The following is a 140,701-nucleotide window of genomic DNA, read 5'->3' as shown; positions in this document are numbered from 1 at the left end:
GGGTTCAATCCCTTGATAGGTTAGGTCGTCAAGTTATGTTCTATTTATAGTCAATTACTTAACATGTTCAATATTATTCAACCATTTATCATTAAAACTAATTTCTCAACAACGAAGTCAAGAATTCAATCACTTGAACAAATTGAATTGGACTATGTTAGATTAAAAATTACAATTAATTTTTCATTCGCTATGATCTAAATAAAGTGATAAGACATGGGTTTAACCACTCAAATAGACTAATCCAGATGGAGTTAGATTCGGTTAATTACTCAACATGTTCAATATTATTTATTTATTCACCCTCAAAGCCGATAAATTAATATAAAGTAAAGTCACAAGATTAGGGACAAAATTAGGGTTCAACAACTCAAATAGATTGGGTCAAATTGAGTTAGGTTATAATTATGGTTAATTTTATTATTATTGTGGTTGATTTTTTGTTGTAATTATTATTATTTAATTTGGGAATATAATTTTTATTCTATATTTTTCAAAAAATAGTTTTGTCAGTTTTGGCGGGAAATCACTGTCAGGGCAGTTTTTGGATTTTGGTTGGCGGCTTTTGACGGTGGGTCCACGCCTCCGGCCTTTTAAATTTCTTGGTTCTCTTTTTCAACAATATGATATATATACACACCTCCACTCTTTCTCTACTCTCACTTTTGTACTCTCCTCTTTTGGGTCACCACGTGTCACTTTATCACCTATTTATTTATTATTATTATTATTATTATTATTATTTTATTCTTACTATTTTCTTATTTTTATAAATAAACGAACGCATTCTTCAAAAAATTGAAGATAAAAAAATAAACTCACCAAAATTAGAAATATATATATATATATATCGGAAGGGACACGTGAACAAGAGGAAGGACACGTGTCGGTAGGAGAGAAGGTAGGTGGGACTTGGTGGTGTGGAGGGGAGAGTAGGGGAAGATTTTGGTGGGAGGTTGTTGTAAAGAGATATCACGTGGAGTCCGACGCGTGGCCCCACGCGCGGTTCCGGGATCTGGGCCTATGATACGACTGCGGCCGTGCGCACAAAAGTCCACCCTCTCTTTCGCGTGGGTGGGATCCACGCGGTTTCTCTCCTTGTCTCTTTCTTTCTTGTTCTCGTTTTCCTTAATCTTTGGAAAGTACCTTATTACCCTCCTGATTTTTCTTAAAATCACTAATAATTTTTTTTAACTATTTAGGGGGGAAATTTGGGTACCATGTAAATTTAAAAATAAAACAAAAATAAAAAACTCATCTAAGTGTGAAATTTCACAAGAGTTTAAGCAAAATATTGGATAATAAAAAATAAAAATACTTTTTATCATAAATAATATATAAAATTATTTATTATTTATAAAATTAAAAATATTTATATATCTATCTGATTCAAATTATAATTTTTTTAAAACATAATCGAACCTATGTTAGATTTGATTGATTTTATTTAATAATTAATTAGATTCTTATTGTTTTATAATTTAATTAAAATTGATGAACTTAACTCAATTCTCGTATTGTTTAAGAATTAAACGTAAAATTAAATTAATTATCTAAAAATTAATTAAATTAATATATGAAATATGTCAAGCCCTCCATTTTTCAAATTTAACTACAATATTAAATAAAATATTACCAAGCTTTAAATCTTTTAAAGGAATTTCTTTGAAGGTATGTACAATGACCAACTCATCTTTTGAAAGTTTGTGAATTACATTATATCAATCATATCTTATTATATGTCACACCTCCAATAATTCAAATTCATAAATTCCCTTAATGTTAATTTAATGTAATTATAATTTTATAGGTTGGGACCATAGTCCAAGGAGTCAAGAAATAGCTACCATAAAAAAAGGCCTAATAATTGTAGGTTTAAGCCCTATTATGTTGAGGTTTGTGCCTACAATCTAAGGTCAAAGTGCTCTAAGCAACTATTTTGATAAAACTTTTTTTTTTTTTAATCTTCCATGTATTTCAATTCAATTCAATTTAGCTAAAATAAAATTTTATTTTGTAGAACAAAAAAATGTTTTTTAACTTTAAAAATATATTTTGCAGATAACATTTTTTGAAAAACATTTATTCTAAAAATAATTTATTTTTGAAGATTTAAAAATCAAAAAACTAATTTTCGATATTTAAGGACCTGTTGGATAATTGTTTTTTAAAATAATTATAAAAAATAATTTTTAAGAACAATTTTTTAAAACAGTTTTCTAATTTTTATAAAATAAAAGTTAGTTTGGAAATTTAAAATGTTTTTAACCTTTTTTTTAATATATTTGAAAAATAAATTTTATAATTAGTGTTATATTTATAATCATTCTACGTGTTTTTATAATTATTTCTTAAAACAATCCTTAAAAAACAAGTGAAAACGAACAAAAACTCGGCTGGTTGTCAAACATGTTTTCTATATTTTCGTTTTAAAGAACATAAAATTATTCGAAAAAACAGCTTCCAACCAAACCCTAAGTCTTTAAGAAGAATTTTATTTGTAAAATGGTTAAAAACTATTTAATAAAGCATTCTCACAAATTAATTTTTGTTATAATATTGCCAAATAAAAGGTAAGTTTGTTAGAAGGTATCAAGGTGGGCAACCTTTTAATTTTCTTGAATTATTTTTTAATAAAAATAAGTAAATAGCATTTATATGTATTGTGAAAGTCACATGTCTATGGTTCTGTGTTTGGAAAAGTAAATGGGGCTCAATGCCTTTCAAATGTTTCCCAATTTGATGAATTATCCTATGTGCAAGGTCCCATTGAACTATTTTTGAAGTAACCACATCTACCATACAATCCTAGATTGCTAGTTGTCCAACGGGATGTTACTCGTCCCATTTATTCAAAATAATTATCATCATATCCTAATAAAAAAATTAAACAAGACAAATATGCAAATTTTCATATTTATCATGTCTTATCCCGTTTATTATTATTATTATTTAAAAAATTTATTTTAAAAAAACTTATATATATAAAATAAATAATTAAACTATTTTTAAAATTTAATTTTATATATAATCGAAAACGGACAAGGCAATACCCAAACACGTCCTGTATTTAATTTTAATTTCAATTATATCCCATTAAGAATAAGACAGACTTAGGTATCTAAAAAAACCCTACTCATTGTCTTATAATGAATATCAAATTCCTTATTAGGGTTTTATGAGAGGTTTTCGATACTTGTATCACATAAATACTCTTAATTTAATAAATTAAAATATAAAATTTCAAAAATAATTATTCAATATTGTAGAATTTTTATGAAAATATATTATATTTATCTATTTGATTTGTGAGCATAATTAACAAATTCAATAGCAAAATCTGCATCACTTTACTATTGTTAGGAATATTTTGCCTAATTTATTTAATATTACTTTTCATATGACATGTTACTAAGAATAAGTTTGATTATTAAATTTTTAGAAAGGTTTTTATTTTCAATATTTAAAATAAATAAAAAAATAAATGATTTTGTTATTTTTAAAATTTTAAAATTTATAAGATGTTGTATCAAAAAGCCCTTCAATTTAAAAATTATTTTAAATCTATTAATCATTTATTTAAAATCAAATTAAGAATATTTAAATTTGTAAACAAAATAAATATTTCAAAAATTCTAAAATTAATACTGGAAAGGTGGCAACATTTTTTATTTTTTATTTTTTATTTTTAAAAAACAACTAGAAATAAGATATTATTGACATTTGAATTATAGGCTAATGGAGGCAGGGTAGTTGGCCAGTCTTGTTTGACCTAGAAAAAACAATGAAGCCAAACCAAAACTGTGCCACAAAACATGGAGTTCCACATCTTCCATGAAGTGACATAAAATCTTAGAAAATATTCATGATTTTTTAATTTCATTATTGTGGAAATTCAAATATTATAAATTCATGAGTTTCTTTAAATTTGTTAAATGTTTTAAAATTTCATTAACTACTAAATAATTTTCTCTTTTTCTTATTATCATTAATTTTTATGTTATATTTGATTCTCATAAAATTCAAGGAAAAACGTCATAAAATAGAAAATAGAAAGGAAAAACATAAGGAAATAAAATTTTAAAAAAATAAAAGAAAAATATTTAAAGTCAATAAATTATTTTTGTATAATATTTACAATTTATTTCACTAATTTCAACTTATCGATATAAAGATTAAACATTTAAAAATTTAATATGTAAGTTTTTAATTAGTTTTAATTATATTTAATTTTTTATATTTTTTATAGAATAACCAAATATAACAAAATCATTTTTCTTAGTGTTTTTTTTTCTCTTTGATATTTTTCGGGAACCAAACATAACATTAATTTAAGACTTCAATGAAAAGTTTTAATATCATACACAAAGACATGTACCACGCATACAAACTAAAATAATATGATAGGGATAAAAAATGATGAAATTGTGTTAATATGAAAGTGACAGAGTAATTAAAGAGCAATGGAATCATGAATATGACCCACTTCTTAATTCTAAAGTATAATGAATGAAATGAATACAAAGTCAAGAAAAATGCTTTATCGCTTGACAAAAAAAGATTATCGATGTAATTAAAGTCATACTATACGCCTTTTTATAAATCAGCTGTTTGAAAACTATGCTCTTACATTTTCTTTTAATTTCTTTTTTATATTACAAACTACGGATTCAAATTCTTTCACCAATCACTTTTTAAGAAGTAATAAATAAATAAATAAAATCTTAAAATTAAAATTTATAAATAATATTTTTTTAAATGGAGTCAACATCACCATTGGTAGAATTTTTGAAGGCCACTAAGATCATTGTCAAAGCAAACAAAAAAAAAACCTAACCCATTTGTTCTTTGTCTAGTGTCTTAATTATGGTGATAAGACCCTTTCACCTACATTATTTGAAACTTTAAAGAGTTTATTTAAGTATAATTAATTATATTTAAATATAATCGCATTCCTAATGACATGATTAGTATCAAGATTATGATGCCACCACTCACTTTTATTTTCTATAGTATTATAAAAATATTTTGTTTATATTTTGTGATTTTTTAAAATATGTTGATCGATTAAAAAATTATGTCAATGTATATATATCTTTAATTTAAGAAAAAAAATGTTTAAATTAGAAATGAATGGAAAGAAAACTTCTATTTTAAATTTTCATCTTAAAAAACCATTTTAAATTAAAATTGTTTATTATTAGAAAATTTGATTTTTATTTTTATTTTTTACGTTATTACAATTAAGTTTTACATTTTGATTGGGTTGTTGGGTGAAATTCAAGTCTTGTACAACTTGCATCCTTAATTACTCTTCTTTGACAACGGGCGGCTTTGCCATGAATGAAGACACCAAACGATGAGGCGTAAAACATGGATTAATTGGTGTAGACTATTGGGAAGAAAGGGACATCAAATCTCGAAGATTTGCATAGTGTTTAGCAAAGAAGCTTGTTGAATTAAGATATCTACAAAAATGTATCTTTCCATGTCACAATCTTCCTTGTTCATTATAATCATCATTGTTAGCTAAGTCAATACAAATTGTTACCAATAAAATTGGTTTTTAGTCACAGTCACAGTCTTTTGGTCACCACTAATTAGTCACAATCAGAAAAACCGCCGGTGTAAATGCATTTGGTCACGGGCGCATTTTCGATGGAGTAGAGGGGTTGTGGTCCTTGAGAAGAAAATATAAACAATGGATCCCTTGTGGCTTCTCAAAGTGTGGATCCGACTTTAAGATCATGACCCATTAACAAGTGATAAATCCATGTTTAATTGAAGTTTGTCTCATTGATAATTGGGATTAATGTTCAATGATAAAAAAATCGTTTCTAATTGGGCTTGGCCAATGATCCGCATTGCATGAGCCTAATTCCAATCCGATTTAATATTTTGTAAAAAATAGTGTTAATACATATTCAATGTTTTTAGCACTGAATCGGTTATTAAATCGAAAAAATTATAGATTCATAATTCATTATTTGGAACGATAGTTGAACTATGATTAGATTAGTGATGTCATAATTATATAATTTTTATATCATATAAAATTAAAATAATTACAAGAAATTAAATATACATATATAATTAAATTATGAAAATAAATATAAATATATTAATGTTTTAAATTTTATTAAATAGAACACTTAATATATTTAAGGAAAAATAAAATCATAATTTTTAGTTTCATTTCCTTGTCGTTGTATTTTATTATTTTAAAATTATCATCTTAATTATTTATATTATTTTCATAATTATTATTATAAAAATAAACATAAATGTAAATATTTATGTTTGTTCAAAGCTTTTATTTGAAAAAAAAAAACATTAACTTGCTTTTAAAGCTTGAAGTCAGTGGTTCAAGTCCAAATTGCTGCCAAGCCTTGAGTTTGGATTGGATTGGGCTTCTAGGGCTTGTTTAAGGCCTCACTCAACTGGTTTCGGCTTTTAATGGGCTTTGGGCCTTTTCCCTTAGGAGATTAGACAGTCCGTCCAATTTGATTGTCCAACCACCAGCCCAAGTAATTCAACGTCAGTACCAATGAGTCCGGTTTTCAAAACATTGTATATATTTTTTTCAAAAATGTCAAATTTAATTATTTATATACTATTTTATATTTTAAAAAATATGAAAAGATTTATTTTTTATTATTATCTTGAGTTAATGTATCAAATATAATCATTTCTTAAGAAACTAGACAATCCATCCGATTCAATGGTCAAACCTTACACAACTAATCCTACAAGACCCTGAAGTTAGTTAACGACTGATTAAACCTCCAATAGCCCTAAAGGAATTAGAGCTAGTGACCAAAAGCAAACACAAAGCTGAACCAACTGAACTACCCCTTAGGATTGAATTCTTAATAATTTGTATTGAACTTGGGTTTACAAAGCTCCAGACCTAACCGATTTTACTTCACAATACTTTGAATAGAAATCAAATCACTTCCCAATCTGATCAGAAGAACAAATTTTCAAAGAAAGACAACTGAACAATGGGCCTATTTTGAAGCCCTTGTGGCTCTTTCAAAGTGTTGAACAACCTTCATTTGAAACAAGAGATCAAGACCGGGGCCAACCAATTTTTTCAAATCATACTCACACCACACAGCAAGATATAACAAAAACCCTACTGAACTCAACATTCTTATTTACATTTTCTTCTTGTTGAGTTCTTGAGTAGCTTCAAGGTTGAGCTACTAGGGCTTTGGTTGTTGAATCTTTTTGGCACTTCTTGGGTGCCTTGTACATAGCTTAAGGAAAATGCAATATACAGAAGGGTTGCCTGTGAAGATGCATTGGGAAGAACCATTGGAGAATGGCAGCATCAGTGTCTTTCATTCTTCGGTTAACCCTAGAAAAACAAATTTGATTAATTAATTTTGTCACATGGCAATTATTAAGTTAATATTATCGACGTCTTCGTGGAGTTACCTGCCGCCTCCTTCGACACTGTATAATGTACCATGATCGGGCCATCACGTAGCATGGGAGAAGAAAACCAGCAAATTGAAGCAGCGATATCTGAAACTGAAAAGTAAAGAATTTGTTCAGATAAGAGTAGATATGTAAAGACCCGTTTTTCCTCTTATATAGATATTGTCTACTTTGATCTCAAACCCCGCATGACATTCAAATATATCCACATAGTGAAGAGGAGTCCACTATAAATAAGACTTCAGACACTTCTCATCCTAACTGATATGTAGGCTAATCTCATAACATATGCAAAGTCTACTTTCATCAGAACCGGGCTATGCTCCGTGTTATTTGTGTCTGCAAGTCTGTAAATACGAGCAACACAAGTTCAATGGCATTATGTTGTTCTTACATTGAAGAATATCGATGATTCCTGAACCATCCCAGAGTCTCTTGTGACCATCAGAGCTTGCCGTATAAGCAAAACTATCAACAACTGTTCAGATAACCACCAAACATTAGCTTCTAAAGAAGATACAGGCAACGATTTGGAGGAAATAAGAGTGGGCAGTGCTTACAATGAGAGCAACGGACCGGAGGCAGGCAATGCTACCAGTGTTTGCAACAGCATAGTCTTCGTATTCTGACTGCAGTAGCTGACGTTCAGCAGCAGCTAGCGCTAGAAAATGAGGATCCCGGAGATCAATATGGGGCCCCCATGCTTGTCTGATTAGCAGAAAGGAGAATACACATAAGCATTTAGGACTTCAAATTTTTTAGAATCTTTGATACAAAACATAACCTGGAATTCTTCAGAAGTTAAAATGAGATAAAACTATTGAAAAACAAATAAAAAATAAAAACCTCTTCAGAATGTGGGACATAAACACTGATCATCATGTCCATGTCCTGTGCCTCAGTTTCAACAAGTGAGGACACCAAGGTGGCCCTTTTGTTATTTTGCCTATGAGGTTTCTAATAATGTTAAAGCCATCATTGGAAGTGAAATAATGTGAAAACATCAGTCCAGAAGAACCAATTCTGTGTTTTATCGTACCAGGAATACCCACAGACCATGTCCTATGCCTGAGTGACTATGAACCAAGACAATCCCATCAGATCAATAGTGATAAAAGCACTCCTAGCTGGCTCTTCCATTCCTTCACCCATGAGGGTTTGTAATCATACCAAGAGAGAATTTCCATGCGTTTGTGTTCCTTAGCTATTTGCTATTTACGTTTTTGCCCTTTAATGACATAGAAATTAATTGAACAACCGAAACTTCAATTCAGCTTAGCTGCCAACTAAAAGTCTAAGACAACAGTTTGGAATTTATTATCAGACCTAATGACCCTTTTGGTAAGTGAGATTGCTCTAAATCATGATATTAGTAGGGGTCGTATCTACAAATTGCATCATTGATGAATGAAACCACCCAAAAGAAAATCCCAATAAAGCAAGTATCTCAATTCAAAAACTAATTCAATTGACAGCCATGACCTTCTTAACCATATGCTATACCTAGAAACCAACCCTTTGATTATCTCAACAATGGCAGTGTGCCTAGGCTTGTTTTTCTCTCAAGAGACCTATCAAATGGTGGGTGCCAAAACTTCCAACAACAAGCAGCAGCAGAGGCAACTGAATGGTTGGAACCCTTAAATTCTACTCCAGTGGGTAAATTTAAGTGTTACTAAATCAATAGATAATGCAACATGCATTTGAAGAAAAAGATGGCAAAAGAGGAGATTATTCTTGAACAATGTGAAGAATGCAATTTGTGAAATTGCTTAAGGGATTCAGAAAAGGCATTTGTTAAATCTCCACCTTGACTAAAAAGGGTTGCAGTTTGTAAGCCAGGCAAGCGAGAACACAAGAAGGGTGAAATCAATTTAACTGGCCTCACCATCCGTATTTCTCGTCTTACACATTTCTACTATCTCATTATGTACATTAAGCAAAAAAAGGACCAACATTTGATGCTATTGGTCTAATTATTGTTAAAGAGCAGTCACATAGAAATGTTTTCCGGGCCATCCAAACAAGCAATTATAGCCTTTCCTGCTCCTCTTCCTTCAACACTTGAACTATTTGTGGTTTGAATTGCTGTAAAATTTATATAACTTCCTGACTTTTTGTCTGTCTCCTTAAAAAAGTGGTTTATTTGAGAAAATGTAAAGAGGATTAAAGAATGGAATATGATAAGAACTTATAAAGCACGGATCTTTAAAAAAGCATGCATTTGCATACCCGAGCTTTGTACTAAATGCATGGTTTAAGCTGGAGGTTACCTGATATCAATCGCCATTACATCAGGATTGCTTCTGCCTGGTGGAAGAGAATAATTCGGTGAAAATACCTAAAAGAACAGAAAAAACTGACCCATTATTCTTCAAATTATATCTATATATATGATAAATTCACTGTGGAAGAAAAACTCTAACCTGATTGCAGATTTCACAGGTGGTGTCACCTTTCTTGTTGCACCATCTCTGAATGCACTTCCTATGAGCAAACTACATGCCAAACCCAAAAATATCAATCTATGATTCACAAGTCCCAAACTAGCTGGAAATTCTAGGAACCTGAAGGATCAGCAAAACACACATCATAATGCAGAATTCCCTGTTTCATAACTTGTTCAGGAATGGAGGGAATGATATGAACAGCACATGCCAATGGATCTTCCAAAACTTGTTCAGGTTTTCTAATTAGTGTATTGAATTGATATTGAATTAAACTTGGTGCAACAAGGTTAAATACTGATATTTGAACTACAGAGTTGATAACCCAAATGGAGTTAGAACCATGAGTAAACACCTCACAAAGAACACCAAGAACAGGATATAAATAAAATTACAAACAACTCACATTCTTGAAATAACATTTGATTGCCGAGAAAATGCAAGAAAGTAGACAAAACTAATATTCTGAATGTTAACTCAATTGTGCCTAATGCAACTGTAACCCATTAATGGATTTTTCTTCTTCTTCTTTTTTTTTTTCAAAGAACATGAACGTAAAACTGAAAATTTCCTTTGTTTCCTCTGTTTCTCAGCAACCAAACTAATGTTAAAAAGAGAAAATCACTTACATAAACATTTAGATCACTTAATAGATTAATTCAAAAAAAAATATAAGGAAAAAAAAAATAATGACAGCCAAACAAGGGGGGAGAGAGAGAGAGAGAGATTCAGTAAAAGATAACAACAGAATCACAGAATCAATAAATGCTCACAAGATCAAATATCCATGAGTCAAATCAGCCCAGGGAAGAAAAAAACGAAAAGAACACAGAAGATTTAGATTTAGAGAACAAATGTATTTTACAAGCAAGCCCAGAGAAACATGTGAAAAGAAGTGATGTTTCAGGCATAACCCAGAAAAGTCAATGCCTTCAAAGTGCCATGAGAGACAGAGTCAAATGTTGAATGAAAACACTTAGTACTCACAAAACCAAATGCCCACATGTCAATACCCAAGAAAAGAATGCAATTATTGATGAAGAACACTAGGCAATTCAAAGCACACCCACAGAATAATGTGAAGAGAAGTGATGTTTAAGAAAATAAAATATCAGGAAAAATCATTACCTTCAAAGTACCATGAGAAAGAACAAAAACAAAGTAAAAGAATCAAGCAAATGCATGAATCCGCCAGTACCCAGATGCCAAAACCATAAAAAAAATGAAGCTAAAACGCCATCTTTCACCAAAGTTAAGGAAAACAAGTAAGGCCTTACGAGTGCTACCAGGACAAAAACGAAGCAAAATAATAAAAAAATGATCAAACCCACAATTTTTTCAGTGGAGTCAAAGAAAAAAAGTTAAGTCCCAGAGAGTAACATTAGACAAAGACAACGCAAAAGAATCAGAAAATGTTCATAGCCACAGACTACCCAGAAGTTAAAACCAAAAAAAAATGAAGCAAAAAAGAAAACAAATTTCTAATTTCTCATAGAAAAGTTCAAGACCTAGAGATTTTCATTAGAATGCAAACAAAGCAAAAGAATCAGAAAATGCTCCAACCCAAAAATACCGAGCTGCTAAAACCAACAAAAATGATCCAAAACACAATTTCTCAGAGCAAAAGTCACATCCTTCAAAGTACCATAGAACAAAAAATAAAGGCAAAAGAATCAGAAAATGCTCAAACCCGCAAATACCCATATGTCAAAACCAACAAAAATGAAGGCAAAACACAAATTTTCCGGAGAAAAGGTGAATACCTTGAGAGTGCCATTGCAGGCACAAGGGGCCTCCATTGCATGCTCTTCATCTTCTTCCTGGCATATCCTACACTCAACCACAACCCCACCACCTTTGACCATCCCTCCCTCCTTCTTTGAAGACCCCTCTCCTCCTCCTCCTGCTCCTCCACTGTTAGTAATAGCACACACATTCTCACTCCCTTCACCTCTCACTCCTCCACCTCCTCCATTCACTGATTCAAAGCATGCTGATGCTATGATCCTATCCACACACACCATGAAGTCATCCACCATCTCTCCGTCTCCCCTACCTTCTCTCTCTAGATTGCAAGCAAGAGTAGTTTCTCTCTCTAGAATGACAAAAAGCAGAGAAAGAAAAAGACTGCAATGGAGGTGAGTTTAAAATGAAGAGACCACTCCACTCACAGTGGTGGGGAGAGATGGATTTACCAAACAGCCCTTTATAAATTCACTATAATGCCCCTAAGAACCCAACATAATTACACCTTTCTTCTACAAATATCTTGGAACTGGCAACGAGAAATTCAATGTCAGGCCCATATTCGAAAAGTTCCAAAAATGCTCGCCATTATGCTTGACTTACAGAGTAATTTTGAAGATCGAGAGTTCGTGGGTGAGGGTAAAGATGTAAATTTGAATAAATAATTAATTTCCAGACTCCAAGTTGTTGAAATGACAGGGTGGTGTTTGGGCATGAAGGCCTTCTAGGGGAGAGGGTAAAGTTGTAATTTTAATATCATAATTAATATTTAAAAATTCAATTGGATTGAAATGAATTTGGCAATATTTTTAAATTTAATAACGAAAGAAAAATAAAGTAAAACAGGCTGGTCATCTCTATTTTTTTTTTTTTTTTACTAATTTCGAATGGAAAATTAAACGGAGGGTCCAAACATTTGATAACGCACCAAATTGAATTCCAATAAATTTATTTTGGAAAAAAAATCTATTTTTATATATTATAGTTTGTTCAAATTTACAATCCATCTCCAACGGTTTTGGACTAAAGATGTTTATTTATTTTATTTTATAATTTTGTGTAATACAATAAAGATATTGTGTCTGAGTATTTTTGATATCCCGCTGGAACAAAAAAAAAAAAGTTTTTGACTATAAAATTTTTTTTAATTTTATAAACGTATTTTAAAATCGTGAAAATCTCTTTACACTCAAAATAAACAATATTTATATGGTTTGATGTGAATTATTATAAATAATATCAACACCTAATAATATTTTTTATATAATTTCAATAAAACGTATTCTCAATTCTTAATGATATAAAAATAAATCAAGTTAGATAAATGAAAATATGTTGAATACCTTCGTGAAAATACAAAATCCTTGTTAATTTTACCTCAAAAATACCAATTTAAAAATAGACAACAAAATGAAAACATTGATCAATATGAATACAAATTTCTTAGTATAATTAGTTGTTCATTAGACATTTGGAGACACAAATTAAAAGCAAAAACACCCATTTGTTGGCTCATTTATGACCTAAAACAAAGGGACCCATGGCTTAATGCCTTGATAATTAAGTTAGGGCACAACCCAAAACCTCCCCCAGTATTGGAGCCTATTGTAGGGCTGTATTATAAAGGGGGGCAGGTGAAGTTCAACCTGCCCCAATATAAAACAAGTAAATGAGCATGATTCATGCAAAAGGGTCATTTGGGTCATTGAATATGAAATGGGTTTCAAACGAGTGACTCCCAAGTAAAAATTCATATTAAAAATGTGTGGGAGCTTTACCTAAAGCAAAAATAAATGAGGGTTTTCCATTATTAAAGGGACAAAGGAGGAAATTTTGCATGACAAGTTGGGTGGGTGGGTGGGTGTGGAGTGGGGCATGGGATGTGTTTGGATATTGTCAACTCCTAGAAAGTTAGAGAAAGTGAGGGAGAAAAAAAGAAGATAAGATGGTTGTAATTGATTAGAAAATAGAAATTTGTGGGGGAGGCATCCCAAGTGGAAGAATTGTTGTACAAGGATAGAAGGGACAAGTTGGAGAAGAGAGAAAAAGATGTCTTGGTTAGGCTATTATTAGGGTTGTGAATCATATAAAGAAATACACTCACTTGTAAATTTTTTTTATACCTCATTTTTAGGGCACTTACCCTTTCTCCTCCCACTTTATAATTACATTGATTATTGTAATTTGCTCTTTTGGACTAGTGGGCCCTCAAGTTTAGCCTTTGGGAAGATCAAGGCTTTTGTGATGTTAGGATTTGTGTCAACCCTAGTTTTATGATTATCTCCATTGTTCTTCAAATTTTGAATTAGGGTTAGGTTGTAGTTAGGGTTTTGGATTTGAACACTCGTTCTATGGTTTTTTATTAATTTCATCGGTCAATCCCATAACTTAAACGGTTTTTTAAAATATTATATTATCAACTAAAACGATTACATCATGAATTTCAATTATTTCGTTATCGATGATTTTCAATTATTTTATCATTGGTATGATACTTACTTTAATAAAATACTTCATATCCAACCAATTTGAAGATCAAATTGTCACAACGTAATTCATATGATAAATTCAATTCAATTCAATCTATTTCCATCTGAATTTGGTTAGTCAACCAACAAGCAAATCGCATGAAATCTAGAATAAAGAATCCAATCTTTTTGCATGGAAGGTATGACATTGTTCCCTATAGAAAAAGGCAACCCTTTATTACTAAAAGCTTTATCACCGCATATTAATACACAATTCTATCACTTTTCATAACATGACAATGAGTTGGGTCTTTTCTGTAGGGAAGTACCACATATTCTTTATTGGCAAACCATGGAAACCTAATTTTTCTCATTAGAATCATATAGGGCACTAGGCTCTAGGCACTTAGATAATGAAGTGGGTTTGTTACATGGAATTATTGTTGAAGGGGTATTGGCACTCAAAAGAGGCACTACCCAACAACCTTTGTTTGGCATCTCAAGTCATATCATTTACTTCAATAACAACAATTCTTGTTATAAAGCTACCTATTTTATTGTTTGGTGTCTCTAAACATAAAACAAATTAGGGTTGAATCATGCATGGAAGAAAATATCTAGATATCGTTTTGGTAAAATTTTGAGAAAAATCTCCAAAAATCGGCGATATCTCATGATATATAAGCGATATGGTGATAAATCGCCGATTTTCCCCGATATATTGGATAGTCAACGCGGGTCGACGAGATCAAACGCGCTATAATCGCCTCAAAAATGCCTTTTTGATTTGGGGTTCAGTTCACTTACCATTAGGCCAAACTTACCCCTTATTAAATATTATGCACTAAACATATATATATATTTAAAGTCATCATAAAAAGAAAATATTAAAATAATATTTTAAAGAGCAAATTAATTATAATTATTTTATAATTAAATACAAAAAATTCTTTTAATTGATTACCAAAAATATAAAAATTATCATGATAATTTTTAATATCATTAATAGATTAATTAAATATTAAAAAATTGTATATATATATATCACAATTTATTTTATATCATTTAATACAATTGAATTAAATAGATTATAATTTTAATATTAATATATATTTTAAAATTAAACATATTATAATCAAATATCATAATGATAAAATAATATTTGATGTAATTTAATAGTAAGTGTACACTTATAAAATTCATATTTTTATCGATGCATATAATATTATAATCAAATATGATAAATCATATTATGCATATATCAAATTATTTAATAAAATAACTTTAAAATATCATTATAGTTCTAATTACATTTTTAATAAAGTTTTTCTTATATTTTTGTAAATTTTGATCAATTTTAGGCCTATCGATATTTTTTTCCAAAATATCCGCTGATATATTTGATTTATCCGTAAAATCAAAGTAACGATATCCGTAATTACTAATATTTTCATCATTGGAATTATGTCATAAACCTAAATTTAATTTGATTTGTGATCAAGTCATATCTTGGTTTGAAATATGCAAACTTTCTTATGAAGCCCAGCCGCGCCTCAACCCAAGACCCAAAATTTTGGTCCAATACCCAGTCAGACCGGCTCGAGCCCAGTCAGACAACCTTAGGACAGGGCCCAACCCAAATCCATAAAATTTTCGACGTGGCTTCTTTTCACTGGCTGATTGAGTAGGCAGTTGCACACCAGACCGGCGCTTTCACACAAAACAGCGGCGAGCTCAACGCCCGGGTGTCAGATTGAGAAGACGTCGACGGACTTCTCCGGCGGATCTCCGATCAGTCCATTTTCCCTCGGGAAGCCCGACGCTGGCGATTGAAATTTCCGAAAAGTTGATATCTTTTACATTTTCTCTGGTTCAGGTAACCCTTCTCTTCAAACCCTAGGAATGTCAAAATTCAAAGTCGCTCTGTTTGATTGCCAAAAAAATGTAGGAAAGGGAAAAAAGCGAAATTCAACTTGAATCTTAGCTTTTTTATTGCTTAACTCTGGCTAATACAACGATTCAGCTTAGTGGAGTTAAGTTTTTCGTTTTTGTTTATTTTCTTTGCTTTTCCTCTGTTTTCTCTGCAACCAAACGGAGGGATAGCGATTCCACATTATAGTATATATAATTGTTTGCCTATCAACTTGAAAATTTTTATTAAGACTCGTCACTTTGAGTGTTGTATACGATTGTGCTGTATGTATTGTATCTTCGTATTTGTGTGCTTTATTAAAATGTTTGTTCATGGCGTGGCTGGGGTTTTCTTTGTGTCTTTCATTTTTATTTTTATTTTTAAAACTTTTTGAAATTTCTCAAAAATGGAGAGTCGTGTTTGCCAAGTCTTAGAAATGGCAGCTTCTCAGGAAAAACAGTTGAATTTAGCAAAACAGTTTGCGCAGAACAGTGATGGTTGCGAGGGCAGAGGCATTGGTAGCTGTGGAGGTTCTGCATTTGTGCAGTATGATAGTATCTTTCTCATTACCACTTTTCGGTTGTTGATCAAAGAATTAATGCAGCATGACAAATAAATCAGAACTAGAAAGCCTCATCTCATATTTTTTTCTTCCCTTTTTGATAGCCAAAAACCTTATCTCATCTATAGTTGGATTTGATAATAGAAGTATGATTTATCAAGGTTAGAACTTGTTTATTCATACCACCTTTAGAACTGCTATCAGTAATGCTGTATTTCTGGGAGGCTAGTTGGTAATCAGAAGTGGGCTTGCTATCAACCATGGGTGACACTAACCGGCAACTAAGGCAACTTATCCTATTGGTTGCACAAAACTGTTCAACTAAGGCTTAAAAAGGAAAACCTTTTAGAAATGGCCTAAACTAGGAAAGGGTCTGTAGAGGAAGAGTTCAGAAGGCCCATTTTACTCTAAAATATGACCTTGTTCTAATTCTAATGGTGTTTGTCCAGATTGAAATTTACATTTTTTATGACCTTGCTCTTTCAGACTTGCTTGGAGCAGAGTTGCCTAATTGTCTGAAATCCCCAAAATTTGTGATTGCTGGTGCTGCATTTTTCTGTGCCTTTTTGTATAGCCCCGTGTACATAGGGTTGCTCCCTTATTGTTAGACACTTTTCTATCATATGTTGTGTTTCCTATCACAAAAAAGAAAGGCTTCCTGAGGTGGTAGATATGACTTTTTAAATATGCAGCAATATGAGCAACCTTGTACTGTTCCAAGCCGTAGACCAGTTAAGTTATGTTCACATTATTTGACTTATGAATTCATTGGAAATCTCATAGTTCCAGTAGCACTGATCTGGTGATTTTAGTCTTTTGATATATGGTAGCAAAGGTCATTAGTTGCCATGGTTGTAAGTAATAGAATTTTCGGGCACTTCAGCATTTTATATCACAGGCCAAACAGAGGTTACAAACGTAACTTTTTGATTCTTTTGAGTGAAATTGTTTGCATGGATGTCTTAATTCCTTTGGCTTTTTCCTGTCTACTTCTAACAGAAATGAAACCAAAAGAAAGTACTTTGAAGTTTGAACCTTGCTAGGAATCCTTCTAACCAGAAGTGGCTTTGGTGCCCTATGCAGGTAGCAAAAAGGCAGGCTCCTGTGCAGGTGAGAAAGAAAAATCCATCACTTAGGTCTTGATACACTCGTTCTATCTTAGTTCCTTTTAAAAAATGGAAATAATTTGTGTGTGTGAAGAAAGAAGACAGCTAGCTGGTACTCTACAGAATTATATGGACAAAAATAAAATGCATATAAAAAATTACAAGTTCCCTAAGATGCACAATTCAAATAAATTGTCTCTTATCTGTTCCTTGAAGTTCACTACTCAGAATGGCTACATTTTCCATCTTTTTTTCTTTGGAGTCAAACTGTTCTTAAAAAGATCCATCAGCAGTGCTCTGTTTTGCAGACATTCTGCTGATAAAGGGTAGCTTGTCCTTTCATTGATTCCCCTGTCAGCTTCATGGATTCTGTGCCATCTTTGGAGATTTTAGGTAATTCTTCCCTCTCCCTGCATGGTTGACCTTTTATTTCTAGCTCTTCTCTTATCTTCCTTCTTCCTTTCTCTTAGTTCGAGCACCAGAAGGGTTCTCTCTATGGTGTGGACCCCCATTCAACAATGGTCAACCTGCTGTCAAGCTTGAAAAGGTTATTTGTACCAATGCAAAGTTCAGCGAAGATGGGTCCAGACTCATGGTGATGAAATCAGACTCCACTGTCAGCATATACGATTGCAGCAGCTCCAAAGAGATCAGATCATTTGCAGTTCCCAACATGTCTGCAGCCACCATGTCCCCTTGCGGGACCTATCTTCAGACCTTTCAAAGACCCTCAACACCACAGGAAAAGAATGTCATCTTATGGAAGACAGAAACCGGTGCTCCTGTTTATCAACACTTCCAGAAGAACATGACCAAAACCACATGGTATGAATAATAGTTCATGAGGTTTTATTGTTCTGTGAATTTCAATCATTTATGTATAAAATTCAAGCATTTTGATATTTTTTTCATAGTTTTGTTATGGTTGGTGCTATGCTTTGATTTTACCCCTCCAAAATTGATGTCAATCTAAAATTTGATACTCAAAATTTTTATATGATTTCGAGTGTCTAATTTGCTTGCCCTTAGGCCCTCAGTTCAATTTAGCTCTGATGAAGCTATTGCATGCCGTCTGGCAACAAATGAGATACAATTTTTTGATGCTCGGGATTTCTCTAAAGGAATTATATATCGAGTTAGAATTCCCGGAATAGCTGCTGTAGAGCTTTCTAAGGCACCTGGGTCCCATGTGGCTGCATTTATTCCAGAATCTAAGGTTTGTGTTCCACTGCTTAATACTTATTTCTGGGATGGTTCCATGGTTATTTATAGGTCACTCATTGGGTTAAAGTTCTGCAAATTAAATGAATTGCCATTACTGCTTTACATCATGAAATTCTGAAAGTCTGATATTCTTCAACAGATTGTATAGAAACTGGTTAAAATTGGTCAAATTGTTGGAATCATTCATATGACATTAAGCCTCCTCTTTATGTAGGGAATTCCTGCCAGTGTCCAGATATTTGCTTGTGGTGAAAATTCAATGAGTCAACCTGTCGCTCGACGAAGCTTTTTCCGATGTTCAACAGTGCAATTGAGTTGGAATCGTGGCTCTACGGGGCTTCTAGTTCTGGTTCAAGCTGATGTTGATAAAACCAACCAGAGTTATTTTGGAGAATCAAAGCTGAACTACCTGACAACAAATGGAACCCATGAAGGCCTTGTGCCACTCAGTATGTTACTATCTTAATTGTGCAACCCAAAGTCAGTTTTAACTGCCTTCAGGATGCTTATTGTTTGGTATATTTGCAGGTAAAGAAGGGCCGGTTCATGATGTTCAGTGGTCATATTCTGGTTCAGAATTTGCTGTTGTTTATGGGTGTATCCTTATTTTCCTTCCATATAATACAGCAATACTTCGAACAGAAACCTCTACAAAAATTTTTCCAAGGTTGAAGGCATCATTAATCTTATCAGGATAAGCTTTTAGGTTAAGCATTGAATTTAAGTGCAGAGACCTCAAAAAACCTTTTAGATGCGTTTTTACTGTTTAATTTTATCTGGTTACACTAAACAATTTATTTATTTATTTGTGAAAGTGTTTCCTTTTTAACCAGATGGGCCAAGATCAGTTAATAAAACAATAAGATCATTTTAAATTTCTTTAGGTAGGACTTACCGGTGGTGTTTCATCTACCACCAGGTATTTGCCTTCTATTAAGTTACAGTTTTTGGAATCAATATGATGAATGTTAGGTTTAATTGAAAAACTTTCAGTTTTCAAGACTAGATATTTGTTGTCAGTGCTTCTCTTATTGATACTTTGGAGTATATGTAAAGGGAAATGCAGCTAGTTTGTAGCCTTACATTTTTCTTTTCAGAAATATTTTCTTGCAGTACATTGCATATTGTTCTGTCCCTTAACCTATTTCAGTTATGCCTGCAAAAGCAACAGTGTTTGACAAGAAGTGCAATCCTCTGGTTGAGCTTGGCACAGGCCCTTACAATACTATTCGATGGAATCCAAAGGGGAAGTGTATCCTTCGGTTAAAAGAAAAAACTGCATTATGCTTTTCTACACTAATAATCAATGTGTTACAATTTTTTTTGAATTTCTCATTCATCTTCCTTTTCACTATGTATTTGTGTGGCCTTAATTCCCTGGTTTGCAGTCCTATGTTTGGCAGGTTTTGGAAACTTACCTGGTGATATGGTATGTAATCCAAGATTATAATACTTTCTTCTCTAATTTTCAATTGATTCCTCACTGCAATATGCTGGCTTTTGCTTTTGCAAGTTGAAAGTTCTATATTTGGTCATAGTGTGAACTCGGTAGCACTCTGCTCCTAGAGAAACTGGATGAGTAATACAAAAATTGCAATATAATCATGTACTGAGAGAACTGGAAAAGAGCAGTTCTCTGCTAAAAAATTTCAATTGGTACCTGTTGCTTGAGATAGAATGGAGTCCAGCTGCAGAGAAATTAAAGTTTTAAATTTTTACTAGTATTACAATATCCACATACATAGCTTCCCATGATTGTTCTTTGGCTACCGTTCTTTCCTTTTCATAAATGATGCTTTATTGTGGCTTAACTTTCATAATTCTTTCTGTATCTATATGTCCTTGTATGTAAAATGTCTATTTTCTTCCTTATAACCCCAGTTATAAAGTAGCTACACCAATTTATACGTTCAGTACCAAAAAATTCATCACATTTTCTTTCTTGTTCCTTGTGTTCATGTTCTTTTGCACTTCAGGCATTTTGGGACTACAAGGAGAAAAAGCAGCTTGGAACAACTAGGGCTGAGTGGTCTGTAACAAGTGAATGGTCCCCAGATGGACGCTATTTCATGACTGCCACAACAGCTCCAAGACTACAAGTTGACAATGGGTAAATTGGTCTTTTGATTTGTTATATCATCTTGTGGGTTTGGAGAAGAGGGGTCAATACATTCCATTACATTTTCTAAATGTTTTTAAATTTAGATGGCATACCTTTATGCTGATGTGGATGTTCAAGTGGGGGAAACCTGAAATTGGGGGGCTACCCTAGCTGATTCTCAGGTTTTCTCTAACTTGTTTGACTACAGCCGGTTCCTTTTTAGCCAAATGTTATAAGCGATGAATTTTATTCTTTGCTTCCTTCTTTCGAAAAAGTGTATATACCCTTTTAACTGTTCATGACTCCATTTGGATGCTGTCTTTGTTCCTTGTCATATTCTTTTATTTTAATTTTAGTTTTTATTTTTTGACTCCTTTCATATTATTAGGTTGGTGGTGTGTGTATTGTCGTGTTCAAATGAGTTTATTTAGTCTGGTAAAATATGAACTTATTCTCCGATAAATTCTTTCATCATTATGTTTTATTGCTGCAGGATTAAAATTTTCCACCCCAATGGATCACTGTATTTCAAGACGATGTTTGATAAGTTGTACCAGGTCAGTGTTGTCAGTAACACTTATCCTAAGGTCCTGAATCAGCTTGTAGTTTTTATGTCCTTTTTTTTCTCTGCCAACACAGGCTGATTGGAAACCGGAATCACCAGATAGGTTTGGTGAAATTGCTGAACTTGCCCAGTCCATTGACTCATTAAAAGTTGGAGAAACCAAACAACAAGGTTTATCTCTTTTTTGGTATTGAAGAACCTTTTTTAATTTTAAATTTTGTAAATGCATTCTTTTGGTTTATTGGAGAGAGTGGCTCATTTTCAGGGCAAGGTTCAAAATCTTCCGTGGCTCCTAACAAAGCTACTTCCGCCAACCCTCCTACTCAAAAACCTGCTGCATATCGTCCACCACATGCAAAGACTGCAGCTGCCATTCAGACCAAGGTACATAAAACTACATCTGGAAATTTTATAATTAATGACTGAACTCATTTAGGACAGTACATGTTGATAGAACCATTTCATTTCTTCTTCATTTTTTTTAAATGGGTTATATTTTGATTTTTGTAACATTTGTTTCTTTATATCTCATTGGTCCTATCTAAAACCAGGTCAATTAGGAAATGGATGAGTGGCCTTGTTTCTAATCTTGTTTTTTTTTTTTTTTTTTTTTTTTTTTTTGTTTTGGGTGAGGTTTTACTAACATAGAAAATAAGACGGTTACAATTTGTGTTTAAAATGATTTAGAGATGATAACTTCTTTACATCACATCAAAACGCCCCCGCATCCTATTATCATCATCTTCATCATCCTAAAACTTCCGCAAGAGACACAGTGTGGGTTCCAAACCCCAAGGTGAAGACCCAAAGTTGATTTTATCAATTGCTTTAGGTTTCATCGTGTGCATATTAATGTAGTTTTTAGACTTTAAAATATGAATTATTGAGTCAGCTATTGCTTTTATGTGTTTTCTGACGGTTTTAATGCTTGTGTAATAAACCAGCTATTTGGAGGGAGCTCTACAGAGTAAGTCCACTACCTACAGATTTGTTCTTAACATGCCCTGTTTTGATTCTTATAATGCTAATGATGTTGTTAAACACTATAATACAGAGAAATGAGCAAGAACGCTGCAAAAAACAAGAAAAAAAGGGAGAAACAGAGGGAGAAGAAGGCTGCTGAGGCCGCCTCTGCCGCCAATAATGGTGCATGATTAAATCTCAATGTATCATACGGTTCATACCTATCCTGCCCAAATACTTAGGCTGGAATCCGAGGCTTCAGCTCTGGGGTTTCTCAAAGGTACCATTACCCCATGGCTGGATTTTTTAGGCTTCTTAAAAGAATGAGGCAGTCACAATTTTTATACACATAATCATGTTTTGTATTTGAAATTTTCCGGGAAAGTTTTGTTTGTCTTATTGGGTAACATACTAATTTACAGCTTCGAGATATTACTTGCCCCGAATAATAGTGTGGTGTTTCACTGGGCACACATCAACTTTTCTACTACATCAAATTCTTAACATGTTCAAGCTCAACAAAAGTTGTTGTTTTTGGTCCATGTCCATGGTAATAGCTTGAAGAAGGGTCTGTTTGGTAGTGATTCCTGAAGTGCTATAAGCACCTTATAAAGATTAGGCATTTAAGGAAGTTGTAAAAGTTATTTTAAAAAAATCTAAAAAATTATTTCACAATTTCTTTGATTGTTTTTCCAAGCATCGTTTTCTTTAGTTAGGTATTCAAGACCACCAAAAAAAATGGAAAACAGTTTTCTATTTTTAAAAACAAAAAAAACTTGGTATTTTCAAAAAATATTTTTAGTTGTTTTTAAATGTTTCCCCTTGATTTCCAAAGACTATTTTTAAAAAAAATAACTACACATATGAAGAATGATTAACAATAAAATATTATATATAAAAGTTATTTTAAACCTATTTTTATTCTACAAAATCATTTAAAAAAAAAAAGTGTTTTCAGAAACTGTTTTTTAAAACAACAGCTTAAACCAGCCTTTTTAAAGAAAAAAACTACCAACAAAAGAGCTACAAAACCAAGGATGACAACATGTCTGCAACTGAGGCTCAATTATTTTTGAACAACCAATCAGTTCTGTTTATGTTCTGCAATTGAAAACAAAGACAGGAAAGATGGTTTTGGGCATTCAAGGTTCAATTTGACCACATTTATGTGAGAATAATTTGCATGGAACATGGAAAGGACCAAAATGCAGGGGACCATCCACAATCTAAACAAAACTCACTCAGATATTACATTAACCATGACTAGCAAGGTCCCTGCTCAGCCATGTTTATACTTTATACCAAAATGGCAGTTGGATTTTCCTACAGACCATTGCCCCTTTCTTTTTTTACCTCCCAAAAAAGAGTAAAGAAGAAGTGCATATCCGAGTAGAGAAGTGTATGGAGCTTTTTGCTCAATTTAGGGATATTTTTCCAAAACAAGCTCCTTATGTCATTTCCCTTGCACCTCAAATTCTCATGGCAGTTGTCCATGTACCTTGAACACTTGGGTGTTTGGTGACATGCCTCGTCTTCAGCTTCAGCACCTTTCTTCCCAACGCATTTCGTAGCCTGGTTGCATGGTGGAGTACATCTTCTGGGGTCATATTCTTCACACATATCACCCGCTCGTTCTTGTTCTCTGTGCATTCACAACAAGAGATGATTTAGCCTTCAAGATATGCAGAAACTCAAGCATGAAGAAAAATACTAAGGCTATATTTGGTTCTCGAAAAGTGTTTAGGAAAGAAAACTGTTAACAAAAACAATTTTTTCATATTTGGTTTCATTATAAAAATATAAAAGAAAAAAAAATATATAATTAAATTTAGTTAAAAACTTATATATTTTAAAATTATTTAATCTTAATATAGAAGAGTTAAAATAAGTGAAATGAGTTTGAAGTAATATAAAAAAATAATTTATGAACTTTAAAAAAAAATTTCTTTACTTTTTATTTTCTTTTACTTTCCTCTTTATTTTCTTTCCCTTAAATTTTCTAGGAACCAAAACATAACCTAAATCTTTGGAAGAAGCCAACTATAAAGGGGTAAAAGAGTGGAAATTGAACTACACACAACTGACAGATGTAGAATTTATTTTTCAAAGAGCAAAAAGTTTCACTCATTGCCCCTGTCCTGGCTTTAATCAAATTTACCGCCTGACTGATATAGGATTTACATGATATTCAAGATTTCCATAGTAGCTTTAAAGAAATCATTCTACCCTTGAGCTCAATTTTCTGACTGTAGCTTAATATCATGGTTGCTACTCAAGTTATGGTCTTTTTGAGGAATGTTCAACAAGTAGGGCTTCATTTATGTAGACTTCGCTTAACTTGGACCTTATTTGAGGTTGTATTAAACTTCCAAAAAGATAATACCACTTTAGAAGCGCCAGATGAATATCTCGAGGTGCAAGTTTAAGGCCTTGCAAACTACTAGATAAATCATTCCTCAGAACATCAACTTAATGGGCTCATGCAACAAATTTCAGTAAATTGGGAATGAACAATCCAATTTAAATAAACAGTCAAGAGTAAGATGACGGTTGTTTTTTTTTACTTAAATCTAAATAGAACTTAATTTAACTCAATTCAAAATACAACTTAATAGTATTAATTATTATGTTGTTGGTTTTTTTGTTATTTTATTTTTGTTAAGTATTAAATATTAATAGAGTAAGGGTTATGGTGAGATTGTGTTTTGATTATTTCAAAAAGTCATTTTTAGGATTCAGTAAAAAACCAAATATTTTAGTTTTTTTTATTCAATCAAAAAAATTTAAAAATAAGTAAAAAATAAAAAATAAAAAACAATCTAAAATCTAAAAGCAAATCACATTCGATATTAAGTTAAAAAAACACACACCACCTAAGTGTTTCCCAATTTGTTTTATCATAGTATAACCATCTTCCATTTAGACGTCCAAACTTAGAAATCTCTATATATGTCACCTAGATGACCACATGATAAAACAGGTAAGACCCATAGACTTATCATTGTGTCCTATTTGAAAAATGGATCATTCCCTAAAAAGGATAAAGAAAGTACGAGGTAGTGATTTAGGTCTAAGATCTCATATATCATAAATCATACAGCATCCAAAATCAATTTTGAGAGAGAGAGATGAGAGAGTCTTACTGTAAAAGCCCTTCAGGTGTGGGTGCTGACCACGAATGAGTTCAGTAACCACCTCTAGCTTAGGATTGCTCTCTTTAAATGCTGGCAGGTGGGACTCCATAAATGCCCTGCCATACCAAATATTAGATCACTGGTATGGTAAAGAAAATGGATGTGAGACACTAGATGAATAGCATCCTAGGAGATAAATATGGATGTCAGAAGTTATCTACTGCTTAGACATGGAACAACTGAATGGATTTAAACGAGCATGTCATAACCATGCCAAAATTAAATAAATTAAAATGCCTTAACCTGAGACTAAAAACCAAACAAGTCCAATAGCCAATTATAAGCAACCTCAATAATGCTGTTACAAGACTATTGAAGAATTACTCCTAAGAACTGTGATGAAACATCTGGTGCTGCTCAACATCTTTGGAGGTGAGAATTAGAGAGTGATAATGAATATAGAGTTTGATTTTTTCACTTTCAGAAGATAGACATTTACCAATAGAGGAAAAAAGAATGATCTGGCATGACTGTTCAATTCCTATCAAAAAATATTTGCTAACTTCACATGGCAGGTATACTGAGCCAGATTAAATGCACAAAAGCATTCCATGCAACATGGTTCACAAGGAAAACAACTGCAAGGGATTAAGAAGCAGATGAATAAGGTAACTTTCAGGAGTGCATTGTTATTAATGGTTTTTGATTCAAATTATGGGACGATCCACTCCAAGAAGAAAAGGTCTAACAATAGTGGCATATTCTTTGAACTTCAGTCATTATGTACAGGATCCAGAAATGATTACAAGAATTACTGGGAACTACATCCATTTGCCTGCTGTTATTTCGCTTCCTGATAGAATGTCTGGCAATATAATGCTATCAAAACCAATTTAAGCTTTAAAATGTACAGACCAATCTGTGAAGCATAGTAATATGCCAACATGCCATGCTGAGCCAATAGTCACAAATTGTAGCCAAGGTTTTAACTCCCAATTTTGGGTGAAATTAAACAAAAAGTTCAATAGTTCTTACTAGAAGAGCATATCTATTGTATCAGGCACACCACTATATATGTGATGTCTTAGATATCCACAAGGTTGTTGAGCCAGACACCAATAATTTTTCAATGTCCCTACGTAGGATGCTCATATAGAATATGAAAGAAAGGAAAATAAATGAAAAAGAAGATTCCATGGAGAGTTCATTAAAATATTTTCTATAGCACCTCCTAGACTCAGAAGAGACTATAGGACACCATGCTTTACATCAAATATCCTCTAAGAATTACAGTCTATTTTCTTCTCCCATTATTTAATTGATAAAGCTAATCATCCATTTTGATTGGACAGCTAATTCTAGCCAACCATATAATTTCCTCGAAATGCATTTCCACACACCACCCTCAACAACCTGTCATTCCCTTGCCATCCCAAGCTTAGCTACTTAAAAGGAACATTGTTCATAAGAACTCGAAGTTCCAATACCATTCCATCCCTTTTGAAGGTATGTATAATCCTGCTGTGCCAGTTATAAAGGTGATACATTTTTCATTCCTTTATCTTTTTCCTCCAGGGCTGTGTGTGTTAGGTGGGGGAGCTAATATAAATAAGTAGTCAGGCAAGAGTAATGCTATTTAACCTTTTTTTTTTTGGATAGGCAAGGTATGGTATATAACCTGGTACATATCTCAACTAATATATTAAAAAAAAGTTACCCAGAGACCATGAGCTCATCATGATCTTGAGGTCAGTGGCTCATTGTTGTCAAAATTAACAATGTGAAAAAACTATTTAGGAACATCATGAGGCATTGGGAGAGAGACTTGTTGAGACCCCCTCATGTCTGAAGATTATTTTCACCTTATACATGTGCATGTCCACCTGTATCAATTACTATACTGTTAATGCTCCAATGACAAAGGATGAATATCCTAAAACCAATTACCGCCTCTAATCAGGCCAGGGGCAGGCCCAGTTGCACCAAACCCATTGCTGAAACTGTATGTAATAAAGCAAAATTACTACACAAGTTGGTCCTTTAACTGTCATCACAATTAGTGCTTCAAGGCTAGACCTTTATATCACAAGTACATTTACTTATCTTTCAAGCATTTGTTTATGTATAACATAATGACTATGGGAATTAAAACACATAAAATGAGATGTGATGGATGTCAAGAAGCTAGCTCCATCAAGATAGAAACCCAATTGCAAAATCTTCAGTAATATCTCGAATTCGTTCACCAGTCAAATATTACACAAGCAGAACTAACTTTGTGTGTTACATAAGTAATATCAAAACAAATGGGAACTCAACCAGCAATTGAACTGTCTTGTTTTGGTTTTGCAAAAAGATTGACAAGAAAAAAAAAATTCCCCTATTCAATAGTAGGGTCAATCTATATATCCCATGCCCATTGCTATGATCTTCCTTACTTTTCTATAATAAACAAGAGATCCTATATCTAAATTCTGATTAATTAAACAAACATGCAATGTAATTATTGAGAGAGAGAGAGAGAGAGAGCATATACCTGATACCTCTGCTGCTTCCACCCCAATCGGAATAGCTAACAATCAGCTTTTGAAGCTGCCACACGCCTCTCAATGCCATTTTACCTTCAAAATCGATGCCAAGGAAATCTGTCGATATATCAACAATAAAATTAAAAAAAAAAATATGAAAGATATGCATGAATCGGGCATCTAGCACCGTTCTAATACAAACCCTAAAACAAATTGATTCCATGGATCATTCAAAAGCCAGAAGTGGTTCTTCCACAATCTAAACTAGAACAGAAATGGCCCCTTCGCCACTTTTAAGGCATTTGGATTCACTTTCCACTACATCTTTTCTGCTTTACAAATTTACATACATGTTTAACAAAAAAATCTAGGAAAAAGGGAAAATGCAGAAACAAAAGAAGCTTTTTGAACAACCATTCTCCAAATATATATATATATATAAGAGCACTGAATTTGGAATTGGGTTTTGGCTAGCATTTTGTAAGCAATTTCCTCACTTCTTTCCAAAGAAGAAATGAGAGATTTCAAAGGGATTGAAGAACAATGGAAATTAAATTAAAGTTCTTTTAGAGAGAGAAAAGCGAACCTGAAGATGAGAGGGGGTTTAGATTAGGGTTTTTGCTGTCGCGGTTGCAGTTGAAGATAGAAGAAGACGAAACATGGTTTTATGTTGGGTGTGAAATTACACGGTAGTCCCTCAGAGTGGCTTTCCGATTGGGCTTAGGTTCATCCTTTGCTCAGCCCAAATCAAAGCCGCCCCAGAATGTAAATATTACGTCTTCATGGATTTAATGGATTCTGAAAATTTGTAGGGCTTTGGCCCAATTCAATGCCTTAGGCGGTTTCTACAAACATTTTCAATTCTGAGATTAAACTTCGGTTAAAATTTCGGTTTGGGATGCAATTTACTACAATCCGAGTCTGGCCCAAAAAAACAAATATCAAATTTAATTATTATTTCAACTAGAAAAATACAAAAGAAGAGATGAGACAATCTTTTTTATTATTGTCTCAACATAATATTTTATTTAGTATTTAAAATAAAAAGACCAAAGTTAAAAAAATTCAGGTTAGCTCAACCCCATGGAGCCTAATCCGAATTTAACTTGAACTTAACTCAAGCTTAAAAGACGAGGATGGATTGCACACTCAAGTCAAACATTTTACGTTAGGTTAGAGGTTGGGTTAGATTCACATTGAGTATTTATTTACTTCGAGAACACAAACCTAACCTAAACTCGCCTAAGATGCGACGCTTAATATTTTTATAATATTTGTTAAGAAATAGTAAGAAAAATTCAAAAATTAAAAAAAAAATAAAATCCGTTTCCTATGACTTCTTAATTTCTAGCTTCTAACTTTTATACTGAATGATACAAGAAATAGAATAAAAAAGTACTTGAATTAATATTGAATTTGATAATTCTTTCAGTTAATGCATTACCATTTGAAAATTGAATCATGCCATAAACATTAACTGTGTGTTCAATCTTAATACATCATTGATTTCCACTCAAATTAAAAACAAGAGGAAGTTCCAGATTTGAGCTGCTGCACACTCTGCTGCAGTTGGCAAAGAAGAAATGAAGATATCTTCGATAACCATGTTTCTTTTTTAGCCTTTGAATCTGATGCTGCGAGTGATTCCAACATTGATTCCAGTGGCTTCACCACCATATGGACCGGTGGCCTTCCTGATCTCCCGGACCTGCCCTTTCCGGCGCACCACTGCCTTCTGGTGCTTCAACTGCAGATTGAGGAAGATGGAAATGTGAGCAGAATACTTAAAACAGAATGTGATTTTGATAGAAGTTGATTTCGGTTTTTCCTGTCAGAAGTACCTTGTACTTCTTCCTGGGATTTTTGGTCAGCTTCTTGCGAGCGCGTGTTAACCCTTTGTTCTTCTCCATCTGGGTGTGCGTTGGTAGAGCATCGAGTTAGAAATTTGCAGAGAAGATTGAAGATAAAAGACACGAGAAAAGAATGGTATGTGCTAACCTGATAAGAAATCTGCCGCTTTCCATCCTCTAGTATTTCTGGTTCAGCTGAGGTCTGGGCTGCTGAGGTTCTGCTAAACCAACACACATTTTGAAAAGGTAAATTGAGGTGTGTCACTAAGGAAAATGGTTGATGCTTTAGGGCCTGTTACTCAGAACTGTTTTCAGAAATAAAATATTGTTTAAAAAATCAAATATAAAAAACAATTTTTTCGACTTATTATTGCCCAGAACATTATATAAAAAACTCCTTAAATTTATTTTAAAAAATAACCTGTTTTCGGAACAAATGTTGATTGAACTGTTTTCTGGTTAGAAAACTCCATTTTCTAAAGATTAGAAAATTGTTTTTGAAAACAATTTCCAAACAGAAACTTATTTTCCCATTTACAAAAAGACATTGCAAAAGATGAAATAATAGAAATCACGAACACATACATGCAGAGAAGTCTAGTGCTTGAAATTGAATTTCAGTTTGGAATATGCAAATGCACACAACAGATTAACCTGACTGGAATATATCAATCAGATGATTCTAATTTCTTCCATTTTAAGCATAGAGCAGAAAAGGTACCTTGAATAAATCTCCTCTTTGGCAGCAAGTTTTGCAGCTCGTAGTTGTTTCACTTGTTTGTAGAATTCATCTTCAGACTCTTCAGTTCCACTGTCGTTATCATCCATATTAGCATCTTTGTCAACACCAACAGTGCCAATCCCGTCCTCGTCATCATCCATAGGCTCAATTCCAGCTCCTGCTAGAACCCGAAGCTCATGCTTCCTCCGCCTTTCTCCAATATCATCCCTCTTTGGTAAATCATCATCACCAGAAACAATCTTCAAAAAGGAAAAAGTATTATCAATCAACACTACTATCCATTTAAAGTCCTGTCTTATTTGAAATCAAAACTGAAATGCAAAATCTATAAAACATTGTGATGAAATGATGAACATTCCCTGAGAAAAGAGATTAAATAGGATGAAATTTTGGAACTTTGGGACAGATCAATTTTTGAGCAAGATGTTAAAAGCTTGAATATCGATTGGGTTTTGGAAAAGCGCTTCGTAAATTTGAAGAATTTCCAATTTTTTAGAGGATGAAAAAATTCAAAAATCTGATCTTTTCCTGGAGAAGCTTTACAAACACAGCTGTCCAAAACGGAATCCAGTTTTTGTATCATTTCCAAATTTTTTAAAGTTTTTTCAGAAATGAAAATTGGGTTTTTTCCCCATCGAAAATATAACCACATTGCTTAAATATGTAAAAAGATTTCAAAATAGCTCAAGAACAGAACATATTGATAGGCCTGGCATATGCTACTCCAACAATATCCCACAGTTCGAAAATTCAATCTAGCACACCTCCTTTAAACAAAATAACTAAAAATCTAATATACATGTTGTTTCTTGTATCTGGATGTGAATACAAGAGATATGTTCTCCCAGCTCCCAACACCCGACTACAAGAACAAGGTTAATGGTCCTGAAATCTCTACTATTTTTGGTCAGCTAAAGCATCTAGCTGCTACAAGTTATAGGAAATGTTTCAATAATTGCCCATGTAGATTTCAATTAATGGCCCTGAGGCCAGGCTCGAGGTGTGAGGGTCTGGGGTGGTTGTGGGGGGTTCAGGTTTGAGTTCCAATCAGAACAAGAGATTTCATGTATGCATCTCCAATACATTGAAGATGAAAGTTGGGTCCATCATGCGCTCTTAACCACATGCAAGAGAGAGTTAAGGTCATTATCAAGATCCATACCTTGGGCTTCTTCACGTTAGCACTCACAAGGTGGGAAAGTTTACTTGAAGGCAATGAACCAGCTTGCCCATTGGTCAATCCGCCAGTTCTGCCCTCCACATCCATAGCATCATCATCAAAATCATCTAATGTCTCAAGCTGTCTGTTGAATTACAGGTTACATGAATTGATCCCCACATATTGGAAACAAAGATATGGCTGAATTTATCTTAAGCAAAAAGGTACCTGTTTACTGGTTGTAGACGTTTCTGAGCCCTATCAGGCTTTGGTGTAATGGAACTAAAAACACCTTTCTGCTTCAACTTGTCCTCAAGAGCAGCTCTTACTTTTAACATTTCCATGCTCTGTAAACCAACTTGATCGTTCTGTTATAGAAGTTCTATGTTAGTACATATTCCTAAACATTTACATGAAAACCACATATAAAGAAACAAATTAATATTAGATTTGGAAAGTGGAAAAAAATAAACAAAGATCAAAACTAAGAATCCTAAATTGGATAGATGCTTCTCATTGTGTATGACTCACCTGATGCTTGCTTTTCCCTTCTTTGCTCTCCCTCATCTCATCTACTGACTTTGCCGCCTTCTTGTGCTGCAGGTTTTGGGAAATATTTGAAAGTCAACTTATATGATCACCACCAAAAGGATAATAGTGTGACTCTCACTGCCAAACAAAGATTTAATGCAGTAAATACCATCACTATCTCTTGTTTTTGAGCTGACTCATGCTCCTTGGTGAAGGAATCAGATGCCAACTTAGAAGCCTCTCTAACCAACATTTCTTTTGTTTCAGCTCCATGACTTTTATCTAGAAACTCCTCAAGATCTGACGGAAGATTTTCATCAAGTTGTTTCATCTGTCAAGTATGCATTACAAAGTTAGATGCAGTATGTTCAATTGACTCCTACACCTAGAAAGACGAAGGACATGTCTCACTTAAAAGATGTATTGTAATTATTTTTGTGTGCATGAAGATGAGAAAAAAGGCTTGAACTCTGTTATTTGCAAGTTCAAACAGGTAAATCACTGTCCAATAACAAATTTATAATGTATTCTTTTATAAGAAACAACAGAAATTTATTGAATAATGATTTTCTTTTTTCTTTTCTTTTTTTCTGTTTTTTTTTTTTTTGACAATTCATAATTAGCACCAACAGAGAAAGGTATAAGCAATAAGAAAAAACATGCATCGAATCACTTAATTCTTTTTTCTTTTTCTTTTTCTTTTTCTTTTTTTTTTTTTGTTTGTGAAAGGTAAACGATAATTTAGAAATGGTGCCTATCAAAAAAGGGGCATACGGAAAGAACACAGGGTAACTCAACAGTTTTTTTACTCCAGATGAAAAACATTTATCACCTTCCATCCATATCTAGTGAATATAATAACATATTTATGTGGATGAATTACTTGTTCCATCAATATCAATAGAATAGAGTAATTTAAGGAGAGAGAAACCAAATCTTGCCATCGAAATTCCTTAAACCAATTCTAGAATAGCATGATTAAGCTGGGAATTTTAGACATTAATATTCGATGAGCAACCCAAATGTTGCCAAAAAAAAAAAAAAGAACAAAACAAAACAACTGTAATTCATAGTAATGGCATTACTTGCCACACTCTGATATTCATTAAGTAATTTCCAACATAAAATAAGTTGGATTATACATCACTTCTGTAATTCAAGTTAGAGAGGACCCATATCACTTTGGAAGTAACATGGTCAAAAACATGCTATATGAACCAGAACACAAGAAAGAAAACAATGGATCAGCTGTTAACTATTTCCCAAAAAGGGGAATAAGGGGAGGACTTCTAGTGGATACATGTCATATGCTTCTTAATGACAAAACACATAGCTTAGTTTGTCCACATGCCAAGCATGTGATACCTTTATCATACAGGTAAAATAAAACAAATATCAGTTACTCGGCAGAAGATAATGGATATGGAAAATTTCTAGAAGGATTTTAGGATAGGAAAAACTGAACCTTGTCCAATAAGCTCTTGATCTCTACAAGACGAGCTATGACTGGATGATCACGAACTGGCTGCCCTTCTGACTTGAGAAGAAGATAAAAGGTAATAGCTTGGCAATAGGCTAGCAAAAGAATCTGTTTCACCTCCAAATAGCGCGTTCCTTCTTTAGTGTTTTGTCCTTTAACCTTCACAAACATGAACTCATCACTATGCTGAATACCAAGATATCAATCAAAAGCAATATCATATACTACTAAAAGGAAAATCCAGCTCAGCAACTATAAAGAGATTGGTTGTTAGGGTGCTATTCGGCACTCAAAGGACAGAAGTTGAGACCTATAATTTACTGGTCCAGCATATAATATCCGAAAATTAAAATAATCTTAAAGAGCCTGATATCTAGTGTCATAACCCCAAACCTTGTGAATTGTAAAGGGTTTTCTAAAGCCCAAAAAGACTTCAGGACACAAACAGAAAGACATCTCATCAAGTCAAAACGCCTAAGAGAAGCCATCATTAGAATATGGGGAGGTGCACTATATTCATACCACTGATCATCAAAGAAAATATTGCACCGGATCTAAAATTTTATCAGTAGACTGTTCTCATATACAAAAACAAAAAAACCATCAACCCATCCTCAAGGCAAATTCTCGGTCATCCTCAACAGGTGGGCCCAATTAACATGAAATGGCCTTTCAATTAGGCAATAGGCATATCACTGAAGAACAAGAATACCTTGGCCAGAAGTGGATTGACTTTGCCCTCAAGCTGCTCAAGTGCATCATTCAACTCTGACAGTAAACCAACCAACTCTGGAGCCGAACTGTAAGGACAAGAATATCAGACAGCTGGCACATGCATAACATAAGCAAGTGATACAGTAATTCTCAACTATATATATGCATTTCTTAATTGGAAGCATTAATTAGGAATAAATTTTGAAAACAAAAACCTCAACAAAATAATATTGTAAGACATAAAGCCTATCAAAAATAAACAATTGTAAGCAATAAAATTGCATTTGTGTGGCATGTTTTAAAAAGTTCAATATCAAAAAATACCAAGCCAGTTACACATATCTTGTATAACATTTAGGTTGTAGAGTTCTTGCTTTTCCTTGCATATATGACACTCAGAAACTCCCACATTTCCTGTTAAGTTTTTTATTTTTTTTAATTGTAATTCCTTTTCTCTACTTCTACACATTTCTGCATTAACATATATACAAATTAAAATACCAGATCAGTGCTAACACCATGAGAAAAAAAGGCTAACCTATATACTACATCCATTTGCTCCTCCTTTGACAGTGCATTCAAATCTTTCTTGATCTCCTCATAAGCTGTACCTGTGTCATCTTTGGCTTCTTCATCTGCTAGAGACTTTGATGTGGTTTTTCCTTTAACCATAATTTCCTGTAGAAGAGGGAAATGCTTATCATGTGAAGGATCCTAGTTCATGACTCCTGTTTTCTTTCGATGAACTAGTAAACTTTTCAGTTTCACATTCTTGCATAACACCATGAGAACAAAGGTTACCAAACAAAATTCGAGTAAAAGATGGTGTGCAGCACTTACCTCCATGGTTGGCTCTCCATCACTCTCATCCTGATTGGCATCTTCAATGCCAAAGTCTTCCATTGATAAAAATTTTGCTTTTTCCCTCTGCAATCTCATCACCTCTGCCTCCTCCTCTGCAGGGAGTTCCTCATCGCTTGATTGTAGCTTTACAATTTTATCAATCATCCCAAAAAGTTAGACCCATTTTAAAATCACCACATACACATAGCATGTAAGCATAATGTAACTATTCGGTTAATTATGTGGATAAAATTACAATTGAAACATTAGTTTCTTAATGCAACATAACCAGTAACTTATTTTTGAAGCATTACATGGATGAAAATAGAGGAAAGTCAGAAGACCCATTGCATTTAGTATTGGAATGCTTACCTCATAATCAACATTATCAGCACTGTAATAATCACTCTTTCTCCTACCCCATACAGTTTTCTTTTCTTCCTCATCTTCTTCTTCTTCATGCATTTCATCCTCAACTCCACCAATCTTTGCCCGTAAAAATTTCTGTTGCCTTGCAACTAGGGGATAATAAGGCAGCTTATTAGGTAATGGAAATATAACTTTTGACCCAGCGAGATCTCCAAATAAAGAAATCACCACTCATAAGAATTATTACACGCAATATGTCCACGAGTACAATGAATCCTGATATACCAGAGGATAGCATAATGCCTCAAAACAAACAAGGAAATGCATCGAAGGTATTAATTTAGTGGAAAACATATCATAGTGGAGTCCCTAAGAATTGACCACCGCTTTCTAGGACTTCAAAAATGCAAAACAAAGTTAAGAACACCGTCTTTAAGTAACTTAATTATTTAAGAACTTTTTAGATTTTTTTTTTGATAGACAACAAGAGCATGTATTAAAAAGCGCCAAAGAGAGGGGGGGCACCCTATGTATGCAAATGCCATACACAAAACATCACATTACAAGGAGCAAAAGACATGTACAAGAATAGTCTACAAAACAAGCCAAGTTATCCATAAGAAAGAGCATCTGAGAAATCCAAAATAGAGAGGCTCTCCATTTCCAATGATGCATGGGACCACTCCGATAGTGATTTAATGAAGAACTCCTTTAATCTTTGATCTAAGAGGTCTTCTTCATTGAATATCCTTTGTTTACACTCTTTCCACATTCACTAAAACAAGCAAACCAGAGCCATATGCACAGTTCTCCACTTCTTATCCAGCCCCTTAATTTTCCACTTGAGGAGAAGGTTTCCCACTAAAGCTAGAAAACACCAATTTCAAGCCAAGGACTACTAAGAGAAAGTCCATAGCCCTCTTATCTTTTCACAATAAATTAAGATATGATCAATTGATTCTTCATTGTCTTTACAAAGGCTACATCTATTGACCATGGACATCCCCTCTTCATCAACATATCCACAGTTAAGATCTTCTCCCAAATAGCTTCCCATGAAAAACATTCTCAAGGGAGTTCGGGATCCCCAAATGTCTTTGGTTGGGAATACCATACCACTCTAAGCACATAAGGATTTGTAGTACAACTTGACATTGGAATTTCCCTTCCTATCTTCTTTCCAAAGTAAATTGTCCTCTCCTTCTTATGCTTTCATAGGGTAAATAAGATCCAAAAATTGGATCACCTCCTCTACTTCCCAATCTTGAAAGGGTATTCTAGATTGAACCACCCAATGGCCACCTACGCCTCCTCCTCCCTCCTATAAATCTGCAACTATAGCATTCTGGGAAGAAGCTATTTAAAAAGCATAGGGAATGCATCTTTTAACCTAATCTCCCTCGCCCATATATCCCACCAAAATTTTATATGTCTACCATTTCTGATTCCAATAGCTAACTTGAGGCTGAAGTCTTCCCATCCCTTTCTAAGAACTTTTAGATTTAGATGCTAGGTAAACAAAGCAGGACATGAAATTTCACCACTTACTAATTTATCCCCCCATGTGGCTAGTTCATTATTTTTCCAAAGTTGTACAGAAGACTGGCCAATATAGTTCAATTGAAAATGGAACAAAAATCATTCTTACTAAAGATCCCATATCATTGTCCAACACATAGCTGAAGTATTCCAAATAAATAGTTGCAATTACATAAGAACATCCATATGTTGTGTGAGCTCATTTTGGTATACAAATGATGTGTTTTTTTAACAATTCATTTTGCTGTAAAAAGAATTAACTAGATTCTCGACCAAATTTTAAATGTCAATTATGGATATTTTCAGTGGGAACTGCCATGATCCAGCAAAAAATTGTCTAACACAAATAACTTGAACTATATCATTATGATGGAATCCCAGGAAGACACACTGCACAGCCCCATCAATGCAATGTACCAAGTTCAAAACATTTCCTTACTCTTTGCTGCGAGGCCAGTGAGTTGGGTATCATCATCAACATCATCATCATCATCCTCATCCTCATCATCACTAAAATTCTGAAGGGAAAAAAAGACTAGTCATCAACATGTACATATCAAATGACATCAAATAAATGATATTTAAATTTGAAAAACAGATTGGAAGGAGAATTCTAAGGGCATGGTCAACTCTATTTTGCGTAAAGTTCTGAAATTCTTGAGAACAAATAAAACGGAAAAAAAAGAGCAAAAAATAACTTTTTAGAATTTGTTCCAAATCATGCTTTTAGAAAAAAAAAATTAAAAAAATAGAAGGCTCTTCCATATTTTGCAATTTTTATTTTCATAGTGGAAACTTCTTGAAGAAGTTCATTTCTGCACATAATATATATATATATATTTTGATTGGAAACGACAAAGGCATATATTAATAAAAAGGAAAGTACAAGAGAAGGATGAGGAATCCTCTCACCAAAGAAAAACAAAACTACAATAAAACAAATGCGAGAAAATACAAAGTAGATACAGACAACTGCTATAAGTTAGGCCAACCCAATGGAGTTGCACGCCGCTACTACACATAATATATATCCCTCTAAAGATTTGAGTTGGTAATTAAAATTGATTTAAGATCATTATCCCATTTGTTTCTGATGAGGATAATTACAAAATATATCATTGCATCATTAACCATGGATCAGTTTCTGTGATTTGAATAAATAAGAAATCAAAACCTCAACATCAAAGACGGGCTGTTCATTATCTTCATCAGATTCCCCAGCATCACCATTCATGTCCAGTGGAATAACATCTCTTTGTTTGTGAACTGCAGTCACAAAAAACATCAGGATTCATCACTTATGGGTCAACTAGTGGCACAGCACACACACAATGATATTGTGACAGGGGAGACTTTAAATTACAACTGAAATGAACAATAAAAATCAAAATTCTCAATAATTGAAAATGAATTAGGTTTGATTATCATTGTACAATAAGCACTTGTGTGGCGGTATTTCCTTTCCCCTCATTTTCTCTTTTTTCTTTCCCCCCTTTTTTATTGTGTGTGTCATGGGAGAGCAGGAATGGGGGACAGGGGAGAGAGATGATCCACACATATATATACTTGTCCACCTAATAATAATATTAATAATAACATTCATGGCTGTGAAAAAAGCAAAGTTCATAATCTATTTAACTTACAATGATCATCTGCTGTGAAAAAATAATTGGCAATGATAAAAAATAAAAAAACTGAATAGAAAATAAATTATTTGGCAGAAAAATAAATTTTCAGGGGATTTCTCATTTTTTAACATTTCATAACATGCATGACATTAATTCCCCCTTTCAGTTAACCACATGATCTATCAAAGCTCACTGCAATCAATCAACTAATGTCGGCATAACCCACTTGGTCTTCTAACTCGGTAATTTTCATCCACAAGTCAATGAACATTTGATAGATGAAAGCACAAACAAGTCTATAAGCACACAAAAATAGACAATCGGTCAAAACGAGTTACATGCATCTATCTCATCATCCATGTTTTCAGGAAGGGCATCTTTGTCCCGGGTTCTTCTCTTTGGATTTCTGTTGTCTTTCTTCTGACTCCTTCCTCTCTTACCCATTACTTATGAAGCTTTTAGGTCAACTGAAATTACCTACAAGATAATAAAAGGCAATGCATAACTAAAACAAGTTATTTGAATGTTCATTCCCTTTTTTTTTCTTCATTAAAACTACAAACAAAACAACACAAAACCAAATATAAGACATGCTCCAATATGCACTGCCAAGATATCAAACAATACTCCTATATCCACCAGCAACTGTTCGATTCTCATGTAATTTACAACACACAAAACATGTTTAAGTTTTCAGTTATAATGAATAATATTATGCCTCCATTGTTTCCGTTGTTTCCATTGTTTCCTGATAATGAATTCTTAGATTTTTCCTAGTCTAGACTCCAGGACCTGAAAGAACCAACGCCCTCCATGAAACCAAACCTAATACAACTCCCTAGCATACCTGAAGTAGGTTTTGTTTTATTTATTATTATTATTAATATTTTTTATATTAGGAAATCAAAAGGTATTGAACATAAAATTCAAAACTTTAAGACTTGGTTCAATGGAAAACCACAACTGTTTTTGCTTTCGAACATAGAAAAATGAAGACAATAAATATCGTTTTCCATGTTTGAGCAATTTGACAACTGAAACACGCACACACACACAAATTCCCATAATGTGCTCTTGTTTTCTCCCTTTTTCTCAGTAACCGAACAGATAACACAGCAAACCTATGGATAAGACCTTTAGTTTACAAACAGAATTTCCAGAAAGCGAGCTGCTTTCCCCAAAAAAATACCCTCCCATTCTTCTATGTTCTCACCAACCAAACAGCCCATAGTTGCATTACTCCTCAAAAATTTAAACCCAATAAAATAACAAAATAATTAAAAGCTATGCATCTGTAGAGAACGGAAGAAAGAGAGGAAGAGGGAAAAAAGGAAAGATAGATTGCCTTTCGAAATCGCCTTGGTCTTCTCTGCAATTCAGAAGTCTGCAGCTGCAAGCCTGCAACCTTCCTAAAACCCTATAACTTAAAGATTTGGGGTTTAGAGTGAGTCGCCAATAGCCATGGACCGGAGTTGGGCCGGTTTCCGAACCGTTTTTAACTGGGCCTGTCCTCCCCGTATTCTGTCGTAGCCTTGTAGCCAACCTTTCAAATAACGGAGAGAAAACGGAAAACCCTCAAAAAAACAAAAAAAAATATTTTTTGGATAAAAATATTCTTTATTAATTTTCATTTTTTTTTTATACTTATCCCACATCCAAATACATTTTTTAAAGCAAAATTTTGTTTCCACCCGAATACATCTTGGTATCAGAAAATAATATAAGATTAATTGATTAAAAGAGACAAAAACATTTAAATTTGTAAAATCAATCTCCGTATCTAATTTGAAAAGTAATAATTTTTTATATAAATAATTTTTTAATAGATAATTATTTCGAACCATTGGATGTGTTAGATGAAATCTTAACCATTCATCTTAATAGATTTTATTTAATTTATTTTATTATAATTTGTACATGAGGTAATATCCCGTTAGACCATGATTAATTTTTATAGATTGAAAATGATTTCATCAATTTTAATCTAATAAACTTTTAATATTTGAGTTGTTTTTTTTTTAATAAAAAACATTTCATATTTCTTATTGGTCCAATGTATACCTAGTTTAGAAATTATTATTATTTTAAAATTGAAATAAAAATTATTTTAAGAGAATTATTTTTGCTTTGAAATGTAAAAAAATTGTGAAGAAATATACTGATGGAAAAAAATTAGAAAAAATAAAATAAAATTCCACTGGTCTATCCTCAAAACCTGTAAAACCCAAAGCGCAAAGCTTTCTCCCAAGAACCCCAGGCGAATCGTGAACGCTCTTCTTCTTGTTATTATTCATACTATCTGCTTGGTTACTGAGAAAGTATAGGAAAAGGAAAGAAAATAAAGGGAAAATCTTACATTTTTTGTTGCAACCGAGCTCGAACAATCTATGGTATCGTTGAGGTGCGTTGAGTGATTCACTTTTTTTGGGAGACCATATTTTGTATCTGTAAATGGAATTCAAATTGGTGCACCGTTTGGTTGCTGAGAAGACACAGGGAATGTGTCTTTTTTCTTTTGGAAATGCTTTTATTCTAATTTATTTATTTATTTTAAAGTTTTTGGTTTTGGTTTCGGTACTCAGTTCCGTCTTATGGAATTGGTGTATTAGGCGAAGTTAAAGTGGAGGCCTTTCGTTTACCCCGGTCCCAAATTGTGAGAGATATAGGGTTCGGAAATTTGAATTTTCCCACCCTTTTTTCTGGCGACCAAACAAAACATTGGTTTTGCATTTTTTTTTCCCAGACCTATTTGATTGGTGAAAAACTCAAATTGTCTGTTGCAAATTTGCAATACGAATACTTATATATGGTTGGATTTGTCTGCATTTTCCACTATTTAAGCAACAATTTTTATTTTTTTTTAGTTTTGATTTTCAGGTACATGCCTTAGAAGCTCATTTCCATGCTAGACTCACTAAGGAACATTGGTATGAAGCAATGGAATTTTTCACTATTTAAGCAGCATTTTTTTTCTCGGTTTTAATCTTTGGTTACATACCTGATACCTTAGAGGTTCATTTCCATGCTAGACTCCCTAAGGAACATTGTTATGAAGTAATGGCATGCTATAGGTCTTCACACCATCACATTCGCTTCCTATGGGGAAATCTTAATTGCTGGAGAAGTAGCTTTTCGAGGACTCAGAAAATTGGAAACAACTCATGCTGTCTCCAGAGGCGAAATCTCATTCATTCTCCATCCATTCTGTCTAGAAAGGTAATTCTTAGAAAAATATGTTGGTTTTGAAATCTCAAAAATACTGTATTTGAAATCTTTTGACCATATTGTGCCCTCCTTTGGGTTTGCTGAAATATCATATCCTTTTTTTGCATTGGTTTGTCGGTGTTAACAGCGAATTTGAAACTACAATTTTGGCCCTTTGACATTGATTGATATTTTTTTAGGCTAAGATTGAATCATGAACTATTTTGATCATATACTGTTACAAACTTAAGTGATATATTTGTTTCTTCTAGAGAACCTTATGAAATGGACTTGAATGAAGTTGATATCACAGCATTAGGAATGTTGATATTTCAGTAACCTAATTGGAGCCAATGATATTATTTTATTTGAAACCTAAACTACGCTTCACCCATCTCTACCTCCAGTATATTCCATTCTTTTTTTCTATGGTGGTTTGTGCTATTATGCTTATGTTGACAGTTCTCCATCTACATTATATCATGCAAGAAAAAATCGCAATAGAAAAATACGCATCCATACAGTTTTATACTTACAATGCACTGGTGCCATGATTGGTTTTTGTGGCACATGATCAAACTAGTCATCCTTTATGAGAATACTCACCGGGAAACTTCTAATCAACCAATAAATATCTGAAACGTGTGCAGTGTACAATTTGACTAAGGTTGGCCACTTGTCACAACCTGATTTGTAACTTAACTCCCTTTCGAAGAGTGAGGCAAGTAGGTGTTCTTTCCACAGTGAGATGAAATATGCAACTAGTTTGCTAAACCCTTGTTGAAAATAATCAAGATAAGACTCTCAAGGCAACAATTCTTGAGTTGAGGTAGCAGTATTGTGATGCTTGAACTAAAGAATAGTTTGGCAAACCCTTGTTGAAAATAATCTAGCTGAGACTCTCAAGGCAACACTTCTTCAGTCGAGGTAGTAGTATTGTGATGCTTGAACAAAAGAAATTGGCACTGAATGCTGTAATATCTTAAGGACCTCCCAGACCCTATCATGAATCATCATAAGTGTAAAGTGTTAAGTGTCGGGCTTCATGAAGACAAAGAGGTTGCTAGCCACATTTCATACATGGTGTGTGGTGGGCCTTATTTCATTTCATGAAGGATACTTGGTTTGCCCCTATTCAATAGTTGTACTTGTCATATTGCAGGCTCAGTTTTCAAATCAAACCTTTGAATAAATCAATAATTTATCAAATTCAGTAGTTGTATCCACTCCTCCAAAGATGAGGTTCCTAACTCCCATTAGAGCTGTCTACTACAGGTTTTCCAATAAGGTGAAGATCTTAGCTTCAATCGCCAAACTTGTACCATTGGGCTCATCTGCTGATTGGGTGTTAAAAAATGCTTAGTGGATATTTGGTTCTTTATTATATAAGTTGGTAAACTATTATGCCTACCATCCATTCATATAATTGTTCAAAATGGTGTTTGTCTATCAGGGTTGTTGTACACTATCCAATAGTTTGGATTCAAGCATACATGAAGTTGCTCATACAATATCTTATGGCAATACGACAATTTCTTCCAAAAGTGAAAGAAAACTATGCCAAGGTGCATTTGTTGATTCTGTTGATTATAAAGAGAGAAAAATGGATATTAGTTCTTCAAACGGTAGAGTAATGCTAATTGATGGCACATCAATCATCTATAGAGCATATTACAAGCTTCTCGGTATGAACATTGCTCACCCTTTTGATTCATGTTTAAGTATTTTACTTCTGTGATAATAGAATTACATGTTTTGTTTCTACTCTTCTTTCAGCTATGTTCAATGAAGGCTTTAGACACAATAAGCCAATTTACTCAATTGTCTTATTTACTATGTTTTAATTTCACGATTTTATAATGTCAAGTTTGATATGTGAAGTATGTTCTCCCTTGTGTGATAAGCACAACTACATTAGATATTTTAGATCCCCACACCTTATAATTTAAGTTCCATTTATTTAACATGATAATGTTGCATGATTATCCAATTGATCGGATATGGTATGGTGTTTGGTTGTCACTTCAATGGAAGATATTTTAAGTTATATTAGAACTTCTACAAGAGTTTAAATCAATATTATAAGCTTAAGATGTTATTTTTATGAGAACTTATATAAGAATTTGAATCAAGAGTATAAACTTAAGGACCCCCCACTGTGGGTTGGGGTGGAGGTGAATAAATGAATGAATAGAGGTAGTGTTCTCTCGTGTTGTTAGGATATGGACCCCAAATATATATCAGGCTAACATCCTTCTTCACTTGTAGCATAATACCCGCACATGGAGAAACAAATTAGCAATTATAGATTAGAGATAAATAGATGGGGGAAATAAATGATGGGAGAGACTCAAGCTCAAGCTCAAGACCTCTAGTTAACTTAAAAACATGTTAAACTATCAACTTTCCTAAAAGCTTAAGTTGTTATGATATGGGCCCGCAATATATAGCAAACCAACAATAACCTTAGGTAGTTTTATTGTGTAATGGTTCCTAAGAGATGGGATACTTGCATCATGGATGGAAATGCTGTCAATTTTAGGCAATATTTTGTCGAAATATTTTCTGGATTTTTCCTCTTTGATTGGAATTTTTTGGGTCTCTACCATTTATCGGGTGATTTATTGGAATTTTGATGATTTTATTGTTTGCATTGACTTAGTCAATGTAGGTCAATGGCTCAAAAATTAGGGGAAAGTGGTGAGTGGGAAGCGAACCTTGGTTGTCTTTATGCAATAAGGAGCCTTAACCAACAAGGCTACCTTGCCTTTTAATAAAACATGGATATAATTTTTATATTTACATTAGTTTTTCCCCTTAAACTTTAACTTTGATTAAACTATTTTAATTATTTTATTTTTCAAATTCCACCTCACAAATTATTAAAAATATAAAAAAAATCACAATAATCTCATTAATTAATCTATTTTTAATATAATAAATATAATTTTGTAAATAACATGATTAATGGTTTTAAAAAAATAGATACTTTAGCTACATTTTTTTTTTTATATATTTTGAATAATAGGTAAATCATCATTTTAGTATTGAAAGTGTTTTTAAATTTTTCACATTTTTGCTAAATGCCATAAATTATATTATACATTGTTTTTTTCAATAGAAAATTCAATACGCATATTATTTCTTATTTTATCATTTGTTGAAGTTTTTTCCAATATTTCCATGAGTTTTGATCAATTTTCATCTTATTGATCTATATATATATATATATATATATATATAAAATTCCGTTGATATTTCTCAAAGTATCCTAATATATTAGTAAGATCTAACTATCGAAATTTCCATAAAAACTGATATTTTTATCTTTGACCTGCATTATGGTTAGATGGTCATACCCATTGCCTTGGAAAGCCATGCTCAAGGATTTCTCAGACTGCACTTAGTTTATTAGTTCTCCAGTAGGTGATGACCCCAAAATTCACTTTTGGGAGGACCTTGGTAAAAGGATTAGCCTCTTTGAATTCTCTATCCTAACCTTTATATCATCTTCAAGCTTAGGGATATTTTTATCTCTCATTTCTTTATTCAAGCACTATCCTCCCTCTTATGGAATTTCAATTCATAGTTTATCAAATTCAAAGATTGATGCCCCCTGCCACGGGAATGCCTACTCAATCAGGGCAAAGGGGATAAAGTCTAACTGCTGTAACTGAAGCTTCAATTAATCTTTCCTATCTATTGTCCTCTTTGTATCATGTTTGTTTTTATCCTTTTCAGATGAGAAGATTTGGAACTTGGTTCTTTTTCTCTTCTTCTAAGAATGATGTCTGTCCTCATCATCAGTGTCTTTGCTTGGTTAGTGATTGCTAAGTAGGTTCATGCTAATAGTTTGTTATGGATCAAGAAGCTCTATCTACTCTTTACCATGAGATCCCTATTTTTTTACTTTGATTGCAGTCAGTCGATGGATGATCTATGATTCATTGGCCCTACGACTTTAAAGTTGTTAATATTCTTTTGGTTGGTAATATCTTAGGCCCCGTCAAAGGTGTTGTAGGTTTGATACTCAATACTTTTTTGGGGTTTAGGGGAGCATACAAAGATAGAGTTCTTTAGCGTGTGCCCGGGGGTCCATTCGTGCTATCACGTGGGCACTAGAACTTTTGAAGATGAGTGGAGGCTCCCAAAGTCCCTATAGTAAGTTGTAGACTACCTGATGAGGATGAATATTCAAGATATATATCAAGAAAGGGAATTAGTATTAGTTGTAATTAAAGTAGGATTATTATTACTTGGAATTAAATTAGGATTAATATTTGTTGGAGTCTAATTAGGATTAGCTAGTTGAGTTATAATATAATTAGAATTTGAGTCATGATAGGTTATTAGAGTCCTAGTAGAATAGGTTATTAAAGTCCTAGTAGACTTTGGATTTCTTAGAGAAGCCTATAAATAGGCTAATCAATGTAAATCAAAGGAATGAATTTTGATGAATAATATTATATTTTCTTTCATTGCAAGGTTGCAACCCTCAATGGTGAGACTCCATTGATTTTCTTCTAGGTGAGACTCCTAGAAGGCCTTAGTGAGACTCTAAGGTTTTTCATCTTTTCTTCATTGTTTCTTCTTTCTCTCTATTTCTTATCCTATAATTTTCTCTACCATAAAGTTTATTCCTTGTTCCTCTCCTTACACCCTAAAAATAAAACCCTAGCCCACCTACCCTTGAGTGTAGGCAACCATCCTAGGGTTGTCCTACATCACTACCTTACATTTCTTTATGGGGCAATTTTCTTGAAGTTTAGTTGTTTTCCTGTTAGCTTAATTTGCTTGGTTGCAGATGTGCTTGTGGGTGTTGTATGACTGAAGCTAGGGCTTGGGTGGTTTGAAAGTCCTCCTGGTCAAGGGCATCTAGAACTTAAGATTGATGGTTGTTATTTAAGAAATTTCTGCTAGATAAGGGTTAGGGTGTTATTCAAGATCTTATTGCAATGTGCCCTTGAGCCTTGGCTCAAGTGGTAAAAGGATGGGGAGGGTTTGTGGGAGGGTCCAAGTTCAAGTCCCAATGGGGACAAAAATTTACCTATCAAAAAAAAAAAACAAAAATCCTATTGCAGGGTGATTACACCCTACTAGAAGCTTGTTGGTTCTACGTTGGCTATAAAAGGAAGTTGAGATTTTAATCTTGTGCAAAGTTTTATCCTAGGCAAATATTCTTGTTATTAATAAATTTATTTTGGAAGGGGATGCAACTGTGCTCATTCTTGACTATCTCCAAGAAGAGACTGTGCTTGGAGGTGGAATACTAAGATTTGCAAAATTTTAGACTTTTCCAAAAAAATGGGATGTTCTTCTGCGAGAGGCCTAAATCAACCAACCAAGTAGCGGCTTGGTGGGTAAAGCATGGAATCTCCTTATTAGAGGGTTTTGTGGGGATTTCTTCCCTTTGAGCTATTTCTGGAGTATTGTGGGCTTTGGAACCTCTCTCTTGTTGGCGTGCAATTTTTCTATCTTCTATTTGAAGGATTGCTCATTCTTATTTCCTATTTCTATCTTAAATAATGAAATGTTTCTTTGTCATCAATACACACACACACACACACACACACACACACACACACACACACACATAGGCACACTAGTCACTCATCTCATTCAACACTTGCCTGGCATTTGGGTTTGTAATACTAGTGAGAAGATGTGGTATGTCTAAGAACAAATTGGACCACATGATTAAACTTTGCTAAATTCTTTGAATTTTCCTTTGTAATTATAATTTGCTTCACTTGTTTGGAGAAATAGCTAGTCTTTTTTGATAGCTAGTTTTTCTTCAAGTTGTAGAGTTGGATAATTTAAATTGGATTTATGTGTTTTTTTTTTCTCCTTTGTATTCCCTACTATTGTATGACTATATTATTTTTTATTGAGAGTAGCAAAGTTGCACCATGGTTATCTATCACATGCTGATGGCAATGGAGACTGGGTTTTAACCATTTTTGCAGCTCTATCTCTTGTAAGTGAAGTTTATCTTTGATTTTTCCCATCTGCTACTTCTTGATCCTGGTTCTTTAATTGAATCTTCTAAAGTTGGCATGAACTGATTTGCTCTATTTGGCAAAGTTTAGATTTTTCTTTTTTATGTCCACTCGAGTTGTTTAAGCATTTGTTTTCAAAGAGAATAGATTTAGTTGCAAATTACATCAATTGTTTTTATTTTCCATTTGAATCTTCATTAAGTATTGGGGTTGAGAATATTTTTCTTTGTAGTTGACATCTCTATTTGCATATGATTCTGCTCTGAGCATGTTAGAAGTTCAAGAGAACATTAGTTTTAGATTCTCATGCTGAAGAGAACCACATTCGTGTATCTGCATTTTATGTTTTTGTTTTTAACCTTCTGTGAAATTTGTCATTAACTTGATAAGGTGACATAGTGCTTGAGTTGCTCAAATTTGGCACAATGTTGAAATCAAAACATAAAACAAATCTGATCGGTTATGGTTGTGGAATATCATCTAGTGCAATTAGGTTATAGATTAGTTTGTATAAGATATTTATAATATGGTCTTGTGATTTTTAATCTTTTGATTCAAAGGATGGAAAATTCTTTTGTATGTACTTTTTGGTCTTGGACTAAGTCGTTTATAGATGAAGGACCTTTACCTTTAATCAACTTTTTTGATTGGTTGGGTTCTAGATGAGGGCTGGTGAGATTTTTTGTATCCCCTCTTCTTTTTTATTCTTGCCTTTAGATGCCTCTTATATACTCCTTGTATGCTTTGGATTGGCTTTTGAGCGCCTTTTTCTCTTTTTATATATAAAATTTTCTGTCCATTTACCTATCAAAAAAATAATATTGTCTTGTGATATTATTGAATATTTTTTATTAAACTAGTTTGGTTGTCAATGGAACATCATGAATACACCTCTATTAAAGCGAAGTTCATACTCCATGCAAATAACTTTTATGAGTGAATAATTTGTTTGTGTACTAAAGAAACCTTTTTTTTTTTTTTTTTTGGTTTGATATGATGCTAAAGAAACATTTTTCAGTCAATAGTAGACCCTTGTGACTTGTTAAGACTTAGGACTAAATTTTGTGAAACAATCTTTTGGTTATTTCTCGTCTTGGCGATTATTTCCTCAGTGTAAGATTATATTTTAATCTTCTGTGTTTATACAAATGGCAACTCCTAAAATGATTTCTTTTTCATTTTATATTTGAGCTACTTAGATTTTATACATTTTGTAAGAGATTTTCTACTCCCCTAAGTTTTGAGTTCATAGTTGAAACCACTTTAGTTGTGCATTTCCATTGGTAGACACTGTTTCTTGTTTTTTATATAGATGGTTTTTCTTACTTTTGATCTGAGTTATGTAGTAGCTGAGTTTGGGTGAAGAAGTTCTCGTCCTTCTTTGTATTTGCTTATTTCATGGTAAGAAAATGTTTGTTTCTGATAAAAAAATTGATGTCTATTTTTCATGCAGATTGTTGATGTTCTGGATTTTATCCCTTCACATGTAGCGGTAAGATTATTTTCCATTGATACACACATGCAAAACTAAATAATTTGTGCATTATCAGTCTCTTTATTTCATTTTTTTGATTTCTGGATTGTGTATTTCATTTTGAACTATCCTGAGTTGATTGGGCAGTTTTATTTTCTTGTTTTTCTTGGTATCCTTTTTATATGGTGGTGAGACTGTCCCAAAGAGCGGCTGCTCATGCTATTGACAAGTTGGTAGGTCCAAACACAAAAGCAGTAAAAATTGGCTAGTTCAAGGATTGATGTTCTGGATTTTTATCTCTTGGATTTATATATTGCAGGTCAACGATTCCATTGGGATGTTAAATTATGGGATTGGGGTAGGATGTGGGTGGTTGACCCCTGGTAGGGACAAAAGGGGTTACCTATTGCAGAAAAAAAAAAAAAAATCTACATGCAGCCATCAAAATACTGAAGGTCAGGTCTGTAACTAATCCGGTCTTCTATAACCTAGGAAATAGAAGAGGCAACAGGTTATGCCTGTTGTATTAATTATTTTCACATCCAAACAAAATTTGTACAAACAATAAACTGAAGTAGAACCTATACTTAGTACTTTCTGTCTAGGCGCTTGGGCATTAGGAGTATTGGGCTCTCAACAAGGCCTACCAGGAAAACCTATCCAGGTAAAAAAAAAAAACCAACAGGGCCTACCAGGGAAGTGGTTTTGGCGATTCTCAGTACAGCATGATAGTTTACGGAGAAAGGTAATTATTGGAAGTATGGGGAGTTGGAGGGCAGAGAGTGTGTGCTATGCAGAGGGTTGAGAAGTTCATATTTTGAGTCTTCCAAGAGCTATCAGTAGGGAATAGAAAATAAGAGTGGGGAAAGAAAGTGACTATGGGAGGTATTGGGGGTTGGAGGGCAGAGGGCGTGTGCTGTGTGGATAGTCGAGAATCTCATGTTTTGAGTCTGCCAAGTGCTGTCTGTAGGAGTAGAAAAAGAAAGCAAAAGCCCATGAAGCAGGGAAAAACCTGAAGGAAGCCAAAATCCATGTTGGCTTGGAGTTCCTCAGATGTGGTTATGCTTCTTTGCAAATATTACAAACTCGACAAGTTCAAGAATCTTAGTAATTCAACTAACAGTGATTGGACAATCCCTTTGACAACAATATCACCTTATCCCTGACTTCATATTCTTTATTCAAAGAGTCTGCTGCTTTTACCTATCAAAAAAAAAAAAAAAAAAAATCTTTATTCAAAGACCTAGCATTTCTTCTCTAGATGTTTTTCTAGCACTAGTTGGCCTTAAAGGAGCAAAAACAATATCATTATCATCTCTCTGTATGGCTCCAACCACAACTTGACCCAAATCCACAAGGAGCTCCCATTCTATTTCACCAATCTGATAGGAGAAGCTGCCCCTTTGTAAAGGTTAAAAATGATTTCCAGGCTTTCATCTCCAATTATTGTTGATTAGACCAAATGGAATTGGCTTCTCATCAAGTTTATCTTTTACCACTCATGGGAAAAGGCTTCCAAATGTTCAACTTGATGTTGTTACCCAAACTATTTCATCATGGTTCAATAATAAATAGCAATGGATCATCATGTCTGATAAATCTTTTATATAAGAAACAAAGAGATGTATCAATAGAAAGGTTCAAAGAAGGATGAGGTATCCCTCAACTAAAAAAGGAATTTTACTTTCATGCAGAATTAAGCAATTACAACGAAATAGAATGCCAAACCTCCAAATTATACACAAATTTAAGGGGAAAGAAAGTCCCTCGTGAACTCAACCAAAGAGGAGGTGCCCACTTAGCCAAGCTATAGGCCTGTTGGTTAGCTGATATAGAACTCCATATAAAGGTACGGGTAAAATTTCTTGCCATGTTAATGATTTGGAGCTAGCCATTGTTACTTAAAGGCTGCCCCATGAAATGGTACAACACAATATTTTTAGTATGAACTCATCATAGACACCTTCTTCAAGACCTGAAATAAGGCTAGAATCTTTGCCTCAATCACCAAACTTAAACCACCAAGCTTGGAGAAAGCCTTAACATTCTTTTATCTTTAAATAAACCACCAACATCAATATGCCCCTGGTCACCTAAAGTGCATCCCTCACCCTTCCGCTTTAGGCATCCAGAATGTGGGGAACCCAATGAGCTCTATTCAGATCTTTTGTTTCTAAAGCTTGGCATCAACTATTTGGTGGGGTCAGATATAATTGTATATGCTTGTTCTTTTCTGAGGAGGTAAATATTATAAATTGAGATTTTTACTAGTTAGAATGTTTGCATGTTTGTTAATCCTTGTATCTTTGTAAGAGAATAACAAGGTGAATTCTTTTTTCCACTCTTCTTCTCCCTATTTTTTGGTAGGTTGTTCATGTAATCACTTACTGTTATTTAGTGTTACAGTGTTCTTTCACCAAAGCTTAGAAACTCTATAATTTACATTTTCATTTTTTTTTTGGATATCTTTGTTGTTGGTTTTGTCTTGAATCTCAAGGACAATGTTTTATTGAATCTTTTTTGGTTCTTTTTTACCTGCGATACATTGCTTATTTTCAATTGGAAATTGTGCAGTGTTGCATTATTGCTTATCACTTGCAATCATTTTTTTTGCAGGTGGTATTTGATCATAATGGTGAGAATTTTCATCAGGTGGCATTTTTCATTGCAGTCTTGATTTTCTTCTTTGCTTAATCTGCACATTCTTGGTTCTCTCCAATGCTCTCCGTTTAGTCACTGTACTGGTTGTCCCCAGGTTGTTTACAAATTTCTTACAGCCACCATCCAAAATCCATAGACCTCAATGAACTAATTCCTCTTCTGTAGTGGACCTAACTTATTCCAGACAGTAGCGTGATTTATAGGCAGCAATGCCTTCTGATATTTATTACTCCCTTCTTTTCTGTCTTCCTTTCTTACATTAGATATACCTTTGGTTCTGGTTCTCTCATGAATCTTTGGGTAATTTGTGGCCAAGTGATAACCCTTTCCAAACTGCCATTTGCTATACTTTTCTCTCTCCTGCTTTCCACATCCTTTTATTGCAGATTTTAATGGCAATTCTTCCTTTGTTGACTTAAAGTCTATTTTAGGATATATCTAAATGATGTAATAAGAGAGGATTTTTTCCCTCCCTTCATTAAAGGTGTATACCTATGTTCTTTATTCCCAGTTAAGGGGTTTTAACTTATTGATTGTAAAGGTATTTCTCTTGCAAGTTCTCTCTAATGCCTTTCGTTTTAACCAACTCCCAGTTCTCCCTCTTCTTTCTGTAGAAACTTGTTTGGTGTTTCAAAGTCCTTTCCAAAGTGAAGGCCATGTTTGACATTGTGGCTCTTGAGAGAGTCAATATCTCTTATAGAAGAGGAGGTATAAAGCTTTTCTTTCTGCTGCTCCATTTTCGTAAGGCCATGTATCAGCCTTGCCTTACAAAGAGATGTTACCGCATGCATTGTATTTTTTCGCCAAGTTTTTTGGTGGCAGTAGAGGTGTGGAGGTATACAAGGCTACGCTTTTCTGGTATTATATGGGGCAATGATTCCCCTTTTCCCCCCTGGTAACCTCTTCCCAAGAAACCTGTAGTGGATAAGCCCATACTTGAACCTGGGACTCCTGTTCCTGAGCAAAGGTGTCTGCCAATGAACCTAACTCTAGTATCTTTCAGTTCTAATGGTGAAGAGTCCTTTGCAATTGTGATTTAATGAGCTAAGATCAGTCTAGTCTTCTTTGGAAATCCCATGTTTGTGTGAACTCTGAGGCGTTCTTTTATTTGTCTAGCCATGGTCTTCCTATTTCTTGATTCTGTTGGGGGAGTGGAGGATGTGGACAGAGCCACTGCGGTTTTTGGGTGTAAAGTAGGGAATCTCCCTACTACTTATCTAGGCTTACCTCTTGGAGCCCCTCATAATTCGTGTAGAGTTTGGGATGTGGTAGAGGAAAGATTCAAGAGAAAATTGGCTACGTGGAAAAAACAATATCTTTCTAAGGGAGGTCGTCTTACCCTCATCAAGAGCACCCTCTCAAATCTCCCCATCTATTTTATGTCACTTTTTGTAATCCTAAGGAAAGTGAGATTTAGATTGGAGAAAATTCAAAGGGAGTTTTTGTGGGGAGATTTGGAGGAGAGAAGAAAGATCCACTTGGTAAGATGGACAACTATTTGTAAAGATAAGAGGTATGGAGGGTTGGGGTTAAGGCACTTGAAGGAATTCAATCATGCTTTGCTTGGAAAATGGCTTTAGAGATTTTCTTTAGAAAGGGAGAGCTTTTGGAGAAAAGTTATTGTTGGTAAATTTGGAGAGGGGGAAGGGGGTTGGACCACTAGAGAGGTAAGGGAGTCTTATGGGATGGGCCTTTGGAAAGACATTAGAAAGGGTTGGGAGGAGTTCTTTCTCAGAACTAGTATTCGTATTGGAAATGGTAGACACACCAGATTTTGGAGGGACTTTTGGGTAGGAGATTCTAAGCTGAAGGAGCTCTTTCCTTTGCTATTCAGAATTGCAACCCATAATTCTGCTGCAGTGGCTAATTGTTGGGGGGAGACAAGGAGGTGGTGGCGGGGGATGGGAGGTGCACTTTAGAAGACCCTTTCAAGATTGGGAATTGGAGGAGGTGAATCGTTTTCTGGTTCACATCTCTGCAGTAAAGGTCCAAGAAGGGGAGGATTCTCTAATTTGGAAGATTGAGAGGAAAGGAAAGTTCAGTGTTAAATCTTATTATAGGTCTTTAAAGGTGGAGAACAACCCCTTATTTCCAGCAAAGGAGGTATGGGGTTCGTGTGCCCCTTTAAGAACTCGTTTTTTTGCTTGGGAAGTTGTTTGGGGTAAAATTTCTACTGTTGATATGTTAATGAGGAGGGGTTGGTCCATGGTTAATAGATGCAATCTTTGTAAAGAGAATGAGGAATCGGCAGACTATATTCTAATTCACTGCGGTAAGACAAGGGAGCTTTGGAATGTGGTGCTCTCTTCTTTTGGGGTGGTGTGGGTGTTCTGGAACTCAGTGAGAAATTTGCTTCTTGAATGGAAAATTAAGGGCCTAGGAAAGAAGAGGAGTGTAGTTTGGAAAATGGCGCCTATTTGTTTGTTTTGGTGTATTTGGGGAGAGCAAAATAGAAGAATGTTCCAAGAAGAAGAGAAGTCAGATACGAGCTTGAAGAATCTCTTCCTACGGTCTCTTCTTGAATGGTCTCAATAGTTCATGGACGTGGACTATCTCTCTTTTATGAATGTGTTGGGTGGTTGTTTTGTTGGATAACTTTGGCTTTTCTAGGTTTTTGGTCCTCCTTTGTTGCCTTGGGTGAGGCTTTCTTTGTATACTGCCGGTGTACATAGGGAGCGCCCCTTGTTTTGGCGTGTTTATATTTGATTTCTTCTCTTGGTCTATCAAAAAAAGAAAATTCTGACACCAATTTCTTTGGTCAAGACAGTAGTTTTATGGAGTCACTGGAAACTTTTTGCCTCTTACAATTTCTTTTTCTTTTTTGATGGTTAGAATACTTGTTTTTACCCCCCTTTTGCTTCTTTCTTTTTTCTTTTTTTTGTTAATTCTATCATTTTTTCGCTTCTCCTATTTGCTTTTTCTTGAGGAGATTTTCTCCTGTATGTTGGTGTCTCATTTGGTATACTACATGGAATAATATATAACCACCATGTGTGGTGGTGCACAATTTGTTAAAGATCTGTAGTCCCAGCTGCTAGAATGACGACACATGTCTCCCTATATCTCAATGTCTTTATTGCCTGCTGAAGCTTGCTAAGGGAGGATGGTTCCCTAACCTAGATGCTCTTCCATCAGATAGAAGCCTGAGCTGCTCAGCTATCCAGGAAACATGGATGTACCTACAACAAATATAGAGGAGGAATGGATCTGATCACTTGAATGAAATGGCTGACTTTTTAATATGGCTCCTATAGGATGGAACACAAAGGGCCCATCCCCCACCTTACCTGCCCATCCCTCTCCCTCCCATCAACCTGAGCTACCCTTTCTTGTCCAGTTAGTAAATGGGAGCCTGCCTGTATCCAATGGAAATGTGTCAATCACAACGGGGCTAATAACTCATCAATGATGAATGTTCCAATTTGAATCCCTACAAAGAGGTTCCATTCTCCAGCTTTGAGGGATGAAAAATACCCCAGGATTATCTACCTTGAGAGTCATTGGCAAATACTTATGAGTTATCAAATTATATGGTTTCTAATGCTGTTGCTTCAAGCAGAACTTTGATAAAACAAAACTTTTTTCCAGGAATTCCGTTTGGTCACACTTCTATTTCATCCAAAGAAAGTATTATGGCGAAAGGTATGGTTTTTTGTTTTCTGTTTTTTTATTTTTCTGAATGATAGGGTCAAAAGGTATCCCTATTCTATTAAGACCTTACATTTTTTGACAGAATTGGACAATCACGAGTGAGCCTTGCGATGGTTTATAGTGACTAGATACATAAAAATGATATTTCATCCTAACCATATTATATCAGTTTAGATTATGTTTGATCCTTTAGGTTTGATCCTACAATCTCTTGTATTATCCTAATATGTCTACAATAAGATAATTTGGTACAGTACTTTTATGTACCATGTTATGGCATTGCAAAACATTACTTAAATCCCTATTTCTTGTGCTTAAGGATGAGAAACAAGAGCCTTTTTGACAAAAAATAAAAAATAAAGGGGCTTCAAGAATAAGATGAGAGAAAGCATCAATCAGCGCAGAGGGAATCCCTTCAGACCCAAAAGAAAGTCTCAAGACATGTCTTACCCCACCAGCAAAAAACCTTATGCAAATAAAAATCAAAGAAGAACAGAATTCTAAAATATGATTCAAGGGGCTTGAAGAAAGGATAGCCACCAAGCATTCTAAGGGGCATGTTGTTCCAGAGGAGGCACCCCTCTTAGATGGGAAATAAGCCTCCTGATTTCTTTCTGGTCATCCAACTAGCTTCCAGATTAGGTATATGATGATCTCTCTAATCTAAACTTCCACCATTCATAGCTTATTACAGCAAATTGGGGAACAGCTCTTTCCCTAAAGCTCTGGTGATAGCATCCCTCAGCTGAATTTCAGATTCACCCAAGATCTTTCTGTTTCCTTATCACCATATCTCTTACAAAGTAGACTATCAACTTGGAGTCATCCACACATACTTTCTTGCCCGTATGTTTTATCTATGGTCATATCTTTTGATTCAATATTGTCTTTTCTCTTATCTAGAACCCTATGTTTTTGGCATTCGTCTTGTGCTTGTAGTGCCTTTCCTACGTATTTCTATGTAACGTGTGCTGCACATCTACTTGTTTTTCATCCTTCTCAATAGTAGCACCTCTAACTGTATATGCTTAAATCTTGTGAAGGTCTGAATTTTCGTCACACTCTGTACCCCTCATACAAGAGCAACCGTCCACCTACACCTGATACAATTGTCCAGGGACTTCAATACTTGAAAGCTTCCATCAAGGCTATGTCTATAAAAGTGATTGAGGTAATTAGCTGTATAGCTCAGTTTATATGATAAATCAACCTTGACAGTAAGTGCTAACTATTAACAAGTTTACTCAAAAGCAGGTACCAGGTGTTGAAGCAGATGATGTAATTGGAACTTTGTCTGTAAGGAGTGTTGATGCTGGTTACAAGGTAGGTTTTTCAAGCAATAATTGGCAAAAAAATGGAAGAATATGCAGGAAATCTGACCAGAATTTTCCCACTATGCACTTTCTTGGACCCGTAAATGAAGGAAAGAGATTTCCTATATTTTTAGTGGGGTGGCCTTCTGGAATATAGGCTTTACAATTTTTCTCACTTGAAGAGAAAAGTACTTGATTAGAGCAACTTATGTTTTTCCTTTTTTTTTTTTTTTTTAAATAGGGAAACCAAAATTAAGAAGTGCCTTGCAAAAGAGGGGCACACCCTGTGTACACGGGTAGCATACAATAGGCACCAAGAATAGGAGAGAAAACTAAAAAACTTCTATGCAGGACAGCTGCCAAAAGAATGGCATATCCACAGTCAAGGCTATCTAAATATTCCAACAATATACAATTTTCCCTTCCCAACAACGCATGAAATTGCTTCAAGTGGAATGGAGATCTCCTTCACTCTCTGATCAGGCAGCTCTTCCTCATTAAAAAATTCTTATGTTACATTCCCTCCATGCAAGCATAAAGGAGCCATGCATCAAACCTTCTTTTGTCTCTTGTCCAAACCCCGAAACTTCCTCCCTGAAAGGAGATGCTCCACAGAAAAAATGGGAAAACTCACTATGTCCCAAAAATGCTAATAAGAAATTCCACTACTTTCTGGTATTATCACAATGGATTAAGACATGGACTAATTTATGTATTTTTTGTTTGAATACTGATTCCAGATTTTATTGCCATGATAACAGGTAAGAGTTGTCTCCCCAGATAAAGATTTTTTTCAGATTCTCTCTCCTTCACTACGTCTTCTACGAATTGCTCCTCGTGGATTTGAGTTAGTATCACCTTAATCTTGCAGTTTTACTTTGTTTTATTATCTGTAACTCGGTTATAATTACAGGGACTGTTTTGGAAAACCCAAACCAGCCAGCCACATACAAGGGGCCAATTTTAAACATATATGGTTTGATTACCTCAATAAGGCCAATTAATTGATGTTATTTTCTTGATTGAGCTGTAAAACAGGTTATTTATACTGGAAAAGATTTTTGTTTTCAGAAATTGGTTCTCTATTCCTTCTGAAGCTGGCAAGCATCTCTGAATCAGGTCAAGCAGTCTCAGACTGTATCCAACCCACTTGGGTTGGGAAATTGGAATCATGGTTAGACCCACTGAGAGTTTGGGTCAACACACCAATCTTGAAATCACATAAAGAAAACTATTTTCAATTTAAAACTGTTCAAATGAATAATAACATATTGTTATTCATAGTAGTAGGAAATTAATTAACTTGTTTATTAGAAATTATGCTGGTAACTGTACTAAGCATAGAGAGATTTCCAAGAAGGATCATGTGTCTTTGGGTGAAGAAAAAAACACATTCACACTAGAAAACTAGAGAGAAAACAAGTCCCTATAGAAGACAACCTATGTGTCCCACCCAAAGGCAAAAGATGAAAGGATGGACTACCAAAATTCAAGGGAGCATAAAACCCTGACGAAGTCAACCAGAAAAATGCCTTTTTTCTTTGCCAGTTTATTGATTTCCTGATTTTTGAATCATGGATTTTAAGAGAAATTAGAGAATGAACAGCCCAAAAATCTAGTGAGATTCAAGTAATTTGGGTGGTCATTGATGATTTAAGTAATTTGGGTCATCAGTTTTGACTGGTAGCAAAATTCTGTGGAAACTTTTAAGGACACTGTCATCTTCAGATAGTCATTATTTTCTTAACATTTTTGGACATGATCCTTAATTCTAACCAATTGGGTGATGAAAAGTGGAAGACACTGATTAACGGTGAGACCTTTATGCGCTTGGACACACTTTTGTTGGGGATTTTAATAATTCTTATTGTTGTATAAATTCCTTGCTTAAAGTGAACATCAAGTGCTTGTTGATAAGAAACCCTCATACCATTGTTTATAAAGTAAAAATTGATAATATTTAAAACCGACCAAGGAGAACTCGAAGTTGAAATTTGACAGTTAAACTTTTGTCTTGGTATCATGCTCTTTGTTGCATTTTTCATTTTCTTAATTTTACTTGTTCTGCTGTAACAGAATTGGAGTTTTGATACTTATGCTCTTGCTTGCCCAGGATGACCTCATTTGGAATGGAGGATTTTGCTAAGAGATATGGAAATCTGGAGCCTTCTCAGTTTGTAGATGTAATCTCACTTGTTGGTGACAAAAGCGATAATATTCCAGGTTCATTTGTACTTATAATGGTTAAAGGTCCAATAGAAAATATACCTATTGAAAAGTACTTTCCACAAAAAGGATCAAGAGGCTGTTGGAGAGTAAACATAATGCAAAGTTAGAAATGAGTTGTATATTTTGTGTTTAATTTAGGCTAGTTTCTGATATTGTGGTCTTTTTTTTCCTTTACTGTAAATCTGAGCAATCTGATCCCTGAATTTTAAGAATTTTACTGCTAGGGAATGGTAATTCTTTCCTAGTGTAGAGGAGTTCTATATATATATATAGAACTATTCTTCTTCATCACTAGAGGCATCTGGGTTGCAACCCTGGTATATAGGAAGTATAAGACAGTACCAAAAGGTAAGAAGGAAAGAAACAAACAGCAATAAGGCATAGCCCTCCCAAACAACCAATAGACTCCAAAAAGGGTAGATAGCCACCCACAAACAATTCCTGGACCAATGAAGCAAAACTTTGCGCAAAGAATCTTTTAGAGCCTGATCTGAGAATTTTAGATCCTCAAACATCCCTCTTTAAAAGCTGAGCTAAGCTTTGTAGATCCTCAAAAACCCTTGGATTGTGCTCCTCCCAAATCCACAAAAAAACCATAAAGGCACCATCCTCCAAACTTTTGAGTGCCTCTCCCCACAGAACTAGCATACTAACAAAAACAAGTCCTTTACTGTCAACAGCACCACCCAAGAAAACCCAAACAAAGAAGACACTAGATACCACAAATTGTGGGCCTCCCATAATGGATGAGAACATAGTTAGCGGTTTCCTCCTTGCACTTTGCATAAACTGCAGTAATTAACCAAGAACCTGTCTCTCCTTTTCAACTGATCAGTCATCAAAATCTTCTTCCAGACCACCTTCCAAGCAAAGAACGCAACCTCCTAAGAAGCCCTCACAAGCCCAAACTATCTACACAGGAAACACAAAGGTGCCATCTAAAGATAAGAATTTAAATTGGCTAACTTAAATAAGCTCTCAGTTTGCTGTGAGTGTACGTTTATATTTCCTTTATACCACCCCTTCAAAGTTCAAGCCTGTGACATTGTTGGGGCCTTTTTCTTCCTTAATCTGTTTCTTTATCCGCTTTAATCAATCCCTGAGATTTGTTCTTGTTAGTCTGAACATAATATTTTGCTACTCAATGATAAGACAACTCATTTACAATTTGGTTGATGATACATTGGTATTTTTCTTATATGCAGGTGTTGAAGGAATTGGAAATGTTCATGCTGTGCAATTGATCACTAAATTTGGTACATCAATAGTGCATATTTCATAGGCACAATTGCAATCTTTATATCTTTTCTGTTCATATTTACCAGTATGAAAAAGAAGTAAAAGATTTTATGCACTCATTGATTGCCAAGAAGGCATAGTGGAGCAAAATTTGAAATCCTAAACTTGTTGTTAAAGTGGTTTTTCCAACTTTTCCTTTCTCTTCATACAACTTCTCAAGCATCATATGGACTTATAGTGCTAGTCCCTGCTAGATGACTATAAAGTATGAACATATATATATATATATAGAGCCACACAAGTGACTGGAATGTATAATTTACCATAAAATCCAACATTTGATTTGGTGTAATAGCCACTTTTTTTTTTTTTTTCTTTTTTTGCCTTTTTTCACAAATTGTACTTATTGTTGTCCTCTTGTGGTTTCTCTTCTTAAACTGTATTGCTTAATATGCCAATTTATTGATGGTCCTCACCTGTATGAATAGGTACATTGGAGAATTTGTTGCAATGTGTTGATCAAGTTCAAGAGGAACGTATGAGAAAGGTAGCGCTAATCCATTATAATGAACAGGGTGTAGCTCCATTTTTCCTTTCGGTTGTTAAGCTGGTCTGAATGAGGGGCATGGGATGGAGTTCATTGGATCAGATTTTTCTCAGATCCACATATCCCATCCTTAGGTCCTTATACATGTATGTGCATATATTTATATAAGCATATATGACACTAGAACTAAGGTCGTAGACCGATCTGGATCTCGACCTAGATTAATATGGATCCACTTTTAGTCCCATCCAGAACACGTGTACACTTTAACAACTGATAACATATTAAGAGTCATGCTCAGGTATGATAAATAAAACATATTGCAATGAGGCCACAATCGATGATTTACATAGCATTTCTTATTTGATTCCTTGATAAACAGTCAATGACTGCATATTTAATTTTATATCAGCTTGAGATTATAGGAACAATAAAACACTAGAAGTATATACATGTAGGCTGTTTGTTGAAGGATTAAGCCCCAAATAAAATTTGTTCACATGGACTAGGATTTCACCTATCATATAAGCGTACTAGAGTACTAGGTTGCAACATATTGTTGTAGATTTCAAACTAATTCTATATTATCACCACAGATACTGGTTCTAACAGTGATAAACTTGTCTTGCTATTTTAGTTGACTCAGTTCTGATCCGTTCTATGTTCCATATAGAATTTATCACAAACCTTTGAAATATAATAGTGCACTTAACTTATTGATCAAAGTTAAAAAGCTACTAAATAGTCATTTAGCTGCTTGTGTCCTGGTAAACACACACTCTAGGATAGAAATATAAGAATCTGTTTTACTGTCTCCTTTATTTTTCTGTGTGTTGAGAGGAAATACTAGGCTGCATTGTTTTTTTCTTGTTCATATGCATTACCTTTTTAACATGAACTGTATGGTGCTCATGGCCAAGTGATGTTTGAAGATAATATACTGTAATTAGTTATATGCTTTCCAAATCTGAATTTTTACTTGCAGGCCTTGATATCAGGTGCTGATCAGGCTGTTCTAAGCAAGAACCTGGTAATCATGTCCACTTTGGTATTTTGCTTTTGTAACTTCATTTTTCTTGAAGAGTGGTAACTTTGACCATGGACATGATTTCTTAGCTTGTTTATGAAGTCCCACATTCGGTTACCGAACTCCATCCTTCCACCTTCATCTCAAATAGCTTCCATCCAAGTGCATGGTTTTAAGGTTTTAGTCAATATTATTGCTCTGTTTGCCCAGTGAATATTACAACTTCGCCTGGTCTCCTAGACCTCAACAGCTTCTCCATGTAATTTTCCTCCTCTTCTTTTCCAACTTTTCGATGCACTCATTGACAAGTTCGAATAGAATCCAGGAAGTATTTTCTATCACGTCTTCATAGCTAGGTGTTTCCAAAAAAAAATTCAAAAGGGGATACTCCTTGGATGACCTTGGGGTATTCTTGAAGTATTTTCTCTTTAATTATTCTATATTTGCAACTCACCATATGCTCTTCTCTCTCTCTCTCTCTCTCTCTCTCTCTCTCTCTCTATCTCTATCTCCATTTTGGCTGTATGACTTATAAGAACTCATGCTTGACAAAGTTGATGACTGAACATTCCAAACTATATCCATCATTCTCTCTTTCTGCACAGCCAGTTTACTTCCCTTCTGCATCTAACCCCTCTTCATCTAGGGTTGAATGCAGTACATATTGATAGTTTTCACTAGGTCTTTCTCAAGACATGATTTAGAATTTCCCTACAAAAGGAAAAGAGAATTCTTTTGCCCTTGGCAGCTATTATTGTATATATTTTGGGTTCTGAGACAACAGAATTGTATCTTCTAGCAAATGGCTGCAATGTTCAGTACAGAACTTACAAATATATTTCTTCTTTTTCCTTCTTTATGCAATGAAAGTTGCAGATTTCCTACTTTCTTTTCCAAAGTGGAACGAATAACTCTTGTTTCAGTCATTTTCATTCATGTAACACATAATATCATGCTTTTCAATGGATTTGTCTTTTAATATATTAAGGCTTTATGTCATGGCAGGCATTGCTTCGGTGTGATCTTCCATTCTACATGGTTCCATTCACCACCGAAGATCTCATATTTACAAAACCGGAGGTTCGTAAACAATCTACCTGACCCTCAAGAGCTCACCTCCTGAACTTGTAGTTAGTTACTTACTCCAATTGTTAGTTACTTTAATTCAAGCTGTTACTGATGAAGTTTCTGGGTCCGCGTGGTCAAATTATTATCTTGAAAACTATCTGATTCAGTTGAAGCTCTACTACCTGAATTAGGACTCACACCGACAAGCAGGCACCCCATGCATGCCCAAGAAGTTAATCACCCAAGTACCTGATATAGAACTAAAGGGTCTGTTTGGAACTGTTCTTACAAACAATTTTTTTTGTTCTTTAAAATAGAAAACAGCTTTCCAACTTCTTTGTTTGAAAATAAGGTAATTTTTAAAAACAAATTGAGATGTTTTCAAATTTTTAGCTATTGAGTGTTACGATAAACAATTGGGAACACTAATAATATGCTGGGAAGTTTTGCATGGCACAAAAGTGTAAAGTGCCTTCACAGAGAATGGATGAATTTTTTTTTTTTTTTTCTTTAAGTTTTCAAACAAAATCTTGTTCTTAAAATAATCGAAAACTGATCTTTGAGAAGTGTGTTTGAAGACTTGCCAAAAACGGATCCGAAGTTTCTAACTCTGCATACCATGTGTTCATTGCACTTACTTGCATCAGATAGTCGGGTTTAGGTCTTCCTGATCTCTAAGATTTTTAGACGAAGGTTTAGAGGCTCTCCCTTCCACTTCTTAAATATTAATCAGCCTGATACACATTGTTGACTCACTTCACACAAGTAACCGTTCAGGTCAGCGATAGTTTAACCTAGGTAGCAAAGCCCGAGTTCCTGCAGCTCTTGGACTCACATTCCTGACAAGATTGCATTTTCTGGTATTGATACAGGACAATGGGGAAAAATTCACGAGCCTCTTGAACGCCATCAGCGCTTATGCAGAGGGGTTTTCTGCAGATCCGATTATCCGAAGAGCTTTTTATTTGTGGAAGAAGCTTGAAAAACAGTGACTCGGGTGTTTTCTGCACAGTTTTCACTCTCGCTAGCTGGAAATGAGCCTAACAATCGCCAAATGGAAGACCCTACAGCGAGTTCCTGTCCGTATCCAACTTTGAAATATTTGCCGATTACGGAAGTAAATATTTGTATTGTACCGAACCAAATCCAGAGCAATTTATGTTAAATTCACATTAGGAGAAAATTGAACATTTTTTCATGTCCTGAATCTGAATGTAACCAAACAGAACTTGAGTTCTTCAGAATGATATGCATACAGATTTCTAAGTCAAAGTATTGATGTTGCATCAATTACCTTTGAAGATGACCTGATATCAACCCGAGATCAATAAAAAAATGAAGGAACAATGGTTTCAGGCAAGGTGAAGATCATTCCATCTCAGAGGAGCTTGAACTTGTTGCTTCACTTTCTGATTTCTCAAGCTCCAATGTCGCATTGAATCCGAATTCATTTCCTGGAGTAAACAATGACTTGAGTTCTTCAGCTGCTGGTGTTGTTGTAATCTTCTTATCCTTCACATTCAGATTTTCCTGGTTGTGAATGAAGAAAATTGTTAAACACATCCACTTAAACTTTCCTTTAAGTGTAAAATATCAAAACTACTCTCTTCTTCAACCTTTCAACCCCCACCCATCCAAACCCTAACCCCATTTTCATTGAAAATATATTCTTGCAACATCAAACACTATTGCCATAAGCTGTATCAAAATTGTCAATGATAACCTCATATGTTATTCTATAAACATCAAAACCCTAAGGCCATGTAGAATGGGATTAATTTTGAACATCAATTAATTTGAAACTCTTTCACTATGCAACTATTTTTCTATATTTGTAGTTCACAAGTGTGAAATTCAACCAAATAAAAGACTCCGATTTGAATTACAAAGGCAACAAAAGTGTTCAATCAAAATCAAAAAACATTTCTAGATCTCATACATAATGACAGAAAAAACAAAAAAGAAATGAAAAAAAAATCAAAAACTAATAATTTTGGTAATGCTACTGATTATTGTTTAAATTAAAAGGTTAGAGTTTGGGTGGGTAAATTATAGTGTAAAATGGTTATCACTTAAATTATAGGGTAGGGTTTGGATGGGTGGGTTGAAAGGTTGAAGAAAATTGTAGTTTTTCATTCCATACCTATAATTTATTTTAGTTGAATGTGTTTAACAATTCTCAATTAAGAAACCCTAAGGATTGTGCAAACTTTTCCAAGAATGTGATATTTATAAAGAGAAGTGATCACAATTACAATAGCATACCTTCATTACATAATCAGAGACGGTGGCCGTAATTATTTCTTGTATGACAAACTTGGTGACTCGCTCTTCCCCCAGGATTTGTAGAAGAAAACTCTTTGGGACCTGTGGAAAACCAAAAAACAAACAAAATCTTTGGTGAAATGAGAGAACGAAAGTTGGACTGTTTAAGTGAAACTGGTAGTGAAAAGATCTGTTGTTGAACTAACTAACAAAAGAAAAAAAAAACAAGTTTGCCAGATTTTTTATTGAAAAATGTTTTATTTCTTTTTCTCAATCAGGTTGCTTTTGAGAATAAATTTAAGATATGTTTCAAGTCTTTTTGTTGCAGAATATTTTAAGAAATAATTAAAAATATGAAAGAATGTTCTAGGAACTTTTACATTGTACAGAAAAATGAGAATAAGCCGAGAAAACTGCTTCTCATATTTGAGTTCTCAAACAAAATTTTATTACCAAAAAAAACTGAAACTATTTTTGAAAGCGATGTCATATGAACCCTAAGTCAGTGTTAATATGCAACCAGGAATACTGAGAGATGAGGCATGTATCAACCAATATGAACCTATGAAAACCTGAGAAAATGAAAATCCACTTACATTTGATGTTTTTCCTGGATCAATCCCCATGCACATGCAAAACACAATGAATGTTAGAATTCTTGGATTCACAAGCTCCATGCTAAAACTAAGCTGTGCAGCATATACAGACTTTTATAAACAGGAGACTGGTGAGATAGCATCAGAATAGTAACATCCTCGGATGAAATACAATCGCAGTTGTTGAATCGATCAAGTTAGCCTAAAAACACAATCCGCGCTGATGATCCCTAGCATATATAAAATTTAAAGTCCCATACATGATGTTTTTTTCACATATCACTTATAAGAACATAAATCGTTTAGGTTATAGTTGGTCCTCAGAAAGTATTAAAGAAAGGGAAAAATGATAAAAATGTTATTTTCTTTATGTTTGGATATAGTAAAAAACAGAGGTAAGGAAAAAAAAGTCCTAAGGAAATGGAGGAGGAAAATATTGAAAATTTTATTTCCTATTTCCCTTAAAAATATCAGAAAAGTCTGGAGAACATGCTAGCCAAACTCCATGTAACAGGGTAGTTTCAGTTTATTTGAAGATGGAAAATCACAAAATGAAACAAAAAAAAATGGTAAAATGCTGTGAGAAACTGACCAAAATGTAGGCACAGAGGAAGAGCCATAATCTGATCAAAACATAGAGTGAATTACCTCCTTTTTGTCTGCGAAAACCTGGAATTGGTGGTGCAGAACGAGCTAAATTTGTCAAAACATGATCAAACACCCTCTGAGTGTCCACCCCTGCCACATCCACTCTTAGCTGATAAAAAGAAAAAAGGGAAAATCATGAGAATTATCCAATATAAATACCCAAAAGCATGGCAGGATAAATCAAATAGAAAGCTGCATTCATAAACTGAACTGGTAGTTAATCAACTAACAATTCCTTGAGGTGCAATGCTATACAGATGTGACAAAGTTAATTTTATGTAGAGATATCATCTTGTTTCATCTAAAAAGGTTAAGAAATGGCAAATGTATTGCTATAACATGTGCATCCCTTCAGCAGATACAAAAGATCTACTTCAGCCACTTCTTCAAGAGTCTCAATACTTACTATTTCTAGAGAGGCAAAACAAAATTCTATCAAAAAGCACCTAACAGAAAGGAGCACAACCAAGTACATAAAAAGTAGGTAAGGAGCACCAAAGGCAACAAAAACTAAAACCGATCCTATGTGCAAAATCAAGTTAGGAGCCAAGAGAACAATGCAGAACAAGAGTAGAGCAAAAGCTCAAAAGTATTAAGAAAACATGTTTACACCATCAACCCCAAACACTCTACACCCTCAAAGCATCTTCTATTAAATTCTCTCCAAATGAACTGCACCATTTCCCATTTCCCATATACCATTTCTGTGAAGAAAAGCTTGCATCAATCCCATTTCTGGATCCAAGAGGTTTGTCCACCATCAAGGGGATGAATGATCCCATCCCAAATATCAGCCACCCAGGCATTTCTACAATATTTAATACTGAACAGAGTTGGAGAAGAGACTTTCAATAGAAAATCTGAAGCCAAGTATCAAACCAAAACTTGGTCTGAGAGGCACCTCCAATGAGAATACTGGCCCAAGGATGAAAGGTAACCTTTCCTAATTGTTTTCCAGTGAACAAACCTTTTAAACTATGTACAGGTAGCAGCACAAGCTGATCCTAGGCATAGTGTCAGGCACATTTAACCAAGCCAGACCAGAATCAAGTAGGATTAGACGAGTTCAAGTTTTGGGTTGAATTATAAGTTGATGAACTAGATAAATTCTCCACAATAACTAATTTTGAATGCTGATCCTTTTTGGAATATGTCATCAAAATGTATTATAAGTCAACTTTTATGGTAGATTACACTAATAGTAATGGAAAATGAGCTGAAATCTTTGAGTATTTGGGTGTGAGCCTGAGAAATCATACACAAACTAATTCCAGCTGCACCAAGGTTGAATTCTAAGGTCCATCATACATATAAGCCAAGCTCAACCCAGCTTGATTCTCTGGTACTCTTCACAGTCAAGTGAATCCCAGCAGTTAGATCCCCAGTCTGTTAGAAATGGTTTCAGCAAAAATTTAATGATGAAGTTTTAGTTTAATTTAATTTATAAAGTTATAATACTACCAAAATGCAAAAGTGATAATATGGAATAAAACTTCTTAAAGAAGAAAAACAAAAAAAAAAAAAAACAAAAACAAAAAAAAAAAGTTGGCATTAGGTAAATTAGGCAAGAAGAGCTAAATGATGGGAAGAAAATATCAGAACTTTGCACATATTGAATGATATAGTGCTGAATATGGTAAATGAAGTTGCAATCACCAAAATTGCATGAAATGAAAAAGAAAATAAGGCCAATCAGAAATAGAGCATCATATAATTTGACACAATAGCTAAAACATGAAAATGCAAGTCAAGTTGGATGGCTCACTTGTATCTCATCATCTTCTTGAGATTCTACAACTATCTTGGCATTTTTTATGGTTATGTCATTGTCCTTTGGATCAATAATTGATGCCTTTGAACCTACGACACAAAAAAAAAAAAGAAAAATGCAAATCATGTGGATACTGTCATTATAAATGGTGCAAGGAGGATGAGAATAAACTGCACAAATTCATTGTCATAACTGGAAGTTAAGTTCACCTGAACCAACCGCAGATATCGGCTTAGACAAAAATCTGAGACTTCCCTGGTGGAGGTTGCAGGGATACGATAGCCTGAAAACCGCAAAATCCAAATCTAATTTATAAGGCACAAGATCCACAAAAAAAAAAAAAGGAAGTGAAGTACATCAAGTTGCCATGAATAGAGAGTTTCAACTTTCAAAAGCTCAAGGGTTCTTTTTATGAGTGAAGCATAATTGCACTGGCAGGCAAAAGATTCAAAGAGATAACCAAATCATGCATAAAGCAGGAGAGAGATTGAAAATGAGCCACACACTAAATCAATCAAAGATACATACACTTGGCTAGAATTTCAAAAGAATAGATCTCCGATTTTAAAAATTGGAAGGAAGGTATAAGAATGTTTCATTATATTGTGAGAGTCATCAGTTCTGGTAGTGTGGATAAACAACTCCAAATAGAGAGCAAATCACATGTTTACCAGGCTACCACTTGGCTCCTTAAGGAGTTCAGTTTGGATAAAGTACATTGTTTCTGTTAAATTCATTTCTCAGAATCTGTTATTGTTTTTCCGATTAACTCCATACCATCAAATAACTTTAAGTATTATGACTGTTGAACTACTAATTTTCCTAAATGTTTAAGCTAGTAGGATTTGGACCCACAATGTATATCATGCACTCTAACACCCTCCTTCATGTGCAGCCCCATACCTATGTGGAGAGACATATAGGCGCATAAGCAAATAACCAGAATCGCCCTCTTTTGGGCTTTCTTAATAAATGGGGGATATCAATATACGATAGTGAGGTTTGAACACATGAACTCCCACCAAACAAGATTTTGATACCATGTTGAACCACCAATCTTCCTAAAACCTTAAGCTAGTAGGATTTAGGCCCACACTGTATATCATGCACTCTAACAATAATAAACTATATATACACAAGGCATGGTAAGTATGGAAGTAACAAGGATCCAAAACCAATGCATCATTAATATTCTAGAGTACATGTTATGAAAAACATCTTCCAAAGTGTGAACCACCTCCTAACCATAGTTTCAAAAGGCTCAAGGCGCACCAAAAGCACAAAAGTCCCCTAAGGCTTAGGTGCAAAACAACAAAAGGCACGTGCTTGAGCAAAGTGAAACACAATATTGGATGCATATCAATTTCATAAAATGTGATCCAAAATCCAAACCAAGAAACAAAAAAATTTAAGGTTCTAAACATTTAAAAGAAGTATTCAACAAAAAAAAAAAATTGAAATTATATAAAATTTCAACATACGCCTAGAAAGTTTAATAATAGAAGTGTTAAGAAAGGACAAAGAAAGTAGATGAAATGTGCATGTCCAACAAGGCACATGCCTTGGCAAGTGGAGCACTATAACTACAGAGTGGTTGTGCCTTGGGCCTAGGCACGCCTTTCACAACAATAACCCTGACCCCCCACCCCATCTAAAGATAAAAAATAAAAAAAAACTATATCTATAATAGCAAATGGTACACACATCATAGATTCAGATAAGTTCCAGGAAGTAACCAGCATGAGATATGAAGGTACGTAAGCTTCATTTTAGCTAAATAAAGATTAACGTTGATATTAATTCCCTCTCTTGAAAGCAGTTATAGAATGAAAAAAAGACAGATTGTTTTACAGGAACACAGGATAATTCTTCAAGTATCAGGAAGATTACCTCCCACATAGATCCTGTTGCCTATGAGGGAAACTGATGCTTGTGGTATTCTGACAGCTGATAACATGATCATGGCAACACCTAACAAAAAACCGCTGCAAAAAAGGTCTAGACCATGAAAAAAACTGCAAATGAAGTAGCAGCCTCCATAGTCCTCAAAGCACTCAATATTCATAGGATTAGGGCAGACAACAGAATGTTATGAGCAATTTAAAAATGAAACAAGCTGAGCTGATTGTGGTTCTGTTCATATATTAGGTTTCCAAATTGAAGCATATTCAATAAGATGAATGTGTGTTTATCAGTAGAATAATACAATAGCTTCCAATACACCAAAACTCGTCAAATTGGAGATATTGATGCAAATGTCAGCATATTCAAAGATATTAAAGACCATGAATACAACAAATAAAGCTTGGAAGAAAATATATTGCAGTTTCCATGATTCTCAGAGCCACACTGGCGCAAATTCAAAGACTCCTAAGAGCAGTAACTTCTCAAACTCAATTCCATTTCCTCAATCTCCGTTTTTCTCTTTGACGTTGAAATTCAAATAATATCAAGAGTATTAACAAAGTTCACGAAACGCGTTGCAGTTAACCAACATTCGTCAGTACTGCCAACCCTCTGCTTGATTGGAAGCCGAACTAAAGCAGGAAATGGAAATAAAAGAAAGGAAAATGAAAATTAATCAGCTTCCTCAACAAAAATTCCATCTTTCTTTTTTTAACTTCCTCAGTTTTCCCAGCGACCAAACACACCCAATTAGAACCCATGCATAAAAAGCCCCGAACTTGAAAGTAAATTTTCATTTTATTTTTTATTTTTTGCATAATTTATTAAGAGTTGTGTGAAGTTAGGGTTAGGATTTCTTACGTTGAAATTGAGAGACTGTGAAGAAATTGCCATCGTCATGCACGCCATTCCCTCCTCCTTAAAGATTTTCTTTCTTTTTCCTTTAAATTTTTGAAGTTTTTCTTTTGTCAGTAAGAGTTGCAGGCCAGCCAATGAATTTTTTTCCTTTTTTTTATAACCTAACATTTGAATATTTTGTTAATTCTGTACAACTTTAATTAAAACTATTTTCACAAGTTTTGAAATTTCATCGTACATCTCCCCTCTTCTTCTCATTTGATATGTTCACTCACCTCCCGTTAAATTCAAATAAAGGAGGTGAGTAAAATTATCTAAAAGTATAAAATATAAAAAGAAAATGTTAAGCATTGATAGTTAATTTTAAAAATAGTTTTAAAAAATAGTTTTTAAAAGTTGTTTTATAATGTTTTATAAAACAAAAATCTAAAAACCTAAAATGTTTTTAACCTATTTTTAATATTTTAAGATATATTTTAAAAATCATTTTTATCTCTACAATTTTATTTTTAATCATTATGTATATTTATATAATTATTTTTTAAAATAACTCTAAAGAAAACAAGTGAAAAACAATTTTAAAATGTTTTTTGAAAATTCTTTATTTCTTATTTTTTAAAATAAAAACAGAAAATAGTTTGTAGTTATCTGTTTTCTAGTTTTTTTGTTTTAGAAAACTGATAACTATTCTTGAAAACAATTGTTAAAAAAACCCCAAGATATTGTAATGTTCGAATACGTGTGATAAAATATGGTATGTACCGGATAATGATACAAACAAAGTTTAAGGATGTAAATAAAATGGATTTATAATCAAAATAAAAAGACTTGAGAATATATATATATGTGATATCATTTAATTGCTCGTGTTTTTTAATAGGTAAAAAAAAAAGTATATTTTTATAAATATGATAAAAATGTTGATTTATATTATTTCTGAATGCTACAATGGTTTTTAAAAAATAATGTTTAATTATTTTCAAAATAAATATTTATGAACTCAAACAAGAAAAATGGTTTCATCAACCTATTTTTTATCCAAGTGTTGTGTACTTGCATGCAATGCAAAAGATGATCGGGTTAGCTGGTTGGCACAACCTCAGAGTTTTCTAAATCAAGCATCAAGGCATCTTCCCAAAAATGGGTATCAAACCAACAAGATCATTTTACACAGAAAGAAGAGAAAAAGAATTGAATATCCCATTTTCATTTTTCCTTGATCTCTCTCAATCAGAGACCATTTTCTCTGTAATTTTGAAAATACAAGCAACAACTCTCTCTTTCAAACAGAGATGAATTTTTCCTATATACCTTGCATCTCTCTCTCACTTCACTTCTGTGCTTTTTTTTTGTCAAACTCTCTCGTTTTCATTCACATCAAAATGAATGCTTATTTATACATGGAACTGAAGAAAACAGGCATGAAAAGAATGTCGAATTTTTAGGTCAATTTCTTGGCTGTTAACCTTCTGTAGTGATGAAAGAATGCTCATTGTTCCTGGGTTTCACTGCAGCTGCTGCTGCTGCTGCGTTGTTGTTGAATCAACTGGCTTCTTAGACTGCATTCTTCGACCTGAAAAGCAGAGGATTCATAAACCCAAAAAACAAACTAAGTCTGCATACATGGACTGCGGTTGACGTGGGGACAACTTTTGAGGTTGAAAAGATCGGTTTCGGTGAGGGCATGACATGGTTTTTATTCATAACTAGGCAGAATGTGTGCTGTAATTGACATGAGAACAACTTTAAGGTTGAAAAGATCGGTATCAATGTGAGCATGGCATGATTTTTTTAAAGGTACTTTCATGGAATGTAAAAGCATGCACTGTGCTTGACATGAGGAAAACTTGTTGAAAGATCAGTATCAGTGTGAGGGTGGCATAATCCTTATAAGGCACTTTCATAGCTAGGCAGAATATGACAAATGGAAATGATTAATAGATTAATAGTAGAAGATGGCTAGGTGGGGCAGACCTGCAATGCATGAGTTCTAGACAGCAGATATCCACATTCTTCAGATAGAGTTCTTTCTCCACCAGTCACCCTTGCTAGTTCCGAAACCAAATTGTCCATTTCTTCAGCCTGCATTGAAGAAGCTTTTATCAATAAAAAAGGCCCAAATAAATAGATGTTTGGGGAATAAAAATAGCATACTGAAACTACCTAACCAAGCCCACTTAAGTTTATTATTCTTTGTCAACTGGGTCCGTATCAGATACTAGGATGCATTCGTATGTGCCCAATATCATCACCATACAACAAACAGGTAACTTGAATATCACTTTTTTCTTTCATGTCCAATTGATGTACTCCACTGTTCACACTTCTACCCTATTCCATTATTGACTGTATACTGTGAAACTGATAAGAGGACTACAATACAAAAGGCCCTATATGTCTAATTGGCTGAGAAACTTCAGTAAGGATTTTGGGGTATACAAGATTATGCTCAAACTGAAGATAGCAAATGGAGGCTTCTTTTGAAAGCCCTTCAAAGGGTCTCCAACTCAACAGGTTATGGCCAGATGTGTAAATAACTTCTAGAGAGACTTTATTTTTTTCATTCTTGGCGATTTTAATGGGCCTTTTTGGAAGGGATTTGGTCAGCTGTGGTTTCTAGGGTAAAAGAAAGCCTTGGGAATTTATTTGGATTCACAAGACTATTGACGGATCCAAGAAGTTTGATTTTTTCCTTCACTTGGACTGGCCAAGCAAGAAGCCTTAATGTGCATGGTGTTTTGTTGAGGATTTCTTCCACCCTAAGTTATATTTTCTTCTGGTTTCTCATTGTACATGGACTGTTGGATTTAGCCTTCTCTTTGTTCTATGTTCCAAACCATAGCCTATCCTTCTTTGTACAGATTACTGCTATAATAACATGTTATGGCAGTCTACAAACACACGCAAAGAGAGTGAGAGAGAGAGAGAGAAGAGAAAGAAACCCATCTACCGCACCTTTGGCATAAACATTTGTACATTGGAAATTATTATTTCCATCATCTTCGTTGCTGAGTACAGTGCCTCGTTGACTTCTCTTATATCAGCCTGCAGAATGATTACCTAATGGTCAGTGAATTGTGAATGTAAATGGCACAACATATGCCGAAGGGTAGTAGAAACACTGGTTCAACTATATGTGATGAATAAAGGAGGAAATATCATACCCGTATGTTTCCACTGATTGGAAGTTGAAGTGAGGCATTCACCAAGGCTTGAATTGCTTCTGATAAAGAAACAGAGTAATCCCCTTCCAAAATCGACCATTCATCCAAAAATGGCATCTAAAATATCATTACCGAAGTTGCAAGATGGCATAAGTATCTTGAAAAAAGGATGTGAAGGGAAAAAAAATAAAAAATAAAAAAGTCAACAGTGTGTGTGTATGTGCATTGAGCTTAGAACTAACATATGAGTGGGAATTGAGAGACAAACACCAAACACGGGGTTGAAGGAAACTGACTAAAACATTCCCTAGTGTATACATTTATATGTATTAGATGTCTGACTGATCAATGGCAAACAAGGAAAAATGATTTTATACATGGACTTACTTGCACGGGATTTAATACATAAATAGGAATTAAGATGAAGAAACCTAATAGGGGCCTCAAAATTATTATTCATGAAAAATAAATTTTTATTTTTTATTTTGACATGTCCAAAATATAATGACAATAGTGTGGTAATTTCCTACTGAGTCTTAACTCTAGAAAATCTCCAACCAGCAGATCCCTTTAAAACTAAATTAATTTTCCTGCTAAAACCTCCTTGGGGAATTCCTGCTCAATTCAGATGGGTTTCCATCATTGATGAAACACAGCTTGTAATCCTCAGTACTGTGGCTAACCACCTTCATCACAGTCCCCCCACCCACTACCTCAGTGCAGAAGACGGTTCCCATCTGAATTGTGTGGACTGCTTAGTTACTTGGCATTTATGAAACTATAATGGTTCCTGGCTATATTTTTTGATCTCATGAGCACTTTTGTGTTGCAGATTTGACAAGCACTGTTGAGGCTTTGGTCTATTTCTCTATCTATCCTCGAAGAATGAAAAGTTCGTTCTAAATCAGGGTACTCATGTCTGTTTCTTGAATTATCATCACATCAAAGCAGCATCCTTGGAAGAGCTAGCTAATTAACTTGCATTCATCTGAATCTAATATACAATGAACATGTGTCATAAATTCGTCCCTAGGTCAATGGTTTCTTAGACCCTTCAAGCGATATCATAAATCTCTTTAGCATTTATAACTTATGCTGCCCATGAATGGACCAAATTCATACATCATCACATTATATATTGCATGCATAGTATGGAGTCTTCACTTATATGAGTTTACCATGGATATTTGCCGAATAAAAATTGAAATTACATTTCTTGTTCAAATATATGCAGCTATATCCTTCCCAGTCAAAATAAAAAAAAAATCAATTAATATTTGATAGAAACCAGGCATTGAAATCAACATGGGGTTTGGGGATCATACCCCTAAATACGAGTTTTGTTCCCATAATTCTATTGAGAGATGTGGATATTGTTATCTGAGGTAAGGATTATATGCATGATGTGAGGTTAGATACATCCTATTGATGCCATTCAACTAGTTACTCAAGCACTGAAAATATGGCAAACCATATTTCATCAATGCAAAAACATTAAAAGAAAGAAATCATCAATCTAGCAGCCTTACTTGAGCTTCAAGAATTGTGACCAAAATATTTGTTCTTTGCAACAAGCCAAGTTCAATGCGTTTCCCTTTCACCAATTCATATAGATCCGATATCTTGACCCCAAGAGAATAGAGTGCTTTCTACAAGGAAATGACAAAGTGATTAAGAATATGGGGAAAAATGATGACAAATGTGTTCTCAAAAAGAATGAAGAGTTTCACTAGTAAAGCATTCCAAAGAAAAGGGAGAGCGGGTGTTATTCCATTATAGTTACGACAACGTAAAATGTTCTGCTCTAGTTACATGATGTTTTCACAGGATTCTGATGAAAGTTTGAACTATTTACAGGTGGCAGAAATTAAATGAAAATGTTATGGTATGGTAACAATGTCAAGTACATCCTTGTCTTAAAAGGAACCTTTTCATTGGAGGGCTTGAGCCTTGAAATTAAGGAAACGGCAGATGACTAATTGAAAACAGATATAAGAATGACTACATACAAGGGCAAACGAATTAAAAGATCTCTCAAAAGCTAGACTAGTCAAATGACAAACTTAGCTTAAACATCAAGGAAATATTCTGATAACATGATAAATCATAGTCGTTGGTAAATTATATTCTTGATGTTGGTCTCCAATGATCATGTTTACTTGGCCCTTCTTGCCACCTCCTCCTGTCCTTGTTATGCAGTAAGTATGCAGCAGCTGAGGCTTGAAACTGACAATTTTGTAATTCTTAATTGAAGTTGCCAATGTCTTGTCAAAATCTACCTTTAATGGTGGTTACATTTGGCAGCTAAGTAAGATTGCAGCAAAATTTTATGAGGTTATATTATATTATCCATCTTCAGGGAAAAGGGGGTAGAATCATTCTCCGAGTGTCTATCCTCAAAATCCTGTGCTTCAAATCCTGCTATGCTTGCTGTGCATTAAGCATGCAGGGGATGAAGCTGGAATCCTTATCCCAACAAACTATATGATCCCTTATTACTTCTTTTCATACAACCCTATTCCATGTCTTGATGATTTTCATCTATTAGTCATTCAGTAATCTTGTTTGTTTAATGACTAGAATCCAAGGTAGTCAGTCCTCTCATCCTTTTTGCAATAAAAATCTCATCAGATTACAAACAAACAGACTAAAATAATAATAAATATAGGTATTAAGGCTCTTGAATGCTAATCCATAATTCAAGATGTGGAAGATAAAGTGACTAACCTCGGTTTCTCTTCTCTGAGCTTGCATGGTGGCCTCTGCTTTTGCATTGGCAAATCTCCACTGCAGATAATGGTTGTGAAGCAGCTTTAGAGAATGTACATCTTCTTGATGACCGGAAACTTTCCTTCCCTTTCTTGCATCTGTCCCGGGCTTTGTGCATGGAGGAAGTGGAGGCAGATAAATGCTCCCATTCTTCATGGAGTTTGTATGAGGCTTGGACAAAACAGATGCTAGTTTTTCACTGGTTTTGATAGAATGGAACAAGGACTGATCAGAACTTGATGGCGTCAAATTAAGAGAACGGGAGAAAGGGGAAGCAGAGAATTTCGAAGACTCAGCTCCATTGACATTACCCCTGCCACAATTTCTCTCAGCAAGCAATCTAGTGGACATGGTTGGCAACATATCAGCCTCAGGCATGGAAGAGCGCAATTCATTATGAGACCGTGTCTTGCAGTTTTGAACAGGACTTGAAGAACTAATAGGTTTAATCCCTTGAATGATACTGCTGCATGATTCTGAATCACTCAACGCCGGTTCATTAGCACGGGTTTGGGCAATTTTTTGGTCAATTTTATCATCATTGTCATCAACCAATGAAGAAGGGTTTGCACAAGTTTCTTGCTGGGATGAGACCCCGTCAACCTTACCGCCTACACTAGAGGTTTGAGTTGATAATGACATCCCACTTGATTGCAACAGCTTTGTAGCAGCACTGGCTGCAGGCATGGCACTGGCATTGCTGGACCGGTGAGAATTTGGTGTCATAAGCCTGAATCTTGATGAAACAATCCTATCCATACTACTACTGACAATTGGTGTATCAGGCCTCAAAGAAGCAACACCATTAGTACTTCTTCCTATCGGCTTTCCACCATCGCATACTTTCGAGCGCAGGCCATCTGGAAGCTGCTGCTCCCCTCTTCCTCCATTCTCCTTGAAAAGCTTCACCACCCGTTGCTTCCTCTGTGAAGACATCAAGGGAGCTTTACACTGTGATACAAATGGGGTTTCCAAGCTCCGAGCCGTCTCAGGCCTATTCTCATCTGCACAAGATAAAGGTTCTAATTCCTGGTTCTGCCGCCGCCTCTGCGCAGAGGTGGAGCGCTGCTGCTGTTGCTGCCTGGAGTGAAATTCTGTAGGCTTTGAAATTGGAGACTTGCCATTGAGGAGATGAAGATCACCGGAGGATGAAGAAGAAACCACCGGAGACATGAACCTAGAGCTTACTTCCCTAACCCTAGGGCGGCGTGGGGGCAGAGGAACCGCCCCAGTGGAGCTGTTGGTGGGTCCACCTTGATGCACTGGTGCATTCACTTCTACCATTGTCTCACTCATTGTTTCCCTAGAAAATTAAGAGAACTTTTATCAAATTTATGAAGAAAAAGATCAAAAACCAAGAAAATGGTTTTCCCAAAACCCTAATCGATCAAATAATGTTACTGGATTTGGATTCCTCCATGAATATAAAAAACTGAATCAAAGTTTATGAAACAAAAGGGGAAATGAAATTTACCCATATGGATTCTAACCCAATTCGAAACAAGCTTGAACATCAAAAAGAAAAGATCAGAAAATGAAAAAACCCATATGGGTTCTGATCCAACTTCAAACAAACTTAGAACAGCAAAATATTGAAACCAGAAATGAAATTTACCCATATCTACTCTGACCCAAATTCAAACTTGAACAACAAATAAATTGAAATCATAAATTAAATTTACCCATATGGATTCTAGCCTAATCCCAATCGAACTTGAACAACAAAAACCTTCAGCAAAGAAAAAAATGAGATTACCCATATGGGTTCGGGCCCAATTTCATTAAAAACACAAACACCAGAAAGAAAGAAAAATTAAAAAGAAAAAAAAAACATTCAGATCTGCGAGTTTTAACGACTTCCAACCAAAAAAAAATTGCAATCAATCCCCGAAAAAAAACTCGGAAAAAAGAAAAAGAAAAGAAATCACTACAAACCCTGAATGTGAAAGAGCATGAATAGCGAAGAGGGCGATGAAGAGATTGGCAAAAATGAAGAACGTAATCAAGGGAATAGGATGATGATGAAGAAGTGGACCACTCTTTTCTTCTTCTTCTCCTCTTCTTCTCCTTTCCGTGAGGAAGAGATTCACACTAGCCTTTGCTTCCTTTTGAAAAAGTAGTCTTGAATCATGGGAAAAAACGGTACTGTAACGGCTAGTTTTTGTGGGGCCTACAATTATTTTTCCTTCTTTTATTTATACGCGATGGGTCAAGTTCTGGTTGGTTTTTTTTTTTTCTGTTATTTAAATTGGATTGCAGTGGATTTATCCTTTAATAACCCAAATTTAATAATAACTCAATTTAATATTTTTGTAATATTTATAATTCATATATTATCATATATATAATATTATTTTTATTAGTGAATACATTTTTTTATTAATTTTTTTATATTTCTTATTACTTTTCTAATTTATAAAATCATGTGTGATTGTATATTTATATATTTGTTTTTGGACAAAATAACACCTTTGAGAGTAGAAATGCGAATAGGATGGGTTATTGTTGAAGGGTATATATGGAAATTTCTTATGCCTATCCTATCATGTATTTTAAAACATTATTTAAAAATAATTATATTAAAAATAATTTTAATTAATAAATAAGTAAGTATTATAAATGTGATTTTTTTAAAATTTTATATGCTTAAAAGGGAAAAAAATTATTTGATTTATTTATATACAAATGGTAGTATATGAATTTGGAATATATACTACCATCTGCGAGTTTGGAATATATGGTTAGAATGGGGTTATAACTTGAATTGAATTGACTTAAATTATTGAAATTTTGGTTTGTACTCAATTGAAATTTAATTCAAATTAAAAAAATTTAATCTAACTCTAGCATAAGTATTAAAAATAATTATCCAATCTCATTACAATGTCATATTAGATTAAATCCCAAATAACACCCCGTGATTAAAGATTGATTTGAAATTCTTCTTACATCTCCCCCGTCCTCATAAATTATGTATACAATTAAATCAAATAATTTTTTTCCTTTTTAAGCATATAAAATAAAAAATAAATTTACACTTACAATACTTACTTATTTATTAATTACAATTATTTTTAATATAATTTACATTTTTAAATAAAATGTATAAATAATAAAGTTAAAATACAATCTTGCCTAGCGTTTTAACTCACTACAATTTTACCTCACCCAATTAGACATGACAAACCATTATATGACTCGATTAATCCGAGCTTATTGATATGTGGACACTTGACATAAATGTCCTTGGTGTTGTTAAATATGTTCAAAAAATATTAGGGGTATTTTGGTAAAATAAAACCGATGAGGCATGAGAGCATGACTGCGGAACTCACCCAGAAATACCACCATAGTGAGTCTGGTTTCTGATAGAGTCACTGAGAGAGAGACCCAGATATGGAAATAGCGGTTAACCCCCTCTCATGGGGGTTGAATCCTAAGGTATGCACAGCCCTTTGAATGCTCCATCCTTTCCGGTCTCTGCGTATGTGTGATTATTTCTGGTACCCATTTGAAAATTTAGTCTTGTTTATTGATTTTTTTTGTTTTTTTATATTTGCATTGGTTTTCTCATAATTATGTGTTGCAATCTCCCTTTTGGTGGATTTCAAGTCATGGGGCCTGTGGTATTGGTGTTGTTTCCTGTTTGGATAGTCATTTTTGAATCTGGGTTTTCCATTTTTTTCTTGTTCTAGAAGTTCATGGCAAGGAAATCACTGAGAATCATCGTCTTGACACAGACCCTGTTATTAATGGGTTTATATCAATTTCCTTAAGACAATGTTTGGTTCCTTGGAAAATTTGAGGGAAAATACAAGGTAAAGAAAATTTGAGAGGGAAAGTAGAAGGAAAGAAAAAATAAAAGGAAAATAAAAATAGACTTAAAGTAAAGGAAAATAAAAATAATTTATTGATTTTAATTCTATTTTTATTTGCTAGTTCTATACTTCAAACTTATTTTAACTCATCCATAGAAATATTAAATAATTTAAAAATATATAAGTTTCTAACTAATTTTAATTATATTTGATTTTCTTTGTTATTTTCTATAGGATAGCGGAAAAATATTTTTCTCAACATTTTTTTTCTTTCTAGGAACCAAACATAACCTAAATCTCTCTCTCTCTCTCTGTTTAGTTTAAGCTGTGTATAGAGTATTTTGATTGGATTTTTGAATTTAGTATGCCAAAAACATATGTTATTTTCTGCCCTCAGAAATGGGAACTTGTTTGTTGATTATTTGTTCTTCAGTTTCTAGATTTTTTTTTCTAATACTTACCTATTGCTTTTTTTTTGGTGGATTTCAAGTAATGGGGTCTGTGATATTTGTTTCTGACTACAGATGTTTAGAAAAGTTTCTTTAACATTTAGTCATTTTTCTTGAATTGATTAATTCTAACTCTCTCATAGCAGAAGTTAAGCTTTTGTCAGTTCCTTTAATGGGATGCTGCATGGAATTGTATATGATGATTTTACGGAATTGTTTGGTTCTTGTGCAGATGATTCACCACAAGCAAACAGTTCTTCCAATTTTTTTTTCTATCAGACCATGTTGTTCACTCCAGATGAAATACAATACCCAAGCCTTTCGTGTAAGGTATTACTAGTTATGAAATTAAACACCTGTGTTTTGAGCTAATTTATATATTTAACCACTTCATTCTAGACATTTCTTCCAAAAGAAGCCTTTTTAAATGAAATTCAATGCTTAATAATTTTGTGCAAAGTAATACTAATTCATAAAGTCAGCCATATGAGTTTTGAGTTAACCAGCTTGAGATATAGTAATTTTTTTGCAAGACTCTAGTCACACTCAGAGAATCTGGAAAACAACAGCCGAGTTGATTCTTAATTGCTTTCCCTTTTTTTTCCTTTTTTTTTTTAAAAAAAAAAAAAAGCTTTCTTTCTGGCAATTAGCTTGTAAAATTTTCACTTCACATGCGAACTCATTAACAGTTTGATTAACTTTTTCTGGGTGTTGGTTTACTTATTCTTTTTGCTTGACTTGTTTTATGACTCTTATCTGGAGCTGTTTCATTATTTCCTCAAATTTTCTTATAATCAAGTCTACTTGCAGGGTTTTCTGAGTATTTACTGAGATTTAAGCATGTTCCTTATTTGATTTTAGTGCTTCCCTTTCTTACAGAGCAATCCATAAATATTGTCCTGCTGTTTGTGCCGTGTCATCAGGTGCAAAAACCAATCACTTTTCTCTTCCAACTTCCAAGTATGCTCTCATCTTGCTATCTTGTGCTATTGTTGGGTTTACTATTATTTAATTCTTCCATCTAAATTTAGGTGTCAAAGATCCTGGAGTTTCTTCTTCTCAATTTGAAGACTTTTCAGTTACTGCTACTAGTACTGGCAATGCTAAAGAACTGAAGGTATAGATAATTCTATCTGCAAACAATCATTAGTCTTTTGATTGAGCATGTAAATACAATGAGGTGGAAGTTCAACAAAAAAGTAAAAATGATGTGGGGACAATTGATATCCTGGACTTGGGAAAGAATACTTGGTCAATATAATGTTTATAGATGGTCAATGCAGCTGTTAATTTTGTCCATAAATTATATTTATATCTTATTAACAGATTAGCGTGGAGTTATCTGGTGTCAAGACTCGAACAATTTTTGACAATGTGTTTTCTAAAATGGTAGCTGATGCTCAGCCCATTCCAGGTTTTCGAAGAGTAAAAGGAGGTAAGCCTTTTAAATTCAACAGTGGCTTTCTCAAAACGGGTTCTTGTTATGATTGCCACTAACTAGTTAAGCATAGATGCATATAGTACTGTGCTCACATGTCGCAACTCCAACAGGAGAAGGTGATTCCTGACATCATGATTCCTCTTATCATCGTATTACCATTTCTTTTTGTGGCATCTTCAATGGGCATCTACTTTGTGGTTGATTTATCACATTTTGGTTAATTTTTTAGTCTGGCTAGGTCAGTAGGGTTTGAATGCAGAAGGTGCTATAGTGAGAAGTAGTTGAGATGTGTAGAACAAATAATTTTATTGCTCACTAGAGAATAATACTTAGGAGGAACTACTATTTTTGCACATTTGCATTTCTATTTATGCACAAATATCTAATATTTTAAAATATTACCGGCACATGTGGCACATGTATGGTGAATGCCCAAACTTGAATATCACAGCATTGTTGAAGCTAACAAAATCATAGAATTTTATGCCTAAGAATTCAAATAAATAGCACTCTTAGCATATTTAAAATGGAAAAGCTACCATCAGATGTCGTGTTGAAGAACCCTTTACTTATAACTATACAAAAAAGAGGATAATATAGTAAATAAAGAGCCTAAAACGAGATGGAGAGCAGGAGAATTATGGTGATAAGGAGCTTGAACAAAAAGTTAGCCTTTTGGCTTTCGTATAAGCGAGTTTTCATAATTGGTAGACAGTTAAATCGTAGTCTAATAATATAACTGCAGCTACTCATATGTTGTAATTTTTCTGGGTTGAAACTAGAAACTGAAGAGTTGGAACTACAATCACTTCTAAGCTTTGATAGTATTAATTTTGAGACTCGATGTTGGAAATTTCCATCTAGACAAGAAAAAGAAGACGAAGTACAAATTTTTTATGTTAGACTGAAGCATTTATTAAACAAGTTTTTTTATTTGGTCTACTTATTATGATTATTCAACTACAGCATTTCTTCTTCACGTTTTCTTCTCCTCAACTGTTAAGTTTCTAACATTTTTCACCTGCTTTCTTCCATTGGCATCTTTGTCTCTGACAAACGGCTGGGGACTATCAGGAAAAACACCCGATGTAAGCCTCCGTCTCTTATTGTTCTAATGCAGTAAATTTATAATTTGTAGTATAAGTGTAATTCAAGTGAAGAGATTGTGCCAGCATTATTGTCATCGCTTGTTATCATACGCATCATGGTAACATCCAGGTCAAAAAACTTGGAAAGTAAGAGAATTTGTGCAAGCAAATTATGATTGTGTTGATGGGTGAAAAGTACATCAATTGATCAATATAATTTTGGGCCTAATGTGGAATGCATGGGGACCACTGAGCAATGACCGAGTCCTCACATCTTTTAATCCTTATTCTACTTAATCCTTGTAGATATAGAGTCATAAACCAGATAATAAACTTCATTATGGTGATACTTTCTTTGTTTCTTTCTTAAATATTTTTATTCTAGGCAGATTGCTGGGAAACTCATAAATTTATTTCTGAATACAATTGGGAAGAGCCAAATCATCCCCATCCCACTTAAAGCAAAGACAATGTCAACATTGTATCTATTTCCAATGAACGGATACATACATTATTTATTTGTGTGAGTGTGTTTGTTCTTCATCTCGTAGCTGTGAAAGTGATTGCAACTTATACTCTTGTCTTTTTTTGTCTGGCAGATACCCAGAGACATCCTTTTAGAAGTCCTTGGTCCCTCTAAAGTTTATATGCAGGTTATCAAAAAAGTAATCAACTCCACTGTTGCTGAATATGTAGAAAAGGTAAACGGCATCGAACTACATTTTGGCATTTTGAAATGTTCTTGCAACCACTAGCATTAATGAATTTTCAAAAGGTTTTAAATTTGTGCAACATGGGTCCATATTCAAAACCCCACAATGTAGGAGTATCGATTCGATGACTGGCATGGACACCCATGAGTCAACCATTTAGGCTCTGTCCTTATATTGAGCATTACAGTCAATTCACGGTTTATCAATGGGTAGGAGATGTTAAGAACTTTAACAATTTGTTTCAAAATGCAATAGACCTGCCCTTGTTGCTTTGAGAAAATGCTTTCCTCCAATTTTGGGTGTTCTTGTTGTTCTGCAGTCCTAGAGCAGCTTCTTCCTATTGGTTTGAAATCCATGCATTGGATGGATATCTACATACAAGAAAGCTTTCAACTTCAATAAAACCTTTGAATCCCAAATACATTAGCCACATTTCAATATCTGCAGTATCCTTGCATGAATTTCCCTTTCTTTTTCATGAAAGCTAGTTCTGTAAAACCGATCTAGAAAGCCCACAATGCCATCAAACTGCCGTTCCTATCTCTCTGTTTAGTGGAGCTTCTGAGGGATTGATGGCTCATTGTTCCATCTTTGATTCATATTTATCATATCATATTGATCCAACAGCATAATCACTCCTTTTTCAGGGTAACCAAATGGAAACCCAGATCGATTTCAACCCTGATTGTGTGTTCTTTGTTGAAATGTTGCAGGAAGGTATAAAGGTAAGCAAAGACCTGAGGGTTGAGCAGAGCTTCGAAGATCTTGAGGACGCATTTGAACCGGACGAAGAATTCAGATTTGATGCAGTTGTTCAGCTTCAAGAAATGGATTGAATGAACTATGAACTTTGATTCTGCATTGAAAGTTTTGTAGTTTTTCAGGCTACATTATATAGAAGAAGCTTGTATGCTATCTGATTCTGTGTTTCAATTAAGAGTAGGGGTTCATTTCTTCTTGAGTCAGTCAAATTTATCATAAGACTTAATTTCAAGTCTAAAGAATAAAGAGAAATATTATGAGATAGAAATGACACTTTATATATTCAACATTAATTTATTCATAAATTTTATTTTAATAATTGAACTACAAAATAAATAATAATAAATAATAAATCATTTCAATATTTTTAAAAAATTAATTATCTATTTTCCAATGATAAAAAAATAATTTCAATAGTTTTAATCAATCAATTATATATTTGAGTTTATATTTGAATTTGCTAATTAAAAAAATATTAATAAAAATAAATATAGGAAGTAAATAAATAATTTATTAATTTATTACAAGATTTAATCAATCAATACTTTTAATAGCCTTGAAAACCACCCATTCCAGATAAGAATACCTTTGCCCCTTCAACCACTTCAGCCCATTTTCCCTCAAATTCTAATTTTCTCTTTGTATCGTTTCCTTACCCTTCAAACTCATCTGCTCCATTCGTTTACCCTGTAAGAAAGTTGCAGAGGATGTTTCCATTCATTCCAAGATAACAGAAAGCCAACACAAGAGCAGAAAGCCAACACAAGGGAAAACACAGAGTAAGCTTCATTGTTTCCTTCTTCGATTTCAGTTTTTCCGAATATTAACTTTCATGCATGAAGTGAGAAGAAATACTAAGGGTCCTATTTTAGTTTCCTTTATTTTTTAAAATTGAACCCTATTTTTCATCTTACTAATATTGTGGGTTGATTCAGTTTATGAAAAAAAATGGAAGAAGAAAATTGGTTGATGAAGAATACTAAACCGAAGAGGCATAAAATCCTACCAAAAAAAAGAAGTGAGAGAAAACCATGCTATGAAACCTCATCATCATCATTAGAAAATGAGAACAAATCAATCGAATTATTAAACATTAATTTTCTACTTGAAATTTTGGGTTTTTATTTTTTATTTTATTAATTTATGTCATAAATTGATAATGTAATTTAACAAAAATTTTACTGAATTGAAGTTGTAATTTTTCTCTAGGTCATAATCCAAGGTATGAAGAAATATCTAAATGATCTAAAAAAACTGAACTTAACTACTATCAAGTTTCCTATCAATAGGTTTTAACTTGCTTTAATTTTGTTTGAATTTTTTTGTAAAGAATATATTTATTATGAATTGATAATGTAATTGAATAAAATTTTTATGGAATTATTTGATCTAAATATGTTAAATACTTAATATTTTTATTGATGTCTCTATTATATATATTTCTCAATCTTTCATGATAGTTCTTGATATTTTGGTCAACAAAACTTAAAAAATGAAATTGAAGTTACAATTTTTCTCGGTAAGATCATAGTCAAGTCTTGAAGTAAAATCTCAATGATAAGAAAAAACTTAACTTAACTGCTATTAAGTTCACTGTCAATAGGTTTCGGTTTTAAAATGCTTTGGTTTTGTTTCAATGGATATTAGAATATTCTTTGTATTTTATTTATAGCTGCAACTTATTAAAATATAATAGCCTCAATTACATTAATATCGTCAACAATATCCTTATAAAATATGACACCTTGTAGAATATTAGCATTTGATATAACATCCTTGAATAATACAAAAAGAAACTCCATATTAGGAAGTGGTATGAAATGATGGATTCAGTTTGTTAATATATTTTTATACAATTTATATTAATATTTTTACAATTTGTTATTATCTAGCAGATTATCATTCCTCATTCTCTCCCATCTTTTATAACTAAAATACCTAAAGAGGAGTACTTTCCTAAAAGAATTGCATGTTTATGTCACTTGGTAGCCATTGAAAATATTAAGAAGAAATTGACTGAATCACAATTGGGGATGTTTAGAAAGTCATGTTTTGGTCACTTTTTACTCATTTCTGAACTTAGATTTTCAATCCAAATTGTCCATCAATTGTTGTTACATCAATATGAAACAAAAAAAGGACATTGAAATATGAATTTTATTAAAGTCAAAAGGCTTAAGATTTAGTAAAGATGTACCTGTATTGATTATAAGCTTGAGTTTTGGTCTTATTCTAGAATATGACAAAAAATCATCACGAATAAGGGACACATACTTTAAGGGAGAAAACAACGTGTGTAATGATGAATTAGAGAAAGTTTTCCTTTCTCTATAAGAGATGAAATAAGAAAAGAAGAATAAGAAGAAAAAAAATGAAAGAATTTGAAGATAAAGATGTGGTAAAGTTGACACTTTTATATTTGAAGGAGCATGTTTTATTTGGTAAAGAAGGAAAAATTTTAATAGATATGGAATGGGTTACTCTGGTTGACAATTTGGAGGCTTTTAACAAATATCCATAAGAGAGATCTATAATGAGAGAATACTATTTGGTTTGCAAAGAGTTTTGGAGAACCAAGTATCCAAATACCAAAATAAGAAGAAAACAAAGGAAGAAGCTGCAATTAACGCATAAGTGAAATAGTCTCTTATGCCCAAACCTGGAAGGCATATGCAAATCAAACAACACTATATGCTTCGACTACAACTTCTCCCTTGGTTTTTTTTCTTATCTTGGTATTTGGATACCTGGTTTTTCAAAACTCTTGGCAAGCCAAGTAGTGTCCTCTCATAATAGATCCCCCATGGGTATTTGTTAAAAGCTTCCAAATTATCAATCGGAGTAACCTATTGCATATCTATTAAATTTTTTCACTTCTTTCCCAAATAAAACATGCTCCAAAAAAAAAATACAAAAGTGTCAACTTTACCATATCTTCATAATCTTTCATTTTTTTTCTTTTTATTTTTATTCTTTTTTTTCACATCTCCTAAAGAGAGAAAAACTTTCCCCAACTCATCATTACACACCTTGTTTTCTCCCTTAAAGTATGTGTCTCTCATTCGTAATGATTTTTTGTCACATTCTGGAATAGGACCAAAACTCAAGCTTGTAATCAATAAAAGCTCATCTTTACTAAATCTTATGCCCTTTGATTCTAATAAAATCCAAATTTTATTGTTCTTTTTGGTTTCACATTGACATAATAACAACAATTGATGGGCAATTTGGACTAAAAATCTAAGTTTCAAAAAAGAGTAAAAACTGACCAAAACATGATTTTCTAAACATCTCCAATTGTGGCTCAGTCGATTTCTTCTTAATATTTTCAATGGCTACCAAATGAGATAAATATGTAATTTTTCCAACAAAGTACTCATCTTTAGGTATTTTAATTATAAAATATGAGGGAGGAGGAATGTCAATCTGCAACATAATGACAAATTGTAACAATATCAATATAAATTGTGTAAAAATATATTAACAAAATTATCCAACTATGTTAAATCCATTATTTCCTATTATTCAAGGATGTTAGGCTAGATGCTAATATTCTACAAGCTGCCATTTTTCATAAAGATAAATTAAAAAAAAAAAATTGCAACAAGAAAATTAATGCTTATTGATTCAATTGATTTTTTCTCATTTTCTGATGATGATCACGAGGTTTCAAAGCTTCGGTTTCTCTCACTTCCCTTTTTTGGTAGGATTTTATACCTCTTCAGTTTTGTATTCTTCATCAATGAATTTTCTTTTTTCTATCATTTCATAAACTAAATCAACCCACAATATCAGTAAGATGAAAAATAGGGTCTGATTTTAAAAAATAAAAGGAACTGAAATAGGGCACTTACAGTCTCTTCTCACTTTATACATAAAAGTTCATATTCAGAGTTTAGAGAACTGAAATCGAAGAAGGAAATCATAAAACTTTGTATTTTCCCTCGTGTTGCCTTCTCGCTCTCATGTTGGCTTTTTGTTCTCTTGAAATGAATGAAAACATCATCGGTAATTTATTTCTTATAGGGTAACGAATGGAACAAATGAGTTTGAAGGATAAGGAAGAGACACAAAGAAAATTAGTGTTGGAGGGATATTTTTGTTTGGAATGAGTGATCTTCTGGGCTATTAAAAGTGGAAGGTTATATTTGCAATTTAAAGGGAATTTTATCCTTTTTTTTTTATCGGTTATCTTTTAAAAAAGTATAAATATTAGGGGTTTTTGTTTTCTTAACTGTCTTTGCCTTTCGGTTCATAGCTCAATAATCATCATTGTAAGCCTTTCTTTCTCTATATCTAGGTTTCAATTTCTGAAGCTCCAAATTGAATTTTAGTGTTCAATTTGTGAAATTCCAAATTGAATTTCTCATTTGATCATGTGTTGATCTCATCGTTATTCACATTTCTCATCTTTCAACGATCTGATCGACCATACATACATGTATAGACTTGCATATGCTTATTTAAGCAATGGAAGGTTGGGAATTTCAAGGGAAAATGAAACAATGGTAACTTGTTTGGCAGGATTAATTTTATTAAGCAAAGACCTGAGGGTTGAACAGAGCTTCAAAGATCTTGAGGAGGCGTTTGAAACTGGGCAAAGAATTCAGATTCAATGCAGTTGTTCAGCTTCAAGAAATGGATTGAATGAACTATGAACTTTGATTCTCCATTGAAAGTTTTGTAGTTTTTAAGGTTACATTACATAGAAGAAGCTTGTGTGCCATCTGATCCCGTGTTTTAATTGAGAGTTGGGGATTCATTTCTTCTTGGGTCAATCTATTGAATAGAATGCATATATTTCATATGTATAAATAATGCATAACGCAGGTGTTTTAAGACGAGCTCAATAAAAACAAAAATCTCATTCACGTGAGAGTAAAAGCTTGTTTGATTTTAATATTTGATACTAAAATGAATTTTACGAGAATAGAAGTTTGAGTTGGAACAAAAGGGTAAAAACTTACTCGATTCTAATTTTGAGTACATGTATCAATAGTGCCAAAGCCGGGGACTTTTGTTAGGAGGCAAAGGAGAAAAATATTATATTATAGTCGTTAATGGTATTTATTGTTATTATTAAATAATTAAATAATTTTAAATATTAATTATCACAATGTATCAAATTGAACAACCATAATACTAAGCACATTTAAAATATATATATATACAAAAGAATTAAAAAATATAAAGAAAAATCACTAGAATTTTTCAATAATTTTAATTATTTTGTATGAAAAACTTTTTAAATTATTTTAAAGAATTCAAAATTTTTTATTATAAATTTTGATATTTTTCAAATAGAAGAGGTTTGGGCATTTAAGTCTCAGTGTCTTTTAACTTGATTTCCTTTATTTATACCTTAAACTCAATCTTTATATTTATATTTAAAGGTTTAGATTTTTCTATATACTTTTAAAAATAGAGATTAAGACTCTATTTGATAACTATTTTCGAAAATTGTCTTAAAAAATAATTTTTTTATTTTAACATATTTTTAATATGTTTTAAATATAATTTTATATCTAATGTTTTATTTTTAATCCTTCTATATTTTCATATAATTATTTTTAAAAACAATTTAAAATAACTTAAAATAATTAAAATATATTATTTGAAACACTCTAATTTTTGTCTTTAAGACCATAAAACAAAAGACAATTTTTTGGTTTCTAAACATGTTTTCCTTTTTTTTTTTTGAAATTTTAGAGAAATAGAATACTGTTTTTGAAAACAATTACCAAATAGATTTTAAGATTTCAATAGATACAAAACTAATACTTTAATTTTTTTTTCCTTTTTCAAATAACTAAATATGAGATAGTTAAAAGTCTTTTAGTTAAAACTTAAATATATGGAGACAACAAGTATTGTTTTTTATAATTTAGTTAAACCCAAAAAGACAAAATAAAAAAAAAAGTATAAAAGGGAAAAAATTAAATAAACAAGAAAAAATAAGTATGAATATTAAATAAGATTTTATTTATTTTTTTAATTTTAGTTCAATCTTAATATATTATTAATAATTAATAGTAAATATTATTTTTTATAATAATATTTAATCACCATTATTTTTTATTTTTTTAAATTTTAAATTAAATTTATACCTTTTTTTAGAGGGGGTAGATTTCCCATTTGGATTTTTATTTTCCCAACAAATTTTAACTTGTAGGGGGATTTATGCCCCCTCTAGCCTTACTTGGGGTTAGATGTTTACCACTGAATCAATATTATCATATAATATTTATATTATTATTTTTTTTGAAACCTAATTTAATGTATATATTAGTAATTATTTATCATTTTTTTTCAAATTTTATATATTTTAATTTATTTTCGAATTTCTTTTGGATAAAAAATTTCATTAATATCAATGTTTTCTTCTATATTTTCATAAAATTAAATTATTAATATTTCTATTGATACTAATATTTTCAACATTATTTTGCATGTCGGCATAAATACATCAATTGTCCTGAATCCAACATTTATTATAGATTTTGAGCCTTCTTAGGTCATGTGATTTAAAAACAGTTTTCTATTTTTAAAAATAAAAAATTATTTAATTTTTTTTAACACTATTTGACTATTATTTTTTTAAAAATAATTTTAAAAAATAATGTGAAATAAAGAACAATTTTTAAAAAACAAATAAAAGTTGTTTTCATTAATTTTTAAAAACAAATGGTCATATTTTTTCAAAGTTGTTTTTAAAAATTGTTTTTAAGTTAAAAAATAAAACGAGTTTTAGAAAATACGGTCAAACGGACCAAACCTTTCCACGGACATAGTTTTTTTAAAATATGTTGTAATTTGTTGAGCTAAGTAATTTTAAAAACTAAAAAAATTAAAATTAAAATTAAATTAAAATTTAAAAATAAATAATCAAGTAAAAAAAAATTGAAATTAAGAAATACTTTAAAAGGCTGTGGAGCCTGTCCCCAGTCCACACTATAAATATTAGGGTTTTTCTTTTGTATACTTTTTCTTCCTTTCATTTTCAGTTCCAGTTCACAACTCAATACTCATCATGGTAGGCCTCTCTTTCTCTATATCTAGGGTTTCACTGCAAATATAGGGTTCAATTCTTGAAGTTCCGAATTGAGTTTCTCGTTTGATCGAGTGTTGATCTCATCGTCATTCAATTTCCCATTTTCGACGATCAGATCGATTATATATACATATGTAGACTTGTATGTACGTATTTAAGCGGTCGGAGACTCTGCATTTGGTTTGGGTTTTTGAAATGTATGTGAACGGAAAGAGAAATTGGTTGTCTTTATGACTTGTGATTGCTGTATAGAAAAGCTTTCAGGTTGGGAATTCAGTGGAATGGGAAATTGCTTTTTATTTTAAAGAATTTTAGCATGTAATTGATAGGCTGGAAGCTGTTAGAAGTGTTTTTGTGCAGTTCAAAAGAAGGGTATTTTGATTTTAGGGTTTGGTAAAATTTGGTTGACAATAATTCTGATAAAAAAGAAAAAAAAAAGTGGTTGTCAATAAAGGGGTGTTGTGAAGTCTTGTCATTTTGGGTTTTAGTTTTTGGGTGTGTTTGGTTGGGAAAACAAACTAGGGAAAGGAAAAGAAAAGGAAAGAAAATAAAATTTTGGATATCTGTGTTCTACATGAAGCCTAAGTCGCTGAGCAAATAGCATCTTATGCTTTGTGCTGTTTTAATTTCTGGAGAAAATGAAAAATGGTGCCCCTGAAAAACCAGAGGCTTAATTTTATTTTTTTGGTACATTTTAGCAATCAAATGAAGCATTGCTCCAGTAGTAAATTCTGATTCTTCATTTTTTCATTTTAAAATTGTAGTTTTTTTGCCTTTGATCATTTGTTGTTGGTAGATATAGAATGTATTCTTTTTTTCCCCATGAATATGAATTGAATAAATTTACTTTCAAAATCTGCAATTTAGTTTGAAATATCTGCAGTTTAGTGTGAGATATCTGGATGGTATTTTTCATTGGTTTGGATGAAAATTCATGGTAGTCATTCATGAATTGAGTTGAAATTCATTAAAACACTGGAAATAATGAAAACTTTGTGTTGTCACAAGGTTTGGTTTAGGCGGTATAAAACAAAATAAAATTTACCCATCAATTTGGGAACTATAAGTCATGTAGTTCCTTTTGTTCTTTTACGAAAGCTACATGGGTTTTGTTGTGATGCCACATCTCGAGATGATGTTTTGGGATTAAATTTAGGATTTCATGAAACACGGCATCTCAGATTTTCACTATTGTTTGTTTGTGTGAGTATGCACACATAGGGGTCCATGCATTCAAGTGCTCGTGTGTACATTTTATATGCACATCATTGTTGTTAAAGGTGTGCTTGCACCGGCCCTGGATCCAAGTTTCAACCACTCCCTAGTTCTAGTGCCTTGTTGGAGAGGCACGCTTCGTCTACTTTATTTTTCCCTTTTTAACACTTTTTACTCTTAAATTTTTTTAACTATATATTGAAATTTATACAATTTAATTACTTTTAATGAATGCTTCTTTTAAATGTTTGGAATCTTGTTTGGATTGGATTTTGGATCATATCTTATAAAATCGATACGCATCCTAAGTTGGGTTTCACTTTGCTCCGGCACTTGTTTGTTGTTGCGCCTAAGCCTTTGGAGACTTTTCGCCTTTAGCACGCCTGGTGCCTTATAAAACTATGATGCACTTATTGATTCACATATTTGCACTGTTTATACCTATGGATCTTACATAGAATTATAAATAAATAGAATGTGGCAATGTGCCTTCTGTGGGATACCTAAACATGTCCTTAATGAATATAATACCGCAACAGCTTCAATTTTCACCGCTTGGGTGTGTGTGTAAATGAATAGGCTAATGTAGCTTTTTTAAGAATATGGGTTCGGATATTGGGAATTTAGGTTTAATTTTATTTAAAAGGGCATGTGGGTGAAGTCGACATGCATGCTCATACTTACATAGTCGTATATGGTACCAATGTGTATTTACTTGTAGGAATGTGAACAATATTTATACTATTGGTTTTCCTTTTTTGACTAAGAGTTCTTATACTCTTGTTTATCTTTGGGTATCAGTCTCTTTTGTTCATGCCATTTATTAATGGATGTTTTGTCTTCTTGTCAGAAAATTTCTTTCTTCGCTTTTGCCTCGAGATTATGCCTGATATCTGAAACCAAGTGGATTTGTGTTTTATTTTTATTTTGTCAGGTTCTTCTACAATTAGATCCGTTTCTCAATGAACTCACCAGCATGTTTGAGCACAGTACAACGAAGCGCTCTGTTTGGGTTACTCTGAAACGCTGTAAGTATAAGTTCATCCTCAGCCTTCTTTTTGTTTCTTTCTTTTGATTTTGTTTCTATTTTTGCTTTTTTTCCTTTCTGGGTAATCATAACCTTCTATTTTTAGTATTTTATTAGTTGCTTGTACATTTTGTATCTTTAGCATCCCTAAAGTCAAAGGTGCAAAGGAATAAAATTACGACTGCTGGTGAAGCAATTGACTATAGATGCCTCATCCGTGCAACTGATGGCAAAAAGACCATTTCTGCTTCGGTAATTTTTTCCCACTTATAGCTGGTTGTCTTCTTATCTGGTGTAAAAGTTTTCTTAATTTAACCATACACAAACTTTACTTTGGATTTTTTATTTTTTGTTTGCCTATCAGGAGAAAAAAAACTTATTTATCGGTTTTTGGAAACTTTAGTAAACACACTATGCTGAATATGATTTTAAATGTCATTCAATATGGGTATCAGTGAGAAAAAAACTCAACATACATATTTGAGTTACTTAAGTATTACCTATAGTTGATTGGAACCTTTTATTATGGAGGAGTGGATGTATTGCCATTAGATGAGATATGGTTGAACCTTCCTCATTTAACATATTGTTCCTCATTTACCTTATCTTTCCTCTTCTCTATTTTAATTTTCATTAGGTCATTTGGTAGGATCTGAAATCTTGTTTAAGGCCATTTTTTCCATAATATAAAGATATACAAGGAAGGACGAGATGTCCTAGGAATTTGTGGAAAGGAAACATAATGAAGTGTCAGAATGCAGCTCCTAATTCATGCAATAAGCAAACCCAATAAAGGAAACTTCAAAACTCAATTTGGTGTGGTTGTGGGGGAAGAAATGGGTGCGGTTGGGAAGGATGAAATGTCCGACTAATTGTTCAACCTAGACTTGAGACAAAGCACATCAGGCTTCTATGAAGGTCAACAATTTATTGGAACCTTAAGACATATCTCCAAGACATTTTTGTGGGCTTAGAGCCCCAGAAAAGGACAGCCATGCAAGTTTCCCACCATAAACTTACTCTCATTGAGGACTCCTCTTTAAAGACTTTCCTTTAGCCTGTGGTCATCACCTCAATCCTCAAGCCAAAACAAAAAGGCTTTGGAAAGAACCTCTTAACAATAATGCTCTAGTCTTGTAACAGACCATTTTGTCTGTGAACAAGCCATGCCGCCTTTGGAGAAAACGCCTACGACCATTTGTCTAGGTGTTCCCCAAAGAACAACCATCAAAGAGTCAGGACTCAGGAGAACCTTTTTGTTGTCGGGCTTTCTAACATAAAGTTTATCATACTTTTATCTTGTCTTTTGGCAGAGCAGCTGGGAAGTTATGTATAAGTCTTTTGTGATTTTTAAACAATTAGATAAGAAAACAAAAGGAAAAATGGAGTCAACCAAAGGGAGGAGGGGGTGGGTTAAGGCAACTCAGCAATGACTTCACCAGTTGTGAAATCTTCGAATCATGGTCAACAGATTTCTTGTTGGTGGTTTCTTACTGTAGTTACCAGTTCAATTTATTGCTACTGATAAACAATTTGTCTGTGAGAGGGATGTATTGGACTCCTACAGTTGTGAAGTGGTAGATTTTTGCGCTGGATGGACTTTATATTGTAATCCTGTAGTCAGCCCCACCTTGTTTGCATTGTAGTCACATAATCAAATTTCATGGTTCCATATTCTCCCATATGTACCGTATAACTTTGGCAGGCTGTTACAAATTGTAAGTTTGCTACCAAATGCTGTGAGGTTCAAGTGCAAATCGTATGAATTGAGCCTCTTGATTGTGTTACTCTGCTGTTTCAATTGATTGTTAAGAAAGGAAGAGAATGAAATTTTAACATAAATAGATTCAAAATTTTATTTTCTTAATACTTTTGGGCAAGTAGGCATTTTCTTACCTCTCTTCAACAATTTTTGTTTGTCAAAGCTATGCGTGCCATTGTCATCCACGGGCTAACATTCTCACCTGGTTTTGATTGTAAACTTTTAGGTGGGGCCTAAGGATCACCAACGGTTTCAAGCTTCTTATGCAACCATTCTGAAAGCCCACATGACTGCCCTAAAGAAGAGGGGGAGGAAGGACAAGAAGAAGGCTGCAGAGGGAGTTAAGAAACCAGATGATCCAAAGAAGATAAAGACCTCTGTATAAACTGAAGATAAAGACCTCTGTATAAACTGGATCACCCGGTTTCCCCTTTTTATTTTTCTCCTAAATGAATGTCTTTTCTTTTTTCCCCCCTTGAAACCTCACAAGATCTTCCAACTTTGAGCAATTAATGGAATCAAAGACATGGTTTTTGGTTGACTAGCTACCTTTTTGGAAATTTAATTTCTCTTAACTCAGGGTTGAATCGACCGAAAGAATTCTAAGGAATCCTTTTTTTGGCTTTTTGCAAGTGAGGTAAATTGCAGCTAGTCCCTGATTCCTCTGATATCTTATTGGAAGAGATGGTAGAATGTGTTTGTTTCTTTCGTTAAACATTATTAGGCCGATAATTCATACATCATATCTATGGTTTTTTCTCAAAGTCAGCGATTGTTTTCACATTCTGCTGCGTTTGAATTGTGTTTGCTATCAGTCTCTTTGTTTCCTCTGTTTCAATTTAGCTGTTGATCTTACAGGTAGTTGTGTGAGTCGTGGTGAAGGCTCTTACTAGTTTCACATTTTCAGCTTAAACCCAGAAACCAGCCTCATATTTTCCCTTCTATGTTGAATCTATTGGCCATTGGATAACCCTTATGAAGTTTATTGATGCAGACCAACTTTGAACAGGATTTGCATAAATTGATTAAGGGTGTCAGAATTCACACTGGAATATGATTAATCTAACAGGGTTTATGATTTAGGGTTTAGGGATTCCTTCCGAGACTCTAATCGAGCAGGGAAATTCATACTAAAGTATGACTAACTTAAAGGGGTTAATGATTTGGGGTTTAGGGATTCCTTTCGAGACTCTAATCGAGCAGGGAAATTCATGCTAAAGTATGATTAACTTAAAGGGGTTAATGATTTAGGGTTCAGGGAGAAAGAGTTCCTTTCTTTTGGTTTTGCCCAACATTTCTTCACACTTTCTTCTTAGTGGTGAAATTTTCAAATATTTTAGATTTTATTTTTGAAAAATAAATATTAATAATGTCTCTTTTTTCTATCATAATTTTAGGAAATAAAGATTTTACTTGACATAGAAATTCATCCTAATTAGTACCGATATCATATAATTACTTAGTGGTCTCATATGAGTAGGCCCAACAAGCCAATGAATATTTTTTAAATATGGTGTAAAACATAATGAAATTAAAAATTAAAAGGACTAATTAGACTTTTTATTTCAAAAAGCAATGTTTAAATTAATGGGTTTCTATTCAATATATGGAGAAAAAATTACTTCTAGTTCAATTAAAAGAAAAATATTTTTTCTTGCCTTCTTAAATAAATTGTGGATTTTGGGTATTTGATTTCTCTGTTTGGTTGCTGAGAAAAGCAAAGAAAAGAAAAGAAATTTTGTTGGTATTTGTTTTACGTCAACCTTTTTTGATAAGCCAAATGGGTGTACTTCTAAAATTTAATAACGGGTTGGAATTGAAGTTTTGTTCTTGAGCATTACTACATTTTACGGACCCAAGGATTTCATACTTTAGCCCACACCTTTGAAGGATCATTAACAATTCCAAGATCAGGTTTGATTAACATAAGCTTTTATAAATCCATGGCCTTCCCAAACCCATGACGTCTACCCTTCTTTACTCCCTTCTGAGGTGTCCTAAAAGTTGGGGTGAGGGAGCCACATCATCTCAAAATGGGAAAAGAAGGGGGGAAGGGTTGGCAACCATCATGATAGAACAGTGGTTAAAAACTGGTTAGGTCATACTTGTGTTGGGAAATATAGAACCACACTTTTGTGGAACAAGATCTAAGAAGCCTTTTCCTGCAGTTTAGATCAAATGAAAGGTCTGTTCCTAAGGTGCCAACTGATCATTCCAAGTCCTAATGACATTAGGAAGAAATTAAAAGGCTTTTGTAGATATAGTCTATAGATAATTGGTTGATCTATTATTAGATGTAACTCTTTGATGTAGGGCAACCCTATGATGGTTGCCTACAATCAAATAGGTGGGTTAGGGTTTTAACTTTTTAGGGTTTAAGAAGAGGAACAAGTATGAAATTTATGGTAGAAAAAAAAATAAAAAATAAAAAGGGATAAAGAAGATAAGAAGAGAAGAGATAGAAACCTTAGAGTCTCACTAAAGTCTTTTAGGAGTCTCACCTAGAAGAAAATCAATGGAGTCTCACCATTGAGGATTGCAATACGTACAAAAAAATGTAATATTATTAACATCAATCAAAATTACTTTGATTTAAATCGATTAGCTATATTTATAGGTTTTTCTAAGAAATCCAAAGTCTACTAGGATTCTAATAACCCATTATGACTCTAATTTTAATTGTTTTATAACCTAATTAACTAATTAGACTCCAAAAACTAATCCTACTTAATTCAAACTAATACTAATTCTAATTTAATTTTGACTAATATTAATCCTACTTAAAGTTTATTTATGTATTACCTTTTCTTTTTTTAATATACTTTAAAAGTTGTCCCCCCATCAATTTCCCTCGGCTTGAAAAAACTCGGCTTTCACTTGTTAGATTGATGGGGGAAAGCCTTTTAAAGCAAATTCAAGAAAGAAAGAAAAAACATAAATAAACTTTAAGTAGGATTAATATTAGTTGGAATTAAATTAGAATTAATATTAGTTGCAACTAAAGTAGGATTAGTATTTGGAGTCAAATTATGATTACCTAATTAGGTTATAAGATAATTAGAATTAGGGTTGTAATAGGTTATTAGAATCCTAGTAGACTTTGAATTTCTTAGAGAAACTTATAAATAAAACTAATGGATGTGAATCAAGGTAATGAATTAATTGATGTTAATGATATTATGTTTTTTTTTATTACAAGTATTGCAATCCTCAGTGGTGAGACTTCATTAATATTCTTCTAGGTGAGACTTCTAGAAGACCTTAGTGAGATTTTAAGATTTCTATATCTTCTTTGCCGTATCTTTTTTCTCTCTATTATTTTTTTCTTTTATTTTTCTTTACCATAAACTTTATTTCTTGTTTGTCTCCTTACACCCTAAAAATAAAAACCATAACCCACCTATTTGAGTATAGGCAATCATCCTAGGGTTGTCCTACATCAATTTTAGTATTAGAGCGAAAGTTCTTGACTTGAAGACATATGCAATTAAGGAGCAGAGCAACTTATGCAAGCATGAGTTTCAAAAATACTTCTAACAATAAAGATGTTGCTACAATACGCTTAGAGGAAATTTCAGCTACACATCAATCCCATCAAGATGTTATAATACAACTAAATAACAAACTAGATGAGATCATGAAGATATTAGAAAAGAGTAAAGAAAAACAACCAATTGAAGATGAGATTGCAAGCCATCAATTTAGACAATCGTTAAGTAGATCATGTGAAGAACAAGACAATTTTATGATGAGAAATCAAAAAAAGGGTAAACTCTTCAAGCAAGATGATGATGTGACAAAAAAGGTACACCTTAAAGTTGCTGAATTTTATGAAAAATTAAATCCAATAGCTTTTCATGGAAGATTACTTTAATTGGTATTCAGTGCTCGAAAATAGAAAAGTTCGTTTTGTGAAGGCAAAGTTGAAAAAAGCAACATGTCTATGGTGGCATAATATTGAGAATTAACTTCATAGAACTTGACAACCACCTATAAAAGTTGAAAAGGCAAAGTTAGATTTAATTTTCCATAAAATTCAACAACTTTAAGGCATACATTTTTTGTGACATCATCATCTTGCTCAAAGAGTTTGCCCATTCTTTGATTCCCTACCATAAAATTGTCTTGTTTTTCGCGTGAACGATTAGTCAATTGTCTAAATTGATGGCTTGCAGTCTCACCTTCAATTGGTCATTTTTCTTTACTATTATCTAATAACTTCATGACCTCATCAAGTTTGCTATTTAGTTGTATTATAGCATCTTGATGAGATTGTTGTGTGACTGAAATTTCCTCTAAGCATATTGTAGCAACATCTTGATTGTTAGAAGTATTTTTGGAACTCATGCTTGCATAAGTTGCTCCACTCCTCGATTACATATGCCTTCAAGCCAAGCACTTTTGCTTTGATACCAAAACCGATGTAGGACAACCCTAGGATGGTTACCTACAATCAAATAGGTGGACTAGGGTTTTCACTTTTTAGGGTTTAATGAGAGGAACAAGGATTATGGAGAGAAAATAAAATAAACAAAAATAGAGAGAAAGAAGATAGGAAGAGAAGAGATAGAAACATTGGAGTCTCACTAAGGCCTTCTAGGAGTCTCACCTAGAAGAAAATCAATGAAATCTCACCATTGAGAATTGCAACACTTGCAAAAACAAAGTAATATTATTAACATCAATCAAATTACTTTAATTTACATCGATTACCTTATTTATAGGTTTCTCTAAGAAATCCAAAGTCTATTAGGATTTTAATATTCTATTATGATTCTAATTCTAATTGTCCTATAACCTAGTTAGCTAATCCTAATTTGACTGCAAATACTAATCCTACTTTAATTCCAACTAATACTAATCTAATTTAATTCCAACTAATGTTAATCCTACTTAAGGTCTAAATATACTTTAAAAGGCTTTCCCCCATCACTCACCTACCTTTGTGATTTACAATTTCAAATAATTTAATTATGCTATTATCTTCTTTTGTTATGCACATTAGATTACATATTATTCTATGTTCTGCTAATTTTGTTTTTTTTTTCTACAACTTTTTGAACACTCTTTGTAATGGATATGCCTCCTGGCTGGTACTTTCTAGATTTGGTGTTACGTATCAACATTTTGACTAGCTCTAGTATAAAAACCATCCTTACCAATAATTTAAGGAAATGTATGAATTTGTCTGGGGTTTAAGCAGTTTGATAGAATAACAAAAAGAAAAAAAAAATGGGAGTGAACAAAATGTGTCAAGGTTGGGACTTCTCTTTCAATATTGAGGCTAGTTGACAATGACATCAGACAAGCCCATATCATAAATATCTCTCTATGATATTGAGGCTTGGATTTGGATGAACCAGATGATTATATCTTTTTTCGGGTTTAGTTTCTCACAGTAATGTATGATGAGGTAGGATCTCTTCTGTCTGAATCTCCATCTGGGGAATCTGCAGAAAAACCCTGTAATGAGAAAAATATATTCAACAAGGTTTTAAGCATTGTTTGAAGAGTAGTGCTCTTTAGCTCCCCAGAAATTGTGTTATAGTTCTTCCTCGTTAACTGTTTCCAGTGTCAGATGGTGAAACCCTTGTCCTCTCTTGCCCCGTTGGCCTCAAAACCAGCTCACATTTTACTTCTGTTTCAGAATTGTAGGTGGAGAGTATCAACCAAGTTGCAGTTACCATACATTATGCTCATAAACCATGGATGCCTAACTTCTGCATGAAAGTTCAGATCCTTTGCATGCTTGTAGAGGGAGGGGCTCGGAACTGCACTGAACAGTGCCACTTAGAGCCCTGTAAGAGAGCTGAAAAGCTCTACTTTTAGAGTTTGATATATATCATGAATCCAAATTCCACCACTTTTACTTCTTGAAAATTGGTAGTCCTGATTAACTAGAAATCTCGAGTTCAAATCCTCCCTATTTCCCATGGAAGGTATGGAACTGCATGTGAAGAGACCCAACCAGCAGACTTTTAAGTCCCCCAACTCCCCCAGTGGGTATCGGACTGCATACCGAAGACTTAAGTCCTCCACACGTGGGGAGGAATTACATTGTGGGTTCAAAAAATGAGTTCAACCCCCGAAAACATATGTTGAGACTGTACATGAACCAACTAATATGCAAATGCAATCCACCCCAAAATTTTCTCATCATGCAATCCAGGAGTAGCTATAAACTTCTGATATTCAAAAGGAAATCAACATTTTAACATAAGCTCTATTGTATCAATGGAAGCAAACTATAGTTCATTCAAATCAGGGTAGTCAACCATAAACTTCTGTTCAAGGGTAGTTTTAGTGAGAAGCGAGAACCTCCTTACTACAAGAGTGATGTTTTAGAACATACAGCCATGTCCAACACCTTGTAGCTAAGAATATGTCAGATGTTAAACCTAAGATCATGATTCAATTGTTATTCAGCCATCAAACCCTTTTTGCAGTGCCCAAGCATTGTGTTTGTTTTTAATGTATGATTGGATAATAAAATTCTTCAAGGCTTTCAAATATTTGGCAAAGTTAAAATTGTAATAACATAGTTCTTGACCTAGAATGAAGACAATGTTGCATAATTGAAAGGGAAAAAAGAAAAATGTAGGCAGGGAAGGCAAAATTGCTACAAGGATTTCAGGATTAGTCATAGGATGATTATGCATCATAGGGTGATGATGCATCATCATCATCATCATCATAGGGCGATGATGCATCATAGGGCGATGATGCATCATAGGATGATGATGAGGATGATGATGCAAGATAAGACCTTCTAAGGCGCCTGTATTTTGCAGGGTCATCCCACCAAGTTGGGGTACTGATGATTGCCTGTTCCAGCCAATCCTTCTGCACCTCCTTCTTTGTAGAGAACCTCTTTAAGAATCGTCTCCAGTTAGACATTGCACGCTGTAACCGAATACTCTTCTGTCCTCCAAAAAGATATTTGATGTAGTCCCTTGCCAGCCGAACCATCTCCTCACCATCAAGGAGGTATATATACTGCAATTTAACCAATGAGCGAGAGTTAATACATATGGGTTTGGGGCACACCACGAACATACCACCAGGAAACCTTTTCTTTTTTCCTTTACTGATAGGAAGAATACCAGGAAAGATGTATCGCTAGGAATCATCCGTTTCAAGTGCTTGCAACTGTGTGATGATGAACATTGGTGAAATTCCCTATACCCATCTCATTAAAAGCATCTCAATGTAATTGATGAAATACTTGCACCTACTATCATGCCACAAGGTTTCGTTTTTATTACAGGGGTCGTTTATTTTGGTTCTTTGCAAAAATAAAGAGATTGGTCATGGTAGGATAAGACTATCTTTGCTCCATTTCTACAGTTGTGCCAACACATTAGATATACTGGATCATTTTCCAACCTCAATATTACTTCCAATTCAAGTGACAAGCAAGAAGAACGTTACTAACATATGAAATTTCCAATGAATTGGAGATAATATTGTGGTATGTGTAAAGGGATACTTCCATTACACTAGAATCTTCCCTTGCTTCTGACTCTTAATGGAAAACAATGTGCTTTAGAATTTCTAATTGTGAGACAGAAAACGAGAGATATTATTACCAGCAATATAAAGGCAACAGTTGCTAAGAACACTTGCACTGCTTCATCCATAATCCCAGAAAGGCCTTCATCCTCTGATCCACCAGAATCGCCTCCACCACCACTTGGAGGATTTCCACCACTGCCTCCATCATCAAAGTATTCTTGTTTCTCAATTTGTTTCCGTAACACATCCTCCACTGATGATTCCTTCTTAAAATTTCCCATGGCTTTCTCAAGAGCTTTCCATGGAGAAGCCTGAAGAAAGTTAGAAGTCGAATCAAATGAAAATAATTTATAAGTCAAAGTAATTTATGAACTTCTCATTCAATCAGGTTAGTCCAATACATGTCCCCTAAGAGAGTCCATGCCTTATATTTCCACAACCAAAAGCAGCTCAAATCATCTTTTTCTTAGCAAAAATTGGAGGTAGAAAAAAAAATCCACTTTGAATGGCTGGAAATACAAATAATCGAGGTGAAAGGAAAAAGAGGAGTTGGAACCATTTATGATATCAAAACTGATTTGTAACCAACAGCTGTTATAAGTCAATAAGATTACTCTGAAAGTGTATTCACAAAGAAATTAGCAATTAGAATAACCAAACCAAACACAACCAACAACCTCAAAACAAAATAAGCATAGTTTTCTGCATTAAATCCAGTGAGTTTGGAGCACTTGGAATAGGTAAATACATGGTAAATGAGATTGCAATAAAAGAATAAACAGGGGTCATGCTTAAAGTTTTATTTTCTCCACAGCTAGTCAAGCCTGGAGAAAGGGGGTTGCATTATGCAGACAGCCAGCCAGCACAAAACCTATAAAAAAATAAATACTTAAATCCCCGAGGTTCCTAGATGGAGCTATATGGCAAAAAAGGACTCATATACTCAACTTTAAGTGGTTGAATGTAAGGCGTTGTTGAGGTGACACTAGAGAATTGGGTTGGTCTGCTCTTCTGGTTCAAGACTCTAGGACAATGCTGAAGATAGGAAGGCATTTAAAATTATGCAACCACTATGATCAGCTTACTCAACCAAGCCTTAATCCAACATGTTTGAAATTGATACATTGAATCCTTTTTTGCCAGTTAGCTTTATCAGAAGCCATATCCTCCAATAAATCTTTGAAACACAAAACATTTGAATGATTTAAAGGAACTACTAACATAAGAGTGATGATACTCCCTCCGAATGGATTCTCCAAATTGCTTCTCCAACAAGACACAATGCAAAAATATGCAGAAATGCCCTTAATTTACAAAGGGAAATCACAGGGTATGTTTTGTGTCTCTTGGAGAAGCAATTCAAAAAATCCATTCAAAGAGATTATCGTTTTCTTAACGCCATTTGCAAATGTAGTGCAGATTATAATGGATAAAAATCAAGATAAATACTCAAGTCATAGCTGCTAAAAGAAAAACCATACCTTCAAACTGCATAATTGTATCTCAAAACTCAAAAGAGACCACCATCCACAACTGGGACTCATGGAAACAGGTCAACTTAGGGAACTCACTCCCATTTCCCATTTTATACAATATAGTTAACTGCCCACATTGGTCTCTGCTATATTCAACCACACACTCAATGAATCGACCATTATACACATTGATCAACTATACATGCATATGGGCCTGATGGGGTTCTCAAATTTGAAATTAGACTAGGATTTTAAAAACAAATCACAAATGGGGTTGATCAAAATTGCTTTCCAGAAAACCACTCACACACACATGGGTTTGATGGGTCAATCAAATTTCTCACAAAATTTGATCATCGCATCATCTGATTAGGTTTCTAGAAAGAAATCACAAAAGGGGTTAATTATAAGGGCAGCACTCAATCATCTAAACTGTTCCTCACAGACCAAATTGAAGCATTAATCATCCATTCAATGAATCATCACATACCTCACTGTCACCCTCAGACTGTCCTTTCCCACCAAACAAGCAAACAGGCATGCACTGCTTGTATGTCCTTGACGCATTCACAGCAGCAATACTGCTACTCTTGAGTCTCAACCCAGTTGCCCTGAAAACAATTCTGGGTGTTTGACATATGCGCATCATCCCAGAAGGCGAAGGAGAGGCCTTTGTGAATGGTACAGCCATGAGAGCTGGACAAGGGTCTGAAACTGCAACAGATGAGATGACCATGAAGGAAGCCATGTGGTCCCTTTCCTTTGCTTATCTTGCCGTGGCCATAGAGGAACGCTTTTCCTCTGTCTCCGACTCTCTGCAACTTGGTTGTTTTTGAAAGGGTTTTTCCAAGAAGATGAGGGAAGGAGGGCAAAATGGTCATGTTGATGGTTTTAAGAGGGTAAATTTGTCATTAAAATATGAATTGGTCATGCGCTATACACGTGCCTTAGATTAGGGCTTGGGGTTTATGAGATAGAAAATTATTTTCATATTAGGGTTTATATATGCACTTTAAAACATTAATCTTATTAATATATTCCAACTAATTCCAATATTTTTATAAATTTTTTTAATTTATACATTAATAACACGTGCTTGCCAACTTACTTAAAATTGACATGTTGATAAAAATAAAAATATTATAAAAATTAAATTGTTGGTTGAATATATTTTAAATTTTTTCAATTAGTAATAATTTTATATAAAATGTAGAAACTAAAAAAAACAACTATGAATTAACCATTTGATTTTAAAAATTATTTTAGAATTAGAGTTTGTTTAGTAGTAATTTAGGAAACATTTTTAATTTTTTTAGTATTTAAAAACATTTTTTTATAAAAAATTTCAAGTGTTAAAAATGTTAAAAATACTTTTTAAAAATTTTGTAAAAAATATTTTTATTATAAATTAAGATAGTGAATATTTTTAATCAATTTAAAAAAATGTTATATTTTTTATTTAAGAGTCTATTTTACAATGTTTTTAAAAATCATTTTTAGTCTAAAAAGTATTTTTGAGGGCTCATGGATGGACGAAATAATTTAAATAAAATTATTAATATTCTTTGTTTTTAAAAGATAGAAAATAAGAAATCTATTTAAATGCCACTTGAATGATGCATTCGTTTTTTAAGTCGATCACCCACTACTAGCCAAGGGGATTATGCTAAAATTTTGATTAAATTTTATGATATGGAAATATATTTAAAAAATGTGGATAATTATGATATATTTTTAAAATTTAATTAAATTAAAATATATTTTCAAATGATGAAAACACTCTAAAAAATTATGTTTAATTAAATAATTTTAATAAAATAAAAATTAATTTTTGCATTATACTTTCTATTTTCGAATAAAATTCATATTTTTTTAATATGATTTATCTGTATTAAGAAAAGTCGGAAAATAGATGTTGGAACTAGAAACATGTTCTCAATCTTCAATCCCATCATTTTTCCAATCTTACTGGTAAGCTTCAATTCAATTTAAACCCATTATTTTTTTGTTATCCTCTACATATAATTTTTTTTTTTTTTAATTTAAATATGCTTTCAAATTTTTTATCATGTTGCTTGGTTATTAGCAACCAGCTCAGTGTCAATCTCACTTTCTGTAGTTGTAGATCTTGGTTCCCATATTTTTGAATCTATAATTGTGGTTGAAAAAAATCAGATTATTGTATTGTTGATACGAATTGTTGTTTTCCTGATAATGGGTTTCATCTCAGAGGGATTTTCTTTCTCTGTTTGCCCCCAGGTGAAATCTGAAGAAAGAAAATGCAGTCTTTGAATCGTTTTCGTTGTCTCTCCCCTGCGTCCCCTTGTTTCAGATGGCTGGCATCGCGTGGTTCTTGCAGAAAATTGTTCATTGGAGGTATCCCTCTTGTTCTGTATGCTTGTGAATCAATCAATTGTGATATTACCTTTTCTTGTTTAAGATATTCTTTCTAGTTTGGCATCAAAATCATATTACTATGGAAAATGTAATTAATAATAGCCTCTAAATTGTACGTTAGTGTTAATAGGAAATGGGTTGTTTGAATTCAAGGTCAAACAGTTGTAGAATTCTGTGATTTTGGGAATGTCCTTATTCTTTGCTTTCAGATGCAGGAGTAATGTTTGTCAAAATGCTTCTTAGATGATGTGGAGTAGTCATTGAGAATCTAGATGCCTTGTTTGGCTCTGTGGAGTGTGGATGTACTGAGCTTTCACCTTGTAGGGGGGAAGGGTCATGACCATAGCTACAATGCTCGGATCTTCCAACCGCACCCCAAGTATCGACACAACATGGGTGTGGGTGGTGGGTATGAGATCCTTGTTGGAAGTGAACTTTCCTAGAAATATTTAGGGGCCAGAAAGAAAAAATTGTGATAAAAGAGAAGAATGAGAGTTTTTATCAAAGCTATCTTTGTTTTTGTTATTGATATATATATATTTCTTTTACTATCTCATACCCAAGTGTCAGTGATTGTTATTAAGATCCTTTTTGCCTAATCCCATGTTCTAAAATTTGTTAGTGCAAGGGATTATACACCTAGACACATACCATACCTGACACCTGTATTCAGACCCATGCAACATAGGACCATAGTATTGGCTCTATATAAGTTGTTGAGCAATTTTGTGGTGAATGCCTTGCTTTTGACATTGCCCATCTCTTTTGGAAAGGGAAGGATTTGAGAAGCGTAAACCATGTATGGTAGATCTTTAACCATTTAGATCATATCAATCTTTGTACCTAGAATCTTCTATTCAGTATTGAGAGCTAAACCTAAACTTCAGATGGAGATTGTGGGCTCTTTATATATATATATATATGTATTCTAAGAAAATTTTCTCATACAATGGATATGGTGTTATTCTTTTTAGTGTATCTTTAATGTGTGAAAAATAAAGACAAAAAACTCCTAAGATGGCAAAAACACCATGCCCATTTTATAAGCCAACTTGGTATGTTCATTGGCTTGCTTGCAATCTTGTTGCAAGCATTAGTTTGGTTCATCACCTCTTTTCTGTTACTCTGTTAGCAGGAGTTTTTTTCTTCCCTTACCTTCTCCTGTCTTGGTATATTTTTGTTTTTTTGTAGAAAAAGTGAGAACTATTTGATTAAAGGGACGAGATAATACCCATATTTGGAAAAACAACTTCAATGTATTGAAAATTGCACATATAGGCTCATTTAGACATTTTTACCCTTAAATTTTTTATTCAAAAAGTACGTAAATTTTTACCCTTAAATTGCACATAGCTGTAAAGACTAGTAAATATGAGCAATTGTTTGTCTACAAAGTATCAATCACAAGGGGCCCAGTACTTGGTTCTTCAGCTTCCTATTCTTATTTAGTCACTTCAGATCAAGATGCTAATGAATATATATAATTCAAGATGCAGGTCTTTCTTATGATACCAATGAAACCATTCTAAAAGATGCTTTTGGACAGTACGGTGAAATAATTGATGGTAATATGGTGGGACATTAGCTATATTTGCTATCTTTGTCATTGTCTATAACCATGAAGTTTTTAAGGCAATTGTGTTATCACGTTTAGCAGTTAAGGTTATATGTGATCATGTGAGTGGGAAATCAAAAGGCTATGGGTTTGTGCAGTTCACTTCTGACAATGACGCTCACATAGCTTTGAAAGAGATGGATGGTCAGGTAAATCTTGAGTGTCATGGGCTTCTCTGTCTTCACTATAACACAAAAATGTTATTACCTTACCTATTAATGTTGTGTTTTATGCTCCCTTTCAGTCACTGGATGGTAGAAATATTCGGGTGACTTATGCACACAAAGGGTGAATGGTTGACTACCAAGGGCTGATGTCAGCTTCAGTAAATAAAATATTTGAGTGAGTATTATTCGTCTACTTGTTCGGTTTATTTTCAAATAGAGAAAAATATTCTGAATTGAATTTGATGCACTTGGTTACACCATTTGATGGGCTCCACTGACATATCTGGTCATGGCAGTTCATTTAAGAAAGTGACCAAACTATTGAATCTTTTGGTTGGGATCTAAATTTAATCTTGAAGTCTAGGATAAGTATTGAACATGCATTATGATTCCCTTCCCTTCCCTACTTTTCAATGAAACCGGGTGTTCTTTCCATCTATTCCGGTGAATTCACTGCTAAAGAGTGAATCAATAGGAACTGCTCAAGCGCTCATGACGCTAAAAATTGGGCATTCCTGATGACACGGTATACAATTCACCAACTCAGTATCTAGTTCTTTTTCAGGTTCAGGGTTGAATGGGTGTATGTCTCTCCCTTCCAATAACTGGCATTAGTTCAATGCCCATTTAGTTGACGCTGACTAGTTAACGTTTTGGGGTGTGAAGTTCGGTTTTTGTAATGGAATTATACTTTCTCTTCCTAAACTGGAAATACACATACATTGAGAGTTTATTTCCTTCAAGTAACCCAAGCCCCACAAACCATATAGCTAAGTTCATGGACAGATATAAGTTCTTGATTGAGATAGATGTGATGTTGATTTTGCAAGGGAACTTTGGTTTTACTTTTGGTGCCTGGGAATAATACAAGGGATTATCATATCGTTTTGTTGTTTCTCCATCGTTTGTATATTCATCCGTATGTGAAGAAGGATTTGATTAGGAAGGATCTCATGGTTTTATTTGAAAGGCTCTGATGTGTATCAACTGAAACCGATAGTGTTAATGCAACTACATGGTGAGTTGATAGTGATTTACTAGGCCCTGATTTAGTGCATTTGATCTTCAACTCTTAGATTAGCATTGAGCATCCCTTGTAATTCTCTTCCCTACACTCCAATGAGAATCCGTGTTTTTTTCATCTGTTCTCATGATGCCATCTGATAAAAGAGTGAATTATTAGAAACCGCCCGAGTGCTCACCATCTTAAAGAATGAGCTTTCCCGATCATATTACCTTATTCACCCACTCTTCTTCCTGTTCCCTTTAAATGGTATAGGCTAGAACTGGCAGGATCTGCATTCCTTCCTTCATGCCCATTTAGTTGATGCTGTTAGGTTAAAATCTTTGTTCATGAAGTATGAACCATATTTCCATAACAAATGTAAGTCGTTCTGGATTGCTTCCCGTGGCATATAACTATTTCTGGTTTTGCCTTTGGTCTGTGGAAAAAAGACGGACTTTTGCATCCTCAAGGCTCCAATCCATATCTACTGAATATGATGGTATTAAAGCAGCAAGAAGATGAAGTTCTGTAATTTATTCTGCTAATAAATTGGCCGGAAAAATGAAAGTTCACAGAGAAAAACAGAGCCATCTTCCTCCCTTAGGAAGGATGTACAACTTCTTATACAACAGTATTGATTTAACTTGAAACTTCTTGCAAGTTGAATTTCAGTAACCCTAATACTCTTTTTTTTCTCTTTTTTTCGAGTTTATTGTTTTTTTTCACCTCGTGTATACATGATTATTCTTGGCAGGATGAATGGTAACCTGTACATGTTGCTGATTGCAGGAGGGACCAAGCAGAAACAAGCTAGAACACAGGATCCAGATCAAGTGTTTTGAGTTGTATCCTTCACTTCAAGTTGAACTGATGGTAAAGAAGATGGTTTTTTGGTGTGTCGAATCATGTGAAAATCTCGTGTACCGTTCTGTGATGCACAGGTGACTTATTTGTCAACTTTTTCACTATCACAGTCAATTACATCATACCAAGTACTACATAATTCACCAAAATATTTTGTAGTTGTTGTAAGGGATGAAGGGTTAAGAATCTACAATTACATTGTTGGAGAAACCCTATACCTTATGGGTGATTTTTAAACAATGTGTCTTACAACTAGTATGGATATGCTCTCAATTTACTTAGTCAACCTTTTTAAGGAGGTTGGTAAAGGAAGAATTATTCAATGTGTTTCTCAATATGTTTTTTAATTGATTTATAAAATTTTTTGAAAATACTTTATAAGTTTCTGTTTAAAAACCCAAAATCAAACTGTTTTCAATTTCAAATGATTAAGGCTATGTTTGGATATTGGAGTATTTGAAGGAAATTATGAAGAAAAAAAAAAGGGAAAAGTAGAAGGGAAAAAAAAAATAGATTTAAAATTAATAAGTTATTTTTATATATTATTTTAAAAATTTTATTTATTTAATTTTTTATATAAATATTTAATACTTTTAAAATATAAAATTTTAATAATTTTAATGATAATTGACTTATATATATGTTTTCTATGTAAATTAAATATGAAAACATATTTTTTTTTAATTTTTTTTTCTTTTCTTTCTGTCATACTTTTCGAACCAAACATGACATAAGTCAAAATTTGTCAGGACTTAAAGGAGAATCAACCTCTAAAAGTTCCAAAATTTTTATTTTTATTTTTATTTATTATAGAACACTAAAAATTATAAATCATTTATATTTTTCCAAATATATAAATTATTTGGTACAAGTTGCGTTAGATGCAAATACGGATCCAATCCGACCCGTTTCCTTCTTCTGCTTTCTTCTCTCACTTATTTCTTTTTATATATTTTTTCACGGCGGAGGCTCGAGAGAGAGCAGCTGCTTCTTCACCTTCGGCCATGGAATTGGAATCAAATTACGAAATTGGCCTCACCGCCGACTTCATACGCAGCCGGAACTTCACCAGAGTCGCTTTGCAGGTACGTTTGGCCGCCAAGAAAAAGTCCAGGGGACTAGACGCAAACAATAGATTTTTTTTTGTTTTTTGATTGTTACGGTTCTTCTGTTCTTCTTTCTTGTGTTTTGGTTGTTGTTTTTCTCTGCATCCAAACAGAGCGGAGAACACGGAGGAGACGAAAAGAAAAAGTTTGGAGTATTGTTATTATTGTTGTTGAAATTGAGGAAAACTCAACTCGACTGAGCCAACGCCCTAGATAAACCTCCACTTCTCTATCCTTCGTTTGGTTTCTGAGAAACTTGGGGAGAAGAAGAAAAGCTTTGATCTTTGCATTTAATGTTGTTTTTGCTTTACTGAACATGAAACACTTGCATCATGAATAACGTGAAACAGTTGAGTGGAGGTTTTTGGCTTTCTGCTACACTTGTCTTCAGCACTCTTATGTGCAATGTTTTGTTTCTAGAGAATGAAAATCTCATAATAATTGCGAAGCAGTTGTATATTTCAACTGATCCAAATGATTCTACTAATTGAAATTCTGAGTTCAGCAGAAAGTTGTTGCTAATTCATGAACAATTCACATTTTAAGATTCAAGAAGTTTTGAATCTCCTTTATTTTCCTACATTTTCTCGGTAACCAAATGGAGATCATGGTTTCTTTCCATTGATTATGACCTGAATCAAAGTTCTTGTGGCTTGAATTTTGAATGCCATATTTTATGTTGTTTTGCCTTAAAAAAATCAACTATATTGATCCAATTTCTTATTTTCAGTTGAGTCAGAGGTTATTTTTTGCTTCTTTTTTCTTGGGTCCCAAATATCAAAATACCAAAGATTCTGAAAATTTGACTTATTTTCTTACCATACTTTTTCTGAGCATCGCCAAATACATTACTAACTGATTGAAGAGAATAGACCCAGGCCATGTTTTAGTTCTGTTTTTGTTCCAGTGAACACAAAAACCTGGCTAGAAATAGGGTATTGTTAGGGAATTGTAAATTGACATTCTCTGTTTTCTACAACTATATCTAGAATACAAGGAGAACATGCAGAAACACACAAAGAATATTAAACTGATGTTGCTTCTGTTTTGTTTTGCCTTTGTTTTCTTGTTTATTTTTTTGAGTACATACTTGGAAAAAATATTTTAGAGAACAGAACCATTCATGCTACCAAACTTTGAATCTCATTTCTATTTGAGTTGGTTTGGTGAAATCCTTTTAATCTATATTTTCTTCTTGAGTTTATAAACAATAGAAGAAATCAGATCAGGATTCTTATTCTTCTATTTCTAAATTTTCTCAGCAACCTAATATAGCATTAGATTTTCTTTCTTATTCTTACTAGCCTGAATTACAAGTTACTGTGGTTTGAATTTCAGTTTCCGGATGAGCTCTTGAAGGATGCTACACAAGTAGTAAAAGCTTTGAGGAACAGATTAGAGTCACCCAGTGAATCAGGAAGTGTAGGAAGTGGAGATGGCAAAGAAGTTGGGCTGTTTGTAATGGCAGATACAACATATGGTAGTTGTTGTGTTGACGAGGTTGGAGCATCGCATATTAATGCTGACTGCGTTGTTCATTATGGACACACATGTTTGAGTCCGTGAGTATTGTTCTTCACACTTAAATTTTTATATCAAGCTTTAGAAACTTTTTGGTTGGGGGTTTTCAAGTTTTATTTTGCTCAACTTATGCATTATGTATTGTGCTATGAAAATGTGAGCAGCAGAAAATGCTTCAGGGTTGTATGTGTGTGTGTGTATGTGTTTTTCCAAATTGTATGTGCAAAAATCATCCAGACACGATGAAATACTGAAAAACCACATAAACTCAGAACCTGGATATAAATTCTGTCATCACTATGATGATAACTGTGGGTTCAAGGGCTCGTGAAATGTTAACTTAATCTATATATTCTTTTGTTAATCTCCATTTAGTTGAGAAACTTATCTACAGGATTTCTTTTTGCCATTGTTTTTCTGTCCTTATTGTGACTTGAACTTGGAACCTCCCATAAGTCCTCCCCAACCCTTTACCACTTGAGCTAGTTCTCAAGGGCTCTTTTACCATTATCATTTTTATTCATTGTTTTGTCGGGTGGGAGGACTACAATGTGGGTTAAATAAAAGAATGCCAAAAGAAAAAAAAAAATTAAAAACAGAAAAGAATTAATCAAGACTATTTGATTCCAAAGATGCCATATAAGTAATTTTTAATAATTTCTTACCATTTGTAATAAATCTCTTATTGGCATCAAGAGACCTAAAAGATATTGATAAAAAATACAGTGTTTGTGGAATAATTTCTTCTTCGAATATCTGTTTCATCCAACATATGAGGTGCAAAGGCTTGGACAAACCAAATAAAAAAAAAGGTTAAAAGAAAGCAGCTGTGTGTGTGTGTGTTAAATAAAATAAAAATAGTTTTTAAAAAAAGCAGCTCTGTGCGTGTGTTTAAAAAATGCCAAAAAAAGAACAAAAAGGAAATGAAGCAAGCCTTAAAGGCAGATTGGATTCCAGAGAAGCAGTATAAACAATTTTTGATAAATGCTTACTATTTCTAATAAATCTCTTATTAGCATGAAGAGTATGTAAGATGCAAAAGCTTAGGACAAACCAAATAAATAAGAATAGTTAAAAGTGAGCAGCACTGTGTGTATGTGTTGCTGGTTTGAAATCTAATGAAAGTCTTACTTCCTCAAGTAAAATTCCTCAATAGTAAGCCTAGGCTCAAACTAAGGACTAAGGAGAGCATAAGGGGTGAATGGGCATTGGTAGGTTGAAGGAACTTTATTTGATTAATATAAAGAATGAATTGGGCTTCAAAGAGATAACGGCAGCACACTTGTTGTTTGATTTCTTTTTTATAATTACTAGTAATGCAAAAACAATGTAGTTTAAGTAGGAAGGGAGGAGATGATAGAAGAAGAGATTAGAATGATAAGAAGAAAGAGAGAGAGAAGAAGAAGAAGAAGACGAGTACCTCTAACAAGCATCATGTGAAGGAGGGAAAAGATGAACCTATGTTTGAAACCATAGTACTTAACAAGCTTAAAACCTTGATCTTTTTTCAAAAAAAAGAAAAGAAGCTGAATCCTTTCTTAAGAATCTGCTGCAATGTTCCAGCTTTCTCTTGACTTAAATATAGACTAATCAAACTGAGTAAGGGCCTATAATTCCTCCCCCTAAGCAACAAATAAGGTATAAATATGTTGAGTCACTCCTTATTAGACCTGAATGTTTTGGTTTTGTTGGGGAATTGTCCATGGAAGTGTGCTAGGTGCAGAAAGATTGGGCTATAACTTAGACATGAAGGTGTTCAGGTTTAGAAGTTAACTCTACTGGCTTTATGTTCTGACTTCAGGTTTTAGTTGGTTTGAGGATTTGAACAAGTGTTTTCTTGTTTTATATTTTTGTTTTTTTCTTCCCTTGTGGTTTTTTCTGCAAGGTTTTGAGGTAAGAATTTTATGGTGCAATAATTGATCTTGGTTGTTTAGCCCTCGATGCTGCTCAGATGGTCGAATTAGATGCTATTTTTTATTGGCTACCTAGTTTTGTATTTGCAGGACATCAAATCTTCCAGCATTCTTTGTTTTTGGGAAGGCACCCATCAGTATATCTAATTGCGCTGAGAATTTATCCACCTACGCATTGACTCAAGGCAAGCATATTATGGTATGATCAGTGACCTATTACATGCTTTTTTATACTAATTTAACATTGTAAACCATGATAATTTTTTTTCATATTCAACAACTGAACAGAACTCAACAAATCCTCAAACCCCAACTAACTGGGGCTGGCTAGAAGAATATTTTGTTTGTTATTCTTTCTCCCTTTAAGGCCAGAAGGCTTCAGATTGGCCAGAAGAGTGAATTCTTTGTCATTGCTGCACATATATTTCTATAATATTCTTAACTTCATTAAGGAGGCCAATAAATGGATAGCACTTGTGGAAAATTAAGGGCATTTTGGTTTCCAATAAATGACTTTACATATGATTTTTTATGTTGTTTTTTGGTGATGTATACAAGTTAAATTTCTTATCAAACTAATTACTTTTGTAAGTCATGTCAGAGCACAAGGATTGATTCAAGGGATGCCCAAATGCCCCGTAGTGATTGTGAGGTTGCATAAGATTTGATGATTGTGCTTTTCCTTGAGTTGTTTTCTCCTCTTGCATCCCAACCTTATCCTAAAGATTGCTTTTGTATTTACCTTTCTGATTAGATTATTGTTATAGGGGCTACATGTTTTTCTGCAGTGGCTGTTAGTCTAATCTTTTTTAATTGGTTACTGTTTGTTTCTAAAGCGTAGGTTCTTTTTGGGCTGGAATATTCACATGCCATAGAAATGATCAAGGAAGCATTGATGCTTGAATTATCAAAGCTAAGTGGATCCACATCCAACTTGGAATTCCACTTTGCTGAAGTTATGTGCTCAGTTATGAATCCATCAAAAGATTGTACAACCTCCAATGGGCACCTTGGATCAGTTGGCAGCTTTACTGCCAATGAAGGTTTTGGAAAGGCAACTGGTACTAGATATAGCATTGGAGGATTGGTTTGGAATCTACCTGAGGGGCACAGAATGGAGGACTACTTGTTGGTTTGGATTGGTGCTGATAATTCAGCATTTGCAAATGTTGTACTGACATTCAATGGCTGTGACATAGGTAGAAATGCTCTTTTCTTATAAACATTATGGCCATATTTCCTTATTTATACATGTGTATAGCATTTGCACTGTACATATCATTTTGGTGTGTGCCTACGTCCATTTGGCTGAAAATGCCTATCCCAAAAAAAAAAAAAAAAGGTCTATTTGGCCGAAAAAACTGTATAGCTGAAGATGTTTGCGTTGACCTTTCTGTTTTTATCTTTTTATTTTATGGTGAATCTATTTGCTTTTTGGAAAGGATGAGATTGTTTCTGTGGATTTATATATACACTGCAAACATCCGTATCCTCCTCTCAATCCAGTCAATAGCTGTTAGATTGCTAATTTGATATGACGAAAATTTCCTCTGACTTGATAGTTTTGATTTTTGGACTGGATCTCTTTGCCATGGACATTCCTGGACAAAGCTACACAATTGTATACTTTTATTCCCTAGTTTGTCCTGGTACGTTAGTAGGGACCTTGGAATAGTGGGCACTTGTGTGTTATTCCTTCTAGTCCTTAACGAGGACCCTGAATTTTAACCAAACGTTCTTGAAATAATTCTGCAAGTTTGTCAGTTCTGTTATTTTCCTGGAGATTAGTTACAGAATAGATAAAGCATACCACTTAAATTACCCAGTGTTCCAGTTTTCTCTTTTCAGTTCAACCTTTATTTAATTGTCTCGATGCTTGTTCAGTCAGATATGATGCAGTGGATAATCGTTTGGTGACAGACTTATCCCAACAGAGAAGGATTCTCAAGCGGAGGTAGTACTTGTGCTTCTGCTAAACTTACGATGCATTTAATGTCTATGTCCTTATATGATGATGTAATTCTCTCTCATGTTCCTTTATAATCAGTTGTTCACTAGTTTTGTTGCATGATTTTCTGAGGAATATGTTGACAGATATTACTTAGTGGAGAAGGCAAAGGATTCTAATATTGTTGGGCTTTTGGTGGGAACTCTTGGTGTAGGTATGTTCCCCTGTGAGTTCTAGTTGTAATTTACTGTTCTTGAAGATCCCCTAGGTTTTTTTTTCTGAACAAAGTCTTAGTGTTATGTTGTTTTGGAATTGAAAATCAGTTTTTTGTGAACCTGTATTCCATAGTTTCACTGAGCATGTTTTATGTCTATGCTCCCATTGCTTAAGATTAAAATGAATATGAACAGAATGTGACAACACTGTTGCCTATCAAGAGAAAAAGTAACAGCAATGCATTTTTATTTATTTTGATGCTTTCTTCTAGTCTTCATGGCTTAGCAGATATTCCATGCCTAAGGTTTTATAAACATTGGTGGACTGCTGTTGTTGTTGATGGATATGTTCCTTCTTGTTGCTGCTTTTTGTGTGTTAATTTTAATTTTAATTTTTCTATAGCCATTTCTTTTGAAGTTTGATGATGCTTTGGTGTCAAAATTCTCTTTTACCTATGTAGCTTGGTTTCCTACTCACAAATGATTAGTTCTGATAAACATGCATTATTTGGAAATCACGTGGACAATGATCCTGCACATAGTTTCAGATCTTATGGGTACCACTGAGGTCTGGGTTTGGTTGTTAGCTTCACTCTTTGGCCTCTTGGTTTTCTATTTAATTTTGAGAAATTCAAACATGAAAAAAAGTTGGTGAGATCTGTCCATCCTATCTGGTCGGTTTATTGAGATCAAGACACTTGTATGTCATGATTGATTCAGATTCTGAATTTAGCTTTTCCCCGAACCTCCAATACATTAACTCCTTAAAATCTATCATGCAAATGTTTGGAAGTTTGCTTGTGTTTGTGATCATGTATGTCTCCTTTGTGATCCTAGAAGGTCATTTATTTAATTTTCAACTATTGATGCAGCTGGTTATCTTCATATGATCCGTCAGATGAAAGAGCTAATTACAGCAGCGGGGAAGAAGGCATACACTCTTGTTATGGGAAGACCAAACCCTGCAAAACTTGCCAACTTTCCTGAGGTAATCTTCTGAACCATGTAAATGGATAATTGTCTGGTTTCTGCTAGGGGTGATAAGAATACATTTGAGTTCTAATGACATCTACATTTTGGGCAGTGTGATGTTTTCATATATGTCTCTTGTGCCCAAACTGCTCTCTTGGATAGTAAAGAATTCCTAGCTCCAGTAATTACTCCTTTCGAAGCGATGCTTGCTTTCAACAGGTACTGCTTTGAATACACTTCATATTTGTACTTCGAACTGATTTTAATCTTTACTATTTTAAATGATCAGTGCTGCTTTTCCCACAGTTTCCTTGGGGCATCCCAACACCAGTTTTTGGGGTTAACCAATAACTCTCCTAATGTCCTGATGCTCCTCATGCTTCACATAAGATATCACTCGATGATTCTGCTATAAATAAAATTTCACACAAAATATCGTAGGAGTGTTTCTTCATTTCTGCTTGTGTCTCTATCAACTGGAAGAGAATTCTCAATAAGTGCCTGCCCCTCTTCCTTCTTGACTGGAATAAGAAATCGATATTTGTAGAGCATTAGGTTTATGATAATTAGATGCTTTGGTAAAAGTCAATTAGCAGTTATCATCATTTGGGAGTCATATTTTAGCTGATCTATTGGGGATTCATCATTTGGATGCTATGGAACCTTTCCTTTATTCAAGCTTGTGAATATTAAAGAATTTAAACTTGGGGAGTCATCATTAATGCTAAATTTAGTAATTAATACAAATATCAAAATATTGAAAGCAATTTAGCCACTTCTCTGGATGGGCACCTTTGCAAACAATAAGGTTGTTGAGTCAGTTGGGATCGTGCTTTGAAGAAATGTCTGTATTCTAGCATGTAGCTGGTGAAAATCTTTGTTTTGTTTCCATATTCATTGGATATTTGAAATGTTCTGAATTTTGACTCCAGTTGCTTTAGGGTGTCAAATGCATGAACTTCTCTGCTCTCTGTAAACCAAACTTCTACTTTTCCAATTCACATGTTAGGCCATGGTAGCACGACGGACACCTTCTCTAATCTGCAGAATATGAAATGCAAATAGAAAAATGAAAATGAAGTAAAAATTGTGGGGTCAGGATATGAAACGCAAAAGCTGAGGTGAAGGGTACAGAAAGGGATAATGTTTCCAAGGATTCATATAGGTCCAGTTTATTACTACCAGAATTTCTGTTGTTTGTTGATTTTAGATTACCTAAAAAAGTTTGTTTTTGCTTTTTATTCCTCAGAGGAAGTCAATGGACAGGAGCATATGTTATGGAATTCCGTGATTTGATTTCATCATCTCCAGTGGAAGTAAGAAACCAATCAGAAGAAGCACGATTTTCCTTCCTTCAAGGGGGATATGTTGAAGACTTTGACTTGAAAGGTAGTTTTCTCTCCAATCTACTTCTTTCAGAATGGGACTGCCTTCCTTGGTGAAAAAAGAGGTTTAGTTAATAATGACTATAGACTATACCGTTTGGTTGTGTTTCTCTTCAATCCTGAGAACAGAGCAGGAAACAACTTCTAGTTTTGTTCTTTTATTTCATCATGGTAAACACACCTCCTCACTTTCTCTTCTATTTAAGTAAAATTTTCTTTTAGGCTATAGGATGTAACATGGCATAATTTGAAGAATCCGTTTAATTAACGAGTAACCAACTGAAACATTCTTTTTTCCCTTGGGTTGGGAAATGACTTCTATTGAAACCAGTGAAGCCTATCCTTTCTTCCCTCTTTGCATGGTTGCTTGGTGCTTTGAGAAGGACTAATACAAGTAAATAGTTAGTCTTGTTTGGTAGTGTGGAAAGTTTCATGAGAATTTGGTATCGGGTTTTGTTCCTTATGGAACAAAGAGACCTTTTATGTAAAACATTGAGATTCCAACTGTCCTTTTATAAATGTTAGAAGAATAAACTTACCCTTTAATACGTATCCTGCAAAGAGAACTGGGAGCTATAAGACTATTGGTGGGGAAAACTACTTATCTTGGCTGGCATATATGGGTTTGTCAACCAAGATCACTCATCGTTGAAAATGTTGGATGTGATTTACTCTTTCACAATCAATTGTAAGCTGTATCTCATGAACAGCAAAATCTGTGATTTATTCACTATTGGAAATTCAAGCCTAGGAATTATGTGTTTGTCGGTACTTAAATTTTCATTTTTTCCCCCTCATATTTAAAGCAAAGGTTGATATCGAAATTGAAGTGGATTGAATTAGCACTCATTTCTATATAAATGATTATAATTGATCAATATTGACTAGCATCAAGTTAACCTTTTTGTTCTTATTGATCTATTTTTAGTCATGTCCATCCCTGTGGTTTTATAATCTGCAGGATCTACTTAGGTTGAGCCCTACTGGGATTCGGTCTTTCAGGGCTTTTGACGCTCCCAATCATCAATATCTTACATGTGGCCAGTGTTTCCTAGTCTTGATAAATATTTGTATTTGTTGCAGAGACAGAGGATGCTAAAGAAGATGAAGACGGTGCTCTTGCTTTAGCATATGCTACAGAGAAAGCCCTACAAGTGCGGGACAAGCACCCTAATTCCCTAATCAAGGGAACAGCTAAATCTGGAGCCGAGTTCTTTGCAGCCCGATCTTACCATGGCCTTGAGATGCATAGCAACGACTCCTCGCCTGAACCATATTTGATTGGGAGAGCTGGAAAGGCATCAGGGTATGAGGATGAGAAAGGCAAAGAGAATTTTTGATCAAGATCTTTCCAAAGTTCAGGATACCAGCATTTCTGGGCAAGGAAGTTTGGCCACTGCAGTGTATCTTCAAGTTGATCGCCTCAAGAGGTTTGTCTCGGATTCCATTACTGTTCAATTTCTAGACGGTAATTATGGAATGCATTAGCTTTCCAAGTTTGATTTACTCATTGCTGGAGTGTGTTAGTTACCTTAATTTAGGGTGTTTTTGGGGCACTCCAAGGAAGCCAGAACTGCTGCCTAGATAAAATGCTATTGAATATCAGAATGAATGAACTTGGAGTACTCCAATGCTGATTATTCTACCCAAGGATTGAATCATCACTAAAGAGAGGTTGGGGGGAGACTCCAGTGAAAATTTTATGGTCCTGTTTGGGGATTGTTTTTGAAAACCATTTTATGTTTTTAAAAATAAAAAACAATTTTCTAACACGGAGGACATATTTAACAAATTTTGATATAAAACAGTTTTTTGGAAAATTTGTTTTGAAAACGGATTGTTTTTGAAAATAAATTTTAAATGTTTTAAGTTGTTTTTTTAGAGGTCTTTTTAGCAATATGAAGAATACTTCGATCACTTTTGTATCGAACAAGAAGTGGAGAATATATATATATATATATATATATATATATATATATATATATATATATATATTTCTGTTATAATTGGCTTATGGAAAGTTGGAGGGAAAATAGAGTCAAAGAAAATATAGATGGCTTCTAGAAAGTTGGAGGGAAAATAGAGCCAAAAAAATATAATTGAAAGGTGGATAGAAAAAAAAGGAAAAAAAAAAAATAATTAAAAGTCAATAAATTATTTTTATATTTTATTTTAAATTTATTTATTTAATATAAAATTAAATAATTTAAAATATACATATATTTATTATATTTTAGTTTCTTTTATATTTTATAGAGGAAAATCAAATATGAGAAAATCTTTTTTTTTTTTTTCGAGTAAATATTGACTTATTATCCAATAAGGATATTGAATTTTTAATGTATATTCAATATTTTAATATTTTTTTTAAAGATGAAATTGAAGTAAACAAATATAATTTTGATTAATTCATATAATTTATAAATAAATCGATAGCGTGAGAAGTTGTTATGAATAGATTCAAAGTATGTATGTTAGGCTTTGGTCATCCAAAGAAAAAGTCCCAAAAGACAACGTTGGAGAAATAAGACTTGTTTCGGTCAAAATTTCACATTATGATATAACAATTAGCATAAGAAATAAGACTTTTTCTTAAAAGTCAAAATTAAGCATTGTGATGCCAAGTATAAAACTCTACTTCTAGATAAGATCAACACACCACCATGCTGCCCACAACTATGACTTTTTCTATAATGTTTCAGTCAAATGGAATGTTCTCTTAATGCGCATGCATGGACAATGGATAATATAGTCAACTCTGTAATGGCATAGACAATAAGGAAATTTATTTCACATAACATTCTAGATGATCAAATTAAAAAAAGTTGTTTTGTTATGTTATCAATTTAGGCCGAGAGCTTAAACTTGATTCTTATTTATGTTTATGAAAACTCAATTATCATGTTAAGTTATTAATATAAAATTGATTTAGAATTGGTAGCGTTTTTAATATTTTTAACACTTTGAATTTTTTTTTTTTTTCAGTGTTAAAAGAACTAAAAATATTTCATAAAATTATTTTTGGATGATTTTTTAGAATAAAATCAAAAAATGTAAATGTTACTTGCTTCAAAATTAAGCATGAAATAAATGAATTATATGTTTTAGAATAATAATAAGAAATTGATTTTTATTTTCATCTATGCATTATATTTTAGAATAAAAAAGTATAGATTAAAAATTTATTATTATGAAAATGAAGTCTTATTTTATCAATATATTACTCCTTTCTTCCACATTTATCATGATTTTAATAAATTTTCATCCTATTTCCATTCTTATTTCTTTCCGGGAATGATTCCGGGTTTCAAAACCTACTCGGTTTTGACTTTTGGATGGAAGAAAGCAGCCGATTCTCTTCAAATGGGCGGGTCAAAGCCATGCTCCCACTACACGTTTCGTACACGCCCGCCACAAGCTTTGCATGTCCAAACTGATTTCATACATGCATTCGTCTCTTTTCAATTCTCCATCTTCGATTATAAGTAGACTTCTCCCGAGTCTCAAACCCTAATCACATTTCACATCTTTCTCTCATTCTGCCATGGAATCCAAAGCTCTAGCTCTAATCCTTCTCGCCGGAATCCTCGCAGGAGCCCTGCCGGGGTCTACGGTGGCTCAGGACTGCGGCTGCTCCTCTGACCAGTGTTGCAGCCAGTGGGGGTACTGTGGCACCGGCGACGACTACTGCGGCACCGGCTGCCAGTCCGGTCCTTGCACTTCGACTAGTAACAATGTCTCGGTCTCGGATGTTGTGACACAGGAATTCTTTGATGGGATTATTGATCAAGCTGACTCGAGCTGCGCCGGGAAGAACTTCTACACCCGGGCGGCGTTTCTCGATGCTTTGAATTCGTATCCTCGGTTTGGCACGGAAGGTTCCACGGATGATTCTCTCCGTGAGATCGCAGCCTTCTTTGGACATGTCACGCATGAGACTGGACGTAAGATTTTATCATCTATTTTTTTTTCTTTTTACGTTATAAAAGTCTTATATTTCAATTATTTTTAAAAAATATCACATTAAATTCTACGCATTGTCCCCGGACTAAAAAAAAAAATATTAAGAAAAATGATTCTCTTGGTTGGTTTCATGGGGGAAAATAGGGAAAAAAATCAATGATAATTAAAAATAGTTAGAAATTTATATATTTTAAAATTTTTTAATCTTGATAAATTAAAATATAAGCTTTATTGATTTTAAATTTATTTATTCATTTATTTATTTTTAATTTTCTTCTTACATTTTCACTTAAATTTTTCGAGAACCAATTACGTATAAATGTAACGTGGAATTTTGTGTATGTGCAGACTTTTGTTACATAGAGGAGATAAATGGTACGTCGAATGACTATTGTGATGAGGACAATACACAATATCCATGTGTGTCCGGGAAGGATTACTATGGCCGTGGACCGATTCAACTATCATGGAACTACAACTACGGTGCAGCTGGGGATAGCATTGGGTTTGATGGCTTGAACAATCCTGAAACAGTAGCAACCGATGTTGACATAGCATTTAAGACTGCCTTGTGGTATTGGATGACCAATGTGCACTCTGTCATAGACCAAGGGTTCGGTGCGACCATTCGGGCTATTAACAGTATCGAATGCGATGGTGGCAACACTGCTGCTGTCAATGCTCGTGTCGAGTATTATACTGAATACTGCAATGAGCTTGGTGTTTCGACGGGGGATAATCTGACTTGCTAGGGCAACGAATCCATTTATGTTAAATGCTTGAACTCTTTTGATATGTAACACCATAGACGCAATAAAGATGATACAGTATGAATTATGAAACCCTTGTTCTGGGGTTTTCTTATATCATTTGATTATAGCTGTGAAATCAAGGCTTGTATGAGCCAGTATATATAAATGGACTTTGAAAGTATCTTCAATACCACACATCCAGTGTCCACAACTACTTGGCCCAGCTATTAGATGGATAAGCATATACCCAACTCACAAACTTAGGCCCAGATTGGTCTACCCAAGGCCTATTTGGAAAGCCCACACAAAGGGCAGCAAAAGGAGCCTGGTAGCCCGTTTTCCTTATCTTGGACTGGGCCTGACCTGGCTTGGTCACCCTAAGGCTAGCCCAAATTCATCCTATTTCATGTAGTTTTGTTATGAATATTTTGCAATTGATAAAAAAGTTTGAATCAGTGATTGTAATGTGTGAAACGAAGAGGTTTTTTTAGCTTTTGTATTTAAAAGTGAAAACAAATAAAGTCAAAATAGGTGTAGTTATGTGTAATTAAATTTATATATTCCAGAAATCTTATTTTAAAAATATTTTTATTAAAAATAAAGCATAATTTTGACATTTTTAATAAGAAAATAGGGATTTAGGGTATGTTTGAGAACTATTTTTTATAACAGTTTTTTGTTTTCCAAAATATAAAAAAAAAGCACATTTGATAACCAAAAACAGTTTTCTATTTTTTATTCTTAAGAACATAAAATATAGTGTTTTTAGAGAACATCTTTTAATTGTTTTAATGTTTTTACTTGTTTTCTGATGGTTGTTTTAAGAAATTATTATACAAATATATAGAATTATTAAAAATAAAATACTAGATATAAAAATTATTTTTAAAACATATTTCAAAATATTAAAAAGGGGTTAAAAATATTTTTGGTTTCCAAACAAACTTTTATTTTATAAAAAATAAGAGAATAGGTTTTAACAAATATTCTCAAAAATTATTTTTCAAAATTGTTTACGAAAACAATTATCAAACAGACTCTTAATATTTTCTGCATCCAACCCTAACAACAACTTGATCCAAAGAAAGAATAATGTTTTGAGTCCAAAAAGACCCAACGACTTTAAAACATATCTATATAATTGAGAGAAACCCATATACTTACATATGTAATATTATGATTTTTTTTCCCTAAATTCTAATATATCACAATCACCCTTTATGCATTCTCATGATCTCCTTAAGTACATAAAGAGAAGTTAGTTGGTCCATGGAGAAATTGACTTTAAAACACGTCCATATATCACAATTATTCTTATGTAGGTGAAAACCCCAAAATGGATAATATTTATATGATCGAGAGCAAATCATTGCACTTCGACTTCTTATTGGGTAGTAGATTTCCATTTATACGATCTTTAATTATATTCAAATTTCATCAAATTACCTATTGCAAATATAAAAATCACCAGAAGGTATAAACTTGTAATCATAATTGCAATTTTTTTTTTTTGAACCAAGAGATGAAAAAAAAGAAGAAAAAACGATAAAAAGATAACAATTTAGAAATTAAACATAATTTAATGTATTTTAAAATATTAAAATTTATTTGAATAAATTTTTATCTTCACAAAAATATATTTTTTTGGAATTTTTTATATTTTTAAAAAACCCCCAACCTCGGATATTCCAACCGAGATTCCTTCAGTTCATGATATTTTCATATATGTAAAATTCATAGCTATTCATGCATGCATGCATGTTGAACCCTGTGACCATTTTCTTATGGGGACCATGAACTGACAACACCAGCCGCGACGCGGTTTCGTGGGGCTGCTGGCGATGCCGTGTTGGTTAGGACCAGCCAGGCTGTGGTGGTACAAATTGACTCCTATTTCTTGATATATATATTGAATATCAAGCAAATTAGATTCATCCTTTAAACCCCTGTTTGAAAATGAATTTTATTATTGTTATCCTAGTTTAATGTTAATTTCTCGATCTCCATGCATGATTTTAGTCATACTATCATCTGTTAACTTCGCTGCAATCAAATTTTAGTCATCGAGTGCTTAGTAAGGAATCTTGACCTAATTTCATCTTCCATAAAATTTGTCCGATTGGATAGCATGATGCATTGTCTTATCCCATGCAAATTAATTATCTCTGTCCCACCTAAAAGGGACAAATATAACGACATAACAATGAATTGGTCCATGTTTTATATGAAGAATTTTCAAAGCTTTCGATCTTTTTACATCCAACCCCACATGCAATCCAATTGAGCCAAAGAAGATAAACATAAGTAATAAGACAAGATAAATATAATACACATGTTCTTTGATTGACAATGTCATAGATAGAAAAAACTTTTCCATATATAACAAAGATTTCTTTGCCAATATTCCTTGGTAGGGTTTCTAAGTTCTAAGTTATGCAATATTATTTTTCATGTAACCAGAGAAACATATATGTTTGAATCAAATTGACATCTTTGTTTATTTAGGGTTTGTTAAACTAATTCATATTTACAAAGTGTCGGCTTAAAAGTTTTACATATGTGCTATGCCTAATAATACATGAAATGACGATGAAATTGCATATGTTCATCGCATGTATCCTCCATTCAAGAAGAGTCGTTTTTAGGCTCACCTAAATAAATATGATAAATAACTACATTCATATTTAATCCAAATTCATCAACTGAATTATTTTCGGGTTTTAAACTTTTCCTAAGTTGTATCAAATAATTATTTTTAGGTTTTAAGTTTGTCTCGGGAACTATTATTTCATGCCTAAACAACATGATAAATAACCAGAGCATTATATATACACATGCTTGATTTAAAAGGAGTTATTTTTAGGTTTTAAGCATGGTAGTAAGAAGGATGAAAATGAAATTGCATCAATGGTCGATCCAAAGACAATGATTTAATTTTTGAATTTTAAGTATGCCTCGCTTGGCAAATGTTAATTGCATGCTTCACCTAAATACTATGATAAACAATGATGGATTACGTACCTAAAAAACATGTAATTATTTTCCCATGGGGGCTAAAAAATGTTTAGAATTAATTAATTAATTAATCTTCAAATCAAATGATGATCACTAGATTATAAATCCAAAACCATGCCACTAACAATAATGGCCAAAGAGCCAGTTTGTAAAAAATAGTATCTTCTTCTTGAGCTCTCCTTTCTGCCTATAAATACCCCACTCCCAAGTCCATCTTCACACCACTCATTCTCCATTCTTCCTTCCACAATAACCTCTCCCAAAAATGGCAGCCAAGCTGCTAACAATCCTTCTTGTTGGAGTCCTTTTGGCAGCCCTGCAGGGCTCCACAGTGGCTCAGAACTGTGGGTGTGCCTCAGGCCTATGCTGCAGTAAGTTCGGCTACTGTGGAACCGGCAATGCCTACTGCGGCGACGGTTGCCAAGCAGGTCCTTGTTACTCAAGTGGTGGTTCTTCCGGTAGTGTCTCCGTTGCTGATGTTGTGACACAGCCGTTTTTCGATGGGATTATTAATCAAGCTGCCGGGAATTGCGAAGGGAAGCATTTCTACACCCGTGCAGCGTTTCTTAGTGCCTTGAATTCGTATCCTGGGTTTGGCAAGGATGGTTCCGCTGATCAGTCTAAGCGCGAGATTGCTGCTTTCTTCGCCCATGTCACACATGAGACCGGAAGTGAGATCTTCACTCTTTTTTAATGTTTATAAAACCTTAAATTCCAACTATCTGAAATATACTGCTTTTTTTTTTTTTTTTTTTTTTTAAAAAAGTATTATAAGAAGTTAGTTTTTTTTTTTTTTTAACAAATTCTCAAAACCCTATTTTCAATAGTTTAATATTTGTTCATGTGTTTTTAAAGTTAAAACCCGATATAAAACTGTTTTTGGGAATAGTTTCCAATCAAGTATTTAAGATCCGATTGTTCGAATTTTATAAGTACATTCCTCCTCTTAGCAATTTAGCTAGACATGACTACGTTGAAGGTCAAATCATATGCTATCATATCTCATATCGGTCACATCTTAACTTGAATTTGACTCTATTCACATATATGTTGCTTGAAATTAATATTATTAATTTGTACATGTAGACTTTTGTTACATAAATGAAATAAATGGTGCCTCTCAGAACTATTATGTTGCTTGAAATTAATATTATTAATTTGTACATGCAGACTTTTGTTACATAAATGAAAAAAATGGTGCCTCTCAGAACTATTGTGATGGTAGTAATACCCAAAATCCATGCGTGGCCGGGCAGAAGTACTATGGCCGTGGACCACTTCAGATATCATGGAACTACAATTATGGTCCTGCTGGAAGAAGTATTGGGTTCAACGGCTTGAGCAATCCTGGAATTGTTGCAACCAACGTAGATATTTCGTTCAAGACCGCGTTATGGTTTTGGATGAACAATGTTCACTCTGTTGTAAACCAAGGCTTTGGTGCTACAATTCGAGCCATCAATGGTGCTATTGAATGTAATGGTGGTAGCCCGTCCTTGGTTAATGCACGTGTCCAGTATTACAAAAACTACTGCAGTCAATTTGGTGTTTCACCTGGTGATAACCTCACTTGCTAGGGTAGACAACAATGTACAAACCCTAGCTAAGTTATGTATCGAAGACAATAAGTGAGCTATGAGAAAAATGAGAGATATGTGGTATGCATGTAGTCTTTGAAGTAGCTTTAAGAACATGACCATGATTTATGTCCTGAAATCATATGGTTGTAATGTTCTTCTATCAATGAATAAAAGCTATGTCGTTTGTTAGTATTGAAAGCTTTAGATTATTCATTTGTATAGTTTATTAGTATAAAAAGCTTGGGATTTCTATGATAAATACTAACAAATTAAATTAAAAAAAGAAAAAAAAGAAAAAAGGAGAGCTCTACCACCACAAGAACAAGACAATAAAAAGATAAGAAAAGACATGGTGGTATGGCTAGTAATGTACAATTGACATAAGTGCTCTCATGCCATTAGGGATGGCAATGGGGCGGGATCGGGACCGGTCACCCCCATCCCAACCCTGCTCCGTTTATTCAAAATAATTTTCATCCCCGTCTTATTTAAAAAATTAAACGGGACAGGTATGATAAATTCCTATACTCGTTCTGTCCCGTTTAACTTTTTTTTTTTTAATTTATTTTTTTTAAAATTACTTTTAAATTTTTTAATTACATTAATATAAATATAATTTATAAATAATTAAATTATTATATTTTTTATAACTTATTTTATTAAAAATATTTTATTATTATCTATATATTAAAAATAGTAAAATAAAAATTAAATTAAATTAATTTTATATATAATCGAGCGCAGGGCGGGGCGGGGCAGGGTAATACCCGAATCCGCCCCGGGTTTTAAAAAAAATTTTCAAATCCATTTAAAACTCGTTTATTAAAATTGAACCCCGTCCCATTAGGGGTGGGGGTTAGTACCCGAAAAAAAACCCGATCCATTCCCATTCTTACATGCCATCCACTCACTCATGTGGGTGTCATTGCAGATGGGGCATTGCCTAGTGGGTTAATAAAAAGGGTAGGAGTGGGTCTTTAATGATTTGTAAGGGAAGTTGGGAGGAAAATGTGAGAGGTGAGAGTGGGTTGGGTAGTGGATGTGGAAGGTGGTGTTTGGTAAACTTAAGGGTCAAACTTGGCTACAAGATGTAATATATGATAGTTGCAAAAGAAAAAAAGAAAAAGAAAAAAAAAAAAGAAGTATCAGTGAGATTAGATTCTATATATTTTTAGAAATATAAAAATTTCACAATTCTTTTAAATTAATACATTATTATATTAAAGAGAATTTTTATATAGTTTTACTATCTAATGAAAAAAATCAATTAATTAAGATAAAAATGAATTAAATATATTATATATAATATTTATCACAATTTAATTTAATAGATTTTAGAGAGTACAAAACACATTTATTTATCTTTATTAATCATTTTGATAGGAAGGAGAATGGAAAATTTAAGATTTCTTGTACCTTAATATTAGTGAAGATGAATTTTATTTTTGTGGTGAAAACAATCTTCTGTTTATTTCATACAAATAAAAATATGTCAAGAAAATCATTATGTCAATTATTAAATGATAATAAACTTATATTTATTATAATATTATTTTTCATATTTTACTCAAAATTATTTATTGATATATTTGTAATTAAAAACTATATATATATATATATATATATATATTTTAATAAGAACTGAATTAAATTAAATTTATATTATATAAATTAAATTTGCAATATTTTTATAAAACCAAAAAAGAATTTTTTTTTAAACAACTTATCTAAGAAATTTTTTTATTATTTATTTGTAAAAACAACTTATCAAACACCCTTATCTTTATAAAACACTAAAAAATTATTTTTTATTTTTTTAACTTAAAAATAATTTTTTAAAAATTGACTAAACAGGCGGTACAATTTTAATATAAATTTGAAACCTAATTTTAAAACTGCAGCTTAGTAGAACTTCTAGACTCGCACGACCAAGACTTCGAACATTTTCTCATGTGGACCATGAATTAACAACTCTATTTGGAACACTTATTTCTCATGGGGATTGGGGACCATGCCTGAAATCTCTTGCCGCGACCCGGCGCCTTGCCACGACCCGGCGCTTTGCCGCGACCTGGCGTCGTGGGGCTGCTTGTGATGCCGTGTTGTGGACGCTGTGGTGCTATAAATTGACTCCTAATCTTTATTTTTATGACTCCAAAAATTCCATACCAAACTTCAGTTCAATCTCCACAAAAAATACATTCATATTCATAAGTCAAGATATCAAGTAAATTAAGACTCGATCGCCTTCCATCCTCATGCCTGAAAATAAAATTTATTATTATTCTAATTTAATGTTAATTTCTCGATATGATGATCCCTATTCTTGTCATTACCTGTCAAATTAAATTCTAGCTCTCTAGAAGTAAGGAACTAGTCTTGATGTAATTTTATTTAGCATCAAGTTTGGTCGTGTCCTCAAAAAAATAAAAAATAAAATGGTGAATTGATCCTTGGTTTGGATGGGAATGGAAAGAATTTTCAAACCTTGCATATGATATTTTTGCATCCAAGCCCACGACCCAACTCAGTCAAAGATAAATTTCCTCACACGTCATTACAATGGCCTGCAATAACAAACATTTCATTATTGAACTTCCTCAAATATTACTAGGATTTCCAAAATTCAAAGTTAGGCGGTATCATGTGGAGTAACATGCATATGTTTGTATTATATGACCCGAAAATTCAGGACATAGATTCAATGTACATGAGAAATGTTGATAAAATTGATAAATTTGAAAATTAAACGATGCCACCAATACCATATATGGCCAAAGTGCAAGTGTGGAATTTTTCCACACTCATCCATTTGAGTCAATTGCATGTTCCAATTGAATTTGAAAACACCACTAAACTCTCCTACCTGCCCTATAAATACCTCCCCAAACAAGTATATTTTTCATCTTCACCTCGCACGTTCCCCTTCTTTCTTCCACAAAACATCTCCCAAAAATGGCAGCCAAGCTACTAACAGTCCTTCTTGTTGTGGCCCTTTTCGGAGCTGCAGTGGCTCAGAACTGTGGGTGTGCCTCAGGCCTATGTTGCAGTAAGTACGGGTACTGTGGCACCGGCAGTGACTACTGCGGTGACGGTTGCCAATCGGGTCCTTGTGATTCAAGTAGCGGCAGTGGTAGCTCGGTTTCTGATATTGTGACACAGTCATTTTTCGATGGGATAATTAATCAAGCTGCTTCGAGTTGTGCTGGGAAGAATTTCTACACCCGTGCAGCGTTTCTCAGTGCCTTGAATTCGTATTCTGGGTTCGGCAACGATGGTTCTACCGATGCTAATAAGCGCGAGATTGCAGCTTTCTTCGCTCATGTCACACACGAGACTGGACGTAAGATTTTCCCTTTTTAATATTTTGTAAAGTCTTAAATTCCAACTATCTTATTTTATTTATTTATTTTTATATACCCACATACTCTTTTTTTCTTTTTATTTTTAGTTATGAAACTTTAGGTTTCTTTGACAACTTTTTCAAAAAATAATTTATAATTATTTTTAAACAATTTTATTTATAAATTTAAATATGAAAAAATATTTTTCACATTTGTCGTATAATACAAAAGTTATTAAAATATTTTTCATATTTTTAAAAATACTCTAAAAATATTTTACTATTGCTCTTAGTCGTTAATTTGACTATGATTTGTGAGCAAAATATTTCATATACGTGTAAACTCAAATATTAGTAATTTGTACATGCTTGCAGACTTTTGTTATATTGAAGAAATCAATGGTGCCTCTCATAACTACTGTGATTCAAGCAATACCCAATATCCATGTGTGTCCGGTCAAAATTACTACGGCCGTGGACCGCTTCAACTAACATGGAACTACAACTATGGCGCTGCTGGAAACAGCATTGGATTCAATGGCTTGAGCAACCCTGGAATTGTTGCAACTGACGTGGTTACTTCATTCAAGACCGCATTATGGTTTTGGATGAATAATGTTCACTCTGTCCTAAGCCAAGGTTTTGGTGCCACAATTAAAGCCATCAATGGTGCCGTCGAATGTAATGGTGGAAACACAGCTGCCGTTAACGCCCGCGTTCAGTATTACAAGGACTACTGCAGTCAGCTCGGGGTTTCACCTGGTGACAACCTCACTTGCTGAAAAGTCATACGTATACAAACTCCAATTGAATTATACATATGAAGGGTATACGTAAACTATGGGAAGCATAAAGAGTTATGTGGTATGAAACCCTTAGTAGGGCTTTTGCCATATAATGCTCTGCATGCAGTCTTTGAAGTAAATTTGACACCATGACAAATGATTTTTGTTGTAAGATCATATTGTTGTAATGTCCTTCCGTTGATGAATAAAAGTTATATTGTTTACTACTATCAAAAGGTTCGGATCTATGTGATAATAAAGACAAATTTGTGATTTTAATTAAGGTATAATACCTTAAAGTCCTCATAAAATTCATGTTCTTCTATTTTTTATTTCTTAAAAATTTTGGGTGGCAAGGAATTTTGGGGAGAGAGAGATTTAACCATATTTAGATACGAAGCATTTTGTTTTTAAGTTAGGAGTTGAATATTTTTGTAAAAAAAGGGTTAGTAGGATTGAGATTTTTATTTTATTTTTTTCGGATAAATCTATCTTTAAAAAATAAAAAAATAAAAAAACAAATTATTCTAAGTTACAACCATTAAGAATACATTTTGTAGTGTTTTTATTTGAAATACTTTTAAGCTATATTTGGTTCTTGAAAAATTTGAGGAAAAGAAAATAAAGAAGAAAAAAAAAAAGTTAAGGAAAAAAAATTTAAAATTAATAAATTATTTTTATATACTATTTCAAACTCATTTTACTTTTTTTCTCTCTATTATTTAAGGTTTAAATAATTTTAAAATGCATACGTTTCTAATTAATTTTAATTTTTTTTTCATATTTTCCATGGTGAAGCCAAAGTACATAAGAAATTTATTTTCCTTAGTAATTTTTTTCTTCTTTTCTTAGGACTTTTCGGGATTCAAACATAGCTTTGGTGAAAATGTTTTCTCTAAAAGTATTTTTGGGAGAACGACCTAAATAAATTGGTTCAAATTAAAACTTGAAAATATTAGGGATATTCAAAGTAATCAAAGATCAAGTCAGGGTCATAGGAAATTTTATGTAGAAAACCCTCACACTAATTATGGAGACAAAAAACCACGATGGTATGTCTAAGAGTTCTAATTTACAATTCACCATATAAGTTCAAAGTATACAGATTTACTTGATGGCTTTACCTTAAAGACTTACTCTCCAACACCTATATCTTGATTTATGTCTGCAGTATAACACTTCACTCTAACGGATTCATGTGAACTTCTTAGAGGAATCAATTTTATACATTTAATGTATTTAAAAATATTAAAATTTATTTAAATAAAATTTTACCTTCACAAAAATATATTTTTTAGAATTTTTGTCTTAAATTTTTATATTTTTATAAAATCCAACCTAGATGTTCCTATCTTGATATATAATAACATACATAATCCATACCCATTCAAACATTTTATCATGGGGACCATGAACTGACAACACCTGGCGGGACGCGGTGCCGTGGGGCTGCTTGCGATGCCGTGTTGGTTAGGACCAGCCAGGCTGCGGTGGTATGAATTGATTCCTAAGTCATGATATATATAATATATCAAGCAAAGAGTTCTGTTAACTTCGGCTCCAATCAAATTTTAGTCATCAAGAGCTTAGCAAAGAGTCTTAACCTAATTTTATCTGGTCACCTTTCTCCATCAAGTTTGGCAATCTTTTATAAAGTTTGTCTAACTTAATTTTTTAGGTTGAATAGTATGATGCATTGTCTTATCCGATGGAAATTAATTATCTTTGTCCCATCTAAAAGGGACAAATAGAAAATAAATTGGTCCATGCTTTAAATGGATGAGAAAATTTTTTCAAAGCATCCGATTTATTTTATGTCTAACCCCACATGCGATCCAAATAAGTCAAAGTAGATAAGTATCGATCAGTGTTGTCAGATAAGATAAATATGATACACGTGTGCTTTGAAATATATAAGAGACATTTCTTTGTCAAAAATCCTTGGTAGGGTTACTAAGTTCTAGGTTATGCAATGTTATTTGTCATGTCACTAGAGAAACATGCATATATGCTTGATTCAAGATGTTGATGTCATTATTCATTTAGGGTTTATTAAAATAATTTATACTTATAAAGTATCGACTTAAAAGTTATAAGTATACACTACATCCAATAGTATAGGAAATGAGGATGAAATTATATCTGCACAATATTATTTGCATGTATCCTCAATCCAAAAAAAGTTATTTTTAGGTTCATCTAAATAAATATGATATATGACTACATTCGTGTTCAATCCAAATTCATCACAAAATAATTTTTGGGTTTTAAGCATGCCTCAAACAATTATTTACCTAAATTGCATCAAATAATTATTTTTAAGTTTTGGGTTATGTCTCCACAACTATTACTTCATACTTAAATAATATGATAAATAACCCGAGAATTATATACATACTTGATAGAAAAATGAGTTATTTTTAAGAGAGCATGGAAGTTAAAAAAATAAAAATGGAATTTCATCTACAAGCAAATTTTAAGTTTTAAGTATACTTTGAGAACATTGATTGGATGCATGCTTCACCTAAATATTATAATAAAGAGCGATGAATTACATTTATGCTTGACCCAAAAAAAGGTAGTCATTTTCCCTTGAGGGCTTTAAAATGTTTATGAATTAATAATAATTTTTTAAAATCAAATGATCATATATCATACTATCACTAGAAGACAAATTCAAAACCATGCCACCAAGACTAAGAATGGCCAAAGAAAGTTTGTAAAAACCATAATATCTTCTTCTTGGGCTGTCCTTTCTGCCCTGTAAATACCTCTCCCAAGTAAGAATATTTGCCAAAACCACCACACATGAAAGGTGGTGAGAGTTTTCTATTTATAATCATCTACATAATATAAGAAATTATTACAAATAAAATAATATCAAACTGATTACAAAAGAAATGGAAAGTAGGAAATAATATCAAACTGATTACAAAGGAATAACATGTAATCAAGGGTCAAATATGATACATATGGTAAATTGTAATGGAAAGACTAAGTATCCTTAACACCCCCCCCGCAAGCTGAGTGTCGGATTGGAACGAATGTGAAGCTTGGATCGGAAAAATTCAAAGAGAGGTTGAGAAACACTTTTGGTGAAGATGTCAGCAACCTGGAGGTGGGAGGGCACATACTGGGTGCGAAGTTTGCCAGTGACAACGAGTTCCCGAAGGAAGTGGTAATCTAATTCAACATGCTTGGCCCGCTTGTGAGAAATGAGATTGGAACTAAAAAAGATAGCACTTTTCTTGTCACATAAGAGTAGGGGCTGCTGTGGAATGGAGACCTTGAGGTCATGCAAAAGATGCGTAAGCCAAAGAAGTTCAGCAGCAGTCATAGCAAGGGCACGATACTCAGATTCACAGCTAGAGCGTGAGACAATAGGTTGCTTCTTTGCACTCCAAGATACTAGATTGTTACCAAGATAAATAGAGTAGCCGGATGTAGAACGACGAGTATCGGGACAGCCAGCCCAATCAGCATCCGAATAAGCTACTAGCGCACTAGGAATAGTGGATGGACGAAAGGTAAGGCCAAAGTGGAGTGTGCCCTTAACATAGCGAAGAATACGCTTGACAACAAGAAAATGATCTATAGTAGGGGCGTGCAAAAATTGGCTGACAGAATTGATAGCATGGGCAATATCTGGACGTGTAATGGTCAAGTACTAAAGGGCACCAACAAGGGATCGATAGAGAGTAGGATTAGAGAAAGGAGAACCATCAACAGTCAGGTGTTGGGAAACAATCATGGGGATGTGAACAGGTTTGTTGTCGAGCAACTGAGCACGAGTAAGAATATCTCGAGCATATTTTAACTGACTAATAAAGAGACCATCAGGAGTGGGCGAAGCTTCAAGACCAAGAAAGTAACTGAGGGAGCCCAAATCCTTGGTAGCAAACTCAGAATGAAGCTTGCGAGTAAAACTGTTAAGAAGTGATGGGTTGTTGCCAGTAACAATAATGTCATCAACATAAAGAAGCAAATAAATAAGGCTAGACTACTGATGAAAGACAAAAAGAGAGGTGTCAGCGCGGCTAGAAGAAAAACCAAGTGTAAGAAGAAATGAGCTGAAACGTTGAAACCAGGCACGAGGAGCTTGCTTTAAACCATAGAGGGCTTTCTTTAACAGGCAGACATGAGTGGGAAAACGAGAATCAATATACCCAGGAGGTTGTTCCATATAAACATGTTCAGTAAGGGTGCCATCGAGGAAAGCATTCTTGACATCAAGTTGCCGAAGAGGCCATTTATTTGTGACAGCAAGAGAAAGCACAACACGGACAGCAGTAGCTTTGACAACCGGATTGAAAGTGTCAGTGTAGTCGAGACCAGGTACCTGGGTATAACCTTTAGCAACAAGGCTAGCCTTGAGACGCTCGACGGATCCATCCGAAAAATATTTAGTGTGAAACACCCATTTAGAGCCCACGATGTTGGTGTTGACAGGCCGAGGGACCAAAATCCAAGTACCATTTTGTTGTAAAGCTTGAACTTCTTCATCCATGGCAGCAAGCTAAGCAGGATTCTTAGCAGTAGATTTGAATCCTTTTGGCTCAGTGGATGCAAGAAGAGCAGAAAGAAGTCCAGAGGAGCCCAAGACACCAAGATTCGCTGGATGACGAGTCTTGAAAATACCAGCTTTGGCTCGTGTGATCATAGGATGAGAGCCCAAAGAAGAAGAGGAATCAGTAGCAAGCTCAATAGAATGTGGACTGGAAGCCAAGGGTGGCAAAGAGGAACCTGCAAGAGAAGTATCAACCTGCACAGACTCATCCACAAGATCAGAACAAATATTACATGGAGAGGAGTTGGATCGAGGAATGTGCGGGGAAGGAGAGGTAGGGGAAGAGGGAGATGGATCAATATGGTGAAGACGTGGTTCCAAGAAATTTGAAATATGAAGAGAGAAAAGAGGTTGGGCATGGGAGCTTGGGACCGTAGGAAAGTGAGTTTCATCAAATTGAGCGTGGCGGGTGATGTATAGCCTAGAGGTGGTGGGATCAAGACAACGAAACCCTTTATGAGAGGAACTGTAACCCAAGAAAATGCAAGGAATGCTGCGGGGAGAAAGTTTGTTAGGCATATAATCACGCAAGCAAGGATAAACACGACAACCAAAAGGATGAAAATTCTCATAATGCGGAGAGTAGCCATATAAAAGTTCAAAGGGTGACTTATCACCAAGAAGTGGAGTGGGCAACCGATTGATGATATAAGTTGCAGTGCTGAAAGCGTCAACCCAGAAACGAGGAGAAAGGTGGGAGTGGAAGAGAAGGGCCAAGCCAGTCTCAGTCACATGACGATGTTTTCTCTTAGCACGATCATTTTGAACAGGTGTATATGGATAAGAGAGTTGATGATGGATGCCAGAAGCACGTAAGTGAGCTTTGAAGCAAGTATTAGTAAATTCAGCACCTCCATCGCTTTGAAAAACCTTGATACGAGCGGAATGTTGGTTTTCCACAAATTTTTGAAATTGAAGAAAAATATCAAAGAAATCAGATTTAAATTTCAAAGGATAAAGCCAAGTGAATCGGGAATAATCATCAATAAAAATAACATAGTAAAGAAAACCTGAATTTGATTTGATGGGGGAAGGACCCCAAAGGTCACAATGAATAAGATCTAACACATGAGATGACCTATGTTCATTTCGGGAATAAGGTAATCGATGATTTTTCGCAAGTTGACAAGTACTACATAGTGAGGGAGAAGGCAATAAAGACGTAAGAGAAAGATGTCATTTTTTATTTAAAAAAGAAATTACAGAATAATTCACATGACCTAGGCGAGCATGCCATAAATCATATGAAGCACGTAGAGATTTATTTTTTAGGACAGAAATAAAGGCAAAGTTGCCGCGCTCCAACACATATAACCCTCCATCTCTTTTACCGGTTGCCACCACCCTTCCTGTTTTACGATTCTGGATAGTAAAAAAATTATTAGTAAATGTAACAGAGAGAGGAAAATCAGACGTTAATTTACTAATGGAAAGAGGATTTTTAGTGAGATGAGGGACAACCAATACATCTAATAAGTGAATATTTGGAACAGGAGAAAGAGTACCAGTGTGGGTAATGGGTAGAGAGGCACCGTTTCCTACGATCACAGAGTCCTTACCCATGTAATTTTTGGACTGATCCAAAATAGATGGATCGGTGGTCATATGAGTCGAAGCTCCGGTGTCCAAAAACCAGTCAGTAGCCTCGGGTCCAGAAAGAGAACAAGATGTGTTGAAGGTCTTAGCAAGATGAGCAGAGGAATCAGTCCGAGCATACCGTTGGTTGCAACGGTCAGCATAATGGCCCTCTATGTGACAAATTTGGCAGCGAGGTGGTCGACGACCATGACTAGAGTAGGTTCGTCCTCGGTTGGAAGAGTTGTTGT

At 33.7% G+C, this 140,701-nt stretch overlaps 14 protein-coding genes and 2 long non-coding RNA genes across 33 annotated transcripts; 10 read left to right on the top strand and 6 right to left on the bottom strand.

The window, feature by feature from the left end:
* Positions 1-6,964: 6,964 nt before the first annotated feature.
* Positions 6,965-12,006, bottom strand: LOC117914058. Its single transcript, XM_034829223.1, has 7 exons — positions 11,657-12,006; positions 9,873-9,944; positions 9,720-9,787; positions 8,007-8,154; positions 7,841-7,924; positions 7,444-7,539; positions 6,965-7,363 (listed from the first exon to the last, which is right to left on the bottom strand). Exons 1-7 carry the CDS (start codon positions 11,930-11,932, stop codon positions 7,358-7,360), a joined length of 750 nt encoding a protein of 249 aa, XP_034685114.1. The 5' UTR covers positions 11,933-12,006; the 3' UTR covers positions 6,965-7,357.
* A 3,805-nt stretch (positions 12,007-15,811) lies between these two features.
* LOC117914850 (eukaryotic translation initiation factor 2A) lies at positions 15,812-23,080 on the top strand. Of its 7 annotated transcripts, XR_004651318.1 has the most exons (16): positions 15,812-15,983; positions 17,665-17,691; positions 17,981-18,080; positions 18,158-18,512; positions 18,717-18,903; positions 19,126-19,360; positions 19,440-19,508; positions 20,062-20,163; positions 20,300-20,340; positions 20,888-21,021; positions 21,506-21,569; positions 21,652-21,748; positions 21,843-21,961; positions 22,522-22,544; positions 22,632-22,820; positions 22,963-23,080. XR_004651318.1 is itself a non-coding variant. In XM_034830352.1 (15 exons), the coding sequence occupies exons 3-15, from the start codon at positions 18,050-18,052 to the stop codon at positions 22,729-22,731; spliced, it is 1,557 nt and encodes a 518-aa protein (XP_034686243.1). In that variant the 5' UTR covers positions 15,812-15,983; positions 17,665-17,691; positions 17,996-18,049; the 3' UTR covers positions 22,732-23,059. The 7 variants fall into 7 exon arrangements, 6 of the variants coding, with proteins under 6 accessions (XP_034686243.1, XP_034686241.1, XP_034686244.1 ...); XM_034830352.1 differs by having other exon boundaries at positions 17,996-18,080; positions 22,632-23,059; XM_034830350.1 differs by having other exon boundaries at positions 22,632-23,059.
* Positions 23,081-23,661: 581 nt separating this feature from the next.
* Positions 23,662-28,881, bottom strand: LOC117913880 (54S ribosomal protein L51, mitochondrial). Of its 2 annotated transcripts, none has more exons than XM_034828978.1 (4): positions 28,789-28,881; positions 28,211-28,319; positions 25,684-25,790; positions 23,662-24,182 (listed from the first exon to the last, which is right to left on the bottom strand). In XM_034828978.1, exons 2-4 carry the CDS (start codon positions 28,288-28,290, stop codon positions 24,010-24,012), a joined length of 360 nt encoding a protein of 119 aa, XP_034684869.1. In that variant the 5' UTR covers positions 28,291-28,319; positions 28,789-28,881; the 3' UTR covers positions 23,662-24,009. The 2 variants fall into 2 exon arrangements, with proteins under 2 accessions (XP_034684869.1, XP_034684870.1); XM_034828979.1 differs by having other exon boundaries at positions 28,211-28,295; positions 28,789-28,853.
* Positions 28,882-29,590: 709 nt separating this feature from the next.
* Positions 29,591-40,496, bottom strand: LOC117915088 (something about silencing protein 10). 3 transcript variants are annotated; one of them, XR_004651364.1, is made up of 18 exons: positions 40,403-40,496; positions 39,396-39,534; positions 38,604-38,695; positions 37,869-37,947; positions 35,894-36,039; positions 35,519-35,665; positions 35,217-35,356; positions 34,677-34,764; positions 33,950-34,123; positions 32,654-32,815; positions 32,485-32,550; positions 32,182-32,321; positions 31,957-32,098; positions 30,774-31,033; positions 30,201-30,273; positions 30,044-30,112; positions 29,759-29,949; positions 29,591-29,704 (listed from the first exon to the last, which is right to left on the bottom strand). XR_004651364.1 is itself a non-coding variant. In XM_034830653.1 (17 exons), the coding sequence occupies exons 2-17, from the start codon at positions 39,499-39,501 to the stop codon at positions 29,818-29,820; spliced, it is 2,016 nt and encodes a 671-aa protein (XP_034686544.1). In that variant the 5' UTR covers positions 39,502-39,534; positions 40,403-40,496; the 3' UTR covers positions 29,599-29,817. The 3 variants fall into 3 exon arrangements, 2 of the variants coding, with proteins under 2 accessions (XP_034686544.1, XP_034686545.1); XM_034830653.1 differs by having other exon boundaries at positions 29,599-29,949; XM_034830654.1 differs by having other exon boundaries at positions 29,599-29,949; positions 30,201-30,270.
* Positions 40,497-41,261: 765 nt separating this feature from the next.
* Positions 41,262-64,741, top strand: LOC117914505 (DNA polymerase I). Of its 5 annotated transcripts, none has more exons than XM_034829851.1 (17): positions 41,262-41,458; positions 41,935-41,984; positions 42,068-42,273; positions 43,715-43,946; positions 48,159-48,238; positions 49,714-49,752; positions 52,351-52,369; positions 55,984-56,037; positions 57,090-57,217; positions 57,301-57,369; positions 58,121-58,206; positions 59,473-59,582; positions 60,794-60,844; positions 61,316-61,374; positions 62,360-62,404; positions 63,407-63,481; positions 64,342-64,741. In XM_034829851.1, the coding sequence occupies exons 2-17, from the start codon at positions 41,960-41,962 to the stop codon at positions 64,459-64,461; spliced, it is 1,398 nt and encodes a 465-aa protein (XP_034685742.1). In that variant the 5' UTR covers positions 41,262-41,458; positions 41,935-41,959; the 3' UTR covers positions 64,462-64,741. The 5 variants fall into 5 exon arrangements, with proteins under 5 accessions (XP_034685742.1, XP_034685741.1, XP_034685743.1 ...); XM_034829850.1 differs by having other exon boundaries at positions 41,922-41,984; XM_034829854.1 differs by having other exon boundaries at positions 41,263-41,458; positions 42,087-42,273.
* LOC117914507 lies at positions 64,642-71,622 on the bottom strand. Of its 3 annotated transcripts, none has more exons than XM_034829856.1 (8): positions 71,516-71,622; positions 70,640-70,734; positions 68,959-69,032; positions 68,744-68,838; positions 66,979-67,087; positions 66,331-66,344; positions 65,735-65,836; positions 64,642-64,999 (listed from the first exon to the last, which is right to left on the bottom strand). In XM_034829856.1, exons 1-8 carry the CDS (start codon positions 71,561-71,563, stop codon positions 64,838-64,840), a joined length of 699 nt encoding a protein of 232 aa, XP_034685747.1. In that variant the 5' UTR covers positions 71,564-71,622; the 3' UTR covers positions 64,642-64,837. The 3 variants fall into 3 exon arrangements, with proteins under 3 accessions (XP_034685747.1, XP_034685746.1, XP_034685748.1); XM_034829855.1 differs by having other exon boundaries at positions 70,640-70,764; positions 71,516-71,621; XM_034829857.1 differs by having other exon boundaries at positions 70,640-70,731; positions 71,516-71,620.
* A 1,071-nt stretch (positions 71,623-72,693) lies between these two features.
* On the bottom strand, positions 72,694-79,539 carry LOC117913987 (protein ENDOSPERM DEFECTIVE 1-like). Its single transcript, XM_034829134.1, has 7 exons — positions 79,381-79,539; positions 77,404-78,748; positions 76,206-76,325; positions 74,677-74,793; positions 74,468-74,557; positions 73,487-73,594; positions 72,694-73,085 (listed from the first exon to the last, which is right to left on the bottom strand). Exons 2-7 carry the CDS (start codon positions 78,739-78,741, stop codon positions 73,002-73,004), a joined length of 1,857 nt encoding a protein of 618 aa, XP_034685025.1. The 5' UTR covers positions 78,742-78,748; positions 79,381-79,539; the 3' UTR covers positions 72,694-73,001.
* A 1,243-nt stretch (positions 79,540-80,782) lies between these two features.
* LOC117914088 (trigger factor-like) lies at positions 80,783-85,919 on the top strand. 2 transcript variants are annotated; one of them, XM_034829278.1, is made up of 8 exons: positions 80,783-80,886; positions 81,945-82,042; positions 82,592-82,635; positions 82,744-82,829; positions 83,039-83,147; positions 84,228-84,241; positions 84,841-84,942; positions 85,668-85,919. In XM_034829278.1, exons 1-8 carry the CDS (start codon positions 80,842-80,844, stop codon positions 85,788-85,790), a joined length of 621 nt encoding a protein of 206 aa, XP_034685169.1. In that variant the 5' UTR covers positions 80,783-80,841; the 3' UTR covers positions 85,791-85,919. The 2 variants fall into 2 exon arrangements, with proteins under 2 accessions (XP_034685169.1, XP_034685168.1); XM_034829277.1 differs by having other exon boundaries at positions 82,574-82,635.
* Positions 85,920-86,322: 403 nt separating this feature from the next.
* On the top strand, positions 86,323-90,482 carry LOC117915039. Its single transcript, XR_004651358.1, has 2 exons — positions 86,323-86,495; positions 89,743-90,482. It is a non-coding gene; the product is annotated as an uncharacterized LOC117915039 (long non-coding RNA).
* Positions 90,483-92,686: 2,204 nt separating this feature from the next.
* On the top strand, positions 92,687-97,358 carry LOC117914127 (signal recognition particle 14 kDa protein-like). Its single transcript, XM_034829331.1, has 4 exons — positions 92,687-92,749; positions 94,917-95,010; positions 95,152-95,261; positions 96,998-97,358. The coding sequence occupies exons 1-4, from the start codon at positions 92,747-92,749 to the stop codon at positions 97,154-97,156; spliced, it is 366 nt and encodes a 121-aa protein (XP_034685222.1). The 5' UTR covers positions 92,687-92,746; the 3' UTR covers positions 97,157-97,358.
* A 5,874-nt stretch (positions 97,359-103,232) lies between these two features.
* Positions 103,233-106,593, bottom strand: LOC117913814. Its single transcript, XM_034828865.1, has 3 exons — positions 106,252-106,593; positions 104,361-104,597; positions 103,233-103,767 (listed from the first exon to the last, which is right to left on the bottom strand). Exons 1-3 carry the CDS (start codon positions 106,507-106,509, stop codon positions 103,423-103,425), a joined length of 840 nt encoding a protein of 279 aa, XP_034684756.1. The 5' UTR covers positions 106,510-106,593; the 3' UTR covers positions 103,233-103,422.
* A 1,063-nt stretch (positions 106,594-107,656) lies between these two features.
* On the top strand, positions 107,657-110,028 carry LOC117913750. 2 transcript variants are annotated; one of them, XR_004651159.1, is made up of 5 exons: positions 107,657-107,732; positions 108,021-108,137; positions 109,649-109,723; positions 109,872-109,922; positions 110,018-110,028. It is a non-coding gene; the product is annotated as an uncharacterized LOC117913750 (long non-coding RNA). The 2 variants fall into 2 exon arrangements; XR_004651158.1 differs by lacking the exon at positions 110,018-110,028 and having other exon boundaries at positions 109,813-109,883.
* Positions 110,029-110,030: 2 nt separating this feature from the next.
* LOC117913749 (2-(3-amino-3-carboxypropyl)histidine synthase subunit 2) lies at positions 110,031-122,554 on the top strand. Its single transcript, XM_034828773.1, has 12 exons — positions 110,031-110,115; positions 111,701-111,887; positions 112,779-112,895; positions 114,255-114,478; positions 116,441-116,549; positions 117,192-117,549; positions 118,235-118,304; positions 118,445-118,512; positions 119,386-119,501; positions 119,598-119,704; positions 120,735-120,874; positions 121,954-122,554. Exons 3-12 carry the CDS (start codon positions 112,815-112,817, stop codon positions 122,208-122,210), a joined length of 1,530 nt encoding a protein of 509 aa, XP_034684664.1. The 5' UTR covers positions 110,031-110,115; positions 111,701-111,887; positions 112,779-112,814; the 3' UTR covers positions 122,211-122,554.
* A 1,845-nt stretch (positions 122,555-124,399) lies between these two features.
* On the top strand, positions 124,400-125,778 carry LOC117914751 (endochitinase EP3-like). Its single transcript, XM_034830209.1, has 2 exons — positions 124,400-124,814; positions 125,182-125,778. The coding sequence occupies exons 1-2, from the start codon at positions 124,415-124,417 to the stop codon at positions 125,583-125,585; spliced, it is 804 nt and encodes a 267-aa protein (XP_034686100.1). The 5' UTR covers positions 124,400-124,414; the 3' UTR covers positions 125,586-125,778.
* Positions 125,779-128,826: 3,048 nt separating this feature from the next.
* Positions 128,827-130,378, top strand: LOC117914748 (endochitinase A-like). The gene is made up of 2 exons (XM_034830208.1): positions 128,827-129,271; positions 129,771-130,378. The coding sequence occupies exons 1-2, from the start codon at positions 128,866-128,868 to the stop codon at positions 130,175-130,177; spliced, it is 813 nt and encodes a 270-aa protein (XP_034686099.1). The 5' UTR covers positions 128,827-128,865; the 3' UTR covers positions 130,178-130,378.
* A 2,719-nt stretch (positions 130,379-133,097) lies between these two features.
* Positions 133,098-134,544, top strand: LOC117914752 (chitinase 5-like). Its single transcript, XM_034830210.1, has 2 exons — positions 133,098-133,523; positions 133,899-134,544. The coding sequence occupies exons 1-2, from the start codon at positions 133,136-133,138 to the stop codon at positions 134,303-134,305; spliced, it is 795 nt and encodes a 264-aa protein (XP_034686101.1). The 5' UTR covers positions 133,098-133,135; the 3' UTR covers positions 134,306-134,544.
* The last annotated feature ends 6,157 nt before the right edge of the window (positions 134,545-140,701 follow it).

This window comes from Vitis riparia, chromosome 5, assembly GCF_004353265.1.
Source record: "Vitis riparia cultivar Riparia Gloire de Montpellier isolate 1030 chromosome 5, EGFV_Vit.rip_1.0, whole genome shotgun sequence".
Lineage (NCBI taxonomy): Eukaryota > Viridiplantae > Streptophyta > Magnoliopsida > Vitales > Vitaceae > Vitis > Vitis riparia.
This window is presented reverse-complemented; position numbering and strand designations above follow the sequence as displayed.

Coding starts and splice junctions, on each gene's coding strand:
- LOC117914751 (XM_034830209.1), top strand. CDS start 124,415: ATGGAATCCAAAGCTCTAGCTCTAATCCTTCTCGCCGGAATCCTCGCA. Junction 124,815..125,181: donor TGTCACGCATGAGACTGGAC/GTAAGATTTTAT, acceptor GTGTATGTGCAG/ACTTTTGTTACATAGAGGAG.
- LOC117913814 (XM_034828865.1), bottom strand. CDS start 106,509: ATGGCTTCCTTCATGGTCATCTCATCTGTTGCAGTTTCAGACCCTTGT. Junction 104,598..106,251: donor AGTCTGAGGGTGACAGTGAG/GTATGTGATGAT, acceptor AACTTTCTTCAG/GCTTCTCCATGGAAAGCTCT. Junction 103,768..104,360: donor CTGTTGCCTTTATATTGCTG/GTAATAATATCT, acceptor GTTAAATTGCAG/TATATATACCTCCTTGATGG.
- LOC117913749 (XM_034828773.1), top strand. CDS start 112,815: ATGGAATTGGAATCAAATTACGAAATTGGCCTCACCGCCGACTTCATA. Junction 118,305..118,444: donor AGAAGGATTCTCAAGCGGAG/GTAGTACTTGTG, acceptor ATATGTTGACAG/ATATTACTTAGTGGAGAAGG. Junction 119,502..119,597: donor AACTTGCCAACTTTCCTGAG/GTAATCTTCTGA, acceptor CATTTTGGGCAG/TGTGATGTTTTCATATATGT.
- LOC117914088 (XM_034829277.1), top strand. CDS start 80,842: ATGGAAATAGCGGTTAACCCCCTCTCATGGGGGTTGAATCCTAAG. Junction 82,636..82,743: donor TGTTTGTGCCGTGTCATCAG/GTGCAAAAACCA, acceptor ATCTAAATTTAG/GTGTCAAAGATCCTGGAGTT. Junction 84,943..85,667: donor TTGCTGAATATGTAGAAAAG/GTAAACGGCATC, acceptor GAAATGTTGCAG/GAAGGTATAAAGGTAAGCAA.
- LOC117914058 (XM_034829223.1), bottom strand. CDS start 11,932: ATGGTGGATGACTTCATGGTGTGTGTGGATAGGATCATAGCATCAGCA. Junction 8,155..9,719: donor GTAATGGCGATTGATATCAG/GTAACCTCCAGC, acceptor TCTGCTAATCAG/ACAAGCATGGGGGCCCCATA. Junction 7,925..8,006: donor TCCGGTCCGTTGCTCTCATT/GTAAGCACTGCC, acceptor TTATCTGAACAG/TTGTTGATAGTTTTGCTTAT.
- LOC117914127 (XM_034829331.1), top strand. Junction 95,011..95,151: donor TTGGGTTACTCTGAAACGCT/GTAAGTATAAGT, acceptor TTGTATCTTTAG/CATCCCTAAAGTCAAAGGTG. Junction 95,262..96,997: donor AAAAGACCATTTCTGCTTCG/GTAATTTTTTCC, acceptor GTAAACTTTTAG/GTGGGGCCTAAGGATCACCA.
- LOC117914850 (XM_034830355.1), top strand. CDS start 18,050: ATGGATTCTGTGCCATCTTTGGAGATTTTAG. Junction 21,022..21,505: donor AGACTACAAGTTGACAATGG/GTAAATTGGTCT, acceptor TTATTGCTGCAG/GATTAAAATTTTCCACCCCA. Junction 21,570..21,651: donor TGTTTGATAAGTTGTACCAG/GTCAGTGTTGTC, acceptor CTGCCAACACAG/GCTGATTGGAAACCGGAATC.
- LOC117914748 (XM_034830208.1), top strand. CDS start 128,866: ATGGCAGCCAAGCTGCTAACAATCCTTCTTGTTGGAGTCCTTTTGGCA. Junction 129,272..129,770: donor TGTCACACATGAGACCGGAA/GTGAGATCTTCA, acceptor TTGTACATGCAG/ACTTTTGTTACATAAATGAA.
- LOC117914507 (XM_034829855.1), bottom strand. CDS start 71,563: ATGGCGTGCATGACGATGGCAATTTCTTCACAGTCTCTCAATTTCAAC. Junction 70,765..71,515: donor CACAGTCTCTCAATTTCAAC/GTAAGAAATCCT, acceptor CTTCATTTGCAG/TTTTTTTCATGGTCTAGACC. Junction 69,033..70,639: donor CAACAGGATCTATGTGGGAG/GTAATCTTCCTG, acceptor TGCGGTTTTCAG/GCTATCGTATCCCTGCAACC.
- LOC117913987 (XM_034829134.1), bottom strand. CDS start 78,741: ATGAGTGAGACAATGGTAGAAGTGAATGCACCAGTGCATCAAGGTGGA. Junction 76,326..77,403: donor CTCAGAGAAGAGAAACCGAG/GTTAGTCACTTT, acceptor ATTTCCTTGTAG/AAAGCACTCTATTCTCTTGG. Junction 74,558..74,676: donor CAATCAGTGGAAACATACGG/GTATGATATTTC, acceptor ATCATTCTGCAG/GCTGATATAAGAGAAGTCAA.
- LOC117915088 (XM_034830653.1), bottom strand. CDS start 39,501: ATGGGTAAGAGAGGAAGGAGTCAGAAGAAAGACAACAGAAATCCAAAG. Junction 32,816..33,949: donor TCAAGAGCTTATTGGACAAG/GTTCAGTTTTTC, acceptor CATACTTGACAG/ATGAAACAACTTGATGAAAA. Junction 30,113..30,200: donor AGCGGCAGATTTCTTATCAG/GTTAGCACATAC, acceptor ACGCACACCCAG/ATGGAGAAGAACAAAGGGTT.
- LOC117913880 (XM_034828978.1), bottom strand. CDS start 28,290: ATGGCATTGAGAGGCGTGTGGCAGCTTCAAAAGCTGATTGTTAGCTAT. Junction 25,791..28,210: donor GGAAGCAGCAGAGGTATCAG/GTATATGCTCTC, acceptor TTGGTATGGCAG/GGCATTTATGGAGTCCCACC. Junction 24,183..25,683: donor ACACCTGAAGGGCTTTTACA/GTAAGACTCTCT, acceptor GTGAATGCACAG/AGAACAAGAACGAGCGGGTG.
- LOC117914752 (XM_034830210.1), top strand. CDS start 133,136: ATGGCAGCCAAGCTACTAACAGTCCTTCTTGTTGTGGCCCTTTTCGGA. Junction 133,524..133,898: donor TGTCACACACGAGACTGGAC/GTAAGATTTTCC, acceptor ACATGCTTGCAG/ACTTTTGTTATATTGAAGAA.
- LOC117914505 (XM_034829851.1), top strand. CDS start 41,960: ATGCTAGACTCACTAAGGAACATTG. Junction 42,274..43,714: donor CATCCATTCTGTCTAGAAAG/GTAATTCTTAGA, acceptor TTTGTCTATCAG/GGTTGTTGTACACTATCCAA. Junction 48,239..49,713: donor TTTTTGCAGCTCTATCTCTT/GTAAGTGAAGTT, acceptor TTTTTCATGCAG/ATTGTTGATGTTCTGGATTT.